General features: G+C 39.9%; 5 protein-coding genes, 1 long non-coding RNA gene and 1 pseudogene across 11 annotated transcripts; 3 read left to right on the top strand and 4 right to left on the bottom strand.

The window, feature by feature from the left end:
• Positions 1 to 23,807: 23,807 nt before the first annotated feature.
• Positions 23,808 to 26,522, bottom strand: NHLRC1 (NHL repeat containing E3 ubiquitin protein ligase 1). Its single transcript, XM_028512871.2, has one exon. The coding sequence runs from the start codon at positions 26,466 to 26,468 to the stop codon at positions 25,278 to 25,280; it is 1,191 nt and encodes a 396-aa protein (XP_028368672.1). The 5' UTR covers positions 26,469 to 26,522; the 3' UTR covers positions 23,808 to 25,277.
• An 8,127-nt stretch (positions 26,523 to 34,649) lies between these two features.
• TPMT (thiopurine S-methyltransferase) lies at positions 34,650 to 56,634 on the bottom strand. Of its 4 annotated transcripts, XM_036026458.1 has the most exons (10): positions 56,559 to 56,601; positions 55,913 to 55,998; positions 54,465 to 54,686; positions 53,227 to 53,319; positions 46,650 to 46,782; positions 40,542 to 40,594; positions 39,821 to 39,895; positions 36,962 to 37,047; positions 35,608 to 35,652; positions 34,650 to 34,902 (listed from the first exon to the last, which is right to left on the bottom strand). In XM_036026458.1, exons 3-10 carry the CDS (start codon positions 54,602 to 54,604, stop codon positions 34,790 to 34,792), a joined length of 738 nt encoding a protein of 245 aa, XP_035882351.1. In that variant the 5' UTR covers positions 54,605 to 54,686; positions 55,913 to 55,998; positions 56,559 to 56,601; the 3' UTR covers positions 34,650 to 34,789. The 4 variants fall into 4 exon arrangements, with proteins under 4 accessions (XP_035882351.1, XP_035882353.1, XP_035882352.1 ...); XM_036026460.1 differs by lacking the exon at positions 55,913 to 55,998 and having other exon boundaries at positions 54,465 to 54,647; positions 56,559 to 56,634; XM_036026459.1 differs by lacking the exon at positions 56,559 to 56,601 and having other exon boundaries at positions 54,465 to 54,647; positions 55,913 to 56,042.
• On the top strand, positions 43,946 to 44,485 carry LOC114496720 (60S ribosomal protein L36a-like). Its single transcript, XM_028512427.2, has one exon. The coding sequence runs from the start codon at positions 43,963 to 43,965 to the stop codon at positions 44,341 to 44,343; it is 381 nt and encodes a 126-aa protein (XP_028368228.2). The 5' UTR covers positions 43,946 to 43,962; the 3' UTR covers positions 44,344 to 44,485.
• Positions 56,635 to 56,991: 357 nt separating the features above from the next.
• Positions 56,992 to 112,138, top strand: KDM1B (lysine demethylase 1B). Of its 2 annotated transcripts, none has more exons than XM_028512079.2 (22): positions 56,992 to 57,161; positions 57,476 to 57,519; positions 60,841 to 60,940; positions 61,638 to 61,765; positions 62,939 to 63,028; positions 63,815 to 63,926; positions 68,246 to 68,362; positions 80,750 to 80,788; positions 84,378 to 84,582; positions 86,178 to 86,362; positions 88,703 to 88,879; positions 89,225 to 89,299; positions 91,562 to 91,699; positions 92,606 to 92,777; positions 95,461 to 95,588; positions 96,599 to 96,730; positions 97,311 to 97,385; positions 102,455 to 102,571; positions 103,258 to 103,383; positions 104,267 to 104,389; positions 106,209 to 106,361; positions 110,278 to 112,138. In XM_028512079.2, the coding sequence occupies exons 3-22, from the start codon at positions 60,854 to 60,856 to the stop codon at positions 110,359 to 110,361; spliced, it is 2,463 nt and encodes an 820-aa protein (XP_028367880.1). In that variant the 5' UTR covers positions 56,992 to 57,161; positions 57,476 to 57,519; positions 60,841 to 60,853; the 3' UTR covers positions 110,362 to 112,138. The 2 variants fall into 2 exon arrangements, with proteins under 2 accessions (XP_028367880.1, XP_035882349.1); XM_036026456.1 differs by having other exon boundaries at positions 57,057 to 57,161; positions 57,476 to 57,972.
• LOC114496148 lies at positions 106,570 to 107,327 on the bottom strand (annotated as a pseudogene).
• Positions 112,139 to 112,508: 370 nt separating the features above from the next.
• Positions 112,509 to 142,804, bottom strand: DEK (DEK proto-oncogene). 2 transcript variants are annotated; one of them, XM_028511777.2, is made up of 11 exons: positions 142,437 to 142,804; positions 141,936 to 142,080; positions 138,941 to 139,042; positions 138,594 to 138,703; positions 136,373 to 136,467; positions 135,393 to 135,513; positions 130,768 to 130,956; positions 118,866 to 119,001; positions 118,377 to 118,525; positions 114,741 to 114,809; positions 112,509 to 114,046 (listed from the first exon to the last, which is right to left on the bottom strand). In XM_028511777.2, the coding sequence occupies exons 2-11, from the start codon at positions 142,069 to 142,071 to the stop codon at positions 114,035 to 114,037; spliced, it is 1,119 nt and encodes a 372-aa protein (XP_028367578.1). In that variant the 5' UTR covers positions 142,072 to 142,080; positions 142,437 to 142,804; the 3' UTR covers positions 112,509 to 114,034. The 2 variants fall into 2 exon arrangements, with proteins under 2 accessions (XP_028367578.1, XP_035882350.1); XM_036026457.1 differs by lacking the exon at positions 142,437 to 142,804 and adding an exon at positions 142,189 to 142,295.
• LOC118500711 lies at positions 120,239 to 134,729 on the top strand. Its single transcript, XR_004903288.1, has 3 exons — positions 120,239 to 120,252; positions 132,455 to 132,459; positions 134,556 to 134,729. It is a non-coding gene; the product is annotated as an uncharacterized LOC118500711 (long non-coding RNA).
• Positions 142,805 to 144,179: the final 1,375 nt, after the last annotated feature.

The raw sequence follows: 144,179 nt of genomic DNA, 5'->3' as shown, positions 1-144,179 counted from the left end.
TCAGGCAAGGAAAAATCAGATCATGGAGTGATGTAAACAGACAGTAGAAGAAATAATAAAGTTATTTTATGCTTATACTCTATCCAGCCCAGCTCATTCAACAAAATGACTGCAAGTGTTTGTGGGAAAGGAAGGGAGGGTCCCGTTGTCAGGAACCTGCCTCTAGCTACAAAGGACATATGGATCGCTAAAGATAAGAGTTTTCTAATGAAGCCTTAGGCATCTTCCACTTGACCAGAAATGATGCCGACCCCAAGGTTCACGTCCAACGGAGAACACTGGGAATATGAGTTCCTGGCCCAACCGAACTGCTGTTAAGGGAATTTTGTCTGGGATAAGGGGGAAGCCTCCTGTTCCGGGAGGGCCAGGCGTCTCTCCACCGAGTCCAGACCTTACTGGTCTGAAGCCAACATCAGTGTTTTCAACAGTGCTTCCACAAAGCATGACATCCGCAGGATATGAACAGGCATTACCAAGGAAAAGAGGATTCTGTGGTCAGAAAGTCTGAAGCGCGCCAAGTCAAACAAAGCTAGACAGTTATTTTGCTGCAGGACTTGTCAGAGCCTTCAATGAGCTAAAGCACGCTGGTCATGTTTCTCTAAAGTGAGACCACATTGCACAGTATTTCTTGCAGCTTCTTTCACTGTAGAACACTTTTCTTAATTCCCTGGAATACACCTTAGGAAGCACTGATTTAGAGAGTTGTACCTAGAAATGGTACCAACCAGATGACGCACAGCTGCTGCAGAGTAGATTACAGTCCTGATGTGACAAGGCAATGGTTTTCTTGGCACCCTCCTCAGTTCTTGGACCAGCCCCCCTGAGGGATTTGTTTTTCCCACCCAGCCTCTGCTGTTGTCCCGAGACCCACCCTCTGGGTCCACGACTTACCTCTGGTTTTGTCCTTCACTGTTTCCTACCCAAGCTCGACAGCTTGTTCCCTGGTCCAGGCTCTGTGCCATTGTGTCCAGGACATCTACTTCAGCCTCCTGGGGCTGGCAAAGCTTTCAATTGAGAAGAAATTTTACCTCCCCAAATATCAGGTTTATGCGACACATAGTGCTAGAAATTTAAGCTTTAGGTGAGAATCTAAAATTTTATGGTAAATCGCTGCTTAAAGGTTTTAAGCAGCCCCCGCACCTTGTTCTTACTCCAGACTCCAGCCAGCTTGGTCTGGTTCTGATTATGTCCAATCCTCCTTGCTTTTTGCCCCCTCTGACCCTGTTCTCTAAGTTCTAGCCACATTAGTCTGTTTCAACTCTCTGTGAGCACTTCCTTTACCTCTTTCTTGTCCTCCCTTTTTTCTCTCTCAGCCTCACCCACACCTCTGCAGGGGTGTCCAGCCTGCGCACATGGGCCGCATGCAGCCCAGACGGCTGTGAATGTGGCCTGACACACAATCATAAATTTACTTAAAACAGTATGAGATTTTTGGAGGAATTATATGTCACAATGTACTTAATGAATAGCCCAAAACAACTCTTCTTCCTCCAGTGTGGCACAGAGATGCCAAAAATTTGGACACCCCTGCTCAGGGCATTGGTGTATTTCCGTCTTTTGGATACCTCCTGGCTGTTCTTCGTGTTTTGCTTTGCCCCACTCTAACCAAATTAGGTGCCCATTTTTGTGCTACCAAACACTCTGTACTTTCTCTTGTCTCATGAATACAGGAAGAAACTGTATTCTTTTTTTATTCCACTCATTAAAACTTGACTGTCAAACCACCCTTAAGTGAAATTTTCAGCAAATAGTGGACATTTGTCTTATTTGTTTGAATAATAAGAAGTCCACAGGTTACTGGCCAGAAGCCAATCCAGTCGAATAACCACACGACTTCAGTCTAATACAGCGTAATATCAAAACTCTAAAAGTATCTATTGTTAAAATTTCTCCCATTTTCCACTGAGGCCTCCTTAGCTCAAAAGCCTAGGTTAGGAAGTGAAGAGATGTGATTGTCTCCTCTGCTCTCCTCACTTACTTACTTTCTCCCTTACTAAGGAGATGATGTTTCTGAATGTGCTTCCATTGCCGTCTCCCGCTCCCCCTCCCCCTTCTGCTCCATCTACCCCCGCTCCTTCTGCCCCAAAAGGTCAGGCCCAGACCTGGGGGAAGAGGAGATTAGCAGAAGAGGCCATGGTTTTACATGGCTGCTCAAGGTGCTCCTGGCACTGGTGCCCTTTTAGAATAGTCCATGTCCAAGGCTACAGCTGTGGTACTTTTCTGGGTTCCTATGAGATTTCCCTACAAGTGACCTCTAACATATATTAGTTCTCTATTGCTACGTAACAAATGACTCCAAAACTTAGTAGCTTAAAACTATGAACATTTATTATCTCACACAGTTGCTGCTTAACTGATTGGCTCTGACTCAGGGTCTCTTAGGAGGCTGCACTCAAATGCTGGTAGGAACTGTAGGCACCTGAGGGCGAGACGGGGGCTAGGGGATCAGCTACTAAGAAGGTTCTCTCACACGCCTGGCAAGTTAGTTCTCATTTCTGGCAGAAGGCCTTAGTTTCTCACCACTTGGACCTCTCTGTAGAATTGCTTTCCCCAGAGTGAGTAATCCAAGAGAAAGAGTAATGAGGGAGCCACAGTCCCTCTTATTAAACCTGGTCTTAGAAGCCACACACCATCACTTAAATTGGTCACTGCTTTTGTCAGATCAAGCTGTCATAACAACATACTATAGACTAGATGGCTTAAACAACAGAAGTTTATTTCTCACAGTGTTAGATGCTGGGAAGTTCAAGATCAGGGAGCCAGCATGGCCAGTTTCTGGTGAGAGCTCTCTCCCTGGATTAGAGATGGCTGCCTTCTCCCTCCTGACAAAGACAGTGCCCTGTCCTGGCATAAAGAGAGTAAGCTCTCTGATATCTATTCTTATAAGGGCACTAATCCCATCATGAGGGTCCCATCCTTATGACTTCATCTAAACCTAATTACTTCCCACAGGCCCCATCTCCAAATACCATCTCACTATGAGGACTCCACATATGAATTTGGGGGAGATACAATCAGTCAATCCATAGCAGTCACACAAACCAACCCTAATATGATGTGGGAGGGGATACCTGGGAGTATAAACACCAGGAGGGGAGATCACTGGGGCCTACCTTGGAGGCTGGCTACCACACAGGCCAATCCTCTCTTCCATCTGGCCCCTTACGGCTCCCAGCTCAGTCCTTGGGCTTTCCTCTGCCCCCCCAAACCCCTCCACTCTCTACTGGAGGATCATTGCTCTTTCAGGTGACCTCTTGGGGAGATTCATTGCTGCAAGCTGGCTCCCTTTACGAAACTACAGGTCCCCATATAGTTCCTGGGAATTATGCATCTTTGCCCGGTAGTGGCTGGAAGTGTGACTCACCCCCTGTGCAGTGCCCCCTCCTCACGGTTCTGCCAGCATCAGCCAGGCTCTTGCTTTTAGCTTTCTCAGCTGTGTTTTAGAAACCGAACTCTGAGATCTTTAACTCCAAAGAAAGGTGTCAAGTACTTTAAGTGTTCCTCTTGTACTCCCATTCTCAGTTTAAGGTACTTTGTTCTCCATTTTGTTCTCCAAAATATCCCGTGTTCCTCTAGCCTCCTCTCCCATGACTCTTGTATTACCTGGGTATGGATAACACCAGTTTTTAAACCTCTCCACATGCTCTACAGAGGTGGTTGTAGCAGATGTTTTTGGTGTCCTGTCTCTTGGCCCTCGTGGTTGCCCACCCATGGTTTCCTACTGTTAGTGCCTGTGACTCTACCTGGGGAACACAGTCAGTCTCAGGAACATCAGAATGAGCAAAGTCAGAATGCCTGGAAGTCAACAGCCTCTGGAATAGCCATCAACCAAAGACGACTGGGAGTTTAGAGGTCATATCCAAACCTATGGGATGGCTTCCATAGGTTGGACAGCTCTGAGGCATATTCTACACTGTCTCCAGGAAGTTCCCAGTGGCATGATCTGTAGCTGAGGACGGTGGTAGCCTCTTATAAATGCACCCTAAATTGGCTTCCTACCTTTTTCAGATGCACTTTCCCACACCTCATATGGATGTTTCCTGAAATCACCTCTCAAATAAGCGATATTTTTAGGGTCTGCAACAGGAAGAACCCAGCTTGATGGGTATGTGACCTGTGAGGGGCCTTATTTCTGGTCATTCTCTGCTGTTGCAATCTTGAGATTATTAATAATTTTTTAACAAGGAATCTCACATTTTCATTTTTGACTGGGCCCTGCAAATTCTGTCATTAATCCTGAACTCAACCAGGACAGTGGCCTAGTACCTCCTGTTAGGGCTGGGGTACTTGATGCCCATTGCATTATTCCTGGCCTTTGATATTATAGTTCATTGTTCTATTATAAATACGGGATTGAGAATTCAGAAAACCACTGGGTTTTACCCTTTTGGAAGGAATTACATTTCATTTTGTTCTATGTGATTTTCATTGGTTATCACATAGCTTGGACTGTGATTATTCTTTAAAGTTCAAAAGAAAGCTTATTATATTTGTAATGTGTTATAATTAACACTCCACAAGGCCTGTGTTCAGCATTGCAATTTCACAGGCTTTTAGTTCCACGACTCCTTATCACTTTCCTCAGACTTTTCAACAAATTCTTAAATGTGAGAATAGTCAGTTGGCTCAGATTTCTCTGTTTCTCATAATATTTGTATTAATACAGGCTCTAAATCCACAGAAATCTGTTCTCATGAGGAAGCGATTAAAAGAAATATGCAAGAATGTTTCTGTGGAGCTGGGACTGCTCTAAAAGACAAACTATGTAGCTTAAAATTGAGACTCAGACAAAAAGAGGGAATCCTCCTCACTTGTTACTGATTGGCCAGCTGCCACATTTCATACCTCAATAGGGTTGTGTTTTGAATTAAAGGGAATTTCCTTAGTCAGACAGCCAATACACCTATTCAAGAAATCTTTCTACTCTCCAGATATAACATCAACATATAGCTTAACTCTTTTCTCTCACCCCATAATAATCAAGTAAGAGAGTTTCAGCTTTTTCAAATAAAAATACCCTCCCAACAGGATGGCTAAATATCAAGAAATTATTGAATGCAGGTGGAACGTGGAACTTTAACTCTCTAAACTTGAAATGGAAAAGTCAAGATTTCTGTGTGGGAAGAAAAGGTGGAATAGATGACCCTCACTTCCCTTTCAACTCTGACCTTCCAGTTTTCCAGGTAGTGAGTCAATTGTTGTAATAAATGAATTCCATTTTTATTCATACTTGACCTTGTTGTGTAATGATAATTTACTGTATTTTGCTGTGTATAATGTGCACTTTTTGCCCAAATTTTTGAGGGAAGAATAAGGGAGTACATTATATATTAAGAGTATCTGAAATGCCTTATATCTGTTCTTGTGTTTTGTAATTATTTGTTACATAAAATTTCTTGTACCATAATATGTTCAAGAATAAATGCTAAATGCAAAAAAACAAGTATCTAAATATAATTAATTAATTAAATTTTTAAAATTAAAACAAAAGATTTTTTTACTGAAAGTTTAGGCCAAAAACATGAGTGTGCATTATAAACAGGCGTGCATTATACCTGGCAAAATATAGTAATGGCAAAGCATAGGGGTAAGTATAATAATTACCATGTATTGAGTATTTAATATGTGCCAGTCATCTGCCACAAGCATCCTCTCATTAATTTAAAGTGGATACTAATGCTCCCATGCTATTTGAGGAAAGTGAGGCTTGGAAAGATTAAATAACTTACCACTGAGTAGGTGTCTAGATTTAACTATCCATGCTCTAGGTCATATTACTTGCTTGTAGAAGAAATAATTTTAAGTGCCCATTAGTAAATGAGTGGATAAAAAAACTGTGGTACATTTATACAATGGAATACTACTCAGCAGAAAAAAAGAAGGAACTCCTATTCTTCATGACAACATGGATGGAACTGGAAATCATTATGCTAAATGAAATTAGCCAGGCGGTGAAAGCCAAATACCATATGATCTCACCTACAAGTGGAACTTAGTCAATAAAACAAATAAGAAAGCAAAAACATAAACAGAGACATTGAAATAAAGAACAAATGGACAGTGACCAGAGGGGAGGGTAGAGGGGGATAACAGGGGAAAGAAGAAGGGTCATCAAGGAACAGGTATAAAGGGCACACAGACAAAGCCAAAGAGGGGTAGGATTGAGGGTGGGATTTGGGGGTGGGTGGGGCAGGGAAGAGTGGTGCAGGGGAAAATGGAGACAACTGTACTTGAACAACAATAAAAAAGGATAATAACATAAAAAAGAAATAATTTTAGTGTCTATTATTTAAAAGCCTTGTTACAATGATCCTCCCACAGCTTGATTTTTAGGAGTCCAGTTCTACTTTCCATTGTGTCTTAAGTTTCTAATAATTTTGGAGTTAATATTCTGGTTAAGGAAAGTACTAACAGCAACAGCCAAAAGACCTTTGGGAAAATAACATCTTTGGGAAAAATCTGCTGAAAAACAACATGCTGCTTTAGCCATATGGAAATGGTTGATGGAGGTCTCTGTGGTAGATGCAGCTGAACACTGTTATTTCTTTCCTCCTTGCCCTTGCTCATACTCTCTCCTCTACTGGCCCCATTCATCTGGTCACTCCTACTCACCCCTCTCAGCCTCTGTGCAGACATAATTTTCTCCAGGAAGTCTACCCTGCCCTTTCCCACTGCCCGGTACTGGGTTGGGCCACTGTGATTGCTCCACAGTGGCCCCCAAACTCACTGTGCATATTTATGACTTGTGATCTGCTTTCCCCACTGGACTGTAAGCTCCTTGGGTGCAGATATGATATTTTATTGATCTTTATCCTTTGCATTTGGTTGTAGCTTCTTTTTTTCTACTTTTTTTATTTTTTACTACATCTTTTTTATTGTTTTTTTTCCCGTTACCATTTATGTTTCCCTAAACCCTCTTCCACCTCCATCCACCCCCCTCCATTGTAGTTTCTTACTAAACTTTTGTGGAATGACTACATGACTGAATCACTACCTGATAGGACACAGGATCTCCCAAGAACCTTAGCCACCAGAGCTCATGTGATGGAAGAGGCATTGCCTGCACAAAGAGCTCAGAAAGTAGAACTCTTCCTGTGAATGAAAACAGCAGCTGGTCTAAGCCCAACTATGATCTGTAAGGGAACATTTGCTATCAGACCACACCCTTGGACTTGGCAAGTTCTTCCTTATTTGAGGGTGTGTTGCTCCCTTTTGTCAGATGTCACACCCTATAAAGAGGAGTTATTTGCTTCTATTTTCAACAAGGAAAGAAGTAGGTGCCATGCCAGTCTCTTAGCCTCTTATTGAATGAAAGACCCTTACTACAGGTGTAATAGTATCTTGAAATAATGGACTTAAATGAAGACTGGGTCTGAAGTTAGATGTGAGGCATCCCTTCAGCTTTCATCAATTCATCCTCCTCTAGGCTTTACTGAGAGATGCCAGCGTGGACAAAGCATTGATGTTCAGTTAGAGCTGGATTCAAGTTCCAGTTCTTGGAGTTCCTAAACAAGTCACTTAACCTGGCTCCGTTTCTCATTGAGCAACTTTAAAGTAGAGATTATAACATACCTAGTTTTGTGCTCTCATTATAAAGAGTAGACAAAAAAGAGGGGGCACATAGTGAACCTGACAAGCTCAGGGGAGGCCTGCACAGCATCCTTACAAACTCAGAGACTGAAAGTGCCCACACAGGATGGTCTGAACATAAAATTCCTAACTAGAAGTGGGTCATGACAGTCAGTCATATCCTAGGCCTGAGGCTTCTTTGATAAAAGTCAGTCTTCACCATAAGGAAGCCCATCTATTGTCTTTTTGCCTCCACAATAACATACCTTTGAAATGTCAGAGTACTCTTCTTTGTCAGACCCTCAGGGCACAACCTCCACCAGAGCAGGAGACCCCAGAACCCCTCATTGTCATCTTGTTCCCCTCATCCCATCTCCACGAGCCATACATGTTAATGGTTAGCTGTCTGGTACCACCGATGTAAAAGAAGGAATGTGTTTCTCTGTTTTGCCTTTTTATGCAATCCCAAAGATTTCCCTTCTTTGCTTTCTTTCACTCCTTAATCTACCACCTATGGATTTCATGTAACAGTTCTTAGGTCTCCTCCTTTGATTCCAGTGTATAAAATAAGCTGCAAAACTGCCATTCTCCAGAGTATATTTTTAAATCTGTTAAGATTTTGCTTCCTGGCAATTGTCATTAGTTTGGCTCAAATAAACTAAAAAATTTTCTACAGGTTTGGACATTTCTTACATTGACACAAGGAACTAAAAGGAGGTCATTGATAAATGTTTCTTCCTTTGCTTCTATACAGGTTTAGCTCAAGTTCATCCACTTGGTTGCTTGTCTTTGGCAACCTTCCTTTGAAGACTGCTTCTCAGTCCTAAGTGGTTTGAGAAGAACCTGAGGTCCTCCATAAAAGGCAGCCTCCTGGCCCCACCCGCAGTGAGTCTGGTGCTGTGGGTCTGGTTACCGCCCAGGAAGTTGCATTTTTCACAGTGGTTCCAGGTAATTCAGAGACACTTCTGCAACATGATTTGAAAACTGAAAATCATTTATCTTAGACTAACATTACTTTCCTTTCATCAGGGCAGGCCAAAGAAAAGCACCTGTAAGCTAAAATATTTAATTGCATACTCTGACCTGGAAGGTGTTTAGAAAACCAGACAGTAAACTGAGGAGGTGGTGGAGGTGGTGGTGTAAAACAGGGAAAGTAGGTGTTTTTCACAGGCCTACAGGGCAAACTCCTCAGGGAGTGGTGAGCGGAACAGAATAGCAGACAGCCTGTATTGGTGGGGATGCCGGAGGACAAACTGGTGGGGCTGGAGAGCTTCCAGCTTATACCAGGTCAGCACTTCAAAGTACAGTTTTATTATCTTATTTTAATGGCTTTTAATTCCCTCTGCATCAGACCCATTCAAGTTTTTAAGCATCAGTACTCATATATATCCCTAAGCCAAATACAAGAGACTTTGCTGACACCAGTGGTTTTGCATTGCCCAGTGTCTGCAGCTTTAGTAGAAGGGAAAAGTGAAAGGTAAGTAGCCATCTGCTTGAACCGACTCTGCAAAATCCCCACTGAGGCCTGAAGTAGACATAGCCTTCATCTGCCTCAACTTCCCAGGCACTCGGCAGGGCATTTTGCCCAACACCACTTGGCAGGTGCTCTCCCGAAGGCTGATAACTAAGTAGGTGTAGGCTAGTCTTGGGTTTTGTCTCCCAGTTCTTATTTCCCACACTTCCCTCTCTTTTTAAATGTTGCTGGAATTTGGAATTCATGGCCCTTAAAGAAACTCAATGTGCTGCTTTCAGGGTTCCCCTGCGCTGCACAGCATCCTCACTTTTGTCCCGCCACCGCCTAGTCACTGGTATGGAAGGCAAGTGGCTTTCTCAGTTCTGCATCGATTCAACAAAGTTTTTTTAATTGTGCATACTCAGTGGAAGAAAGAAGCCATTTCTTCCCACACAGAATATACACATAATATCAAATTTACTATCTTAGCCATTTTTAAGTGTACAGTTTAGAAGCATTAAGTTATTCATTGCTGTGAACTCCATCTCCAGAAGTCTTTTCGTCTTCCAAAACTGAAACTCTGTATCCATTAAATAACAACTCCTCATTATCTGCTCCCCCACCCCTAGATCTTAACAACCAACCCTCATTGTACCTTCTGTGTCTATGGATTTGACTCCTCTAGGTACTTGGCAGTCAAGTGGGATTGTATAGTATTTGTCTTTTTGTGGCTGGCTTATTTCACTTAACATAATGTCCTCAGGGTTCATCCGTGTTGCATCATGTGCCGGAATTCCCTTTCTCATTAAGGCTGATCATACTCCATTGAGTGCACACACCACTGTGTGTATCCATTCATCTGTTAGTGGGCACTGGGCTTGCTTCCACCTCTTGGTTGTTGTAAATAATGCTGCTATGAATAATGGTGGACAATTATCTCTTCAAGACCCAGCTTTTAGTTCTTTAAGGTATCTACCCAGAAATGGAATTGCTGGATCATGCGGTAATCCTACTTCTAATTTTTTAAGGAACCTCCATACTGTTTCCACAGTGGCTGCACCACTGTGCATTCCCACCAGCAGCGCACAAGAGTTCAAATTCCCCCCATTCTGACATTTCCATTATTCTCTGATTTTTTTTTATTATAGCCATCCTAATGGGTGTAAGGTGGTTTTGATTTTCTAAATATTTTTGGCATTTTTCTAATTATTAGCAATGTTGAACATCTTTTATATGCTTGTTGGCCATTTGTATGTCTTCTTTGGAGAAATTTGACATATTTTGGTTGTCTGTGGGTTGCCTATGCAACAGCCATTTTCTCTCATCCTCCTGGATGACCTCTAACATCATTTCTCCCTGATGTGGCTCAGGGTTAAGTCCTAATTAATTGAAGTCAGTGGTTCTTAGTCCTGGCTGCATGTTAGAGTTATTGAGGATAGCTTTAAAAAATACCCATGCCTGGACCCCCTCCCCAGACTAATTAAAAATCAGGATGTCTGGAGGAGGTCCTGGGCATTGGTATTTTTAGAAGTTTCCTACTCAGCCCCAGATAGTCAAATATGCTACCAAGAGTATCAACCGTGGCTCAAAACTAACCGTGCTGGTCCCATTCCTCTTGCCAGTGATGGGGTTAGGATTGGCTGTATGCCTTCGTTCCAGTCAACATGATATGATGGCTTCTAGGAAGGAATGACATTTTCCTGAAATGAGACATGGGATAGGGTGGGAGGTGGAAAAAAAAGTATTTCTTTTCTTCCATTAAGTATGACTCTTAAAATCACAATAGTCTTCTTGCTACTGTGAGAGGCACCAGCCTGAGGATGTCAAAACAGGGAGTTGTGACAAGACATGGGTCACTGACGATGTCACTGAGCTGCTGACTTGACCCTCCTTGGACCTAGTCTACTTCTGATAATAAATGTCCTCCTGATTTAAGCTATTAAAATTCTGTTTTCTGTTTTCTGTTACTTGCAGCTGAAAGTAGCCTAGCATTTCACTTACTATGTGCTGGGAATTTCAGGAAGACATAAGGGCTATCCTCATAGAGTATCAGTTATGATAGAAGAAAGGAACAGAGACATTGTCTTGAATAGACTTAAACCCTGAATTCTCATGTTGAAAGTCTGAAGCTCTGCTGTCCAAGCATTTTAAGGCTTTATTCAGAATGCAGGTGAGACAGGAGACCGGGAAAGCTGGGTGCACTGTGCAGTCAACAGCCAGAGCCCGCTGGAGGCGTTCTGACCTTAAATCTTGTGTTCCAGGGCAAGTCCTTACACTGGGTCACTTATACGTTATATAGTTTGGAGGTAACATGGAAAGGAAAAGAAGTTGTGTACTTATGAACATTCTGAGTCCAAATCACATAAGTCTTTAGAGATTAAATTTAACACCTGGGTGTGATACCTGAGCCCAAAGAACTAACTTCTTTAAATTAATGGTCAGCCAAATTGTATTATCAAGTTACACGATTCTCAGGTTTCTGACAGGAGTAACTTTCTTCAGCATCTTTTTTCCTGGATCCGGGTGTTATCGGACCAGGCCTCCTTTCTCCTACCATTTCCTTCAATGGCACCCATGAGAGTGGCTAACAGATATCACCACTGAGTGAGTCCCGAAGGTGAGGCCGAGTGAAGGAGTCCATGGGCTATTCTGCTGGCTGGTCAGTTTTTTTTTTGCCTGTGTGCCAAATCCCAAGATATACTGACATGTTTTAAAGTGGAAAATGAATAGCTGCTAGCTAACAGCACTGTGTGACAAGAATCAGCCATTGGAAGTTTGGTTCCACAAAAAATCGTGAAAGGATGTGTATATCCCTGTGAAAGCCACTGAAGTAGAAAACAGCGAAGACATACTTACCATCAACTTTTCTTGTAAATAGTGTAAAAATTTGAAATGAACACTGATGAGTATAAAGTGTGTCCAGATCTCCACCTGTCAATAATTCACAACTAGCCTTTGAACTTGCTTGTTTGGTGCTGTGGTCTCTATAGTGAAGGCAAAGGCCTGATTAGTATTCCTGGAAGTGCTCAGGTGAGCGATTTGCATAAAATGCATCTCAGTTTCTAAATGAATGTGGAAAATGTTGAGGGGAAAAGTGTGAGGAGAAAAGTCAGAAGGGATGTTCATTTAATTGGATCAGCATTAATGTTGCTTCAAGCATGGTTTCACCTGTGGGAGAGAAGCACAGTGACACTCCCAACTTGGCCATTAGATCTGAGAAAAAAAGGGGATTTTGAGTGTGAAAACTGTAAATGAAGATAAATCCCACTCATGTGAAAAATGTGTCAAAATTCCTGCTAGAAATTTGAGTACACAAGAAGGCAAATGTAGAACACACTGAAGAACACTTTACGAAAGATAAAAGACAGCACCATACTCAGTGACAGTAACTGCAAATCTTAAGAGAGGAGGCTGATTCTCCCAGTCGAAACACAAATGCCATCCCAGACAGGCTGTCAGCTCGTTCAGAGGGAAAAGGCTACATGCTGAGCTGGACACTGACTTGCTTGTGAAACTGGAAGTTAGGTGAGAGGCTTCTGAAGACTGGGTAAGTTGCAGAGGTGTTCTGCCGCTGGTCTTGTGCCTGGAAAGTTGAGTAGACTCAACAAGAGGGGCTGTGGCTTTCTCAGCACTTCTGGGCAAATTCTCAAAGGCATTTGTATGTGCTGCTCTTCCCCAAAGCCCACACTGGGGTGTGGGAATATTGAGATGCAATGAAGTCAAGGTTGACTTGCCCTTCTGAGTGAGGCCAAGCTGGCCATTCTTCCTGAAATCTGCCAGAGACACTGTCCCACCTTCTCTTTGCCTCTAAAATAAAGGCCACACATAGACACTGAGAATGAGTACCACAACCAGAAAAGCAACAAAATATAGAATCTTGGAGAAATAGAAGGAGGGGAGGGAGTATGAGAATTGAGAGTAAGAATTTAAAAATTCAGGTAAGAATTTAAAAATAAAGACTCAAAAGAAGGACACCAAAGAAAAGGGCAGAATTAAATCATGGAGAAAAGCAGCTCTTGAAAAAAATGTGGAAATTCAAGCCTCTAACACAGTGTTCTCCAGAATACTAGACCTGGGGGGAAATAAGGTTGGAAAACACCATATCCTATTTTAACTGTCATAGTTTGCAATTTATAATGTAAAATGTTCTGGCATTCCCCAGAATACTAGAAAACACTATATCCTATATGTGGCAATTTATAATGCAAAATAGTTTGTTAATGGCTCTGAGAAATACTGCAATAAAGAAACCTATTTAACTCATAAATTTATTTAAACACAGAACCTCTTTTCCCACATCACCTCATTCTAGTAGCCCTGCAGGGCTAGAGTTCTACACGTTCGCAATGTGCTGCTGTAGTATATGAAGTAAATACAGCAGCCACAGGAAATTGTTTACTTACAGGAGTCGGGAGAGCTGACATCAGCTGCTGACTCTCTTCAATTCTGCATATTTATGTAGAAAAAAAATGCTATGTGCAGCTTATATTGCTGAAAATCTAAAATCAGAGAGAATGCAAGTGGCAGCAAGATTAGAATTTTGGTTTTTCCCCTAAGAAGATTAATCACTTGTCCGAGTTACTTTACCTTCCCAGGCTTCAGCTTACTTAGAAAGTTAGGGTGTTAGACATCAAGATCTCTGTGGTCCTGCCAAAATTTAAAACCTTCTGTAACAAAGGAGTTCTGATAACCCAAGAACCTCCTTTCAGCTGGTACTAGGCAACTCTCCTCCCACTTGTTAAAAAAGTCGAGCAACTTATTAGCAGTTTGACGTCCCACTCAAAACTGAAGGGAACTGAATGGTTTCCTTTTATCGTGCATCTCTGGGCACAGACTGAAAACCAGCTTCGTGCTGCCTTGCCATAAGGTGTAAAGCAAAGTCCTTGTAATATGTGGTGTTTTCTAGAAGTTTCTGCCTTGGACTCTCTTACGGCTCCTTTAGGGGAAGTCACAGACAACTTTCCCCTAAAGTTTCCCTCAAACTTTCCAAGGATAACAGATAATTTATCAGTTCTGATAATTTGGACATCCAGGGTTGCATCCAGTTTTGGGAACAGAACGATTTGGAGACCCACACAATGTTAAATGCACAGTATCTTCTTCAGGCTCTCCACCAACTCTGCTTTCTTTCCTGCAGGATCCATTGTCAGGCAGGCTGTCTTCACATGGGAACAAAGGTGGTTTCCCGTAAGCCTAGACATCATGGTCCTCACCTTCTTGCTTAAAAATAGAGATATTGCCTTATCTCCAAATCATTCGGGCAGAACAGGGATTGCTAAGATTATTAAGTGCTTACCAGGTACTGATTCAATGCACTTATGTGTGTAAGCTTATTTAGGCCTCACAAGAACCATAGAAAATGGGTACTATTAAAGTTCCATTTTACAGACAAGGAAACTAAAGCTCAGAGAGATGAAATAGTTTGCCTGCCTTCCGTATGTGGGACCTCAGGCAAATGACTTGAGCTCTGTGTCTCAGCTTCCTCATCTGTAAAAATACCACTAACAACTATTTCCCAGGCTTCAGTGAGAATTAGATAAGAACATGTAGAAGTGAGTCACTGCATTCAAAGAAAAGCCAATAATTCTTGGAACCATTTCCACTTGCTACTCTCTCATCTCTTCGTTGGTTCACAACCTGGCTGCTGTCCACAAAGGGCACAGAGGGACTGAAGAAAGAGGAAGACCACTCCAGATGGGTAGGTGGCAGGTTTACTAAGCATGGGAACTTACATATGAGGCTTGCCTTGGGCATCCACAAAAGATATCATTTTCTGAAACCTGCCCACTAGAATCTTAAGAGTTTATACAGAGGTTTTAGCTGGGTTCCGTCACATGTTAGTCCAGATGGTATCAACAACACATGGCTCTCTCAAGGTTGCATTTTTGAAAACAGCTCCCACTGTGGGAATAGTGGGCAGAATGTACATTCCAAGGACAGGGGAGGGGATGAGCATCTTCCAATTGCCCAGGTCCAGCTCACAGGTCAATTTGTGGTCATGTCCCCTCCATGACCTCCTCCAACACCCCTGCCTCTTCCCTGGATTGGTGCAAAAACATCAACTTCATTTATGTCATGGTCTCTAAGAGCTTAGATAAGATAGAAAGTATTACAATGGGTCACAGCTATGGATTGAGGAAAGAAAGCCCAAAACAGCTGACCTAAGGCAGAGCTGGGACCTAGATGTTGCATCCTTGTTGGGACAATGAAGCTGAGGGTAAGAACAAGGTCAAGGCTGGTAATCTAGTCTAGATGGCAGAGAATAGCAAGGCCCATGCCCTGGGTGGCGAACCCCAGGCACCAGATAGGAAAACCTTTAACTGGAAGGCTCATATACTAGGCCTGCTGGGGCAGGAGCCAGATCCAGAGTGTGCCAGCAGGAGAGCTGCAGGTAGGAGCCCATTCTCCCCATGAGAGAGATGATAATGAGGTAACATAGCTGGAAGAGGGTATGAAACCCAAGCAAAGGTTGTGCCCTGACAGGTAGCCTTTCAGTGATGGTGAGTACATGAACAGAGAGTGCTGAATATTATTTGTAAATTATTTGGCAAGTTTTACAACAGAGAAAAAATCTTACAGACCAAATCTTAATTTAACACATATCCTGTCAAAAAGAACAAACAAACAAACAAAAACACTTCTTAACTCAACTGTAAAATATCTTGTCAAAGCAATACATTATTGAGGGTGGTTTTACCTTGGAACTAGAGAAGCTATTCTGGCTCCCCTGCCCAAGTGATGGGTGCCAGCATTCAAAACTATTCTGTGACTCTGTATGTATCTTATGTTGTTCTTAGAAATTACTTAATGTTTCTGACCTCTTTAAACATACACTTTCTAATCATTAAACAGAGCCACCAGGTGAAATCTTGCAGTGTCTTTATCCTGAATATTGTGCCTCTCCTTGGTCCTTTGGTGAGCGTGCAGGAGCTATGGCACCTGAGTTGCCGAAGCTGGGTAAAGGAAGGACTGAAGTCACTTGTCAGTGCCAAGGTGCCCAGCAAGGTCTTGACTCCTCAGTGCCTGCTGGCAGGACGTGAGCATCGAGAGAAGCCAGAGCACAGGAGACAGGAGGACACCTTCAATGACATACCTCTGAATTAGGAAAGTATTTCTTGTGTCCATTTTCTTCTTGCCACAAAATCTGTGTTTGCCACGCTGATGGAAAAGGGGCATACATGGGAGAAGATTATAACATATATCACCATAGAAAGTGTTTTATTGAAACATGGATAAACTTTACTCAAAAATGGCACATTTGACCTGGGCAAATATAAGTGAATGGAATACCGTGGTGTTCAGCCAAATGTGAAAATATCAGTAAAATGCCCTTTGATGATCTGGAACACAGCGGTCATCCTGACTGTCGATACAGCTACAGAAAAGTAGATCCTGATATTGGTGACACAAAGAATCCATTCAGGCCTAAAGAAATGTTCTTTTTTTTTTTCCTAGCTTGTTTTGGGTGAAGCAACCAGTATTTACAATATGCACATTCTGTGATTCTAGGGTGACATCATCTCTTCCAGTGTGCCTTTTCTGTTGTGGCCACGTGGGGTCACTTTGCCCTCTTTGTAGAGCCTTGAGCACCCCTGTGCAGAGTGCCCCCGTGCAGAGCTCTTACCATTCTGTACTGTATTCTTCTGATTACCTTGCCCATCTCCACACCAGACCATTGGTGCCCTGAGAGCATCCTTGTATTTCCATTGCCTAGCAAGTTGCTTAAAATATAGTGGGTACATAGATAATATTACTGTATAAACACTTGCCAAAAAATCAAAAGAATTTAAAAGTTTTTTTTATAAATTGATAAACTTCCTTTTCTAGTACTGTAGAGTAAGTTCCAACTGGCCAATCTTTATACAGAAAACAGCTATAAACTCTGGACACACACAAACACCTTCTGGGCCAGATTCCCTGTGAATTTTGTCAAACAGGTAAGAAGAAGTAACATCATATTATGCAAATTATTTCAGAAAATAAAGGAAGAAATATTTTCCAAATCACAACACAACCCTACTGCCAAAGCCTGACAAAGACATTACAGAAAAAGGTAAACTGGTATATTTTCTACATGATCACAATACATTTGGATATTCTCATGTGTTTCACTTGTACAGAGTATGCTTCTAGCAAATTTAGCAAATTCATACAAAGTGTCTTACTGATTTGCCAAAAAATTACTAATTTTAAGATTTATTTTTAGCGTTCACTGGGGGTGGGGGCTGAAAATTAACTCCAAAATGTAATGGAACCACCCTCCTGTACCATCAATTTCATAGTCAGGCCAGGTATTTCAATCAGTGGCTTGAAAATGGAAATAGCCTGGGAAGGAAGGTCATTACGTGGAGCTCTATTTTGGAATAACTTGCTCATCAGAATGCAGACTGGGTACAGGGCACAAAGGGCTGACGTGAAGAAGCTGGAGCAGAAGTTTCCTCTGATTTGAGCACCTGTCTCCCAGCAACTGACTGCACAGCGCCCCCCGCAGCTCACAGCCCTGCTGCTAGCCTCTGATTTCACATATTTATTGGAACTCGGCTCCCTTTGGACAGCAGCAGGGGCATGTTGCCCTTAAAATTGGTGAAAAAAATCTCCTGACAACGTACATTAAACTGAACAGACGTTATAACCTGATTAAAATGCTAACTTTGGTATGTTTGAAAAGACTAGAAGCTAAATTAGACTCAAACTAAATTTTACTTTATAAAACCTAAGCACAATATTCTATTTCTATAAATTACCATACTTTCATTATGAAACTTGAGACCTCTGTTTCACCTCAGAAAAGCCTGTATCTTCACTTTTTCAGTCTGCTCATCTCACACAAACTGTACGGCTTCACCTGCGGTTCTGTTCACGGCTGGGGCTTGTCACCCGGCCGTGCAAGCTGTAGGGGCTGGGAGCCTGGAGGGCAGATGGGATATCGGTGAATGTCTCTCTCAGCCACAGCACTTTTTTCTTTTAATCATTTTTTAATTGTTATTCTATTACAGCTGTCCCAATTTTTCCCCTTTGCCTTCCTCCGCCAGCTTCCACGGTCAGTCAGTTTCCTCACTGTGGTCCATGTCTGTGGATCATTCATACATGTTCTTTGTCTAGTCCTTTCCCTTCTTTCTACCGTTATTCCCCTCCCCCACCCCTCTGCTCACTTTCAGTTTGTTCCATGTTTCCATGCTTGTGGTTCTATTTTGTTTGTTACTTTATTTTGTTCATTAGATTCCTCTTATAGGTGGGATCATTTGTCTTTCATCGACTGGCTTATTTCACTTAGCATAGTGCTCTCCAGTTCCACTATCCGTGCTGTCAGGAAGGGTAGGAGTTTCTTCGTTTTTTCTGCTGTGTAGTATTCCACTGTGTAAACGTACCACAGTTTTTTGATCCACTCATTTACTGATGGGCACTTAGACTGTTACCAGCACTTGGCTATTGTAAATAGCACTGCTATGAACATTGGGGTGCACAGGTTCTTTTGAATTGGTGACTCGGGATTCTTAGGATATATTCCCAGCAGTGGAATCACTGGGTCAAAAGGCAGTTTTATCTTTAGTTTTTTGAAGAAATCCCACACTATTTTCCACAGTGGCTGCACCAGTCTGCATTCCCACCAAGTGTTCACTAAGGTTCCTTTTTCTTTGCATCCTCTTTAACACTTGTTTGTTGATTTGTTAATGATGGCCATTCTGACCTGTGTGAGTTGGTATCTCATTGTGGTTTTAATTTGCATCTCTCTGATGGCTAGTGATGCTGAGCATCTTTTCATTTGTCGCTGGGCCCTCTGCATGAACAAAGAAGGTCACTGCATAGTACCTAAAGGAATAGTTCAACAGGAGGATATAACCCTGGTAAACATATGCCAAGGATCTTTTGCTGCTCATGCTTTGGGATCTCCAAAATTGAACTTCAGCTGAATGCCACTAAAGTTTACTTTGCAGAAGAGCCACCCATCTATGTGATCTATTCACTGTTTTACAAAATTTGGATCAGTAAAGTGGATTTCCAGAAATACTAATTCCACAGTGATGAATCAACTCAATTCAAACTGGTAATGATAGTCTTCTGTAATTAAAAGTGATTAACTGTCTTCATGCTTATTTCTGTTTTCCAACTCTACTATGGACATAGGTTACTTCTACAATTCGGGGGTTTGGAGGAATGACATGACAAAGAAACAACCAAGGAAAGGGCACATAACAGGAGAGAGGGATGAAAGAGAGCACCGGGGTCTTGGTTTGGAGAGGCTGGCCTCTCACAGGCAGGCTTGTGCCACTCACCACTTGGCTCTTGAAGTCTCTCCCCGCCTCCCTTCACAGCACTCTGGACATCAGGTCCCAGAGCGACAGGGCGCAGTGCAGCAGGCAGCTAAAGAGTTACAGTCTCTGATTTCAGAAAATAACGAGTACATTCCTTTTTTTTTTTTTTAAAACAAAAGCATTCAGGGTAAGGGAAAAAGAACTTGAATCCCAACACTCAGAGCCCTCCTAAGACCTAGTCACAGCTCTTGCCACGGAAACAGGCCTCTCCCCACAGCACCTCAAAGAAGGCACTACGTGTGGAGCAGATGGCACTCAGAACTGATTAAGATCGGTCTACGTTATAAACAGAAGCTCTGAAACCTGAGGGTGGAGGCAACGTTTCTTCCCAAAGAACATTACTGGTGCAGAGAAGAAATGATGCGAAGGGTGGATGTGGTGAAGATGTCACCACGGGTGATGGCTGGCATTGTTTGTTCTCTGGAGCAGTGGGACCCAACCCTGGATGCACATCTTGTCACTTGGAGGAGGCCTTTTAGAAATATCTGCTGTCCCCCGACCCCAAAACACAACTGGATTTGGTTGTGTAACCTTGGGTGCCACTCCATTTCTGTGAGTCTCCGCTTCTTCACCTATAAAGTCACCCTAATAAAAGCTGCCCTATCTCAGAAACAGTGTGAGCATCAAATAAATAAATAGCTTTGTGAAGCAATGCTCAAGTATTGTGAAAATGTTAGTTATGTTTAAGTTCTTTAATCACAGTCCCTTGCAACCAGAGGCTCCTGGTTTTATAACATGGACAGGTGCTGCTAGAGTACATTTGGTGATCATGAAATAGAATGAAGTTATCTGGCCCCTATCAGGACAGAGCCTCACAACTTTAGACTCATTAGGGCTTAGTTATGATTAAAGAGACTGGCCTCATTGTTACAGTCCAGTCAGTCAGTTTGGAAATACTATGATGTTAATTGAGAAAGAAATGGTCAGACATCCCAGTAGATGCTGTAAGACAATAAAATAAAAGTTGACTGAGGAAAGCTGGGACAAAGATCTATTGGTAAAGGACATAAGAACTTTCCCAGCAGAAGATCTAGTGCCAGCACACATGTGTGCACCTGTACGTGTATGTGTGTATCCCCGGCCTTTGTCCTTCATATCCTACCCCAATAGAGGGGTCACTGTGGAATACGGGAAAGTTCAGTTTCTAGTCCTGGTTCTCCCCTTAACTACCTGGGTGACATACACATCCTTTCACAACTCTGCAGGCCTCAGCTGGCATTTGAGTGCATGGTAATTAAAAATTCTGAAGTTTCCTTCCAGCCCTAAAGTCTACAGCTTGAAGCACAGTTTCACACTATCATCCTTCATGGGCTGACAGAAGAGATGACTCATGAAAACTCAGGCAATGCTCCTGCCTTGAAGTCCCATGTGCTTGGAGAACTGGAAATGTGGTGACTAAGAACATGAGTTCTTCACCCAGTCCCAGCCCTGAGTCACCATAATGCTTTTGTGCTATCTCTGAGTCACTCAGCAAACCCATCACAAATTGTTTTCATTCTAGACCAGCTTCCCCAAACTACCCAGTGGTATACATATAGTAACTGAACAAGTATTTCCGAATGCCTATAATGTGTCAGGCTGCGTTCTGGACCCCAGGGATAAAGCTGTGAACAACACAAACACCTTTGCCTTCCTGGACTTGACATCCCAGTCGTCAGAGGATGACAAAAAGAAACATACTATGTAGGTTCCTGTTCAGGCCTTTTAAGCATAGTCCAGCTTATCATGAACTTTCTTAAAACTGTGGCACCCCAAAGTTGAGCAAAAACTCCATCCAAGTGCCCTAAATAGAATCTGGCTTTCCAGATCATAATGAAAGTGTATTTGTAATTTTTAGATTTATCTTGATCAGGGTGGGAGGACTGAATATATTTTGTTTAACAGGCTGGTGGCTTGACTTACTACTCAAATATTTGGACCTTCGGTATGTGGGCCTCTGCTTGGACTCTGGTCTCTGGCCCCACCGGGGTGAGAAGTAGGGGTGTTGATGGAGTGTGTTGAATTTCTCAGAATTACTTTCTTATTCATGGCAGCAAAATCCATAGGTTTAAGTTTGATTTTCTCCAAACAAATCAACAGCATAGTATAATTTTTGTTAGGCATTTTCTGTTGCGAAAACCAAACCTGCACAGATGAGCTTCTGCATTTTCTCCCCCCATCTGCACCAGATCCTGCACAGTGAGGCCTTCCCCCTGCCACACGGCTTCCTCTCTGCGCAGCTTTGGTTTGCTCACGGCTGCTCTGTGCTCCTCTAACTGAGCAGGCTTTCAACACTCACCCCTGGTTGCCATCTGTCAGATATGCTCCACATTCCTTGATTCAAAACTTCAGGGACAAGAATCTGCAGTCATGTACCGCATAACGACATTTTGGTCAAGGATGGACGGCATATACAAGAGTGGTCCCTTGAGATTATAGTGAAACTAAAGAATCCTATCACTTACTGATGTTGTGACTAACATAACATCATAGTGCGACACATTACTCACGTTTGTAGTCCTGCTGGTGTAAACAAATTTGCACTGCCAGTCACATGAAAGTACAGCACACACAATTACAGTAGTGGGCTATACCATCTAGGTTTGTGCACGTGCACTCTACAGTGTTCTCACAATGGCAGAATTGCCTTCCAACACATTTCTTAGAATGGGAAACCTGTTGGTAAGCGGCACATGGCTGGGATTTGATCTCCTTGCCCCTTTGTGGGAAACGTTTACCCCAGGTCAATTCATAGGCCAGTCCTGGTCTAATTAATACATTTCGTGTGACATTGATGAGAAGGCTGTTATTTAGTTAGGTGTACCCCTATCCAATCAGCTGCAGGTGGAGGGGATCATGTAATAGAAAACATAGTGGCTGAGGGCAGGTTCATCAGCAGGGCAGGCCTAGGGGGTGGGTGGGGGCAGAGTGCAGTTCTCCTCAGAAGTAGCTGAGGGCACAGAAGACTGCATGATTGTTTAGTGTGGTAGTTGTGGTGAGTGTTGGGAGCCTCCCTGACGTATTTTCTACATACTCTTCAAGAAAACAGTTCATCTCCTTATTACCCACGACACACCACCATAGTACATCCCTGTTACTAGAGTACTAACCAGTAACATACACATCTTCTTTCCGTGGCAGGTACAAGGATGGTTTAATCAGCTATCATCAGGGGCTCTTCATTTTGTGAGATGTATGGAATATACTGCTTGTTCCTTGAAGGTGCATAATTTACTTTGGGTGAGGGCTGCACCCCACTTAATGAGGGGCCAGGAAAGGTCTAGATAAGGCCCTAGCAAAATGGTAATGGTTGGATCCTCAGTGAGACTTCCTAGAAGGAACATTTATGAATCTGAACCAAAGTCTTTAGAAAATATCAAGACAAAAAATTGAGGAAGCCAAGTCCAGGTGGCAAATCCAGAAGCAGAACAAGGGCAAAAGCAGGAGACAATCTGAGCATCAGGAATTGGGCAAAACTGGAACAGATGGAAGGTGAGGGGAGGATTGCTGGGGGGTGGCAAGCATCTGTGCTTGCTTTTATGGACTCACCAGGTGGCTTGCGCTGGGCAGCGTTGGTCTAAAGGAACCTGATTGAGGGAGACCTTCAGGAAGAGCCCTTCTTCTCCCCCATTTACTGCTGGTCACATTCTTTTGTCTCCTGGTTTTGGAGAATCATTCCAACTCTCCCCCACCACCTTGAAACTTTCTACTTTCTGCTACAATTTCCTCTTCCTGCTAATCTCAGGAGAGGTCAAGAATATCCAGCTTTGCATCTTCCCCAGGGAAACCCTGCCTGTCCACTCCCCCCACCACATCCCCCAGTATGCCATTCCTGGGGAGAGCTGCTTTCTCTTTATATTGCATATCCTGCCCCACCAACTTCCAAGCTGATAACAATCAAGGAGAGGCAGCAGTTAATTTAGTCACTTGTTATCACCTCTTTGATTTGCTCTCACATCATCTCAGGGACTCACCTCATTCCTCTGGCCAGCTAATCCACAGGAAACAGGTAACACCTTGGTCACAAACCACACACACTGCATGTTCCATACCTTTCCTCTGAGTGCTGCCTGAAAAAGGCATGCACAAAGGCATTCTATGGCCAAAGATGATGCCGCCAATAATTACGAATGGGAGAAAGTCCCTTGAATTGCTCAACTGACCCTGAGCCCGTTAAAATGTCCTTATTCCTAAGGAAAACTTTTTAAAGGTCAGACCACAGTGGGCCTACTTGCAAATGACCATTTGAACCTCTATCTCTGCCTGAGACTTTTCTTGTTACACAATGCAGAATACCTGTAAAGTCACCCACCAAAGGGTGACCTCTATGGGTGGGGTGAGTGTGGGGTCAGGAGGTTGTCCCCCAAATCTCTATTTAGAATGCACTGACAAAGGTGATCCAGGGTTGTTGGAATCTTACTATGGATGCTGTATAATGACAACACTGAGGCAAAATGGGCTTTTGTGGACTGGCATGGGAACCAGGCTCTGGGTACACTTCCGGTCCTTCTGAACATATTTTACTTATAATTTTAGGACTGTCACTAGTGCCTATTAAAAGTCTTGGTATCATAGAATCCTATTGTTAATAAGGCATCAGCTATTACCTGAAACTAACATTCACCTTTCAAAACCAGGGTGTTTTCCCTGAGAAATACTTTTGCTGCTTCTCAGGTGCCAGTTATTTGGAACTATTCCAACAGCCCTAATCTCTGAGATGTCTACACTAGCTAAAAATACACAATTTATAAAGAACTGGCCACTTCACCTGAAATTTCCATTCATTGAACCAATTGCAACATTAAGCAGGTGTTATCATGGTCAAGTCTATTACTTCAACTCAAAGCGTATTTCAGTGTTTACCAGTGGCCTAAATGATGACTTAGGATCAAGGGAAGTATTTATTGAGTATACAGTGTTTGCAAACGCATGGAACAAATTTAAACTGCACGGAGGAAAACCCCAACACAAAAGTGCTCCAGGTTTACAATCAGTTTACACTGATTGTAAAAAGGCCAGCAAAATCATTTTTACCACAAACTGATTGTGGTGACTTATCTCTGTGTTAACATAAACATGTAAGAGGAATATCATCCAGCCCTCTAACACCTGTATAAATGTGTGTTCTACAGTAGTTTAGAACTTACAGCAACACAGGCCTTTCTCAACCAACCAAGCACTATTTCCTGAGTGCCTACACAGTGGGGGAGATACAGGTACTAAAGGACACGTTTGCCTTTGGAGTAAGCAGTTCAATTGTTTTTCTTAGCAAGTGACTCAAAATCCACAGTAACTCCATCCAGAGAGCCCTCAGAGGAGCTGCAAGCTGAGCTAAACTGATGTCCACCACAAACCCTTTTTCTCTTTTTTTAAAAATATATTTTTTGGTTATGCTATTACAGGTTGTCCCACTTCCCCCTCTTTACTCCCCTCTGCCCTGCACACTGCAAACCGTTTTCTCTTGAACCCTCAACAAGGTCTCCTATCTTTGTGCATCCAACTAAAATAAATGGCCACTTGTAAATAGTGTACACATGACAACAATATACATTCACATATTTCCCCCCACACATTATCTTATTTAAGAGAAAGAGGTTTTTTGGAGTCAAGATTGAGTCCTCGTGGTGATTGTCACAATAAGTGTTACTTTGGGTTAGTCACTTTAGCTCTCTGGATCTCAGTTTTCTCATATCTAAAATGAGATCAATAACAGAATTACCTTATTAGGTGGTTGTTAAGGACTAAAGGAGCTAATACTTACAAATTTCTTACCACAGGGAGCACCTATTCAATAAACAGATTTCATTATTTCTCTTTAATAATTACCTCAACCTTTGTAGGTTTGCCCAGGCAGTTATTGACCCCTGTTGGATAGATGAGATTAATTTACCCAGGGCTAAACAATTCCTTAGTGGCCGCTCCAGGGTTTCTGATTCCAAGCCCCAGGCCCCTCACCACGCCCATCATCCCCAGTCAACCGTAAAGACTTTTATAGAATGGGTTGCACTGTCCAGAACAAGAAGAGAATTCTCCTTGGTGAAGGTCAGTGCCACAGGATGAGAAAGACCATGGGTAATGATGGGCTTCAGTACTGGAAACTCCTCGGGTTTGCCTAAGCACAGGACCGCATGACTGGAGGTATCGGCGACAATCACATTCCCCTGGTGATCGAAGGTCACAGCAGAGGCAGTTATTTCATAAGGGAAGAAGAGGCTCAGCCCAAAGGTATCCACCTGGCCGATGAGCTGCATGCTTGCACTGAACACCTTCACCGTGGTGCTGCAGGTCCCAGGCCCCAGCGTCAGGGGGCGCTCTAGGACTGCAATGGCCCCAGTGAGCCCAGACACTGCCACTGCTCTGGGACTGCGCAGATGCGCTTGCAACCTTTCTGTTTTCCGGAGGACCCCTTCTGGAAAGTCCACATCCAAGAGGTGCAGGGATCCTGCTTCCGCATCAGTTACCACGACCCCATTCTGAGGGGTGGTCTCCACACCCCAAGGCAAGGAGAACTGGCCTCCAATGACAACTTTGATCTGGCCAAAAAAATCGAACACTTTGATTGAGCGGTCGCCGGCGTCGGTAACAACCACATGGCAGTCGTTAGTGACGGTGACATCGAGTGGGTACCTAATTTCCTGGGCAGCGTCCCCCTTCTCTCCAAACTGATGAGCACATCCTCCCCCGGAATCAAATATCTTGACCCGCCTTTTGCCGTCGTGCACCACTACTACCCGCCCTGTCTTGGGACACAGCGCTAGCCCAGTGGGGTTAACCAGGGTTCCCCAGCCGCCAAAGGCTTGGTGGCAGGTGAGGGTCCCAGAGCCGCAGGCGGGGACGCGGTGGGGCGCCGGGGCCTGGCGCAGTGTGGAGCCCAGCAGCTCCAGGAGGTGCAGCACCGGCAGGCAGTCGCTAGTGTCGGAGCCCCGGCAGGCTCGCCGGCAGAAGGGGCACTCGAGGGCAAGCGTCCGCGGGTGCGCCAAGGCAGCCACGCAGGCCAGGCAGACCACGTGGCCGCAGGGCAGGTTGCGCGGACGCCGCTGCTGGCGGTGGCCGAATCTTTCAAAGCACACCTTGCACTCAAGCAAACTGGTCTCGGCCTCGCGCATGAGCTCCGGCAGGGCAGGCCCGCTCCCCGAGGCCTCCGCACCCATCATGCAGCCACTGGCGTTCCAGCTGCGCCACCAGCTTGGCACTGGACACCGCCCAGCGCCGCCCAGGGTCACGGTCAAAGGGCGGAGCGCTGGTCTTGACGTCAACCGCAGCGGTGCGCACGTGGGAGACCTGCTGCCCTCTGGTGGGCATGTGAAGCACTGCTTCCTAAAAGCCTGACAGTGGGCATTTACAAGTTGTATGCACAGCGTGTGATCAGACGTGTAATCTTCACAACAGTCATGGATGGATTATGTCCACCTAACACATGAAGAAGTACACCTACTTAGAACAAGAGGGTTCCTCCCTGTAACCCAGTCTGTTAATGGCAAAGCAAGAACTAGAACAACCCAGTCTTCCAACTCTGGTGTCCTGCAGTTTCCAAATCTCCGTGCTGCGTGCTTGGTGCTAGGGCTGGCCAGACTCACAGTTCATGCTGCTTGTGATCAGACTAGGAAAACACAGACACACGAGGAAAGTTAAACTTCAAGGGGGCGAGGTAGGTGTGTGCCTCCTATCACACTTGCAGTTAAAGTAGATAATAAATACGTATAAAATAAATTCATGTAGGAACAATGATGTATTATAGGACAACACAAGAAACCCACTAGGTGAATGAATATGAGATGGGGGAACCATGACTGGGAATGTCTTCTAGAGGAATTAATATGAAATATGTAAACCATTCATCATAATTGCTATAGAATTTACGCTATGTCTGCTTTCTGTTAAGTGCTTTACATAGATTATCATATTTAAGCCTCATGACAATCCTGTAAGAATGTTATTTTCATCATCCCTTTTTACAATGGAGTTCATAGAAGTTAAGCATCTTGTCTAGAGTCACATGGCTAGGAAGTGGCCGTGCTTGGATTTGAAGCCAGGCAGTTTGATTACAGAGCCCACCTCTTAACCATCCCAGTGTTTTTCCAATCTGTGCTTCTCATACCTAAGGTTTAATTGGTCTGGGGTGTGGTCTGGGCAGCTGGGATTTTTAAAGCTCCAGGGATGATTATAATGTGCAGCCAAGTTTGACAACCACTAATAACTGCACTATGACAATCCTTCACATGACACCAGGGTAAATACTTCCAACCTCAGTCAAGACTGAAAACATAGAGCATCTACCCTATATTTTAAAAATCTCCAAATAGGTGACAGCATAACCTCTCTCAAGAATCTCTCATTTTCAGGAAATCCCCGCTACCTCTGCCCCCCAATACCTTACATGAACATTCTCTTCATAAAACCACATATCAGCTCACTTGTCTTCATTTAGAGACCATTACCATGATCATTTACCCCTTATTTGCCAGACTTCTGGGAAAACAGAGGATTTTTATTCTGCGTGAAAACCCCTGGAGAAGCTTTAATGGAAGATAAGAAAGAACTTTTTTTATGTGTTACATGACTCAAAGATTATGTGTTGGAACATAAAACCAATTTAATATTATAATTTCAGGCTATAATACACCTTCATTCCAAATAAACAACAAAATAAAATCTAATCAAATAGAAATTATTTTCTGAAGTAATCTTTAAGTCAAGAAATATATTCAGGAAACCAAAAGTGTAATATTGTTAGACCTAGTGTCTATTAGAAATATAATGAGAGCCTCATTATAATATTAGATTTTCTAGTACCCACATTTTAAAAAGTAAAAAGAAACTAGTGTGATTATTTTAATTTTATATTTTATTTAACCCCAAATATATGAAATCCATTTGGATATGAAATCTTTACAAAAATTATTAAGGAAATATTTTACTCTCTTTTTTTAGTACTGAGTAAAATTCAGTGTGTATTGTACACTCACAGCAACATCCCAATTCAGACCAGCCCCACATCAAATGCTCAGTAACCACATGCCACTGGTGGCTGTGGCAGAAACAGCCCAGATCTAGGCCAAGTCTGCACTGTGAATGTTGCCTTCTCAAGATGTTTTCCCGACGATTCCATTGATTTCTTGACTTGCTTCTAGCTTGTCTCTGCTCCAACATTGTTTCAAAATGTGTCCAAAGATCCCTCAACTCATTGCTGACTGTGGGGGAGCTCAGACCCTTCCATGACCTTAGGTAGCTAGCTGTCAGGAGAGAACAGGAGGGCTCCACCTTGTTTGCTCAGCTCCGGGATAATCCTGCCTTCTTCTTGATCCTCTGCTGCCTCTGCGGGACAGCCAGTAGTACTGCACCAAGAGGTGAGGTAAACCAGAAAAGGTTCAATAAACCTGGTGTTTTAAAAGAATGATCATTAATAATTGCCCTACTGCTTGGTAGACAACACAGTAGTTCTGGAAAGCCTTGTGGCACATACAGAGACAATCCATCCTCATAAATTACTGTCAAGGCTCTAATGGCAAATTTGAAGAATGAAAATATTTTGGGGCATGTGATTGGGAATTAAGGTTTTCTCAATAAAGCTCCAGAGCTAAAAACACACAGGTTAGAGTCTTTCACAATGTAGGGCCCCCCATTCTTGCTCAGCATCCTTAGCAATCATCTTCAGGGTATGCCACCTCTACAGGAGGTAAACACAGATTCTGTTCCAGCGTTCCTGTCCATCCAGCCTGGTCAGCCCCTTCTCCTAGTTTGTCCTTTTTGTACTTTACCAAGTGTGTGGAGTCCAGTTTCCCTTTTTATCCAATCTTTTAAAAAATCTTATTAAATTTATTGAGGTGACATTAGTTAATAGGGTCATATAGGTTTTAAGTATATATTCCTATGATACATGATCCATATATTACATTGTGTGCCCAACACCCAAGGTCAAATTGTCTTAAAAGTGCTCTTTATCTTCACCCCTTTTTTCTTTTTTGCCCCTGTCTCTGGAGAGAGAAACTAAGTTCCAGGAGAGCAGGAACCACATCTGGCTGTGCTTGGCATGTCCCCAGAACCTAGCACATGCCTGATACACAGGTAATTACCAATAACATTTCTCAAATGGAAGAATGAGTGAATTACATAGAAGGATGCTATTTACAAGTAGTAAACACAAATGTTATACCTTTTCTTTGCTGATTCTCTGGGATTTATAAGAAGCATTGCTAGTAAAGTAGCAATTAGCCAGGAACAGGGCTAAGCATTTTTCCTGTCTCTACTAATGGGCTTCTCAGTGGGACTATAGAGTATAATCCTCGTCACATATATACACACCTTGATTAATAAAAGAAATGCCCTGAGTCTCACTCTAATATTTTGAGTTTTTGATGGTGAATCTTTCCGTGGCACAGTCTCCATGGATTTCTTGTTTCCCTCCAACACCTCACTTGGAGGGTCCTGGAATAATGTACCCTCCTCTTCCTGCTTCTGCCTAGAATGAGACCTGAAGGTTCTGGGGCCATAGGACTTGAAGAATAGGACCTCTGGCCAGTGGCTGGACCTATGTTGAAAGTACCATCTAGCAGAAAAGGGAAAACGGAGACCCAGCTCAGGCGGTTATAGCAAAGAAGAAGGAGCTCAGGAGAACAGGCTGAGGAAACTGAGGAGGGAGGGGTTGCTTAGGTTTTGCAAATGTGGCAAGATATGCCACATACATGCAGTTTAGGAGGCATCCCAAAACAAGTCCAATGACACAGTTACCTCCCAGACTGTACCTGACAGTGATGGCAGAGAAAAGAGAGGTGCAAGGCACATAGAATGGAATCATCTCAGTTAGGGGGGACAGGTGCAACTTCTCGAAAGAGAAAGAGCAAAGACAGTAGGTTCTTGAGCATGGGCTCATGAGTCCAAAGAGCAAAAAACCTGCTTCCTCCGCTAAACTGAGTCCTTCCTGGGTCGGTCAGTTTTGAGTTTCTTTTCTATTTTTTTAAATTAATTTTTAGAGAACAAAAGAGAGAGAGGGAAAGAGGGAGGGAAGGAAGGAGAGAGAACATCGATTTGTTGTTCTACTCATTCATGCATTCATTGTTTCATTCTTGTATGTGCCCTGACTAGGGATGGAACTTGCAATTTTGGGGTACCAGGACGACGCTCTAACCAGCTAAGCTACCCAGCCAGGGCAGTTCTGTGTTTCAGGCTGGCTTCAGGACACCTCCTCAACAGGTGAATCTCTGCAGCCCATGTGGTTCCTTGGACTCTGCCCTGGGCTCTCATGACATCTCTAGCTTTGCCCTTCCCCCAGGGCATCCTGTTTTCTCAGCACTCCCTCCGACCACCCATCTGTCTGTGTAACTCACGTCCACATGCTTGGCTTCTCAGGGTGAGGGGGTTTGGTGGAGAGGGGGTAGTGGTTCAGGCCTGAATGTTTTCAGTGCCTACAGAAAAATGAGCTGGAGGGTATGGTTGGAAAGAGGAACCTGGAGATTTTAAGGTCTCTTGAATTTGAACAATTTTAGGACACTGTCCTTGGTCTTTTTCTCTTCTCTTTCCACCTGCTGTCACTGAACAATGTTGTCCTCACTTGTTGACAGGTTAAGTGGCCACTTAGGAGCTGACAGCTGCCTGTATGTCCCCTAAGGCAGCCTTACCACACTGTATGGTAGTGATCAATGTCCAGGCTCTGCCACTAGGGCCTCAGATTCCTAGAGAGGGACTGTCTTCACTCGTCGGTGAATCCTCATCCAGCACTTTCAAGAGTACCATTTACATTTGCTGAGTGACTCTAAATAACAGGAGAAAGATGAAATGATTATGGTACTGCCACATGACAGAACATGAAACAGCTTTAAAGAAGCTTGTTTCTAAAAAACGGTGACGTGAGACCCTGACTGGTGTGGCTCAGTTGGTTGGCCGTCGTCCTGCAAAGTGAAGGGTCGCCAGTTTGACTTCTGCTCAGGGCACAGGCCTGGGCTGTGGGTTCCCTTTTGGATGGGGTGCATGCAAGGGGCAACCCATCAATGTTTCTCTTTCTCTTTCCCCCTCCTTTCCTTCTCTCAAATAAATAAATAAATAAATAAATAAATACAATTTAAAAAATAGTGACATGAGAAAGGGTTGATGAAATACTAGGGAAGAGAGTAGAGAGACAATACTGTATACATAATATGATCTCAAATTTGCAAAAACATACCCGTGCATGAGCAGACAAAAAAGATAAGAACACATAACTGGTTTAGCAGAAATTTTTTCTGGTGATAGGACTTGGCTGCCTTTGTTTCTTTTTTAGACTTACCTGTACTTCCAAAATTTTCAGTGAGAATGTATTATTTTATTATTAAATATAAACATGAATACTTTGGGATATGTTTGATTCTTAAATACATCCCTTCATTATGCTCCTTCTCTCTGCTGTTGAGAGTTAACACCAATGTTGACACAAGGTTCTATTAATATCCAGTGGTCAGGGATAACAGATTTTCAGTTCACACGTTACTGCTACCCACAAAAAATAAACCTGGGACATGATTAATTACCATGGACAGCAGTGTAACGATGTTTAATGTATAAATATGGAATCCCACCCTACCCCGGCCACTTAGCCACTTCAGTGAATCTGTGATATGTTTTACAAGAAATAAAGCATATGGGTTAAGAAGTGATGGGTTACCTGGCTGACATAGCTCAGTGGACTGAGCTCGGGCTGCAAACCAAAGTGTCGCAGGTTCGATTCCCAGTCAGGGCACATGCCTGGGTTGCAGGCCATGGCCCCCAGCAACTGCACATTGATGTTTCTCTCTCTCTTTCTCCCTCCTTTCCCTCTCTAAAAATAAATAAATAAAATATTTTAAAAAAAAAGAAGTGATGGGTTAAAGACAATTTTGATATTTTAAAAAGTAGTCAGAACTCTTTTTAAAAAAAGATCTTTAAAGAGTATGTGTCACCCTGGCTGGTGTGGCTCAGTGGACTGAGCGCTGGCCAGTGAACAGAATGGTCACCTGTTCAATTCCCAGTCAGAGCACACGCCTGGGTTGTTGGCCAAGTCCTGAGCTGGGGGCTCATGAGAAGCAGCTGATTGATGTTTCTCTCACACATTAATGTTTCTCTGCCTTTCTTTCTCCCTTCTCCTTTCTAAAAAATAAACATCTTTTAAAAATTGTGTCATATATTCATATATATCTTAAGTACACATGCATATCACACCCTGTTATTAAACTAAAATGATAGGTATGCACTACAGTTATGAATGGGAAAATTATTTGGACTAATTGCTCTGTGGGTGAGATTTATTTTTGTTGCTTCATTCTTCTTCCCAGGAATCCCCTTTCACCTGTCAGTATATCTCACCAGGTGCAACTTTCATGGTGCTTTCTGTGGTCCCTATACCATTAACCCTTTAGAGAACAAAATCTCTAGCCTGCCAGCAGTAGGTGTTAAAGCTTTGGTTGTATTCCTTCACAGTTTTTCTCCCCACATTCACACAAACAGACTACTATGCACTTTTGTTTCATCCTGACACTGAAATCACTACGAGTGTACCAAATGCCAGTGCATGCATGCCTGCTGTTCAGGCTGGGTAAGGCATTTCATAACTCACTGTGTCAGGGCCCAGAGGCTCAGGTAATCTGTTATTTAAATTACCAAGCTGAATAAAAGGCATTTCTAGAAAATTCAGAAAGTAATACAAGTAAAATAATTTATATGCAGTATATCTTCCGTCTTGAGACGTTTTAAAAGATCAGTGTTCCCCCAGTGAGGCCATATAATATGTAAAAGACCAACTACTAAGCTATAGCAACTAACTCTCCAGCCAGCAAGAGAACAGAGTTCTCCCGCCAGGGCAGCTGGGCTTCAGGATGAAAACAGAAACCAAAAACACCCAGGGCTTTCTCCAGCCCTCCTCTCGGCCTCTCTTTCTGCAGACATCATTCTCTTCTTCTCAGATCTTTAGAGTACAGTGTGGCTGCCTCACTGCTCATGGGTTCACCTGTTAGTTTCAACCCCTCTAAGCAGCTTTTCTCATCCAATTCTAAAAATCTATGAAGAGAATCAGATTGGCCCAGCTCAGGTCAGCTGTCCCTTCTGGGTCCACTCAAATGATGACAAAGGTAGAGTCAGACAGTCACGGCTTCTGGAAGCCCACACCATGAACTGGGGACAGTTCTGAGAATCCAGAACCATGAGCTGGGGGACACACCAAATGAATAGCATCAGAGCATACAGAATAAGACCACTGCCAGAGAGCATCTGGGGCGGCAGGTCCTGAATGGGGACAGAAGAGGTGGAGAGCTCAACTCTGAACCCTAAGGAAGTTTTCAGTGTGTCCTGCTTATGACATATTTCTGAGGACAGTATCTATAGTTTTCATCAACAGCCACGGGGTCTAAAAGCTTCCCCCTTTAACCCTGCACACACACACAATTAAGTAGCTTATTTCTTAATAATAAGCACATGCCATCCTATCAACACAAACCAAACAATCTACTTCATTTGGGTGTTAGTGTGGTTCGGGAGGGACTTGCAACTTCAAAACCATGGTTTCCAGTGAAACACTGAGAAGCGCGGTGTCTGCACGCGCAGAGCCTGAGCAGCCCGGAGCCCCACCTTCCGTGCGCTGCGCTTTGCGAGGCTGCAATTGAAGCAAGATTAATTTTTTTTAAAAAACTGCCAAACTCAGAAAGAACGTTTTTTTAGGATTTATTTTTACAGATTCGGAACAATATTTTATTGCACATAGACTGGTTTGATTAATTTAAAAATTTTCTTCTTGATTTTGTTACATACAAAATTATATAAAGAGAAAAATGTGAAAAGGACTTGAGAAGAACATGAAGGTTTACAGGAAGAACTAATATCACACACAATTCCTTAGACTACTTTCTTTTACCTTGAACTGTGTTACAGCCTTACATTTCCTCAATGGTTTTCGATTTCATAAAAATGACAATTTTTCTATTAATTTAAGTTGTATACATTACTTTTCTATTTTTAAAAAGTTTTAAAAAAGATTTTCTTTATTTATTTTTAGAGAGAAGGGAAGGGAAGGAGAAAGAGAGGGAGACAAACACCAATGTGTGGGAGAATCACCCACTGGCTGCCTCTCACACGCCCCAACCAGGGACCAAGCCCACCACCAGGGCATGTGCCCTGACAGGGAGTCCAACTGGCCGCCCTTCCCTTAGTGGCACAACCACCGACCGACTGGGCCACACTGGTTGGGGCTCTCCTTTATTTTTTAATTACAGAAGTAATACATGCTGATTGTAAAAAATTATTGCAATTTGTAAGTAAAACACACAGGTATAATCTATCACTCCAATCATACTCTCCTTTCTAAAGGTAGAGACTTTAACACCTCAGTATGTTTTTTCCCCCTAGAAAGTTACATACATTTCTGTGATATGCTATGCAAACAATTTTTTTTCAAAGGTCATCCATTACATTTTCATGCCTTAGCCTAATTTTCATTTGCTCAAAAACTCAATGTTACTCGCTTTTACTTGTGTCTCATTTACTTTTCTGTAAGTAGATACAAATTCTCAATAAGGGAGTCAATCCCCCAACTTCTGTGTCGCTCCTCAAACATATCTGCCTGCTCAAGGCACCGACTGCTGCACACCGCGCCTGGAGCAGAAGATGGGGCGACAAGGCACAGCTTTATGAGGAACGCAATCAGGGGGGCTTCTTGAAACATATCAAATCCCTTTTAAATGGAGACTTTTCTCTTCTTTTAATGAAAATAGGAAAACACTGAGGCAAATGTTCTGAATTATCATTTGTAACAGTTTAGAGCCAAAATAAATATACCATCTCTGCAGAAGAATTCAAATGGCTTCAACATAAGCATGCCATTTAACTAAAAAGGCAAATTATAGAGATCTGTCCCTTTTTTAAAATCTTTACCCGAGGAAATTTTTTTCCTTCCTTTTTCAGAGACAGAGGAAGGGGGAAGAGGAGTGGGAGGTGAGAGGGAGTGCGAAGGGGAGAGAAAGAGAAAGAAAGAGAGAGAGAGAGAGATCACTGTGAGAGAGAAACATCTACTGGCTGCCTTCCTGTACACACCCCAGCTAGGGACTGCACCCACAAGCTGGGTATGTGCCCTGATGGGAATTGAACCTGCCACCTTTCAGTCCATGGCACAGCACTCCAACCAACTGAGCCACATTGGCTGGGGCAAGATCTGTCCCTTTTCTAAGATAAAATAGTCTTCAATAAAATGGTTTCTGACCTTTAAGTTTTATACCTCTAGATAGTAATAGTTTGATAACAGCTCAAAGCAGTTAACTGTTGACTTTGTTTTAAGTGTTACAGCATATATCCATAACTTACCAAACAATCTTTTAATTTCAGCATCTGAAACATAAAATGGTGGGCCTAGGTAAAAGAGAAACATGGTTAGATCTAATTCTAAAGAGAAACAAATTCTCAGGGCCCACTTCTCAGCTTACTTCCAGTGACCTGGGCGTACTCATTCTCCATATAACTTGATTAGCCAAATGGGCGGGGATGTGACCAGCTCTGCTGCTGCTTCCTTCCTACCACGTCAGACCAAAGACTGCCTCAGTGAGGCAAAGCGATGGCAGGTGCCCATCTCCAGCAGAGACGAGATGGCTGAGCAGCCATGGGGTCTGACAACACTGAAATCAGAATGGAGCTGATTAACAGATTCCCTTGGGGGTTCCTTCATCTTCTGGGGTACTGATTTTCTACTGCTCATGCACACACCCACATTCTATACATGCTCCCACTTTACCGAGGGCCATTAACTTTAAAGGAAACTGAACTTCTGACCCTTTCTAGAGCTCTCTCCTCTGGGCTCCACCCCCAGACAGGGCCTGCCGTGTTCCCACCCACAGGCCCGCTGTTCAGGAATGAAGCTGAAATCAGATTAGCAGAGCTGATGTCTGTCTCCATCAATTTCTGTTTCCATCTGATTGTCCCACTGGGAACACCAGGTCTTATCTTTTAGTGAATTTTTAAGATGATTTATTAAAACAAAAAAATACTAAGATATGTAAATGTTTATAAAACACAGTACTTTTTTAAAAACTCAATTAAAAATCAAAAAGGGACTTTTTACAAATTAAAAGTCTACATACTCGGTTTTCAAATCTTCCTGAAAATGAAAGTTCAGCCATGACAAAGGTTATGGTTTAATGTTCAAACACATCGAAATGGGTCCAGAAGAAAATATTACTTTTACAAAGTCAAAACATAGTTATAAAATCATAAAATCAATAAATTATAAAATTTCAGAAACTAAAAATCAGCAATAGTTGGACTTCACTGCACACCTCCGACCTCCCCAGGCCACTCTGCCCCGTCCTCCTGCGAGGGTGTGTGCGGGCCGTGGGCATCGCACAGCCACCACAACGCCACCGACGACACGGACACGCGCTGTCTACAGCAGAGCAGCCAGGTCTCTCCCTCCTAACCGAATCCCCCCTCTCTCTTCTGTTTTGAGCTGTGCACGAACAAAATGGGATTGGAATATGAGAAAAATATGCATTGAGTGGGGAGACAGAAAAATGTTTATCATTTCCATTAGCCAACACTAGACTTATCTTCATGTATGTGTATAAGCAGTATACTTCCTATGGGAAAGTTAGGAGAAAATTAATGCTATTCACGTCATATAATTAAATCAGAAAATGAGGCAACTAGGAAAACAAAAAGACTTTACCTGCATGTTTAGTTGGATCATAAGAAAAAACGCTCAAGAGGTACTGAAACCCTTTTCTCATTAGGGACAGCATTATATCTGCATAACTAAAAAAAATACACAACAAAGTATGTATTAGATTTCTCTACAAAGGCAATGTCTGCGAGGTGAAAGGCAGCATTTACTTTCATCTACACTACTGAGTGTATTTCTCCTAACAACCCTGTGAAGCCGATTCTTATTCTGAAAGTCAGCAGTGGGTTCAACAAATTATGTCACCTGCCTCGACTGGGAAATAATAAAGATGGGAGTCAAAATGAGCCACTCAGACCAGAAGACTTCACAGTAAGATGGGCAGAGGCTCCTTCCTCCTGTGTGCTCAGAGGCCTTCTGCTTTGAACACGTTCTTCCCAAAGGGCTGCCGCATGTACCCGTGCTCTGGGGCAGTGACACCTCTTCCCAGGCTGGTATCAAAATGACTCGGACACTGGCTTAAAGGAAAGATACTTGAACTCCATTCTCACAGACTGATTCAGCAGGTTTACTGTGGGGCATGGGATGCTGCCATGTAACAAATGTCGTGGGTGAGTAGGACCTCACCGGGGGGCATTTGTAAGGGGTTCAAAATACAATACTTCCCCTCTATTAAGCTGGAGAGAGACAAGACTAACAGGTAAAAATTCAAGGTAGTATGAAATTTAAGTTCTGCAAATTTGGCATAGACTGAGTATTGCTGGAAGAGTTCTTTGTAGTGGGTGGCTTGGGGAACAGGTGATGCCACTTCCCAGCCATGTCTGATTGAACGTTCAGAGTGGGGGCCTGGCCTGGATGGGGCCCATCAGTAGACTGACCAGGAGCCAGAGCTGGACCCAGTCCAGAACAATGAGTTAGACCAGCCAGATTACTCCACTGGGAAACTGAGTTAAGAGACCGCATGAGCCACTAGTTAGCTGTGGTCATTGCACTGAAATCTGGAGCTGTTGGCTCTGTGGTGGGCGGAGCAGAGGAGGCTGAGGGTGGTGAGCAAGTCAGATATGTGGGAGCAGAATGGAGCAGGCAGAGGAAGCTGAGTGGTCAGGCTGGGCGGACAGAGGACACCCACCCAGGGAGGTAGAGAGGACACGAGAGACTGACAGAGGTGGGCAAGCTGCCCAGCTCTGAGAAAGGAGCTTTGGCCCTTGGCACACCAGGGGCATGGTCTGCCCTTATAGTGAAATTTGTGACTTCTAGTTTGCTCCCCACTGCCTTGTGGATTTTAACCATGCAAACCAAAGGCCCTAGGAGGGACTAACCTCACAACAGGTGATCATCCTCAGGAAGTAGGAGACACCTACAATGTCAGACATTTAGCAGAACTGAGTTTAGTATGCAAACACGGTGTTTTATGGATACAAAGGGGTCTCAGGTAAATCTCTGAGTGGATAAAGAACACTGACATCACATAGGAGCTGCCAATCAGATCCTGGAAAGGTGATGTGCATGGTCGGGACTAAAACAGAGTTGGCAATATAAAAATGATAAAAACAAATACCATGTATGATGTGTCCCGTTATTTCCCCAATTCTGGCATAGGATATATTTAGAGCATCGTAGGAACTTAATATGTATTTGTTGAATAACTGAACAAAAGTAATAGGGGAACTAAAGTGTCATTAAACGAGCAAGTATAAGAGAGAAAAGCAAAAGGCTGGGGGGGGGTCCCTTTGGGAGTGACACCTTAGGCATGGGAGGAAGGTGAGGATCCCACAAAGGAGATAAAGAAGGAGTGGGGAGCGAAAGAGAAGGGACGGTGAGCACGAGTTCTCACTGAAGAAATATACATGTGAAGAAGACGTAGCATGGCCTAACTTTAAAAGATTAGATTTGGCAATAAATCTTACTTAGGAAACCATTTTTAAAAATAAAAATTTAATTTCTCTAATGTGAATCTAACATTTTTGGCCATGTGTTAAGAGTCTGTCTCCGTACAACTAAATAATTCAATATTTATGTGCCAAATCCAAGTAAGTATATGAACAATATTTGAATTGGAAAGTCCATGTCCGTATGGTCACGCCTTACTCAGTATGTTTCCTCTTATATTATAATTTTATTACCAAATAAGGCTAGATACAATAAGCATGGTCACCAAAAGCATCATTACAAAAGCTCTAATTTAATAGTGGCTAATTTTTATACAGTGATTTAGAGTTGACAAGGCCCTTCCTACACATATCATTTCTTTTAATTCCCATTACAACCGTGTAAGGTAGTATAATGTGGGGATCATGACTGTGGACTTTGAGGCCAAACTCCCTGGTCTGAATCTTTCTGTCATGTATTAGCTGTCTAACTTTGAACAAGTACCTTCTCGTCTTTGACCTTGGTTTCCTCATCTGCACAATGGGATAATGAGAGCATATATCTCACAGGGTTTTGTGGATGAAATGTGTTGATCCACATAAAGTATTTCAAACAGTGCCCGGCATGTGGCAAATAGCTAACAAGTGTCACCTGGTAATATTAGTGGACGTGGTGACGGAGGTATTAGAAAAAATATTATGATTTTCAGAGTAAATGAGACTTAGAGAAGGTGAGTACTTTAATCAAGCCAACACAGTTTGGAAGTGATGGTGTCACAAGCCTTGTACCCAGGGTCCTATGGCCAAATGCTATATTTTAGAAAATACGGTATTGGATTTAGGCCCTCTAATTTGAAATATAAAAAGTTACTTCAAACCAGTAAAATTCTAACTAATTTTCTAGAATCCAGAACAAGCACAATACATTAAATTAAGAGGGAAAGAAAGAGAGAGAGAGAAAGGAGGGGAGAAAGAGAGAGAGAGAGAGAGAAAGAGAGAAAGAAAGAGTGAGCCAATATAAAGAAACCAAATTACTAACCGTTTACGATCGCCTGGGTTAATAGCAACTAAAGATCCTCTATCCCAAATCCTGTCAAATTTGCCAATATTTGCTCTATCAGAAAGAAAAAGAAAAAATACATTTTACATAAGAAAAAAAAAATTTTTAAAGATTTTATTTATTTATTTTTAAAGAGAGAGCAAGGGAGGGAGAAAGAGAAGGTGAGAAACATTGGTTGGTTGCCTCTCATATGTGCCCCGACTGGGGACCAAGCCCACAACCCAGGCATGTGCCCTGATGGGGAATCAAACTGACAACCTTTTGCTTGTGGTTTGACAGCCAACCAACCAAGCTATAGCAGTCAGGGAAGAACAATCAAATTTTTAACAAGACACACAGTGTTCCCCATGATGCATGCTGGTACTTCACCAGGTGTAATAGACCCAGGTGTGAAGGTGACATTGGTCTTGCTCTTGCTTCCTTTTCCTTACCTGTCTAGGGTCATAATAATGCTTTCCATAGTTTGGGAGTTATCAAGGACAAAGATATTGGGAGGTAGAAGATGTTCAATTACTGCTGGCCTCATGAACTTTTTGTCAGACATGTAACCTGCAGTAAAAATAACTGCAGAACACACCCACATCAATGCTTTGTGGATGCTACTACAAGTTGATGGGAGGGAGGAAAGACACTTCCCCACCCCCAGCACTGCTAGCAAACACTCAAGTTTTGTAAGTGCACAGGTAGTATTCAGTCCTACCTGGGAAGATCAAAAAGGTTGCAGCAGTAGAGTGAGATGTTCCCTGAAGAACTCTGTAAGGAAAAATTTCAAGAAAAAAATTTCTACTTAATTAGGAGATACTTGAGTAGTCAAGGAAAAAAAGAGGGGCAAAGCAAGGGTGATGAAGAAAGAATGTATAATTAAATATAAAGAGTATAATTTTACTGCAAATAACTTTTTTACTGAAAAATATTTAAATGGCACTGCAGTTGTTTAAACCTGTTCTTTTTTATCAATTCAAAGAACAAAATAATAGAGGTTAATCTCATTACCTTACTATAATGTTTAACTTATTTAACTTATTAAGTCCTTATTTAGACTCTGCTAAAGATAAATACACAGGTCAATCAATACCAGGCAGGCTGACAGAGAAAGGTCCCATGTGTTAGAAGTTATTCATGAAAAGTGCAGTTGGGTTGACATCCCTTCTCTCTTCATTCATTCATCTAATGAGCATTTATTTTCTGAGCACATGGACAGGATTACCCTGGTTCTAGATAGTGGATGTGAATTTGACATGGTCTCTGACCACAGTGGGGACAGCCTGGTAGAGCAGAGAGGCGTGTGGGTACAAAGAAATATTACACTGCAGAATGGCCTGTGCTGTTTTGGTTGTATGCCTGAGAACTATGGGAACAGAGGACAGAACAGGGAACTGCCTGGGGAAAGGCTGAAGAAGAGGCGGCCTTTGAAAGGGTGTTGATGCATCTGCTAACATTACAGGGGTTGGGCTGGAGGAGCAGTCCAGGGGGAGTACCATGACATGGACTCCACCATGTCCGGGGATATGAGAAGTCTGAGAGGTGGGGTGGGGTAGGGTGGGGGTGGGGTGAAAGGCAAGTTAGCAGAGGCACATCAGGACGTGAAACTGTTAGATTTTATTCTAAAATGAGACACCAACAAAGGTTTACAAATAGAAGAGGGGAGGTCTTTGAAAACCCGTTTGGAAGTACTCTGGGAACAGCCCAGAGAGGGCTAGGCCTGGAGGCAGGGAGAACAGATAGTGAATTTTAACTTTGGTTACAGACTGGAATCATGGGGGAACTTTAAATAATACTGATGCCAGCCCCACCCACTAGAGACTCTGATTTAATTAGTCTGAGGTAAGACCTCAGACTGGGAACTTTACCAGATCCACAGGTGAGGAACTTCCGGGCAAGATGGCAGCATAGGTAAGTATGGTACTCACCTCCTCCTATACCACATCAAAATTACAACTAAACTACAGAATAACCATCATTCAGAATGCCTGAAATCTAGCTGAATAGAAGTCCTAAAACTAGAGACTTAACGATGAAGCCACACTGAAATTGGTGGGAGGGGCAGAGATGAGGAATGGGCTGTTTCCATACCCATGTGTGATGGATAAAAATTAGGAGGGATATTTTGGTTGCAGAGGTCTCACCTGAGAAGTGGGGGGGGGGGGGGGTCCCAGCTTCACACCAGGTCCCCCAGCCCAGGATTCCAGAGCCAGGAAGTGAAGTCCCCATAACATCTAGTTGCGAGAACCAGGGGGGATTCAGGCTGAGAGAGACCGAAGCTTTCTGGAGTCCCAGGCAGTTCCTCTTTAAAGGGCCCACACATGGACTTACTCTGACTCAATCCTTCTGAGCTCCAGTGCTGGAGCAGCACTTGAAAGGTAACAGAGATATGCACAAAGAAACTGAATTGTCTGGCATCAGGGTGAGAGCTGGGGATGGGCAGCTTTCTCCCAGACAGAAGTGCTGGCAGAGGCCATTATTCCTTTTCTGAGCCCTCCCCCACAGAGCTGGCAGGAAGGCACCATATCTGAGTCTCCATCAACCTGGCTCACACTGTTTGCCCTGCCCTGGTGGTTCCCTGAGACGCTTCCCCACTCAATTTTCAGGCCCACCTAAGCTATTTCCACTAGCTTTTCCATCTGAATGGACTTTTTTCACTAATGCTTCAAATTTTCCTAAAATGTCAAAAACAAGTAGCATCTGATCTCAGCATGTCCCTCTCTCACCATGTGGCCCCAGGCCTGACACTACCAGCAGCCAGCCTTGGTTCAGAGCTTGGCCTTGTCTGTGTACCTTCAAGTCCAGCACAAGTGGCAGCCATCAGCAGACTGCTCTGTAGCTCATGCCTGGTGACCCTAGACATAACACAGATGGCTGCTGAACTTGGCCTGCACCTCACTGGAAGCCCTAAAGTCAACGTACCCAGGGACAGCTTCAGAGCATGATGAAACACCGTCACAACCACCACCTCCACCTAACCACCTCCACAAACAGCACACTCAAGGGGCAGACACCAGAGCCCTGTGAAAGTAAGTCCTGCTCTGTGGGGTGGGCACCTACACAGCTGATCCTCCAAGTTGATCAGAGGTTGGTGGTCACAGCCAGGCAGTCCTTGCAGCTGATCAACCTGGAGGTAAATCTCTCCCATTGATATGCCAACAGCTATCAAGTCTCAACTACAACAGGAAGGTGTACACAGCTCCATTGGGGGGGGGCACCTCACGTGCCCAGCTTGGGTGCTCAAGAAGGCTGTGCCACTGGACTCTGCAGAACACCTCTTACATTAGGCCATGCTACCAAGCCTGGGAAACATAGCAACTCTACCTAATACATAGAAGAAAACCACAAGGAGGCAGCCAAAATTAGAAAACAAAGAAACATGTCCTAAATGAAACAGTACAAAACTCCAGAAAAAGAACTAAACAAAATGGAGACAAGCAATCTACTAGATGCAGAGTTAAAAACACTGGTTATAAAGATGCTCAAAGAAATTAGCACCTCAACAGCATAAAAAAGGACCAATCAGAAATGAAGGCTATACCAACTGAAATGAAGAATAATTTATAGGGAATCAACAGTAGAATAGATGAAGCACAGAATCAAATCAGTGATTTAGAATATAAGGAAGCAAAAAACACCCTATCTGAATAGCAAAAAGAAAAATGAATCCAAAAAATGAGCATAGTGTAAGGTGCCTTTGGAACAACTTAAAGCATTCCAACATTTGCATCATGGGGGTGCTGGAAAGAGGAGAGAGAGCAAGAAATTGAAAACCTATTTGAAAAAATAATGATGGAAAACTTTCCTAAGCTGGTGAAGGAATAGACACACTAGTACAGGAAGCACATAAAGTCCCATATATGATGAACCCAAAGAGGCCCACACCAAGGCACATCATAATTAAAATGCTGAGGATTAAGACAAAGAGAGAATATTAAAAGCAGCACGAGAAATGCAACTGGCTACCTACAAGGGAGCTTCCATAAGAATGTCAGCTGATTTCTCAACAGAAGCTTTGAAGGCCAGAAGAGATTGGCATGAAATATTCCAACTGATGAAAAGAAAGGACTTACAACTGAGATTAGTCTAGCCAGCAAAGCTATCATTTAGAATTCAAAGATAGATAAAGAGTTTCCCAGATGAGAAATAGCTCTTTAAGAAGAAGGAAAACTTTCCATGCTGTTAGTGCTCTCACAACCATGGTGAACATTCCTAAAACCTGCCGGACTTCCTGTAAAAAGTGTGGAAAGCATCAACCTCACAAAGTAACACAGTACAAGAAGGGAAAGGATTCTCTGTACGCACAGGGGAAGCAGCGTTATGACAGAAAGCAGAGTGGCTACAGTGGGCAGACTAAGCCGATTTTCTGGAAGAAGGCTAAAACTACAAAGAAGCTTGTGCTGAGGCTTGAATGTGTTGAACGCAACTGCAGATCTATGAGAATGCTGGCTAACAAGAGATGCAAACATTTTGAACTGGGAGGAGATAAGAAGAGAAAGGGCCAAGTGATCCAGTTCTAAGCTTGACAATAAAATCATGAGGATATGTTAAAAAAGAAAAAGAAAATATGTGAACAATAAAATGGCAATAAATACATATCTATCTCCAACTGAATCTAAAAAACAAAGTACATGAACAAGCAGAACAGAAACAGGCTCATAGATACAGAGAACATTTTGATGGTTGCCAAAGAAGAGGAGGGTTGGGGGGATGGATGAAAATGGTGAAAGGATTAAGAAGTAAAAATTGGTTAAAAAGTACTGAATAGTCATGGGAATATAAAGTATAACACAGGGAACACAGTCAATAATATTCTAACAATTATTTATGGTTTCAGATGGCAAGACTTAGGATGATCACTTAGTAAGTTATGTAATGTCTAATCACTGGGGTTTATACCTGAAACTAATATAACAATGTACATCAAATGTAATTGAAAAATAAAAATTATTTAAAAATGAAAAAAAAAGGGTCCACAGGTGATTTCAAATGTCCCACTAGAGCTGAGAACCATTGCTCCAAGGAGTCTGGAGGCTGGACTAGCTTCTTTGGGCTGAGTAATCTTTTGGGATTCTTAGGTGACTGTGAATAGGGTAGGAGAAAGCTGTAAAATAAAGTACTATTAAGCCTTGTAATGACTTGAGCAATTAATTTCAATACTTAGAAAAGACAGTACTTTGCAAAAAACTGAATATACAAACACACAATGGCCAGACCATGTAAGACAAGAGAACTTGGACCCACTGCCTCTGCAGCAATCAGCCAGGAAAGCCAAACCACAGCCTGTGTGGTCAGTGCATGCCAGCTCCCTAATTTCATTCCTCCTATTCAAGACCCACCAGAGAAAGTCAAATGTAAACCCCAAACCCATCACAAAGCATGCTCTCCTCTAGTTCACCCCATTCTGTTTTTCCCAGGCCAACAGCCTCCAATCAGGGCATAACTGAAGCCTTTGTGTTCTTCACTATAAAGCTTTCCAACTCTCAAACCCGTCTTTGAGCCCCTGCCAAATACAAGTGGCTGACCCCCTCTGAATAAACAGACTCTGCTTATTCACGTTTGGCTGGTCTTTACCATTCCTACACTATTACCCCAAGCTGGTGAGGTGGTTCCACTGGATCATTCTGGTCATAGGGTGACAACTCCCAAGTCTACTGTTTCCTGCCCAAGTGCTGCCCCATGCGTCGGGGACATAAAACCATTTGCCAGCCACACCTTTGCTATTCTGTAGGTCTCTTAAATTCATCTCTAGAACAAAACTGATTCTCTCTGCTTGTTTTCAACTTCTTTATTCTCTGCCATTCAACCTAAGCTAGAAAGGTAAACTCCTCATCACCTTGATCTCTCAGTTTAATCACTAAATTCTCCCAGTCTGGCATTCTAAGCATTACTTTAACCTACCTCTGCTCCTCTAAGCACCTATATCACTTCAAGATCTCTTTCCTAGACCACTGCTCACAGCCTCCCACTTGGTCTCTTTGCCAGGAGGTTCCTTCCCTTCGAATTTACAGCCTTGGAGGCCACAAGGGTCTTTGGCTCAAAAGAAAATCTGGCGGTGTCATGTCCCCACTTTGAAACCTTGCGGCACGGGCTGAAGTACCACCTTCCCAGGGCATCTGAAACCGTGAACCTGAACGCCTGCCTGGCCCAGCCCTACCAGTCACCACGCTTCAGGAAGCTCCCCCAGCTGGGTTAGGTAATTTTCCTCTCTGTTCCCTTAATACCCTGTGCCATTATACTTAGCTCCGTGTGTGACAAACAGCTTCCTCTGCATTCTCTTTTCTCTCATAAGCTAAAGGATTTAGGGCAGGAACTGTGTTACTTCTTCAATGTTTCATGCAGGGTGTGGCACAAGACAGGTTTTCAGAAATGCTGATTTATAAATTTTAAAAAATTACACACACCCAAACCAAAAACACGAGTCCAGGCAGGCTTTGACCTCAGGTTTTATATACAAGGTCTGGCACAAGTACCACCTGCTTCAGTGTGGTTGGAAGAGTAAAAATTGGGTGTAACAATTTATAGTTTTAATTTGAGCATTTCACCTAAAATGTCATACAGTGTGCCTGAGTGTGATATTGTTATGTTACAGAATTACATGCTTATGGTTCTGTAATAAAGATTTTGTGATAAACAATATGGTGTTATTTGTGCCAGACCCTGTATATTTCTATACCAGCTATCCATCTATCTTTTTAAGCCCTAGTTCTTTACACCATTTAATGTCTAGGTGAATTTTATATACACTTGTATAGTAGCCTCATCCATGCTAAGAAAAACTTTTGGTGGGGGCATGGAAGTAATTATTTACCAAAACAAAACAAACCTTGAATACTTTGGCTCCAGGAATTGCCACAATTGGCTCTTCTGTGTAAGAAAGGTTCTGCTCCGTAAAAAATTCCCGGATCCCAAGTTCACTGATTTCCACTCCAACTACGCTGTGACCTCGATCTGCAAACCTGCATAAACCATATATTTACACTTAAATTTTTATTTCAAATACAGCACTAAATAAAAGGATATGCCCCAATAAGCATATATCTTCCTTAACTTTAAAGGATTTATACGAATTCAGGTTCTTTGGTTTCATAGAATACGTAGATCCACAGAAAGTGAATCTCTATATTCTCAAACCTTACGTTATATGGAATTCTGAAAAGTTGATTTATATGACCTTAGGAAAAAACTTTAAATTTTGGAAAATTATGCCTTAAAATGTTCATTTATTACAAATGGATTTGATTAGGAGAGTTTTTAATTTAAAAGCATCCTATGGATTAGAAATGCTTTTCAAGTTCTCTAAATCAGCTCTGTCCATGACAGCCTTCAACAATGATAGAAGTGCCCACACCTATGCTGTCCAAACCAGCAGCCGCTAACCACACTGGCTGTGGAGTATTTGAGATGTGGCTAATGTGATTTAGTTTAAATTTGAATAGCCACATGCGGATAGTAGCTATGGTACTGGAGCATACAGCTCTAGAACACTGGCATCAATTTTTATAAAAATCTTATAATTTTCATTTACTTGTAGTACACACTATCCAGAAATTTATTTAATTACTATATGCAGATAACTAGTACTTTACCGTAAGCTTTATAATCACAGAATTCATACATTTTCTTGGACTCCAGAGAAAACTCTACTAGTGGCACAAAATACCTAGGCAAGTATTGATTTTATGTAAAATTAAATAAACACATACAGTCAGTTCTGCTATAATGCAACATATGCCTACCTAAAAATCACTGCACTATGCAAAAATCATGCAATAAATAAGGCTCCTAAGAAGATAAGGGTTGGGGCACAACATTAAAAACTTAGTTGTAATAGAGTATTATTCAGCTGTAAAAGAACAGAATGTTGCCATTAATGATGACCACGATGTACCTTGAGGGTATTATTCTAATTGAAATAACTCAGAAAAAAAAAGACAAATACCTTATGATCTCATTTATATGTGGAATCTACAAAAAACAACCAAACAAACTCAGAGATACAGAGAACATATTGATGGCTGCCAGAGGCTGGAATTGGGGGGTGGGCAAAATGGGTGAAGGGGGTCAAAAAGTACAAACTTGCAGTTATAACATAAGGCAGCCCTAGGGATGTGATATACAGCATGGGGGTTACAGGTAATAATCTGTAATGCACACAGGGTGGGGCAAAAATTTACAGTTTGTTTGGAAAATGTTATTATTAATAATAATACAAAAATAAACTGTTTCACACACTCACAACCATAAGCCTACTTTTCCCTACCCCATATTTAAAAATTACTGAGTTAAAAATTCTCATCATGAAAAAAAAATGTAACTATGCATTACAATGAATCTTAACAAGATTTATTGTGATCATTTTGCAGTACCTACAAACATCGAATCATTATATTGTATACCTGAAACTAACATAATATATGTCAGTTATACCTTAATTAATTAAGAGTTCCAGTGGGCTATTATTAAGATTACAAAAATAAAGATTTTTATCAACCATCTTTTCTGAACTTTATAAACTCACTACAGACTCTGGTCCATCTGTGCACATACAACATAACACATCCCAGCAAAAACAAAGCTCCACTGGAACATTTGCCAACTAACAGAAAGACAATTTTCCCTTTCCCCACACATTTTCAAAGTTTTGAGTTCCCAGTGTTCACTTCTCGGTGGAACCAGTCCCTTGTGGCTAGGGATAATGAAATTCTACCCCGTTTTTACTGAACAAGAAATTTTTTTCAAGTTTTAGTTTTATTTCAAAAAAGGTAACAGTGACTTTGTTTTCTCCAGGCACCCCTCCCCCCCAACCATTTGTTAAAGTACAGAGGTCTATATCTTAATATCCCATCCTGACCCCTCCCCTGCGCAGTATTGTACACTCCCTGCTGGAATGTCTCGGCTGGGGAGCGGCAGAGTCCAGGTGCCAGGCTAGCTCCCTCTGACTTCAGGAACTGTTACAACCTTTGGACCCTCAACTCTTTACCCCAATGGTGAGTTTTAAAATCTGGAGAGTGGATTTTCTTTGGGTGTTTTATTTTTATTTATTTATTTTATCTAAAAAATACTTTATTTTTAGAGAGTGGAAAGGAGGAAGAAAGAGACAGAGCAAAACACTGATGTGAGAGAGAAAAGAAACACCAATGTGAGACAGAAACATCAACTGGTTGCCTCTTGCACACGCCCTGACTGGGGATGGAACCCTAAAACCCAGGCATGTGCCCTAACCAGGAATCGAACCGATGGCCTTTTACTCTGTGGGATGATGCCCAACCAACTGAGCCATACCAGTCAGGCTTCTTTGGGTGTTTTGAAAAAATGTTCTGTAAGGATATACAGTAGAACTATAAGCTCACCAAAGTCCACTTAAATACTCTAAAAAGTTGACTGACTTCAGCTCCCAAGAGGCCAATATTTTGTTTGACAAAGATACTTTGCCAGAAAATGATTCCATGATAACAATTTTAAGACACATAGGAAACTGAAGAAGTAACAAATTAAATTAGCATAGATTAATTTCAGGAATTTATTTCCTCTTTTTTCCTCATCTGTAAGGTCAGGAGTATGGCTAAAGGCAGTTTCTGATGAGGTTATTAGCTTTCCAAGCGTTTCTAAATCCTTAGTGCAGACACCCTCCCTTTTGGGGCACCATCACCTCCCTCCCATCCCTATTTTTAAAAAGAAGAAAATGAAACAAAGTGATCAGAGATGTTTTGATTCCAGCAATTTACACTCAAGGCTTTGTGCTGAGTTGCCTGGTTCTAACCCAAGATGGTGGCTCAAATGCAAAGCACACAGCAAAGGAAGGATGCTCCCATCTCATTCTGAAAGCAAGTATTGATGACCAGTTGCCCCCCCCCTTCCCCCCAGAATTATACTTTAATTTAAAAATAACATTTTAAAAAAGCTGTTACACATTTGCTATAACTTATCTCTGTGAATCAGGATTTTCTCAATAATGTACAATTAAATGAAATTTAGAAATATATTGGGTAAAAATTATTTAAGCAAAAAGTTGTCAGTGGCACATTAAAAGGAAAAAGAGAGGAATCTAAAAGAACTGGTGTCAGAGGTCTTACACGTGTTAAATGGTTATATAATATGTAAGTACTACAACATGGCACCAGAAGTTTACCTGTAGAGCTGGGCGTTGGAAGGGCTGCAGCTTTCAAGTCAGTGTGAAATGCTGGACAGAGGATTCTTGGAAATCAAAGCTAAGTCCTAACTCTGGCTGTGGATGGGAGTGACAGCACACAGGGTGAACTGAGGCACCTGGGAGAGGGGCTGGAGGTGTGTGCCTGTGTTTGTTTTATCTATTCATGCTCAGCTTAGTCCCACTAGGCAAAATCATTTGTTTTCCCCTCGTGTTTCTTACAGACTAAGCAAACGTAAAATTCACATCATGCTCAAATTATTCCCTAAGATATCAATAAACTTAGAATGAAATTCACATTTTTAAAACAAGAGGTAGAGCTGAAGCGACTACACCTACTACCCACACAGCGCTACACACTTCCAGTGTGGTCAGAGCATGAACTGTTCATAGTTCTCGAATATGCATATGAATAACTTATCTTTCATATTCCCTAGGAAGTCTGTAAGTTACCATACATGGAATATTTTTTATATTCTTCATACATTTTATAAAGTTACAAAATATAAACAAAAGAGTCTAAACCAGCTGCATGAATTTTTATTTCCATTCAACACATGGAAAAGTGAAATGACCTACTATAAAGTGGTAGGAGCTGGATAATATTGGAATATATTGCCCTTAAAAAAGAACCTAAGCCCTGGCTGGCATAGCTCAGTGGATTGAGCGCAGGCTGGGAACCAAAGTGTCCCAGGTTCGATTTCCAGCCAGGGTACATTCCTGGGTTGCAGGCCAGAACCCCCAGCAACCGCACATTGATGTCTCTCTCTCTCTCTTTCTCTCTCTCTCGCTCTCCCCCCTCCCTCCCTTCCCTCTCTAAAAATAAATAAATAAAATCTTTAAAAAAAAAAAAGAACCTAAAGAAATGTCTTATACATTTCATTTTAATGCTGTTTGGCCTCAGCTCATAGTTTATTCATATCTGACATCTGTATAGATATCAATATACAAATTAGTTAAATAAGTGAAAAATTCTTGAATACAATAACTTATATGTAATTACATATAATTGCATATATATAATAGTTTAGTTCTGGTATTTTTTAATTATAAAATGACTTTCAACCCAAAATATTTAACAATCACATTTAATCGGTTGTCTCATTCTATTTCCTAATCTTGTTTCAAAATCTCTGCTACAGTTAGATTGTTATCACTTATGGCATAATATTGAGACAATCTATTTATAGTTAGTGTTTTTCTTACAGGTAGTTTCTAAAGTAATCCTTTCTTCTATTTCAGTCAGCTGGTTAGGATAAAGTCTAATAACATAGTTTAAATATTCTCAATTTCATGGCCACACTAAAACGTAAGCTATAGCAGCCATTTCACAAATAATCTCAGCTATAAGCACTTTCCATCAACACAAGAAAGTGGACTTCTGGTCAAGATGGAGGCATAGGAAGACAAGCTTCGGCAGAATGTGAGGTCCCACACTCATGTATGGTGGATGAAAATTGGGAGGGATACCTTGGGAGCCAGCGATCCTAGCCCCAGACCTGACTGCAGAGCCCAGGGTTCTAGCACTGGGAAGATAAATCCCTATAACTTCTGGCTGTAAAAATCAGTGGGGGCTGGGGCAGTGGAAGAAACTGACAGATTTTCAGAAAAGTCCAATTAAAGGGACTGCACAGACTTAAAACGTATGCAAAACTAGCCACTCTGGGATTCACCACCAAAGTAACAGCTGTAAGGGCACCAGTCTCATACGAAAAGTGGGTGAAGTGACTAGAAATGGGTTGCGTGCCAGACAAACCTCCAGAAGCCAGGCAGTGGCATTGTTCTCTCTCCAAGCCTTCCCCCAACCCAGAGCCACAAAGCAGTGAAGCGGGTTGCCCCACCATGGCAATTACCTAAGGTTCTGCCCCACACAATATACAGGAGTCTTTTCTAAGACAAGGAGTCAAAGCAGCTCTACCTAATACACAGAAACAAACACAAGGAAGCTGCCAAAATGAGGAGACAAAGAAATATGGCCCAAGTGAAAGAACAGAACAAAACCCCAGAAAAGAAACTAAACAAAATGGAGATAACCAACCTATCAGATACTGAGCTCACAACACTGGTTATCAGGATGCTCAAAGAACTCACTACTGACAGCAAAAACAGAAGGGAAGAAATAAAGGTTATACTAAGTGAACTAAAGAAAAATCCACAGGGAACTAACAGTGGAGAGGATGAAGCCAGGAATCAAATTAACAACTTGGAACACAGGAAGGAAAAAAGCATTCAATCAAAACAGCAGGAAGAAAAAAGAATTCCAAAGAATGAGGATAAGCTTAGGAACCTATGGGGCAACTTTAAAGGTACCAACATCCAAATCATAGGGGTACGAGAAAGAGAAGAGGAAGAGCAAGAAATTGAAAGTTTATTTGAAAAAATAATGAAGGAAAACTTCACCAATCTGGCAAAGGAAATAGACATATAAGTCCAGGAAGCACAGAAAGTGATGAACAGATGAATACAAAGAGGAAAACAACAAAACACATCATAATTAAAATGCCAAGGGTTAAAGACAAAGAGAGAATCTTAAAAGCAGCAAGAGAAAAGGAGACAGTTACCTACAAAGGAGTTCCTGTAAGCCTGTCAGCTGGTTTCCCAAAAGAAATCTTGCAGGCAAGCAAGAAGGGACAGGCAAAAAGTATTCAAAGTGATGAACAGCAAGGACCTACATACAAGATTACTCTATCCAGCAAAGCTGTCATTTAGAATGGAAGGGCAGATAAAGTACTTCCCAGACAAAGTAAAGCTAAGGAATTCATCATTACCAAGCTACTATTACATGAAATGTCAAAAGGAATTATATAAGAAAAATAAGAAGATCAAAACTATGAACATTAAAAGGTCAACAAATTCACAACTATCAACAAATTAAAAACAAACAAACAAAAAATTAAGCAAACAACCAGAACAGGAACAGAATCATACATAGGGAGATCATTTGAAGGGTTATCAGCTGGGAGGGAGAAGGGAGAGAATGGGGGTAAGGTGCGGGGATTAAGAAGCATAATTGGTAGGTACAAAATAGACAGGGGGATATTAATAGTACATGAAATGGAGAACCCAAAGAACTTACATGCATGATGCATGGACATGAACTAAGGGAGGGACTCCTGGAGAGAATAAGGGTACTGGGCAGCGGGGGGCAAAAGGGAAAAAATTGGGACAATTGTAATAGCATAGTCAATAAAATACATTAAAAAAGAAAGGCAAAAAAAGACAAGAAAATGTATCAATGCTTATCTGCTCATACCATTTCATCTCAACTGCTTTTCCACAAAGAGGGAAAAATACTCTCAGTCCACTCTCGCCTTTAAGGAAATTATCCAAATGCTTCTTTAATAGCCTGGAGACAAAAAAAAAAATGTTTTTGTTTTAATTAGCCAATGAACAGAGGAAAGGACAACAATTGCATAATGCTAAGTACTTTTCATGCATTATCTCACTTACTATTCCCAAAAACTTTATAAAGTAGATGACATTAATTATTATAATCTCCACTTGGCATAGGAAGAAACAGAAAAGTTAAGTAACTTGCTCAGTAACATAGCTAGTGAATGATTAATCTGATTCAAATCCAGGTCTTTCCTGATTGGCAATTAAAAATTTTTAAAAATTGTTCCTTGGTTGATATGTTTTAAAAATTCTTCATTAATTTCCCAAATATATAGGTGCATGTATGTGTGTGTATGAGACATGGGGGAGCCTTTGGATGTACTGAGTTTTTCCACACTCATTTTACAGTAAGCTCTCTAAATGTGTACTCAGGGCTCAGGAGGAGCTCTGAAAAGTTGTGGCTGTTCTTGTAATTAATTCCTTTGTAGGGATGTGGCTCTCCTCAGGCCATCCACATAACAGGAATAACCCATACAACAATTCTGGGATGATGGCCCAACTACTCAGAGTGCACGTGCAATAATGATAATAATGATGCACCCTGGGAAGGCAGGGTGGCTGCCTGAAACAGGGAACATCTGACATGATCGCCTTACTTAGCACTGGCCCATGATTTATTATTGCTGCTTCAAAGCCTACTCCTGCTACTAACATGTGGCTCAATATCTTGGCTCATTTGCTAATTTCTTTCATCCTCCCTTCTTTCACCATAGAGATAACACTTTAACATTTCAATGTTGAACAACATTTACTGTTTGAAAACAAATTCAAAACAATACCACTTTTCAGTGTAAAGATACATAAGCATTAATGTCGCTTGCGCACCTGCTCTGTGTACAAACGTGTGGCCAATACATAGATGCTACCGGGGATTTCTCAATTCATGAATCTAAGATGTTTTCAATTGTAAGTCATACAGTTATTTATACTCCATGGAAAGATGGAACATGCCACAGATGCAATATGATTTTATAAATGCTGAAATGAGAAAAAACTAAAAATGTGCATCTTAAAATGTGTCAAATATTATTATTTCCATCTCCAAAGTCAGTTTCTGATAGAGCATTTCTTTGTTATATACCAAATATTTCTTACTGGTGTCCTTGTTCTTGATGAAATGCAATTTTGCGGTCCACCCACTTTTCTTGCCATTCTTCCAGAGTTAGTACTTGGTTTTTCTGTACCTCAGCATCGGGGTACTCTTTAATATTAAGTGAAGTTTTTGTATCATCCATTGTTTCATAAATGCCTTTGCCTAACAGCAGATGTCTCCAATACCTAGGCAGAAAATACTTGCAAAGTTAACATTTGAAGGCACTGCAATTCCATTGAGGAATAAAACAAAAACCATTATCCTCAGCAGTATGGCTGTTAAAAACATATTTCAATATCCCAGAAAAGTCATACAAAAATTACTTTTCAGTGAGTTTGATGGTGGGGGCACCCTCATATTACACATTAGGAAAGATCTTTAAATAAATTGAATTATGTCTTAACATTAGAGTAAAAGGATTTAAGTTAAAATAAAGGAGGAAAAGCAAACAGGAATTTCACACTTTATAACTTCCATAAACTTAGAATTTTTTCTAGCATCTCAGTTACTCTTAATTTTAAAATTTTCTTTCAATGTTTACTTATATTTGTAATCACTGTTACAATGCACACAACTTGAAGACTTCAACAGTTACAAAAATAACAGTTCCCATTTGCATGAGAGAGGCAACCATCTTTAACTTTTTGAACTCAGTCTTCAAATCTAACTCTATCTCAGAATAACAACCTTATTTTTGTATCTTCTTTCATTTCTAGGTAACTTGTAGAGAAAAGAAGCATGTAGCCATCTTTCACCTTCCCAACACACATGCACACAAACACACTCACACTCTCTTCTCATTTTTCCTATCTTTTCAATAGAGACATAGCAGATTTTTGATTAAATATGTGGAGTACATTGTTGTGACTCGGTAAATACCATACACAAGCAACATAGCGTTCTACAATTAATGTTCCTTTGTTGTACAACTTTTTCATTCTGAAGTTAATCACTGTTTTGCTTTTTTATTTATAAATTTTCTATATGGTAGTTTGGATTATACTAGTATGTTATTAGTGCTTCTAATTTAATGATTTATCCATGAGAATTGCAAACAATGCATAAAAAGCAGGTATTTCAGGAAAATTGTCTTTATTGCAAACTTTGGCTTTGATGTGCTTAAGATTTAAGGATTTGTAAATATAAATTCACGTCTCAGCAAACATTTGTTAATAAATTACTTTTGCAAGGCCCTGATGATGTCAGGAGGTGACTCAGTTTTCTTAAGAGGTTAGGGGGAAGTATCTGATGATACTCGGTACAGAAAAGCAAAAGAGAGTTGCTTTTCCCCCATCTTTATATTTAACTGAAATTTTGGGAACGGTGGGTTTAAGACTTCATTAAGCACCTCTCTACTGAAAACAAAGGGGAAGCATAAGTTTATCACAGAGGCAGGGTAACCTGTATTGCACAATTCTATCCGTTTCATGCAAACTTAAAATTAACTTACCACGAATATAACTTAATCACTTCTGGGATGTTCTAACAATTTCTTAACTTGCTTATGACCTTTTCTGGAGAAATAAAAGTTTCATTCTAAAGCAAGATAAAAGCGTAAACTATAAGCACCCGAAAGGCAAGTTTCACTAGCACTGCTACCCATACATGGGTAGCATACATAGTTTGGTCGCTCAAGTCCTCCGCGGGTGGACCCCCACCTTTTCTTTAAAAAAAAATTCTGCTTTATATTTATTTTTTAATTTTGCTAAATTTAAGAATAACTTCCCTGAAGTACACAAATTTTAAGAGTACGGCTCAGTGAACTTTTACACAGACATTCACCTTTGTAACCACCATGGAGCAAGACAATACTTAAAGCACCCCAGTTCTCCCCTCCCCTGGCCCTACACCGCCCCTAGTGCACTAGTCTGTCAAGTACTTCTCTTAACAGTCACTAATACCTATCAATGTTTGGGTTTCACTTAATCGTGGACTCACAGAAAGGTCATTCACTGTCCTACCTGGTTATTCCCAGATGCCACTCTGCTCCCTGAACTCTATTTCAGGGCGCCAATTACTCGGCTGTCCACCCTTGTTAGGCTGCCCGATTCCGGAATCCCATCACAGGATTACACCTAGCAAATCATTCCACTTACCCGCGCGGTCTCTACGCCCGGGGAAACGTACCTCGCTAGTCGCCCGCTGCTTTGCGGCCCTGCTCTAACCAAGGACTGGTTAAGTAGTGGACCGCCTCCCGCCCCCTCCTCCCCTGCCTCCTCCCCTGCCTCCTCCCCTGCCTCCTCCCCTGCCTCCTCCTGCGCTCCGCCCCCGTGGCCCACCCACGCACCGACAGCCAGACCCCGCCCCTCCCCAGGTGCCCCGCCTTAGTCCTCGCCCCTCACCCGCCCCCTCCTTCGGCGCCCCGCCTCAGTTCCCGCCCCTGGTCCCACCCTCTACCGGAGCCCAGCACCGCCCCCTCCTTAGGAGCTCGGGCTCGCGCAGCGGCGGAAATGGCCAAGGCGGGGCGAGCGCTGCGGCGAAGGCAAAGGCGGGGACCCTACTCCTCCCCGCTCCCGCCGGCTCCTCCCACTCCGGGTCACGCCGTCACAGGGGCGGAAGCGGCGGCGGCGGTGGCGGCGGCGGCCGAGAGAGGACTGCGGTTCGCTGCGCGGATCCTGCAGTCCTGTGCGCGCGGCGCGCGGCTCGGGAGAGGTGCCCGCGGCCGGGGGCGGCGCGCACCGTCTCTTTCGCTCTCGGAGGTGAGGCGCACGCGGCTCTGGGGGTTACTGTAGGGGCTGCGGCGGATTTCGGGTGACAGCTCCGCACAAAGCAGCTTGGCAGGGGTGCAAACCCTCCTTCTTCCCCTGTGCAGCGCCCCTCGCCCGGTTGGGAGGTGAACGAATGCCCTAGGGACTGATACCTCTCTCTCCGATTTGGAAGCGAGCTGCTGGGTGGGATTCCTGTCTAAGGAAGAGAAATTCCCGGGCTGGGGTGTTGCGGCGACGGGGTTCCCCGATTCGTCTTGGTGCTGTGGGTCTCTTCTAACCCCCTACAATATTTCCTTTCTCTACAGTGCTGCTTTCTCCCCGCGACTGCTTGCACCTTTTCAGCGCTCAGGTGAGCACCGGAGGCTGTTGCTTCTCTGGCTTCGGAGCAGAGACGGGAAAGCTTTTTGGAAAGCGAGGCGGCTGCAGCTGGCTCAGGGAACGTTGGGGCTCCCTTCTGGGGACTGTTAGAGCCTTGTCACCTGGGGAATGTGTGCTGCGTGGGGGGAAACCCACAGTCCGGAGTAGGAACTCCCTCGCTTGTTCTGCAGAGAGTGTGGCGGTGAGGAGCTCGTACAGCCTTGCAGGTGTCGTAGTAATGCTTTGAAGCACGATAGGCATGGCCAGGTTGCTGGGGTAACTCCTCCGGGGAACCCGGAGCGGGCGGCCGGATTACGATAGCTGTTAGTCAACAACAGCCTGGCAGCTGGCAGGTGAAACAGGAAGGAAGTGGAAGGCCCAGCTGTAGAAAGTTGGGGTTCGGTGATACGGAACCTAGCCAGATCGGGGCCCAGCCTTGTCTTGGGTGAGTGTGCACGAGTCCGCAGACCAGTCGTTGTGGGAGAGCCATCCCTTCATATTCACGTACAACTCCGGGTTTTTGTGTTTTGTTTATTTGTTTTTAATCTATTTTAGTGGAAGAAAGGCGAGTGGGAAAGGAGGTTTTTTAAGGAGGTACATTAGAAAAATGACTATCAATAATTAATAGTCTTTCAGGTAGGGAAAGTAATCAACAAAGCATTCAGGCAGTTGAACTGGGTCCATATTTTGGAAAATTTTATTAGTATGGGTGCAGTAAGGTGCTAGTCCTTCCTTATTTTAAGTGGCCCAAAGGGAAATTCCAGAAGTTGTCTGAAGAAATTTCTAGTAGTTTGCCTTATAAATGTTGGTGTCACTATAAATTTTTATTCCAACTTGGAGTCATTTTATGTCATATTTCTGAACACTGTGGTTTTTTTTTAAACTTATTGAATAAGCTACTTTAGGAAAATCCTGGGAATTATTAAAATAGAATCTAGGCTTCAGGAAAATCCTGGGAATTGTTAAAATAGAATCCAGGCACTGATACATCCACTTATATATTTACCCACCCAAAACCAACATTTTTCTCTCTTGTCACATTAAAAGAAAACCAAAAGCTATAAATTTAAAGTTAGGGAGATATGCTTATACAATTATATTGAATGTGAAACAAGTTGATTATATTTAAATGAAGTGTGCTTATTAATTTGGTAAACCAGGTAGGAAAGCATTTTCAGTATGTTCATTGGTTTTAAAGACACTTTTGATCATTATTTCTGAAATTATATTTAAAAGCACAAAAACTATTGTTCTTTAACTTAAAAAATTTTCCCCCATTTGAAGCCCCAAGAACTCAGCAACAGTGAAAATACAGAAACTACAGCAAGTCTCAAAAGAGAATGAGGGTACATAACTGTTAATCATATTACTGAAAGTGAAAATGTATTACCCTAAAAATCCTCAATCATATTTTTCCCTGACAACACAGACTTAATAATGGCTTTTATAGCTAATATATTCATTTTCTCCTATCCACTTCTTGATTTACATCATTCTTTATTGCAGTTAAACACATATTTTCCAGTACAGTTGGACTCAAATGTTTGGTGAAATTTCTGGAAATTATGCTTTTTTTAATAGAATGCTTGCATTTTTAGGGTGAAATGCTGCATGAACCTAGGCTGATTATATTTATGTTCCTAAACCCCACTTTAGACTCAAATATTTTTGCTGCAATATTGATATATAGTATACATTTACAGATCTGTATTTATATAATGTCTTATTCATGGTTCACTTGTGAGTAATGTTGGGTATATGTTTTGTATAAAGAGATTCATTAGATTGGACAGTCTTTTGAAAATATAAATATGATCCAGAAAGCCTTCTTTGTGTTTAACAATTATTGATAGGCAGGAGTACTTTTAACATCAATAATGTTTCATCTATCTGTATTTGGAGTGCTGTAGAACTAAATGACAAATTATTTAATCCTTAAAGAGCTATAATACATTTCAAAATATATAGAGAGTTGATGTGTTCACAACTAACATAATGGTTTTAAGAAATTGAAGAGTGAGCTAAAGGAAAATCATCCATTACCTTGGTGTCTAGATTTCTCAAAGTCAGTGCAGCTAAAAACCTGAAAGTTTTCACACGTGTTAATAATCCATTAAAAGTGCTCTGAGGGGTGTTAGTAGAACTCACAGATAGGAAACAATAGGATAACAAACCTTTCAAAGCTTTCTTCAAGATTAAGATTATATACAGGCATCCCTCGCTTTATTGCACTTCACAGGTGTTGCAGTTTTTTTTACCAATTGAAGTCAAGACCCTCACCGGAAAAAGATTACAACTCGCTTCATTGCCGTATTCACTCCATTATGGTGGTCTAGTACCTAACCCACAGTATCTCTGGCATATGCCAGTATGTGGAATTTGTATCTTATGATAACACTTTTCTACTTCAAATTCCTTATCCATACGTATGTCCTATTTATTTGTGTGCTATTTTGTGTGAGTGTATGTAGTAAATACAATGGATCAAGGAAGGGGATGTGTGATAATTGTAGAACCCATATATTATTGAGTACTTTTGCTAAACTTTTTTTTATTCCTAATCTAAATTGAATAAAATACTAATTTGATGACTCAATCTTTCATGGTTACTATGCATTATTTTTCTCGTAGACTTTTGGTTCTTAATGTTTTTGTTTAATCATGCTGTTATTAGACTAGTTTGAGAACTTACAAAATTCTTTCAGTAAAAGATATAGTAACTAACCCAGATTCTTAGATTTGGTAGTGACTAGATGGTGTGCCTGAGGTTTATTTGTTGGGTTTTACTAAGAAAGAGTGAGTTTTCTTTTTAAGGTATGATAAAAGATCAAAATTCAGGAGCTGCTAAGAAGACACAGTAAGATGGAGAGAAACAGACAAAAATTGAGTGTTTTTACTCATTGAATTTTATAAATAATGTGATTTGTTTATTGGTCACTTGTGTGGTATTCTCTAAAGTTTATATTTTTAAATGTACATACTACTAATGCATAACATTTATTGCATACTTAAAATATACCAGGCCTGGTACTCCAAATAGGCTATTTTACTTAATGCTCACACTGATCCTATGATACAATGGTATACACTCTTGCCATGCTGCTTTTATATATGAGAAGACCAAGGTCTTGAGGATATTAAGTAACATATTAAGTAACTCGAAAGCAATGGTTTCACACTCTGCCAGACTAACTGCAGAGAATGTATTTTACCTAGTTCTGTATAATAACTTTGTTCCAGAATGTTGACAGTATTAGCAAGTGTTAATATTTAATGATTTAATTATTTATTGTTTATTTTTATTTTTTTGCAGATTATCTGAAGCAATGGCAATCCCACGGGGGAGAACAAAGAAAAAAGCATCTTTTGATCATTCTCCAGATAACCTTCCTTTGAGGAGTTCCGGTAGGCAGGTATTACTCCTTTGTTCATTTTGTGCACCTGTTTTGAGCACATGGAATTATTCTGATTGGGACTGAAAAATTAGAAGTAAAAAAATATATATCATTCTGGTCTTCAAGGAACTTGTAGTCTAGTAGAGAAACTGACCTTGGAACAATTACAGCCCAGGGTGATAAAAAGAATGTAGACAAAAGCATGCTGGCAGAGGGAATTGCAAAGATGAAGACATAGGGTGTGAATCAGCATGGGGTGTTCAGAGAATTGCAGCTGTGTGGTTGCCTCCAGGATGTGAGCTGGGGCCAGATCATGCTTGGCTTGCTGTCATTCGTAGGAATTTGACATCAGCTTGTAGCTGGCTGAATGCTGTTGATGGGTTACCTACTGCCATCTCTTTTGTAGGTCCCCCCCCCCCCAAAGAAACATCTGAAATGATGTAATTCTTTTTCTAGAATTTTTCTAGGTTTTTAAAAATATGCAATACTGAGAGGATAATATCTTGGATGCATTTTAGTTCTCTTTAAAGTGCTGATATTTGCACAGTAAAGTTTTAAGGAAATTGCTGTATTATCAGTCCCTAACCTACTGTCAGGGTGTTGTTGATTTTCATGTTTAGAACTTTTCCCAATGTTGAAGTCTTTTTAGTAGTAAACCTCCCACATTACTCTTGCTATTCTGGTGAAATCTTAACTTCAGCTGGTTCTTCCTCAGGCAAAGAAAAAAGCAACGGAGATGGCAGATGAGGATGAAGACGGTGGGTCAGAGAAGAAGTACAGGAAATGTGAAAAGGCAGGCTGTACAGCAACATGTCCTGTGTGCTTTGCAAGTACTTCTGAAAGGTCTGTTTAGATGACATATCTTGGCCTCACATTCCTGCCTGTGAGAGTGTTCTTTGTGGGAACATCATTGTCGAAGATACTTTTACTAAAGATAGCTGTAGATACTGTAAGTCATCTAATAATAGAGACATTGCCTGTACATTCTGTACACACCACACCCTCCTATATGCTCCCTCTGTTAGACGTGGCCGTATCAGCTGTGCATAGTGCCCAGTCAGCATCCTCAGATCCCACTTCTCTTGGGGGTTGAGTGGAGGAAAGCGTGGGGCACAGCAGAGGGGACCATGGAGCTCCCTGTGGGCCAGCAGATGGTTACTTTCCCGAGGCTTTTTTCCCTCATGTAACATACCTCCTCTTCCAGTAGACATAAACAGGTCTCATTGAGACTATGAGGTTAATAATAAGTGCACTTGCCATTTTTATTGGGATGACACAAGTGTGACCTTTTACTTCCAGAGAAAAATCTTCAATGAAGGCTTAAGATTCAGTAAAACCTGAACACAAATCCCATTTTTTAAAAATCATGAAGCGTAGTGGTGTTAGTGTTCATTGTGGCATTAGAGTTCATTCTTTTACTACATTATTGGCTGTTTGACAGCTTATATTTGCCAGATTGCCTGCTAAAGGGTCAGATTCCAGTTGGCCAGATTCATTTACTATTCAGTATTGGGCCAGATGTTGTTACTAGGACCACACTTCTCTCCTTCACCCATGTGCATCCTCCAGCAAGCACAGTGACACCCCTTGTTTCATGTCACTAGAGACCCTATAATGGCTTGAGGGAATCTTGATAAAACTGCTAGGCCTCATACCCTTTGATGTGCAACCAGCTAGGTTAGGTCCTCTGGTCTAAGTCCCTGGGTCCTTACCATGTGCTGTCACCTATCATCCATTCCACTTCCCCTACCTGTTATTAGCTTCTGGTTGTTAGGATTCTAAATGGAAAGAATGCAACATGAGCTCATAGGAAGTGCTCGACACATGTTTTTTTGGTGTTTTGTTTTTTTGTGTTTTTTTTTTAATAAAGGGGGTGGGGAGGGAAGGGAGGAATTTATTTTTGTGAAACAGAGGGAAGACTTTATTGTTTTTATTTTTGGTAAAATAAAGGAGTCAAACTAAAAAAAAGTGAGAACTGTTATTATTACCAAAGCTACATGTTTCTGCTATTTTCAGATGTGCCAAGAATGGCTACACCTCCCGTTGGTATCACCTCTCCTGTGGGGAGCATTTCTGTAACGAATGCTTTGACCATTACTACAGAAGGTCTGTTGTCTGATTGTTGGAGGTTTTCATACTGGAGGGGGCTGGGGTGGGGGCAGTGGATGGGGTCAAATGGTTAAACCTGAGCCCATAGACTTACTGAATTATGCCACTGTTGCAGCCATGCCTGTCAGCTACAACTGGGCCAGACCTTCATGCTGTAGTTTGTGTGTGTGCATGCTTGTATGTGTGCACTCAGGGTTCAAAAACATCTACTGTGAGACAGTTGTTCTCTTTAGTTGCAAGCTCTAATAACTCTAGGAGATGCTTTACTATTCTGTGACAGTACATAGGAGAATGAATGCCAAGATTTGGGGGAAGATGCTGACAACTGGAAGGAGCTTGAACCGATAGCAGCTGTCCCTTCCTAACAGTTTTAGATATTAAAACTGATACGAGCCCTGGCCAGGTGGCTCTGTCGGTTGGAGCTACACCAAAAGGTTGCGTATTTGATTCCTGGTCAGGACACATACCTGGGTTGTGGGTTTGATCACTGACTGGGGTGTGTACAGGAGGCAACGGATTGATGTTTCTCTCTCACATTGATATTTCTCTCTCCCCCTACCTATCTAAAATCAATAAAACTCATATCCTCGGGTGAGGATTGAAGAAAGAAGAACTGATAGGGATGCACCCTTCCTGACAGCCTCTTTTATGGATATCGTAGTAACTTCCTCCTCCTTATGATGTGGCTAGTTAAATCCTTTTATATAAAATTTTCTAACCTGCCACCTGTTTTCAAAACGCAGTTAACTTATAGCTTGATATATTTATTTTATTCTTTTTCAGCCATAAAGATGGATATGACAAATATACTACTTGGAAAAAAATATGGACTAGCAATGGAAAAACTGAACCTAGTCCCAAAGCTTTCATGGCAGACCAACAGCTCCCCTACTGGGTAAAAAGGATAATGCTTTATTTTCTGTAAGGCAAGAAGAATGGGTGAAAATACCAATTTTTAGGAAATTTTTCTTTTATTGCATTTATTGTTCTATGTCTATTAAAGCAAATCACATTTTTTATTTCTGTAGGAAATTCAGACATAGTTAAAGAAGAAACTAAAGACTCCCCGCACACCGGTGATAGCTGTTGCTAAGCTTCCATATCATTCTTCTGTTAATTTTTAAGTGTATCTATAAACACAATTTTTTGCTTCATATACATATCCTAATAAGATTTAACATTATACTTTGAATGTAATTTTTGTTAAACTTTTAGCTTTTTCATTCATTTAACTTTATATTATTTTTCCATTTAGCCGTTCTTTGAAAATAAATTGTAGTGTTGCATATATTAGATAAATATCCTTATATTTAATAAATGATTTGCTAAATTTGAGCTTCTCTTGCATACGTAAAATTTTTTATTGAAGTGAAACTTACCTGATATAAAATTATAATTTTAAAATATGCAATTCAGTGGCACTTAGTACATTGACAGTGTTGTGTTGAGCACCACCTCTATCTAATTCCAAAGCATTGTCATCACACAGAGTAAACCTTGCCCGTTAAGCAGCCACCTCTCCTTTTTCTCTCCCCCAGTCCCTGGCAACCATTAATCTGATTTCTGTCTTTATGAATTTATCTATTTCGGATGTTTTATGTAAAGGAATCATAAAGTATGTGACTTTTTTATTGGCCAGTTGTATTTTTTTTATTTTTCTAAATATATTTTATTGATTATGCTATTACAGCTATCCCATCTCCCCCCCTTTATTCCCCTCTGCCCTGCACACCCCTTCCACCCATATTCCCCACCTTCAGTGCATGTCCATGGGTCACACTTATAAGTTCTTTGGCTTCTCCATTTGCTATACTATTCTTAACCTCCCCTGTCTATTTTCTACCTACCATTTATGCTATGTGTTCTCTGTACCTTTCCGCCTCTCTCCCCCTCCCACTCTCCTGTTGATAACCCTCCATGTGATCTCCATTTCTGTGGTTCTGTTCCTGTTCTAGTTGTTTGCTTAGTTTGCTTTTGTTTTTGTTCTAGGTATGGTTGTTAATAACTGAGTTTGCTGTCATTTTACTATACATGTTTTTTTTTATCTTCTTTTTCTTAGTTAAGTCCCTTTAACATTTCATATAATAAGGGCTTGATGATGATGTACTCCTTTAACTTGACCTTATCTGAGAAGCACTTTATCTGCCCTTCCATTCTAAATGAATGCTTTGCTGGATAGAGCAATCTTGGATGTAGGTTCTTGCCTTTCATGACTTGGAATACCTCTTTCTTGCCCCTTCTTGCCTATAAGGTCTCTTTTGAGAAATCAGCTGACAGTCTTATGGGAACTCCTTTGTAGGTAATTGTCTTCTTTTCTCTTGTTGCTTCTAAGATTCTCTCCTTCTCTTTAATCTTGGCTAATATAATTATGATATGTCTTGGTGTGTTCCTCCTTGGGTCCAACTTCTTTGGGACTCTCTGAGCTTCCTGGACTTCCTGGAAGTCTATTTCCTTTGCCAGATTGGGGAAGTTCTCCTTTGTTATTTTTTTAAATAAGTTTTTAATTTCTTGCTGCTGTTCTCCTTCTGGCACCCCTATAATTTAGATGTTGGAACATTTAAAGATGTCCTGGAGGTTCCTAAGCCTCTCCTCATTTTTTAAAATTTTTGTTTCTTCATTCTTTTCTGGTTGAATGTTCCTTCCTTCCTTCTGGTCCATACGGTTGCTCTAAGTCCCAGTTTCCTTCCCATCACTGTTGGTTCCCTGTACACTTTCCTTTATTTCACTTAGCATCACCTTCATTTTTTCATCTAATTTGCAACCAAATTCAACCAATCCTGTGAGCATCCTGATCACCAGTGCTTTGAACTATGCATCTGATAGGTTGGCTATCTCTCAGTCCCTTAGTTGTATTTTTTCTGGAGCTTTGATCTGTTCTTTCATTTGGGTCTTTTTTTTTTTTTTTGCCTCAGCACACCTGCTACATATAAGGGACAGAGCCTTAGGTGTTCACCAGGGCGGGGCAACCCACGTCACTAGGTTGTGATGCTGTATGTGGGGGAGGGGTCAAGAGGGAATAATGGCGCTTGCTCTGCTCTCTGGTGGATTTCAGTCACCTCCCATGTTACCCATAAGCAAAGTGGGCCCTTCTGGTGCTGATTCCCAGGTGGGTGGGCTTGTGTAGGTGCTAGGACCCTGTGGGTCTCTCCAACAAACTCGCCTGTGAGGCTGGGAGTTTCTTCCGCTGCCACCTCAACCCCCACAGGTATTTTCAATCAGTGGTTTCAGGTTTTATTCCACCCCCCCCCCCCCCACGCTTGAGCCCCGGGGCGGTTGGGTGGTCTGTCTCGCTCCGCGGGTGTTCCTTCCGGTTTATCTGCACTTGAATGTGGGACCACCTGCTCCTCCAACCGCTGCCACCTTGCTGGTCTGCTAGCTGCCGCCTTGCTGGCCAGCTGCAACCTTGCCTGCCCCATTCCACAATCCATGCTTCGCTGGGTCCACCAGCCAGCCGCCTTGCTCATCCGGTCCTCCAGCCATCGCCTTGGCCTCGAGTCCTCTCCACTCCGGCTGCCCGTCTCCACCCCTCCTACTGGTCTGGATAGATGTTTCTTCTTTAATTCCTCAGTTGTCGGACTTCCATACAATTTGGTTTTCTGTCAGTTCTGGTTGTTTTTGTTTTTAAATCGTCGTCCTTCTTTTGGTTGTGTGAGGAGGCGCAGTGAGTCTACCTATGCCTCCATCTTGGCCAGAAGTCCCAATTGTGTGTGTGACTTTCCATGACTGTCTTAGCATAATGTTTCTGAGGTTCATCTGTGGCATAGCATATATTAGTTCTTCATTCCTTTTTATGGGTAAATAATGATCAAATATGTGGATTTGCCAAATTTAATGTATCCAGTCATCTGTTCATAGACAGTTGGGTTGCTTCCACTTTTTAGTTATTGCAAAATAGTGCTTCTGTAAACATTTGTGTACAGATATTTATTTGAGCACCTGTTTTCAATTCTTTTCAGTATGTATCTAGAAATAAAATTGTTGGGTCACAGTCTATGTTTAACTTTTTGAGGGACTACTGAACTGTTTTCCTTAGCAATAGTGGTGGCATCTTTCATTCCCACCAGCAATGTATAAGGGTTTAAATTTCTCTACATCCTCACCAATTTATTTTCCCCCTCCCTGTTTTTTATCTAGCTGTCCTAGTGGGCCTGAAATAGTATATCATTGTGGCTTTGATTTACATTTCCCTAATGACTGATGCATCTTTGTGCCCATTGGCCATTTATGTATCTTCTTTGGAGAAATATCTGTTCAAGTCTTTCCCCGTTTTTAAATTGGATTGTCTTTTGTTTTTGAGTTATAAAGTATTATAGATACATATAGTCTAGATACTAAACTCTTATTGGATAAATATTTTCTCCTATAGGTTGTCTTTTTACTTTATTGATAGTATCCTTTGATGCACAAAAGTTTTTAATTTTACAGTTCAGTTTATTTTTTTCTTTTGTTGCATCTATTTTTGGCATCATATCTAACAGTCTGTTTGAAATATGAGGTCACGAAAATTGACTCCTATTTTTTTCTAAAGTGTCTATCATTTTAGTTTTTATGTTATAGTATTTGATCCATTTGGGGTTAATTTTTGGATATATGTGAAAAAAGGACCAACTTGATTCTTTCTCATATGGGTATCAGCATGCTTTCTTAAAAAATAAACTTTTTTGGAATAATTGTAAATTTACAGAAGAGTTGCAAGAATAATACAGAAAGTTCCCACATATCCTTTACCCAGGTTATTCTAATGTTATCTAAAACACCATGATAATTTGTCAAACTAAGAGATTAATATTAATGCAGTGCTAATAACTACAGTACAGACTTCATTTGGATATCATCAGTTTTTTTTTAATAGTGTCTTTTTGCTGTTCCAGGATCCTCTCCAGGACCCACATTACATTTAGTATGCATAGTTTATTACTAATTGTAACTAAATTGAACTCTATTTCCTTAGGTTAGAGCTGGAAAACCTTTCTAACAACCAGTTAGATCTTGTTTGTACTTCCTGGTGCCTTAGCTATTATTAAATCAAATTATGCTAACGCGTAAAAGTGGATTATATGGGTGGTGGTCATGCAAGGGAAAGAAAAAGTACTTAGAAGTGCTAAAAGGATGGTCAAACCATGTGGCAAAGATGGTGGAGTGAGTAGTGGAAGACAGAAACGCAGGCTCAAGAATAGTCAACTGACTGACCTTGACATGTGACTTTCCATCTAGGTTCAATGTACGAAACCTGAGTGTAGAAAATGGAGGCAACTTACCAAGGAAATCCAGCTTACTCCACAGATAGCAAAGACCTACCGCTGTGGTATGAAACCAAATACAGCTGCTAAGGTATGATCTGTTGGCTCTTCTTTTGAATTAAAAGATAGCTTAATTTAGTTGTCAGTAAATAAAAATGGTGTGTATTTCTCATTTATTAAATGGTAGTATTTTTAATAGATAGAAAATTGCATCTTTTTTTTAATTGAAGTACAATATATGGACAGATGTTAAATGTATTTCATTGAGTTTTGGAAAAAGACTACATTGTGTAACCAATACCCAATAAAGATACACATTTCTTTTTTCTTAAATAATAATTTATAGATTATGCTGTTACAGTTGTCCTAATCTTTCCCCTGTAGTCCTTTCACACAGCACCCCCCACTACCTCAGAAAATCCCTATACCATTGTTCATGTCCATGGGTCGTGGATATATGTTCTTTGGCACTCCATTTACTGTACTGTGATTTATATCTCCATGGCTATTCTGTAACTACCTATTTGTACTTCTTAATCCCTCACCTCTTCACCCATTCCACCACAACCCCCTCTCACCTGGCAACTATCTCTAAATGCCCTCCATATCTGTGATTCTGTCTCTGTTCTTATTTGCTTAGCTTGCTTTTTAGATTCAATTGTTGAAAGATATGTATTGATTTCCATTTTATTGTTCATGCTTCTGATATTTTCTTAAATAATCCCTTTAACATTTTATATAATAATGATTTGGTAATGATGAACTCCTTTAGTTTTCTCTTGCCTGGGAAACTCTATGTGCCCTTTGATTCTAAATGATAGCTTTGCTGGGTAGAGAAATCTTGGCTGTAGGTCCCTGCTTTTCATGACTTTGAATATTCTTGCCCATCCCTTCAAGCCTGCAAAGTTTCTTTTGAGAAATCAGCTGACAGTCTGATAGGGACTCCCCTGTAGATAACTGACTGCTTTTCTCTTGCTGCTTTTAAGATTCTCTCTTTATCTTTTATCTTTGGCATTTTAATTATGATGTGTCTTGGAGTGGGCCTCTTTGCATCTCATTTGGGATTCTCTGCTTCCTGGACTTGCATGTCTGTTTCCTTTACCAAATTAGGAAAGTTATCTTTCATTATTTTTTCAAGTAGAGTTTCAATTTCTTGCTCTTTCTCTCCTCCTTCTGGCACTCCTATGATGCAAATATTGGAACACTTGAAGTTGTCCCAAAGCTGCTTACACTGTCCTTGTTTTTTGGATTCTTTTTTTTTTTCCCTCCTCCTTGTTCTAATTGGTCATTTTCTGCTTCATTATGTTCCAAATCATTGATTTAATTTCCAGCTTAATCCATTCTGCTGCTGTTTCCCTGTAGATTATCCTTTATTTTGATTAATGTATTTATTAATAGATTCATTTCTGACTGGATCTTTTTTATGCTGTTGAGTTCCTCACTAAGTTCCTTGAGCATCCTTATAACCAATGTTTTGAACTCTGCATCTGATAGATTGCTATCTCTATTTTATTTAGTTCTTTTTCTTAAGTTTTGATCTGTTCTTTCATTTGGGCCATGTTTCTTTGTCCCCTCATTTGGCAGCCTCACTGCATTTGTTTCTATGTATTAGGTAGAGCTTCTATGACTCCCTGTCTTGGTACCCTAGCCTAATGTGGTAGGTTTCCAGTAGGGTCCAGCTGCACAGTCTCCCTTATCACCCAAGCTGGGTACTCAAGGTGTGCCCTTCATGTGGGCCAAGTATACCCTCCTGTTATAATTGAGCCTTGATTGCTGTTAGTAGGTCAGTGGGAGGCATTTACCCAAGCCATTCAGCTCTAAGGACTGGCAGTACCACTGACCACTACCCTCCACCCTCTGTGGAGGATCAGCTCTGTGGAGGTTGGGTGGTGGTGCTCTGACATAGTCTGTCACTGTCCAGTGGGTACACAGACTCTGGGGTTTCCCGGATGGTTCAGGCCAAGGTCAGCCCCCACCTGTGTTCTGCCCGGGGCCACTCTGCCTGAACTATAAAGCAATCTGAGATGGCTGCTGTTTGTGCTGAACTTGGGATTCCCAGGCAAAGCCAAGCTATGAATCTAAGCTGGCTTCGGCTAGCACCTGGCCTGGGGCCACTTAGCTAGAGGTGGGGGGATGGGAGCTTACTGAGGCTTGCTATTGCTTATTTGATAGGATTTAGGATGTTGTGAAGCATGAGCCAAGACCAGCCATTCATATGGAAAAATCCCTTTTAACAGCTGAGTGAGCCAGTGAGTTGGGTCATAAGTTGGGATAGAGTCTCAGGGGAATTCTAGGGTGTGGTAAACAGTGTTAGCAAGTTTGATGGAGTCTCAGATATGATACCCATCTGAGAGCTCTGTGGCTCTGTGGGGGTGGGTTCAGAAAAGGGACAATGGCCTCTGCCTGCCTTTGTCTTGTAGAAAGCTGTTCCCCAGCTCCCACCTTGATGTCAGACACTTCATTTCCTCCCTGTATGACACTGGTGCCTTTCAAGCTGCTACCCTGGTGCTGGAGCTCAGACTAAGTGAGTCTGAGTAAGTCTGTGTGTGGGTCCTTTAAGGGAACTTATTGGGACTCCAGAAGTTTCTTCTACTGACTCAAATCTCTGCTGGTTTTTGCAGCTGGAAGTTATGAGAACTTACCTTCCTGGCACTGGGACCCTGGGCTGAGGGGCCTGGTGTGGGCCTGGGATTCCTTACTCCTAAGATAACCATCCCAAATTTTTATCCACCATACATGGCTGTGGGACCAGACTGTTGTGCATTTCCACCCCTCCTACCAGCCTGGATGGATGTCGTTTCTTTAATTCTGTAGTTGTCAGAGTTGCATTCAATTTGATTTCTGATGGTTCTGAGTAATGGTTGTTCTATATTTTAGTTGTAATTTTGATGTGGTTGTACGAGGAGGTGATCTGTGTTCTACCTATGCTGTCATCTTGACCCAAAGTCTAAATACACATTTCTACCTCCCTAAAAATTCAAGTTATTTCCTTTCCTACTATTTTCTGATTTCTGTGCCCTAAACAGAGTTTTGCTTACCCTTGAATTTCATAAAAATGGAATCAGCCAACGTATACTCTTGTGTTTAGTTTCTTTCACTGAGTATAATTGTTTTTGAGATTCATCCATGTTATTCCATGGATTAGTAGTGTTTGCTTTTTATTGCTGAGTAGCATAATATCACATGGATATACCATATTTGTTTAACCATTTTCCTTTTGAAGGGCTTTTGTGATGTTTTAAAGTTTTTACTGTCATGAATAAAACTGTAGCAAACATTCTGTACGAGTTTTTTTTTGTGGATCTGTGGTTTCATTTCTTAAGGGTATATACATAGGATTGGAATTGCTAAGTCATGTGGTAAATTTACATTTCATAAATTGCCAAATGGTTTCACAAAGTTGTAGCACATTGCAACATTTGGTCGTGGTACTCTTTTATTTTTATTTTTTTTAAATTTTAGCTATTCTAGTGGGCATGTACTGGTATGTCATTGTGGTTTTAACTTTCATTTCCCTGAACACTAGTGATGGTGAATGTCATTTCATATGCTCATTGGCCATTCCTTCCTTGTCTTTGGAATACTATCTGTACAAATCTTTTCTTAAAATTGAGTTTGTGTTGTAGGGGTTTCTATGTAATATGGATATGAGATATAATCTTGAATATTTTTCCCAGTTTTTATCTTACCCTTTCATTTTTTTAATATCTTTTGATGAGAAGTTTTTAAATTTGAAGCCTAGTTTATTAATTTTTTATGCTTAGAACTTTTTGTACCTTTTCTGAGAAATCTTTGATTGCTTCTCAGTTTATACAGCGAGTCTCAAATATTTTCTTTGAGGAGCTTTATACATTGAGGTCACTAATCTATCTCATGTTAATTTTTGGCTTGGATGTGAGGTATAGGCCAAGATTCCATTTTTTAAATATAAATATTTGTCCAGTACCATTTGTTGAAAAAACTTCTTTCCCCATTATGTTATCTTATCTCCATTATCAAAAATCAGTTGGCCATACGTGTTGGTCTACTTCTAGACTCTGTTCCTCTGATCTCTTTATGTATTCTTACCCTGATTCTCTGCTGGCTTGATTGTCGTATCTTTATAATAAGTCTTAAAATCAGGTGGTGCAAATGCCTCTGTGTTTTTGTTTTTCAAGGTTGTCTTGGCTATTCTAGATCTTTTACATTACCATATAAAATCACAGCCTGTCAAAATCTACAAAAAAAGCCACTGGAATTTTTTTTTTTTGTAATGCATTGAATCTATAGATAATTTTAAAAAGAATTGATATCCTTACATTTTTGTCTTTTAATCCATGGCTCAGAAAACTGCGTGTCAAATCTGGACCCCGACCTGTTTTTGAAAATAATGGTTATTGGTACACAGCCATGCTTATTTGTTGTGTATTACCTGTGGCTGCTTTCATGCTACAGTGGAGGAGTCATTCTGGCAGAGACCATACCATTCGAGAAACTTAAAATTTACTCTCTGACTCTTTACAGAAAATGTTTCCCAGTGCCTGTTCTGGTCCAGGAGCATGGTGTCTCTCTCCATCTTTTCAGGGTCTTTAATTTCTCTCAACAATGTTTTCTAATTTTCACTAAGGATGTCTTTTGTCAAATATATTTTTAGGTATTTGAGTTTTTTTCTGTGATTGTAAATAGAATTTATTTAACTTCATTTTCAGGTTGTTGCAATGATACAGAAATCCAGTTTTTTTGTGTATGTTGATTTTATACCCAGAGGCTTTGTTAAATCATTAAACTTACTAAATTTCATAGATCTTTTTGTAGATTTCTTTGGGCTTCCTATAGTATTATCAGCTGTGAATAAAGACTGTTCTCTTAAAAAAAAAAAAAAAACAACTCCGTCCTTTTGCTCTTTCTTTCTCGTGCCTGATTACATTGGTCAGGACCACCAGTACCATGTTGAGTAGAAGTTGGAGAGCAGACATCTTGCCTTGCTCCTGATGTAGGAGGAGTGTGTTTAGTATCTTTATCATCATGTATAATGCTGGCTGTAGTTTTTCACAGATGCTTTTACCAGATTGGAGAAGTGCCTTTCAATTTGCTAGCCTGCCTTTCAATTTGCTAGCCTGCTTTTCAATTTGCTAGCCTGCTGGGAACTTTTTATTATGGATGGATGTTGGATTTTGTCACATACTTTCCTTGTATCTTTTTTGATGATCATGTGGCTTTATTTCTTCTTTCATCTGTGGATGTGGAGATTCTGGAATGTTGAAATAACGTTGCATTCCTGGAAAAAAGATATCATTTGTCCTTAATGTATCATCCTTTTAATGAATTGTTGGATTCAGTTTGCTAATACTTTGTTAAGGATTTTTGCATCTGTGTTCATGATGGATACTATCTATCATTTTCTTTTCTTGTAATGTTCTTAATTGATTCCTCTGTCTGAGTTATGCTGGCTCCATAAAACAAATTCAGAAGCATATCCTTCTCTATTTTGTTAAAGAGTGTGAGTAATGTTGATATTATTTCTTCTTCATGTTGGTATAATTCACTGGTGAAGTCATATGGGTGTTTTTTTTGTGGAAAGTTTTAAAATTACAAATTCAGCTTCTTTAACAGATACATGGGAATTTAGTTGGTTTAGTCTACCAGTTTTAGAGAGTTGAGCTTTTTTTCTAAGAAATTTGCCAGTTTCGTCTACATTGTCAAATTTATTAACTTAAAGTTGTTTACACAGTTCCGTTATTCTTCTTCTAATGTTAGCTCAGTGGTGATATCTTTGTTTTCATTTTTGATGTTGGCAATTTGGGAGTGGAGGATAGAAAGCACAGGTCTAGGCCGGGGACCGTGGAATTAACGTGTTGTTCTGAAACCTCCCAGGTTAGCCCTTAATTGAAGCTTGAGCTCAATCTTGTGAGTTGAAAACCTCCCTGAGGGATAGAAGAGAAAACAATAGGAAGGGCTGACACGGAGGGGGTGGGTAATTCATTTTCCAGGTGGAGGGCACTGATGTGAATTGGGTTTGTGTAATGGAGGTGCATGAGCTTGTGTGGCAGAGGGGAAGCTAGCAGAAACAATGTCATGGCTGCACCGAACTTATCTAGCACCTGTGCCCTAGATTACTTTTCAAGTCAAAACTAGACTCAGTGGCATTTCATTATAATATTTAAAAGGAGAGTTCAGCCAAGGGCAGTCAGAAATAGCAGACTCCTTTAATAGATACTAGCCTTTGGGCCATTTTCATTCATCCTATTTCAGTGAAATTTCTTTTTTTTTGTTACTTTATTTTTTATTTTAAAATTATATTGTGCATGCTGTTACAGTTGTCCCGGTTTTTTGCTCTTTGCCCCCTTCTACCCAGCGCCCTCCCTCTCCCTCAGGCAATTCCCACACTGTTACCCATGTTCATGGGTCATGCACACGTGTTCTTTGGCTACCGTATTCACTGTGCTGTACTTTACATCCCCATGGCTTTCCTGTTACAACTGACTTGTGCTTTTTACTCCCTTCACCCTCTTCGCCCATTCCCTCACCCCTCCCCCATCTGGCAAGCTTCAAAGCATTCTCTGTATCTCTGAGTCTGTTTCTGTTTTGCTGTTGTGCTGTGTTTATTTACTTTGTTTTTTAGATTCAATTGTTGGTAGATAGGCATTTATTGCCATTTTATTGTTCATATTTTTTATCTTCTTCTTAAAGAAGACCCTAACATTTCATATAATACTGGTTTGGTGGTATGAACTCCTTAGCATTTTGCCTGGGAAGCTCTTTATCTGCCCTTCAATTCTAAATGATAATTTTGCTGGGTAGAGTGATCTTTATTGTAGGTCCTTGCTTTTCATGACTTTGAATATTTCTTGACACTCCCTTCTAGTCTGCAAAGTTCTGTTGAGAAATCAGCTGACAGACTTATTGGAGCTCCCTTGTAGGTAGGTAACTGCTTTTCTCTTGCTGCTTTTAAGATTCTCTTTGTCCTTGACCTTTGGCCTTTTAATTATGATGTGCCTTGATGTGGGCTCTTTAGGTTCATCTCGCTTGGGATTTTCTGTGATTCCTAGATTTGCATGTCTATTTCTTTCACCAAGCAGGGAAGTCTTCTGTCATCATTTTTTTCAAACAGGTTTCCAGTTTCTGGCTCGCTCTCTCCTGCCAGCACCCCATGATGTGAATGTTGGCATACTTGAAGTTGTCCCAAAAGCTCCTTACACTATCCTCAAATTTTTGGATTCTTTTTACTTCTTGCTATTCTGATTGAGTGTTTTTTCCTTCTTTATATTGCAAATTGCTGATTTGATTCTCAGCTTCATCCACTCTACTGTTGATTCCCTATAAATTGTTCTTTATATCAATTGGTGTATCCTCCATTTCTGACTGGATCTTTTTTATGGTAAGTTCCTTGAGCATCCTTATGACCAGTGTTTTGGACTCAGCATCTAGTAGATCACTTGTCTCCATTTTGTTTAGTACTTTTTCTGAAGTTTTGTTCTGTTCTTTCGTTTGGACATGTTTCTTTGTTGCCTCATTTTGGCTGCCTGCTTGTGCATTTTCTCTGCATTAGGTAGAGCTGCTATATCTTCCAGGCTTGGTAAAGTGGCCTAATGTAGTAGGTGTTGTAGGGTCCAGTGGTTACAACCTATCCTAACATCTAAGTTGGGTACTCGAGGTGTATGTACCATGTGGGTTGTGTAAACTTTTTCTGTAGTTGAGCCTTGATTGCTATTGGCATGTCAAGGGGAGGTATTTACTCAAGTAGATCAGCTGCAAGGACTGGCTGTGACCACTGACCACCAACCTACAGCCATCGTGGAATATCAGCTGTGCGAGGAGCCCACTCCATAGAGCAGGACTTACTTCAGCAGGGCTCTGGTGTCTGCTGAGTCCACTCCTTGAGTGTGTTGCTTGTGGAGGCGGTTAGGTGGTGGTACTCCAATGTAATCTGAAACTGTTCACTGATGTGCTGGCTCTGAAGCCTCCCAGGAGGTACAGGTCAAGGTCAGCCATCACCTGTGTTCTGTCCAGGGCCACCTGGTGTAAGCTACAAAGTGATTTGCAGATGGCTGCTACTTGTGCTGGGCTTGGAGACATCCAGGTGAGGCCAACCTGTGAACCAAGGTCAGCTGCTGCTAGTGCCAGTCCTGGGTCTACTTAGCAAGGGATATAGGGTTCACTGAGGCCAGATGCTGCTTGTTTGAGAGAACTTAGGAAAATCTGAAGCATGAGCCAAGATAAGCCATTTGTATTGAAAAGCCCCTGGAAACAGGTTTGGTGGGCCCCATAGGTGAGTGGGGTGGGGCCTCAGGGAATCACCAGTGTAGGGCAAACAGTGGGAGCCAGGTTGATGGAGTCTCAGTTTTGGCACCTGCCAGTGGCTCTGTAGGAGGATGGCTCAGAAATAGAACAATGGCTTCTGCTAGCACTTCTGCCTGGGAGAAAGCTGCTCCCCAGCTCTTACCCTGATGCCAGACACTTCAGTTCCTATCCATATTTCTTTTTTTTTTAGATTTTATTTATTTATTTTTAGAGAGGGAAGGGAGGGAGATAGAGAGAGAGAGAAACATCAATGTGCGGTTGCTGGGGGTCATGGCCTGCAACCCAGGCATGTACCCTGACTGGGAATCGAACCTGCGACACTTTGGTTCGCAGCCCGAGCTCAATCCACTGAGCTACGCCAGCCAGGGCCCTATCCATATTTCTGTAATGCCTGTCAAGCTACCATCCTTGCACTGGAGCTCAGAAATAGTAAGTCTGAGTAAGTCTGTGTGTAGACCCTTTAAGAGGAACTGCCTGGGACTCCAGAAGTTAATGTCTTCCACAGCCTCAATCCCCCTGGTTTTTACAACAGTGGAACTTGGGCTAGGGAGTCATATGTGAATCTGGGACCACTCCGTTCCCAAGATATCCCTCCCAGTTTTTATCTGCCACACATTGGTGTGTGGCCTAACCATGCTATGTCTCCATCCCTCCTACCAGTTTCGATGTGATTTCTTCTTTAATTTCAGAATTGTAGGACTTCCATTCAGCTCTATTTCTGGCAGTCCTGAATGATGGGTTTTCTATAGTTTCATTGTAATTTCGATGTGATGTGCAAAGAGGCGAGTACCGTGTTTACCTCACTGCCATCTTGACCAGAAGTCTGTGTAAAGTTTCTAAACAGTTGCTCTAAATAAATAAAAAATATTTGGGTGATTTGCTTACTGAGTATATTACTATATACTAGATATGATTTTACATGAAAAAGTTTATATTAAAATCATTTGATACTGTGCTTTGACTAGCTTTAGTTTAACTATCATTTGGAATTATACATAATCCCTCCTCTCTCTTACCTGCTAACAATGTAATGTACAGCTTTGAATTCATCTCTGCCAGTTGTTCAAATTATCCATGTCCCTTTTTTGTTTTTTTTTTTTGTTTTTCCTTCGGTAGTGATTGTCCACCAAAGAAAATTTCAATTTCAATTTTTTCAGTGTAAGTACTTTTTGAAATGTCTAAGGTTTTCTTTAGAATGATTAGTTTTAGACAAATGACATATATTCATTACCAGAAAATTCAAGCAATATAGAAAAGGACAAAGTTATTAACAAAAAAATATTCATGCGGTCATCAGCATGAAATAACCACCATTAAATGAGATTTATTCAAGAATATTTCTGCATGTATTTCACGGAGAAGACCTGACTGATAACTTCCTACTATGAATTAGTGCTGTACAGGCTGGTTTTGTACAAAGTGATTGAGTTAAATACAACAAAATTTAAAACCAGAAGAAGAAGCCAAAGTGAATAAGAAGTTGTTGAACAGTGGATAATTTAGTAATAGTAGTTTCTAAAATCTCCCTAAAAGGATATGAAAACAGGAGATGAGAATGGTGTGAGGTTGGAATCCCTTTTTTTAGTTGCATGTTTTAATTTTAGATATTAATTGACACCCTGCTCTGAAAGTGGAAAAAGTAAATTATGTCACACTTTATCCCACATCCCCTTTCCTCTCTCCCAATTTTTGTGTCTTGTTGTTTTATTTTTCAGTTTAGTGTACTTGTCGGAGTAAATGTCTCATTTATTTCCTATAACCACAGTCCCTCCCTTGCTTGTTCTTGCTTCTGTATTTACATGGGTTTACTGCCCCCCACAATTTCTCTTACCACAGTTTCTTCTATCCCAAGTTCTTTCATATTTTGGTTTGCCATGTGGTTGAGTGTATTTTAATATCAAGAACATTTTTACAGGTGGACTGAGAAGTATCAGATTCCTTAAGCTTTTGAAAACTTATTGCCTTTCTCTCCTTCCAGCCATGTTAAAGTTGAAGTCTTCACAGTCTTCTTAAATTCCTGCTTCTAAGTAGCGTGTCACACGACTTATACTTCTTCCCCCACCCCTCAAAATCCTTCTTTGATACCCCACTGCTCCCGTTTGTTACTGTCGATAATCTGAGGTTTTGAAATATTTATTTAAATGGTTTTATTGATTCAGAGTGCCTTTGGTTTCCAGCTTGGTATTCTGTTAAGGACAAAGTCTGGAAGGGTTTATTTGTGTAACAACATTAAAAAGAATGGTGGTGTACTAGCACACTGTTTTGGAGCTTGCTTTTGTCATTTAATGTATCTTAAAGGACCTTCCTTCTATCTTAAAAGTCCTTTAAAGATCTCTCTATTTAAAGACTGTGTAATAAACAGTCTACTGAATGGATGTGTTATAATGAATTTAGCGTGATTGAAAGCATTTAGGGGACTTTTAAATGTTTGCCATTAGGGACAGTTCTGCAATTAATAGCTTTATATTTTTGCCATTTTTCTTTCTTTTTGTTTAAAGATTTTATTTATTCATTTTTAGAGAGGGAAGGGAGGGAGAGAGAGAGACACACACACACACACACACACACACACACACACATCAATGTGCGGTTGCTGGGGGACGTGGCCTGCAACCCAGGCATGTGCCCTGACTGGGAATCAAACTTGCGATGCTTTGGTTCTCAGCCTGTACTCAATCCACTGAGCTACACCAGCCAGGGCTGCCATTTTTCAGTATATTTGTGGGATCAATTTCTAGCAATAAAATTTTTGTGTCAAAGAGAACATACCATTGCTTTAATATGAAATAAATCCTAGACACAAAAGAAGATTTATAATTTGTGTGTAAGGAATAAAGAGTTAAAGCAAAGATTTGTGTATCCAGCACTCAGTTTTAAAAACAAAGCATTACCAATGCGTCTGTCATTGCCTGAGCTTACCTTCCTTCCATACCCCTGCAAGGACAAACAGTATTCCAAATTTTGTGTTTATTATTCCTCTGCTTTTTGTTACAGAGTTAATATATATTTACAATACCCTAAACAGCATGTAAACTTTTGCGTGTTTTTAATACTGGTTACAAATTATATTATATTGCTTGTATTCTTCTGCAACTTGCTCTTCTCACTCAACGTTTTCAGATGTATCCAGGTTGATGTCTGGAGCTCGGAACCATTAATGCCCCCTGCTGTATAGTGTTACATTGTGTGAATGTACCACTCTGTATCTCTTTTCCTGTTCATGTTCCCAGCGGTTGTTTTGGATTTTGGACTGTTGCACACAGTGCTTCTGTGAGCACTCATGCATGCCTCTTTTAGTGCACACGTGCAAGAGTTTCTCCAGAGTATATTCCAAGGGCCAGATTTGCCAGGCTATATGGTATACCAATCTTCAGTTTATTTAGGTAACTTCTTAATTGAAATATATAAACAGAAGATGCACAAATCAGAATGCATTGCCCAGTGGATTTTTACAAAGTCCCCATTTAGCTAGCTTCCAGTAAAGAAATGCAACACTTACCAGCCCCTTAGAATCCCCCAGCAGCCCCTTTCACTTGCAGCCTCCATCCCTTGCTCTCTCACTTACTATTCTGACTTATAACACTAAAGATGTTTTGCTTGCTTTTGAATTTTATGTGAATGGAATCATACAGCATGTTTTCTTTTGGGTCTGACTGCTTTCCAGCATCATTATGCCTATAAGGTGCATGTGTGTTGTAGTGTGTGGTTGTAGTTAGTTTGTTTTCACTGCTGTATAGTGGCCACTGTTTGATCGTGATGCAGTTTATTTATCCATTCTTGATTTACTTCTGTGTTGTATTTAGCTTTTTCCTATTGCAAAGAATCCTCCTTTGAACATTTTCTACTTCTGTTGATGGACGTGTACAAGGGCCTTTCTCAAAAATATAACAAAGGTTAGAATTTGCTGGGCATACAGTGTATACATCTTCAATTAAACAAGATAGTGCCAAATTTTTATCATTAAAAGTTTCATATTTTGTCCATTTGCTCTCCAGAATTGTTTCTCCTTTACATTTCCACCTGGGATGTCCTTGTAAGAGTGCCTGTCCTCCCCACACCTTCACTCATACAGTGTCTTATCACACTTTTTCTCTCTGCCAGCCTGATAGGTGAAAAGAGGTATCTTCTTGAAGGTAAATTGGTACTGAAGACAGTATTTTATAAGTAAAGCTAATTAATACTTGGTTTTCCTTTGCAGCCTGAGACCCCAGATCAGTGTTCCCTCCCAGAAGATCTAGTGAGTATTTCTGTGTGTTCTAGATCGGAGTTCAGTGCACCTGCAGTGTTCAGTGTTACACATAAATGACATTAACAGTTTTGTGAGTTTCTCTCTCTTTGGTTGCTGATCAGAGGCTTTTTACTCTAACATGATAATGATATGATGAAGGTGCTAGCAGTAGTGGTATTATAGGTGATCCTCCCTACCTTTTAACAAGAAAAGTAAAGTTATATTGCTTCACATTAAAAGGAAATAAAAAGGAAGAAACTGCTACCTTGCTTTACTGTAGGGATCAGGCTTGTTAAATGTTTTTCACGGGTGACTTTATGACTGTGTCTCTGCTTGAATCCTTCCAAGAAGAAAGAACAGGGGGTGCATAATTTGATGGTGTTGGCCCAGATTCAGCTGTGAGAGTGTTCTCATGTGTTCTAACCTCAGTGTCACTACTTTGTCCTGTCCCTGCTGTGGAAGGAAAAGCAGCATCTCTAGCTGGCAAAGCCTCGGCAGTTTTCATTATCTTACAAAGCTTTGCTGCCGGAGCCGGCAAAGTCCAGGGGATGTAGAACCAGATCCAATGGATGTTTCAGAAAAAGACTTTTTAATACTCCCAAGTTTCTAAAATTCTGAGATTCTGAGTTATTTTGTATTTTAGTAATCCAAGACTGTTAACCTGCAGTTTTTCTAATTGTCTGAAACTCAGGGACTGGGGTTGATTTTTAGGCAAAGGGAGAATTGACATCTAGCAAATCTATGTTAAAACCACTGTTATATAAAAGAGGTGTGTGAGATACACATGCACACTTTTTTAATAACTAGTTGTACCCTAAAATATTTCTATGGTAAACTAGTAGCCCAGATAATATCTGCATTAGAGTAGACAGGATGAGATTATAGAAATTAAGGAAAAAAGAACTTGAATACAATCACAGTACCTTATGAATATGTCCACTAACATTTAGGCCATTTTGCAGGCAGAAGAATTTGAACTTAGGACAGAAGCCATATTCTTGGGGTATCTGAAGTTTTAAAAGTTTGGAGGAACCCCTGAATGTTCACCTGCCAGTTATTTATTTTTGCATTTTGTTAAGGAAGAGTCAGGAGCAGGTTTATAGCCATATCACCCACCCTCCCTTTTTCTGTCCCTATGGATTCTAGGGTCACTTTTAACACAGTTTCTGAATTTTGAGTGATTGTAAGTTTCCTAGGGCTGCCATAACAAATCACCATGGACCAGGTGGCTCAAAGCAACAGAAGTTTATTGTCTCATCATTCCAGAGCCTCTGTGTCCAAAATCAAGGAGTTAGCAGGGCCATCCTCCCCCTGAAGGCTCTAGGGGAGGATCCTTCCTTCTTCTTCCAGCTTCTGGTATTACCAGCAATTCTTTTTTTCCCCCAAATAATTTAAAAAATATTTTATTTATTTTTAGAGAGAGGGGAAAGGAGGGAGAGAAAGAGGGAGAGAAACATTGATGTGCAAGAGAAACATTAGTTGGTTGCCTCTCACCCACCCCCAACCAGGATCTTGGCTCACAACCCAGACAACGTGCCCTGACCAGGAATCAAACCAGCAATCTTCCGGTTTGCAGACAACACCCAACCCACTGAGCCACACCAGTCAGGGCTGTTGCAGTTCTTGGCATTCCTTGGCTTGTAGATGCATCACTCCAGTCTCTGCCTCTGTCATCACATGACCCTCTCCCTGTGTGTCACCCCTGTTTCTCTGTCTTTCCTCCTCTTACAAGGATAATAGTCTGTTGAATGTAGGGCTCACTCTACTCCAGTATGACAAGATTTCCAGTAAAGGTCTCATTCTGAGGTTCTGGGGGAATACTATTTAATCAAGTATAGTGGGTATTTGTTAAATTGATAGACTGACTACATCGAGTACAATTTCTTTCTTGGTATGTGTATTCAAGGTGAGAGTAGAATTTTTGATGGCAAAAGGGCAAAACTATATAGCCAGGTGTTCAGGAGTGGTGAGCATGTTGAGAGAACAGACTTGGAATAGCTAGATCAAATGCTGGTTTATTAGTCACTGTTTAAGTTTCTCATGTGTCAGTGCAGAGGCTGGTTGGAGCACCCTCAAGTGGACTTCTATAGGAAGAAAAGACTAGTGGGAGGTAATAGGATGGCAGGGGCTCTTTCTTGGGTCCTGATGCAGTTAACCAACACAGCTGCAGGACTCAGGAAGCAGAAGAGAATGGGAGAGCTTAGGTTCATGTTTTTAAAGGCACCTACATTCTGCCCTCTCTGTGGTGTATTTGGAGTGTCAGGGTCTGAGCACTCAGTGTGCTCTCTCCTTGGGGCTGAGCTCAGAGGGGGGTTAGGGTTAGTCCTGGTGTGTTGGGAAAGGGACTGAAGCTTCCTTTCTTTTTGGTACAGCTCAAGGTGGGCAAGGGTAGCCAAACCTAAAACAAGCCTTGAGAACAAATTGCACACTGAAAGGCCTTGGGGGCAAGGCACATAACAATGAATGTGGACAGCAGCTGGGAGTGATTTATAGGGAGCATTGAGACTTGTAGTAAACGGAAAAGTGCTTGTCTCAGAATTGGACTCTGAAATTTGAAGGGCAAACAAAACACATCTCCAAACTAGATCCAGGTGTGTCCAACCTTTTGGTGTCTCTGGGCCACAATGGAAGAAGAGTTGTTTTGGCCCACACGTTAAACATGTTGCAACATGTAATCACAAAAAAAATCTCAAAGTTTTAAGTGAAATTTTTTAAGTGAATGTTTTGTGTTGGACCACATTTGTAGCCATCCTGGGCCGCATGCGGGCCCCTGCTTGGTGGCAAGTGGCATTTACTGGGAGCATAGGGAACAAACACCAGAGGCACCCTGAGTTTAAGGTTCTTCTGCATCAGATTCTTAGAATTCTCAGAACACACATTCAAGATCACTTTTAGAAAAGGCTTTCTAACAATAGGGTTTGTGGAGTGTTGCTTTAGGAGCTGAACAAATTTTATTTTTATTGCAAGAGTTAGCGTTATGGGGATGCTTTGATTCAATGATTCCATATGTTAAATCTACTCTGGAATATGATCATATATTTTAAGACTGAAACGAACTTCTCTTGTTCAGTTCTTTTTGCCTCTATTTGGATGGTTGTAGTGCACTTTTCCCTCTGAACATTCTTTAGTAGCCTCTGCCAAAAAGCAGTAATGCTGGCCTACTGCGTAGGAGAATTATTTTTTTCTGCCCTGTTTTGCAATTTCAATTATCTTTGGATCCTAAGTAAAAAGAAAGGTTAGGGGATGGATGATAAATACTGAAAAGAAAGAAAAATGTCACGTCACACTTAAACCTAGGCTTGCAATGTAGCCAGTGGATGCTGCTTTACGACTGAACTGGAGTTGGTAGGCTTGCTGAGGAGGGGGTGGGAGAGAGGAGGAAGCTGTTGCTGTACATTTGAAATAACTCTGCCTTGGAAACATGCTCTCTAGGTATATGCCAGCAACTCTGGCATATAGGATTGTTGAGTGGGAGAAGGCAGAGAGAGTGGAAGGGTTAGGGCGAATACCAAGAAGAGAATCATCTGAGCTTGGCTAAATCTGCATGTACATTTCTTGTCTGCCATTGTCCCTCTCAGTCTTGCTCTGCCCATTTCAGAGAGTGTCGGAAGTTTCCAACCATTGGTGGTACTCCATGCTCATTCTACCTCCTTTGCTGAAAGACAGCGTGGCAGCACCCCTGCTCTCTGCCTACTACCCCGACTGCGTTGGCATGAGCCCCTCCTGCACCAGCACAAACCGCGCAGCCAGCGAAGCCAGCCCGGGGAAGCTGGAGCACCCCAAGGCAGTCCCCTCTGTGCTGGGTGAGAGCTGGTCCTGGCACTCCCCGCTTTCCCCTCCCCCTCAGTCCCTGGAGTCCCTGGAAACGTGCGGGTGAGGAGAATGGAAAAGACTTTTAATGTGGGCAACATATGGTATGACGCACCTCATGATATCACGGATTTGGTGATACTGTGGATGTCATACCATGTGTGTATATTGTGCAGTTAATGTTTCCTCAGCAATTGGAAAGCCTGTACATTTGTCCAGGAATTGTGTCTACGGAGTTTAATGAGTATTTGTTTGAAAGCTGGATAAGTTGACAATAATGCAACCACTTAACATACTAGAAGAACGTGTGACTATATGAGCAGCCTTTTTATTTTCTCTGAGTCTTTCTCTTTTAATTATGTCATTGAGAATCTCAGCAAAATTATCCACTCTTGAAAAAATTCAAAACTTTAGGGCATGGCAGGCATGCTGTTGATCATATCTTTAAAATTCCATATCAGAATTCTTTGTGTACAAGAAAGAAATCTAGATCTTCTGCCTGAACGATAACAAACTTCATTTTTAAATGTTATTTTTCAAATACTTTATTTTTGATAGTGCAAAAAGATTTTGACATTGTGGCCTTATCTAAGGGTTATAACTCATAACACGGGCCCTCTAAAAATTGAGCTGTGGTAGAAATCAAAGCAGAGGAGAAAAATCCCAGTGTTAGTTTAAGACACTCAAATTAATGGGTGTGTGCATTTACATAAGATAGTTTGGCAGTCTGAATCAAAATCCTTAAAGTTAGTACCTGTTGACCCTATGAATTTATCCTAACTAAACTATCAAAGTAATTATAAAAGGAAGTCCAAAGATTTATGTTCAAAGAAATTTGTGTGGCCTTGCTTATAATGGGGAGTAATTGGATGAAGTTTAAGTGCCCAGCATTAGTGGAATGATTAAATGATAAAATATATGTCCACTGAAGTCCTATTTAATGGCATAGAAAAGTGCTCCTGACGTCATAAATTTTAAAAACCAGGTTAGAAAATATTAGAAAATAACAATTTCCTGTCTTTGTAAAAACAAATATCTATTATATTGAAATTTCTATTCAAAGGAACAGCACTGATGGTCTGTGAGCCACACCCCCTCAAGCATTAGCAGGAGTTAGTGAATGCTGTTTAGTTTTGTGAACCTGTTCACTCTGTAATCAAATTCCAGTAATAGTTACTTTTAAAATATATTTCCATGTGAAGTCGGTGTTCAGTCAGTACAGAGTTTGAGTCCTGCGGGTTGTAAAATTTCTGGATATCTGTTACACAAAAATATGAATATACTTAAAATGCTACTGACTATATACTTAAACAAGGCTAAGATGGTAAATTTTATGGTATGTGTTTTTTACCATAATTACAACTTTTAAAAAATTGCCCATACCGTGGAAATTAAATTTGTGAAGAATGGGAAAACTGTTTGTTTAATTTGCACATGTGTGTATGTTATCTAACTGGATGGAGGAAGCAGCAATGTAATGGGATAGGCTGGAGCTTGTCTTGGCCGTCCTTGCTGGTTGATCTTACTCTTTAATTCGCCCAAATTTGGAAGTGACAGCTGGAGGATTGCCTGTTTGTGCTTCTGTCAGTTCCAGGCATGAACCGGTACTTCCAGCCTTTCTACCAGCCCAATGAGTGCGGCAAAGCCCTCTGCGTGCGGCCAGACGTGATGGAGCTGGATGAGCTCTATGAGTTCCCAGAGTATTCTCGAGACCCCACCATGTACCTGGCCTTGAGGAACCTCATCTTGGCCCTGTGGTACACTAACTGCAAAGTAAGTGGGGGCATGTTAGCTATCAGCTCACAGACAGACACTTCCCTTGAAAGACAGAAGCTGCTTTACCTGTGGATGGAACCTTTCAGCCAGGCTTTCTCCCCCTCAGCAGTGTTGACATTTTGGGGGCTTAGTCTTTGTGTGAGGGACTGTCCTGTGCATTGTAGTGTGTTTGGCCGCATCCTTGGCCTCTACCCACTGAATGTCAGAGCACCCCCAGTTGTGACAACCAAAAGTGATTCCAGCTATTGCCCAATGGGGGCAACGTGAGAACCACCACTTTGGACCATCAGAATTCTTGACGACTCAGTGCGTGACTGTAAGGTGCAAAGTTTGGTTCAAATAGTTCCAGTGGCTACCCCAGAAGAAAAAGTGAAACACTGAGGGCTGGATTAAACCCATCGAGGGCAGAATTCTTATCCCCCTTGTTATCCTCCAACAATCTTTGTTCTCTGTCGGGACTGAAGAAATGTTAGGGGCCTTATACACACAGTACCAACCTTGAAAGGGACAAAGATAAATGTGGACATGGGGGTGGAGTACAGGTTTTTTGTTTGTTTGTTTTTTAAACAGTCTTTCCTGATCCTAGTATTTTTCTGACTTATTAATTTCTTCTGCAATTACCAAGTGACTGCTCAATGCAGAACATTTTGCAAGGCCACCAAGAAAGATTTTCCAGTTCCATCCTGGTATTTCACTGGATTAGACTCCAGTATGAGGTGACCTGATTAAGTGATGGCTGTTAATGCCATTTGTATGAATTACACCCCAGGTAAGTAGGCTGGGCAAGGTGGAATTACTTGTTTCCTCTCCAGCAGGATGGAGGTAGGTGCTCAATAAACATTTGCTGAACTGAACAAAATTGTGATCAGAATTTCCTGTAAGTAATTATGAAGATACTTTTCAGAAACAACCTTCGATCTTTCTTTACATTTTTTAAATTTGCCTTTGAACTTTAACTTACATAGGGAAAGAGTCTTATGGAAAAAATCCTGACTTGTCAATCTGGATCCATTTTAATTTTTAGTAAGAGAGTAGGTATTATGTATATTTAGTACTTTAGTGGTAAAACACAAATGTTTTCTACAGAAGAATCAGAGACTTTGAAATGGTTTTGAAATGGTTTTTTAAATTTCATAAATACAAACACATTTTATTTTCTGAAACAATGAAGGTCAGTATTGTATGTGTTGTTTTTTGAATGCTTCGAGTGTATCGTCATCTTCCTGGGTTCGTTCAGGTTCTGGTGGGGCTGGGGTTTGGTGTCAAGTAAAGGAGAGGCCAAGGGTAGGGAAGGACCCCTCACCCTCATCTGCAGTGCCTGTTCTAACTTCACCCCAGGCCAAGGCTGCCATTACTCGGGAATCTTTGAGATGGACCATGACCTTGCCAAAGCTGGGCCAAGCAGAGAAAGGTGGTGTTGTCTTTCCCCACACTCCAAGTTCCTCGGTGGTCCTCCCTCCTCTTATCAGTGATCAGAATCCAATTTTTCCTGCTGCCAGTACACAGAATAGCCTGGGCTTCTACAATGACCTTTGTTGTGTGGTTTATTGAGCCAGGCTTATATTTGTGATGTCTGTCCCCATACTTCCTGTAGCAGTCATTCTCAGTGAGAGGAAGTGTGTATGGTAAGATACAAACTACTGTATCTGCCTTTTGTCCCTTCACCAGGGAAGATTCCCTTTGATCTTTGTTATAGCTTAGTGATTAATGGTGGATTTGAATGACCCTGAGAGTTTCTTTTTATTGTGATAAAAATGCAACATAAAATTGCCATTTTATTCTAAAATGGATCATTCAGTGGCATTAAGTACATATACAATGCTGTTTATCCATCACCGGTATCTGGTTCCAAAAATTTTTTATTGCCCCAAGAGGAAACCCCACAGTTCTTAAGCAGTGACTCCCTATTCCTCCCTTTCCTGAGCAGCCAGTGATCTACTCTCTGTCTCTATGGATTTGCCCGTTCTAGACATTTCATGTAAATGGAATCAGACAATACGTGGCCTTCTATAATGAACTTCTTCACTTAGCATAATGTTTTCAAGGTTCACGCATGTTGAAACATATGGGTCGGTACTTCATTGCTTCTTATGGCTAAATAAAATATGGATGGACCACATTTGTTTATCCATTCTGCCATTGATGAACATTTTTTTGGCTCTTCAAACAGTGCTTCTTTGAACATTTTGTTTGAACATCTGCTTTCAATTCCTTTGGGTATGTACCTAGTAGTGGAATTGCTGGGTCATATGGTAATTCTGTGTTTAACTTTTTGAGGAACCAAGAGGTGCTTTTTGTTTATTTGCCTTAACAGTTTGGTTTTATTTCCAAACACAGGAAGCTCTTACTCCTCATAAATGTATTCCTCACATCATTGTCCGGGGTCTCGTGCGCATTCGATGTGTTCAAGAAGTCGAGAGGATACTTTATTTTATGACGAGAAAAGGTCTCATCAACACAGGCGTTCTCAGCATCGGCACCGACCAGCACCTTCTTCCTAAAGATTACCACAGTGTGGGTGACTCGCTCTAGCAATAGTACTACCATCGGTCATGATGAAGGCTTGTCCATGGTTGTTAATACAATCAAAAGCCACATTATCACCAATAAGTTGTAACTCGAGACTTTTTAGCCTATGTGTTTTCTCTGGAGAGGGTACTATCAGGCATTGTTTCCCTGGACTGTAGAAAAGAGGAAGGGATTACGTAAGAAAAGTTCTACAGTATACTTTAGGAAAATTACTTTCTGCTATGGACATCAAAGAAATGTACATGAACCAACATTGCTTGGTTTTTAGTACCTTCCAGAACAACTAAACTAGCACATTGTTTTCATTGCTTTTTTTTTTCTCCCCTAAAGAAATCAGTCATCATTGTCGGGGCCGGTCCAGCAGGATTAGCAGCTGCTAGGCAACTGCATAACTTTGGAATTAAGGTAAGATTTTTGGCTCATGGAGGCAGAAACAGATGGTTAACTAACTGCTCCTCAGGTCCTGATTTTCTAAGTCTCAGAATTCAGTTCATGATTTTAGCAAAGAATGCTGAATACGTGATGGTGTCTTTATATCTTTACAATCCTAGAAAAGATACAAAAATTGAAGCTGGTTTAATAAAAGAAAGGTAGAGGAGTACAGAAATTCCCACAGCTTTGGAAAGTTTTACACTCAATGAGCAACTCAGAAGAGATTTGAAGTTGGTATCAAAGCAGAAATTCCTGACAGAGTGTTGTTGGCACAATAGAGGGAGCACTGAGGGAAATCCATTATTTCCGCAATAGTTTGAGACAACAGATAGCAACTTGGAAATTTACTTTCTTTTGTAAAAGTTTCTGAAATACCCAGCTACATTTTCTTATGCAAATTAAAGGAACCCTTTGAATCTGATTCTGAGAAACAAAAATCTTTGGTTTTGGGAGCAAGATTGGACTAGCTAATCCATGGTTGGGACAGAATCACATGACTTTTAAAGTACTGTATATATTTGAGGTTGCCTGCTTTTCCAAGCTGGGATATTTTTTCTTTTTATCTGGTATGTTGTCTTATTCCAGTTGTTCAAAATTAGCCAAAATAGAGACTATTACAAAAAACCATTTGTGCAGTTCAGTATCTAATTTGTGTTACACTCATTCAAATTAATCATCCCCCAGATTTCTGTGACTTCCTAAATCTGACATATTTCTCCTTTTTAAAAAGTTGTTTTGCAAGGACTTTGGTTTTCCCTTAATCCAAATGTGAAAATTAATTTGGTAAAATTGATTTAGTCTCTTTGCTCTTCTCTGTCTGGCTAAAAGAAAATAATAACTTCTTTTTTCACAATATCTTCTCTGATGGAGGAGCTTCGGGGAGAAGAAAAGTTTCCAATAGCTGTGCCTGGGACAGGCTTTCCTCTTGATTGAGTGGAGAACCTAAGTCTTGAATCACATTATGTTGCTGACAAAGCAGAGGAATCTGAGTTGGATTTACAAGAAGTGTGTTTGCATTTGTAAATTTTTCTTAGTGGCATTAAGCTTTGAGGTGTTTTAATTTATTGGTTATTTATTTCAGCTTTAGATACTAGGGCCAAGGCTTCTTGTTTGTTTTTCACTTGTGAAACCCACAGATTATGTTACAGGGGAGGTTGTTACTATCCAGAGTCTTTAATGTTGAGCCTTCCTCTCACACTGAAAGGAAACTAGAAACACGGATGGTTCTGTGTTAATCTGAAGTGTGGAGGGTGGGGAGGGTGGAACCACCAGTTATAACCTTTCTAATGGGAGAAAATGAGGAATACAGGTCTGAGAAAGGACAATATTCAGAGGACCTCTATTTCTCTCCCCTTTCCTTTGCCAGGAGATGAGGGAGACCCCACAGAGACCATCCATCCCTCTCATGATTAGAAAATGAGTCGCCTGAGAGATGGGTGACTCAGGGATCTTTCTAGAGCAATGTGAAGGAGTGCTTCCAGGGACCCAGAGATGAAGTGGCTGGCCTTGCATTGAATAGAACGCACATTTTCAGTTACTGCAGTCCCAGAAAGTATTATAAGTACTATAAGTACTTATAGATCATATAAGTACTTGATATGGGTCAAGTACTTGATATAGAAAGTCCCAAAGTACTATAGAGTAGCACTTTGAGTCACGGGGGCGACCACCTGAGAGCAGCTTCTCGTGCCACCGGAATGAAAAATGTGAAGGAGTTAAAATCCTGCGTGTGGGACCAATCTGCTTAGGTCATTGATGACCATGTGGTGACAGGATTTTTTTTTTTAAGTGATAGTCATATCTTGGGGAAGCTCAGGCATATGTGCAGTATTAAAGGAATTTTGCTACATACATAGGTATTTGAAAGAACAAATCCTCCTCTTTTACCTAGATTTTAATAGTGAGTGCTTTTTAATAATGGAATACTGTTTAGTAAAAGCCTTCCAAGTGCATTTCATGTGCTAGTTCATCAAATTTTATCATACAGCATTTGAGAGAACAGTTTGAGGATTTTACCAGCAGACTATTCACTATTCACTATTCACTATTTCTCCTTGTTAGAATCAGGGTTTAACAGCTGTTTCAGCTTCTTTTCAAAGTCATTTCTCTAGTAGTATAATAAAAAACAGCAGCCAGCTATGGAGCTTATTTAACTATATTGTTCTACATTTATAGTAGTCCATTTGATATGACTATTCTATCTTATTTAGCTTCCCCAATTGTCTGTCTTTTTAGGTGACTGTGCTGGAAGCCAAAGATAGAATTGGAGGCCGAGTGTGGGATGATAAATCCTTTACAGGCGTCACCGTGGGGAGAGGAGCCCAGATCGTCAATGGCTGCATTAACAACCCAGTAGCACTCATGTGTGAACAAGTGCGTTTCTGTCTTTAAGATGTGTACTGTAGACAAGGAGAAGAAAAAATTCTCAGTTTACTTCTGTGTAGTATTAATGTGCTCCTAAATAGTAATGAACAACTCCAGAATGATTTCTTGCCTCTTCTTCTCCGAAAAGTAAATAAAGACAATTACAGTTCTTCTTTTCAGAGAAGGTGGTACTAGAGGACTTAAAATATTTTTTTCTTTTTCCAAGATACTTAATTATATTTGTGTATTATTTGCAGACCATGGGATTAGCTCGTAGTTTTAGGGTTGCCAGATGAAATAAACAATAATACAGAATGCCCAGTTAAATTCAGATAAATAAGTAATTTTTTTAGTATAAGTATGTCCCAGATATTACACAGGATAGTTTACATGCAATGTTTGGTACATACTTATACTGAAAAAAGGTTTGTTGCTGTTTATCTGAGAGTCAGAGATAACTGGGCATCCTGTCTTTTATTGGGCACCCCTGTGTAGTTTCTTTGAAGACCTGGTAGGCCCAAGGCTTTTCCTGGCATCTTTATTGACGGGAAATCCAGTTTAACTCCTGGGAGTGTTTGCGTGTTGGCATGCTCGTTTACGTGAGAGTCAGAGCAAGGAGCGGCGGTGCACAGCACGGCACCTGCGGCATCAGCAAACCCTGGCTGCAAGGCTGAGGGTGCCTGGTGTGGAAGCTGCTGCGTCACACTAACATCCTCATGAAATAAGGCCTTACAGATTTCATGCTATTTTTTCACTGCCTTCCTTTGCTGCCATTTTCTACTAAGAATATTTGGCTTCATTTTTGAGAGGTACTAGACCATTTCCTCCTTGAGAGCTCTGTTTAATTTCAGCATAGAACCTGTACGTATTTTTTCCAGGGAAAATTTTCACCTTCTTATTCTTATTATTTTGAAGCTTGGCATCAGCATGCATAAATTTGGAGAAAGATGTGACTTAATTCAGGAAGGTGGAAGAATTACTGACCCCACTATTGACAAGCGCATGGATTTTCATTTTAATGCTCTCTTGGATGTTGTCTCTGAGTGGAGGAAGGATAAGACTCAGCTCCAAGATGTTCCTTTAGGAGGTATGGGGAGAACGATGTTCTGATTGTTCTATCCGAGTCTCATTATAACCTAAGCGTGGTCAGCAGTAGCATCATTCATCCATGAGGTTAGTGTATGCAATAATAGTCCTTCAGAGCATTCGCTTTGGACTAATGAGTTCTCCAGACCATTCTGCAGAGGGGGCAGAACTTCTGCAGCGACCTTTAGGTGCCTGTGTGTGCACACACACACACAAATCTTTACACAATAGTGGGTATTTCAAAAACTGTGTGAATGTTTAATTTTTCCATTTCCCAGGAGAGCTTCCTTTTAACTAAAATATGACAAGCCCTATGTGAATAAATAGGCACCACATAATTTCTTTTCTAGATAAGAGTTTCTATATGCCAGGATTTCTTTTCTTTTCCATTTTTGGAGCAGTAGGTTAAGATTTTTCCCAGTATATTTTATTTAAGAATGCAAGAATTGATATTATAATGTAATAACTTTACTTCAGATTCATTAGGCTTTGGTTCTAAATGGACATTGTTAGCCACAGCCCTTTAGAAAACCTGGCCGTGTGCCATGACTTGTTTCCATGACGGGGCCAGCGGAGATTTTACTACACTGCTTTTTAAGCTAATACTCATTTAACCTACAATTCTGTGATCTGAATGTATTTATTTACTTGCAGTTCTTGGAAGCATGTCAGAGTTTCTTAAAGTACAAACATTTAAACTCAGTTTTCAAGAAACTAATTCGCTTCAACTGTATGTTACTTTGTGAGGGATTTTAGTTCCTCATCCTGATATATATTCCATCTCTCTTTGGGATAAACAACTCAGAAGCAGGGATGGTCCGTCTCTTGTTTCATATCTGCCCTCTCCACCCTCTACCGTCTGAGACTGACCCAGACTGTAATCCCCTTAGTGCTGACAGACAAACCATAACAGAACATTTTTGGAAAGTCACCAGGGTCACCGGGGTCATTTAATTATATTCGGAAGTGTCCAGACCAAATAGTGAGTTGCTGAATTTTTTGGAATTGAAGATAGTTATGAGGCTGACTTCCAGGGTGTTCTCAGAATTTAGTTAGTGTTTTTTGCATGTGTGGGAATCGCTAGATAGCATTTTCTTTATACTTCTTCCAGTGTCACCAAATAAAAATGTAATAATGCTGCTTTGTCTTGGCCTTACTTAAAAATAAGGGAGGATCAGCAGCCCTTACTGTGTAAGTAGTTTCATTGTATTAATGTTTTTTGAAAAGCTTTAAATAATAATGCATACATGTCCATATGAGGTTGGTTATATCTATCCTGGCAGGATCTCAGCTGTCTGAGATCTCACTTTGTTACCACTTAGCTGAAAAAAAAAAACACAAAACACCAAAATGTAAATTAGTATTTACATTTTACATGAGAAAAGGAGCTAGAATTAATTTCACAAAGCATATGTACTAAAGCTTTTAAATAGTATTTGCATAGAAATCATATTTAGACTTTTCTCAGTCTGTTTATACTTAATTTTATATACTGTTCCAGCAGTTTTGATGCTTCATGAACCTCTACAAACCTAAAGGAAAATAGAAACGACAGGAGGCAGGAATGGGATTTCTACCAGAAGGCTCTGAAAGTGGTAAAAAAAAAAAAAGCCCAGTGGTCTAGGGCCAACAGCCTGGTGCTGTGACATCCCCATATTACAGTCTAGTGGAAGAATGGAAATTTTTAATGAGAATCTTCAGTTGTCTAAAAAACAAAAGTTAGCTGATATCCAGTTCTGTTGCTAGTGAAGCAAGTTCTCAGTACTTTGTAGAGCTCTGTGTCTGCAGTGTCTGCATTGGATGGTTGTCTTCCCCGAGAATTTTATAAAGAAGTGACCTGGACGAAGGTTCATATAATGTGTCAGCTGTGAGTTCCCCCACACCCTCAAATGGAGCCTAAGAGTAACTGGAATGGCATCACAGCGCATGATGGAGTAGGAGACGAGTGCGGGGGGTGGTAACAAGGTGTGATTGCTGAGGCGTGTGGAGTCCGGGCGCTGCTGTGCTGGGAGCGGAGCGCAGTGGAGTGGGCCATCCATGCAGGGGGCGGTCACAGGCCGGGTGGGGCTGGCATTTACCAGCAGAGCCTGGGAGTCAGCAGGTGGTGTTGCTGTGTTTGGAAAGGCTAAAAATGTGCTGGCATGGTCTGGCTGTGGGTGTGGGATTTATTACAAAGGCAACGGAGAACCAGTAATTAAAGGTACTGAGGCACAGGGCTGACGTGATGATGGTCCATAATTGAATATTCTTGTGGGGGATAGAATGAACCCAGTAGCCAGTGTATTACAGATCTCCCTGTTGAAGTGAAATGTTATAACAACTTGACTTTAAGGTGATGGCAGTGAGACCAGAAAGGAATGGGAATTCTCTCTCTGTGTGTCTGTCTTTACATGTGCAGGGGGTGCTTTTCTCTGTTTTGAGCAAAAGAAGAAAGAGCTTCTCAAGCACACAGAAATGAAACATGGTTGAAGATGCAGAACCTGCATAGCTTTGTTTTCAGTTAAGATAAGCTTTTACTTCCTGAGAGAAGCCAACATTATGAAAATATTGTTTCCCCTGAGTTGGCTTAGGAAAGTCCATAAGTTTGGGGGTTTGCGGGTTGAATGAGGTTGAAAGCAAAAGATAAGGTATTAGGGAATGCTGCTAAGGCTGTTCTTTTCTGCTTTGATCCATTCCCATTACAGAAAAGATAGAGGAGATCTACAAAGCTTTTATCAAGGAATCTGGTATCCACTTCAGTGAGCTGGAAGAACAGGTGCTTCAGTTCCACCTCAGCAACCTGGAATATGCCTGTGGCAGCAACCTCCATCAGGTGTGATGAGGTTTTGTGACATGTGCTTCGAAATGCTTGTGTTTCTGTGTATGTGCGTGTATTTTATATAATCTCAACACTGAACTTAGTCTGGTTTGGATAAACAGGAAACAATGGTTCTACTGCTGAAAAGTTTGAAAACCACGATTTAGAGCATATTAACCCCACGGTGGTTTTGAAAAAAATTATTTTTTTGTTAAACAAAACAAAACAAGAGAAACCTCTTTTCCAGTGATGCCTGTGAAGAAGCTCAATGTGTAAACCTAATCCAGGAGCACTGTTGAGCTGAACTGGGGAGGGGTCCAGAGCCTTGAGCCTTCTTGCGCTTCTGGGAGGGCCGGAGGCCTTTCTCTGGAACCCGGCAGGGCCTGAACACACTGCTCACCAAAGGAGAGTGTCCTTGCAGTCACGGTCTGTTTATCTTGCTAAGATACATTTAAATTTACCTAACCTATTTAACCAACTATGATTTTGATACTTATATATTCTATATTTTGAATAGAGGCTCCTGACTGAATTGTTCTCTTTTGGACCTCTCCATCTTCCTTGGATTCTTCACAGCAATTGGAATAGCATTGTTTTCCATAATCTTGCTGCATTTCAACCTCTCTAGACTTTCCATGCTGAAGACCTGCAGTTGGCATGATTTTATATGGAGTTGATCAGATGCAGTTTTACTTCATAGAATTCTCCTTCTCTAGAATTGTTGATACATAACATGCCTTTTATTTTTATTAAGGAGTGGTATTCACAGCCAAATCACACCTACCTTTTGTTCTAAAGTAAGCTTTCTTGTGCGTTGTTGAGCAGTTTCCTTGCTCAGCAGTGGAATCTACCTGGGTTGGTCTGTGTGTCTCCTCCTTCCATTATGTTTTTCCCTGTTCACAGAAGCCCTGCTCTCTGGCCTCAGGTGGTGTTTTCCCACTTTGGGGTCCTTTCTTGTCCCTTAGGTGCAGACTCAAGAGGTGGGAACACCTCGTCTGTTCCCAACCTCTCCCGTTGTTTCCTAGGTGTCTGCTCGCTCCTGGGACCACAATGAATTCTTTGCCCAATTTGCTGGTGACCACACTCTCCTCACTCCTGGCTATTCTGTCATCATTGAAAAGCTGGCTGAAGGACTAGACATTCGGCTCAAATCTCCAGTGAGTATGACAGCAGTAGCAGGCTATGGTGTGGCCTTGCTTTTAGAGGATGGGAAGTTTGGGGCATGTGGGTTACAAAAGAGACAGACAGTTGCTGTGACGGTCAGCCGATGCCTCCTAGTATTTTTATGACATGGTTGTAGCATCATCCATATCAGTTACGTAGCTGCTAATGTTTGGAAACAGTAGTGGCACAGATGCATTTTCATTAATAATAAAATGTTGAAGTTGCTCACAACATCCCTGACCCGAAGCAGTAATTTTCACTGCAAGATTTTCCCTTCATATTTTTGTCCCTGTGCTTTTGTATTGTACATTGTTGTAACCATAGGGGCAATTCTGTATGTTACACTTTACACTCTATTATTAGTGTTTTCCATATTTTGATATAGTATTTATAAATTTTAATGGCTGAATAATAGTTCCTTGAAATAGGGTGTAACTGTTGCTTTGAACTCTGAATGTCAGGAAATGATTTTCTATAGCATTTCCACAGGGGTGTAAACTGACATATGGAACTGCAGAGGGTCCCGGATCATGTGGTCCCATCATGTTTTTTATAGTTGTCTTTCTTGAGCAGGTACAGAGTATTGATTATTCTGGAGATGAAGTACAAGTTACCACAACAGATGGGACAGGGTACACAGCACAAAAGGTGAGTCCTAAAATTTCACTAGGTGCTTCAGGGGCCCAGAAATAAGGGAAAAGAGCCTTTTCCACCAGGAAGTTGGCCTTTGGTATTTTTTCTGGAACACCTTTTTTGATTTCTGAAGAGTTAGGTATGTCCACTTAGAATGTGTAAGTCCGATTTAACTAATATAACACTTTATAGATTCATAAAGGTGGAAATCTGAGTAGGTTTCTTAAAGTGAGTTCTATGCTACATTAGTCCTGAGAATTGAACAAGAAAATAAATTCTTTGGCTACATAAATTTGAAAAGTATTGTATACTACAGTCCACTTTTCGGGTTAAATAGGAGCATATTAAGGCTGTGAGAAGTCCTGCATAAAAAAAGAGCCATTTTACTTTAACTGAGTGTTCCAAACTGGTATTTTTGTTGTTGTTGTTGTTTGTTTTTTCACAGAACTGATTTTCATATCAAGAAAGCTCTATGTTTTCATTTTGAAACTGCAGAAGTACTTTTATATTATTTGAATTTTTTATAAACCACTTTAGTAACTGGACAGTGAAAGGTGTTGTGATATAATATGTAAAATCATACTGAGATTTCTGTAATGTAGAACAAAGGTGCTTATTTGGGAAGGAGGGGATTAGTAAACCCCATAGTTTATTTAAATTTAGTTATAATATCTAAAATGATTTCCAAAAAGTATAATTGACAAACTATCACTAGTTCCTAGACTAGCTATGTTTTATACTTTTCATTGATCTTAATATTTCACAGTCCTTGGTATTCAAACAGAAATAAAGGATTGCATGCCAAATGGAAAGACAGGGTATAGTGTATGAGTCCAGAGGATGGGTCCTCGTGTTAGTCTTGGGTTTAACTAGTTGGGTAGTTCGTAGTGGTCCTGTAGACTTGGGACTAATAGTGGTTCTCCGTTCTGGCTGCACATTAGAATCACCCAGAAGGTGCTTTAAAAGAAAGGCTGCAAAACTTCACCCCACAGGGATTTTTTCTGAACTGGTCTGGTCGTGTTTGTAATGTTCCCCAAGAGATTACAGCATGTAGCCAGAGTGGAGAACCACTGGGCAATAGTGTCCTTGTCCGTGAGCCCCGAGATGAGGATGAGGCTAATCTCTAAAGATCTCCCTACTAGAAAAAAATTTTTTTAGTCCCTCTTTTTAAAATTGCAAGTCAGGCCCTGGCTGGCGTAGCTCAGTGGATTGAGCTCGGGCTGCGAACCAAAGTGTCGCAGGTTCGATTCCCAGCCAGGGCACATGCCTGGGTTGCGGGCCACGGCCCCCAGCAACCACACATCAATGTTTGCCTCTCTCTCTCTCTCCCTCCCTTCCCTCTCTAAAAATAAATAAATAAAATCTTAAAAAAAATAAAATAAATAAAATAAAATAAAATTGCAAGTCAGTGAATGGCTCAGCCCCTGATACATTGTAACTTGGCCTTTTGGCATCCAAGATAACATGCTCATTAGACTCACTCTGCTGGGTCACCCTCTGCCAACCCTGAGTGGGCGCGTTTACTCCTTTCTTTGTATTCTGTCTCTCCAGAGATTTCAGGGCATAGCTCCAGCCTGCATTTCAAAGCCAGCTCTGAGTGGTAAAAGCAAATATTTTTATTTTTATGGTTGTCAGCACACACCACACAGTTTGAATTCGAAGTTTCCCTGGTTTATAGGTGAAAGATAAACATTTGAAAAAATGTAATTCAATTAACGTTGCTTCCACAGAGATCAGCCTTTAGTTCTTTGCCAGAGTATTTCTATCTTGTGGCTGTTGGTTTTAAAAACTTTTTTTGTTATTAAGAAAAATCTCTAGATCCTTATATTCTTCTGGTTTTTATTTATATATCCAAGAGAGTATTTTTTTTGTTACATGGTAGCTGTTATCTTTTTAAAGTATATTTTATTGATTATGCTATTACAATTGTCCCATTTTTTCTCCCCTTTATTCCCCTCCATCCTGCACCCCCCTCTATCTGCCATCTCCCCCCTTTGTTCATGTCCATGGGTCATACATATAAGTTCTTTGGCTTCTTCATTTCCTATGCTATTCTAAACCTCCCCATCTGTGTTGTACCTACCAATTATGCTTCTTATTCCCTGTATCTTTTCCCCAATTCCCCCCCCTCCCCCTCCCTGCTAATAATCCTCCATGCAATCTCCATTTCTGTGGTTCTGTTCCTGTTGTAGTTGTTTGCTTAGTTTTTCAGGTTTGTTGGTAGTTGTAAATTTAATTATCATTTTACTGTTCATAGTTTTGATCTTTTTCTTAGATAAGTCCCTTTAACATTTCATATAATAAGGGCTCGGGGATGATAAACTGATTAAACTGGACCTTATCTGGGAAGCAGTTTATCTGCCCTTCCACTATAAATGATTGCTTTTCTGGATAGAGTAATGAATGTAGGTTCTGGATGTAGGCCCTCGCCTTTCATGACTTGGAATACTTCTTTCCAACCTCTTCTTGCCTGAAAGGTTTCTTTTCATAAATCAGCTAAGGGTCTAATGGGAACTCCTTTGTAGGTAACTGTCTCATTTTGTCTTGCTTCTTTTAAGATTCTCTCCTTGTATTTAATGTTGGGTAACGTAATTATGATGTGCCTTGGTGTGTACTTCCTTGGGTCCAACTTATATGGGACTCTCTCTCTGAGCTTCCTGGACTTGTATGTCTATTTCCTTTGCCAGATTGGGGAAGTTTTCCTTCATTATTTTTTCAAATGAGTGTTCAGTTTCTTGCTTTTTGTCTTCTTCTGGCATTCCTATGTTTCAGGTGTTGGAACATTTAAAGTTGTCCCAGAGCTTCCTGTGACAACTAAGCCTCTCCTCATTTTGAATTCTTCTTTCTTCATTCTGTTCTGGTTGAATGTTTATTTCTTCCTTTTGCTCCAAATTGTTGATTTGAATCCATTTCCTTCCCTTCACTGTTGGTTATTTATATATTTTTCTTTATTCACTTTGTATAGCCTTCATTTTTATCTTTATTTTGCATCCATACTCAATTATTTCTGTGAGTATCTTGATTACCAGTGTTTTGAACTCCGCATCTGATAGGTTGGCTACCTTCTCATTGCTTAGTTCTTTTTCTGGAGCTTTGATCTGTTCTTTCATTTGGGCTTTTGTGTGTGTGTGTGTGTGTGTGTGTGTGTGTCTCCACAAGCCTGTCACGTAATAAGGGGCGGAGCCTTAGGTATTCCCCAGGGCGGGACAACCCATGTTGCTGTGTTGTGATGCTCTATGTGGGGGAGGGGTCAGAGAGGTAACAGTGCCACTTGCTGGGCTTCTGCCCTGCTTTTAGTCCCTTCCTCCACTACCTGGAATTGTATTGTGCCCTTTCAGGTGCTGCCCTAGTGCTGATTCCTGGTTGGGTGGGTTTGTGTATGTTCTAGGAACCTGTGGGTCTCTCCAGTGGACTCTCCTATGAGACTGGAAGTTTATCCTGCTGCCACACCCCCCACAGAATTTTACAGCCTCTGGTACAGCCAGAGATTTTGGGTCTTTACTGACCTGTGCTGAAACCCTGGATTGTGTGGTGTGTCTCACTCCCCATTTGTCCTCCCAGTTTATCTGCACATGAATGTGGGACTGCCTGGTCCACCAGCTGCTGCCTTGCCATGCCTTCTCTCCACCCTGGCTGCCCATCTCCACCCCTCCTACCAGTGTGGATGAATGTTTCTTTTTTAACTCCTTGGTTGTTGGACTTCCCACACAGTTTGATTTCCTGGTGGTTTTCTGTTTTTAAATTGGTTTTTGTCCTTTTGGTTTTGCGAGGAAGCAAAGAGTATCTACCTACCCCTTTATCTTGGCTGGAAGCCTTGCATCGTAGTTATTTTCAATAATGAGATTGAGGATAGAGTACGTTTTTATTTTTAAATTTTCTAATTTTCTTTGACAGTAAACAATGACAAAATCCCAGGAAGAACTCTGAACTTCCTGTGATCATGGAGTTTGGGGTTCAAGCCAAATACACTAAATCTTTGATGAAGGCCATAGTAGATTTGGTGCTTGGCATTCAGCTTCATTCCACTCCCGTCTTCCTGTTACAGTACTGTAGATGACAGAAAGTAAGTGTGTGCGCACACACACATGCACACCCCTTCCCAGACTCCTTTGCAGCTGAGGCTCTCAGTAAGAAATGGGTTAGTCACTCAGATGCACTTGCATGATTTGGAAGGTATAGTCTGGCTTTTACTTCACTTCTGCTGCATCTGCTGACAAGCATAATGGTCAAGGTGTTGGGTTCTTCAGAATGGACAGTACAGATCCATTAACTGCAAGGGAGTCAAGACTCAGGGCATGAGGAACCCATTTTGCTGGTGAAGGTTGTTCTATAAAGTGGCATGATTCTGGTAGCAGTAGTAGTGGCTCCTGATTGTGGCAATGGTAACATGGTTCTGGAGCCAGGAATTTCCTGATTGTGTCGAGAGATGGCAAGTTTCTTTGATGGCCTGGTTTTATGATGTGACTTTCAAGAGTCATTCTGGAAGGCTTTGTTAGCATCTATGAGTTCATCTGTTAACTGAATGAATTTGTAAGGCATTTGGACCCTGCAGTAAATTACTTCCTCCCTTAAAACAATTGTCTTAATTCCTAGTGCTTGTAATACGCTTTACCATTTATGAACCAGATTGATGTATATTGTAAGGGCTTTTGTTTTAAGCATTACCCCAATCCTTTGAGGTTATTAGGGCAGATATTACCTTGACCACACATTATAAAGTGTCAGGAATGAACAAGTCTGGTTCTCCTGACTCCACATTTCGGTACATTCTTCCTATAGCACTGCTTTTCAGGATTGGGACCTGTTGACTCTTCTTAATCTGGGATTATTGTAAATCATCAAGACCTTTCTGTAAGTTCCTCCCTGTAGAAGCCGCTTCTGCCCTGCCAGGCACCCCATGCAGTAAACAGTCTGCACAGCTGCACACGCCGCCCTTGTTCTTAGGAAGAGAACAAAACTGTCTCCTGACTGGCAGTAGGGAGCAGTGTTCTTCACTGAGATTTTCCTGGAGATGCACGCACTGAGTTGTTGTGGTATTAGGTTCAGTTGCTGCTTGTGTGCTAACTGTTAATTATTTTCCACAGGTATTAGTCACTGTACCACTGGCCTTGCTGCAGAAAGGTGCCATTCAGTTTAATCCACCACTGTCAGACAAGAAGATGAAGGCCATCAACAGCTTAGGTGCAGGGATCATTGAAAAGGTGACTAGATTACTTAAGCCCCAGAACTACGGAGATTGATGTCAGATGACAGGGGTTCCTTTGCTGAGAAGTTCCTGATACTGAGAAGTAGTCGGCAACTTTTGAATCCAAATAAAATGCGAAGATTTCCTTTTCATTTGAATAATTGTTCCTGCAGAATACAAAAGAATATTATGGAAACACAAGGAAGAGAGCTGGCTGAGGTTTATAAATTTTAAGTTTAGGAAGATAAGTCTTACTCAGAATTTGAACTTGGTATATTAATTCTTTTCTGCTTTCCATCTCTACCTCTACTAATTGGCCCCAATGAGGAGAATGTTTTACCTCCTCTGCCTTTAATATCCCTTTCAGCGGACTCTGCCAGTGCTGCAGTAGATACTGGCAAACCTATAAGGAGTCAGAGTTTATCTTACGGACATAAGCTTCAAATACCATATCTCAGAATGTGTTGCATTTTCAGATTAGCTTAGAGGTTGCTGGTGGGAGTACGGGACTGAGAGACATAAAAGGTCAGATGCTTATGGAGAGAAGAAAGGAGGTGGGAAAATGGAAAGGGGGTAGTGAGGGGTTTGTTTCTTTTTTTGGCTTTTTAAAAACAGTTTTAGTTAAGACCTGTAGGTTGCTACTTGGAGATTGCTGTACTTTTGATTCAAGAAATTCTTAACCATCTTTCACTTACTTTCCAGATTGCCTTGCAATTTCCTTATAGATTTTGGGACAATAAAGTTCAAGGAGCAGACTTTTTTGGGCATGTTCCTCCTAGTGCCAGCAAGCGAGGGCTTTTTGCTGTATTCTATGACATGGATCCCCAGGTAAAGTCATTGGTGAAATGTGGTTTGAACTTATTGCAGTTTAAAATTTGGTGTGGTAACTTTTTACATGTCAAGCTCAGAAACTAAGGGACATTGTGGACACTCTAGATATATGTTTATATTCTAGAAGGATACTTGGACTAGGACATCTTTCTATAGCATAGGAGCACCAGTATCTGCCATACTTTCTCGAAGTACTAATGTTGCTCCCTGAGAAATAAATTAGTCACTTGTGGGAACTTTCAGGCTGATAAGGGAGTTCCTCTTAGGATGAATCCACAACAGCACAGCAACCAGGGGTTCCTGAAGAGTCCTCTCCAAGGGTCCTCAGTGGTGCTATGCAGGGTGGGATGTGATTGGCCTGGGAAGGGCAGATCTGTGTTGGTAGATGTGATTGGTGGGGAATGAAGACTGGGGGCATGCCTGTGACTTAAAAGCTATGGTAATGCTGACATCATGTAAAAGAATCCCAGTTCTTTTTTTGTCTCCTTTCCAAGAAACATCTTAAAAAGTTTCACTTAGGAACCTAGAGCAAAATTTCTTTACCATTTGAGAAAGTTCTTTCCATTATTTCATCCATAGACTTCCCTTCTCAACCTTGTTCCATTTCTTCTGAAAGAAGTTCTTATAAGGGAAAAGCCAAGGAAACTCTGAATTTAATATTTACACTGCTTCCTGAGTTTTTTCAACATGGAACAATAAAAAAATGTACAGATGAATAATGAGTATGAGGAAAATGGACTGGTGTTTGAACGGATAGGGGACAATAGGAAATAATGAAATTTAATTTTTGAGATTGAGGTTATCTCTTTGGAACCATGCATTTAGAGACTTTTGTACCAAAGCAAAAAGTGTAAACTGCTTTTCTCTTCTGCGTGTCCAGAAAAAACACAGTGTGTTGATGTCGGTGATCGCTGGGGAGGCGGTGGCCTCCCTTAGGAACCTGGAGGACAAGCAGGTGCTGCAGCAGTGCATGACCACACTCCGGGAGCTGTTCAAGGAGCAGGTCAGACACCCTCTTTGAAAGGAGGACATGCCTGCCTTGGTGTGCTCTTCAGAGTGTGGTGGAGCCCACAGCAAGCCGTCATTACCAAGAGTGAAAAGAATCAAGGCAGTAGGCCACATTAATCTTTCTTTCAATATCTACTGTTCACCTAAGTTCCTGAATTAGTTTGCTAGGGCTGCCATAACAAAAATACCACAGCCTGGCTGGTTTAAACAATGGAAGTTTATTTTCTGACCATTCTGGAGGCTAAAAGTCCAAGATCAAGGTGTTTGTTGGCAGATTTAAGTTCTTTGAGGCCTCTCTCCTTAGGTTACAGATGGCTGCCTTCTGGCTGCGTCCTCACGTGGTCGCCCCTCTGTGTTGTCTGTGTCCTCATGTCCTTTCTTTCTTTTTTTTTGAAGGTTTTATTTATTTTTAGAGAGAGGGGAAGGGAGGGAAAGAGGAAGGGGAGGGTTGTCAATGTGTGGTTGCCTCTCGCACACCCCCTACCCAGGACCTGGCCCGCAACCCTGTGTTGCGCCCTGACTGAGAATCAAACTGGTGACCCTTTGGTTCGCAGGCCGGCACTCAGTCCACTGAGCCACACCAGCCAGGGTCTCATCTCCTTTTCTTATAAGATTACCAGTCATACTGGATTAAGGCCTACCCTCACAATCCCATTTTAACTTAATTACCTCATCAAAGGCTCTTTCTCAAACACAGTCATATTATAAAGTAGCGAGGATTAAGGCTTCAACATGTAGATTTTAGGGAGGACACTAATATAGCCCATACCAGTACCCCATCCCTCCTTTTACACTCTTATTTTCCTTCCCTTTTTCCTGAGATCATGCATACCCTCTTTTCTTTCCTAAGGATGTACAAAATTTCCCACAGACTCTGTATTTATCTAAAGTCTAGCAGGCTTTAGTAACAAATTTCCTTTTAAAGAGACATTTTCCAGAATTTTCTCATACTTCACATAGAAGCTAGTCTCTTTTCTGTATTTTCTCCAAGGAGCTTAAGGTACTTTTTATTTGCCAATTTACTAAATGTCACAGTCTCTGCAGAATTATAAATGGCATGGCTTATATCATTTTCAAATAAAGAAACAGAAGTTGAAAGAAGTGAAATAACTAAAAAGTTACAGAGAGAAAGAGAGACATCAGGGGGGCATTGCTTATTTTGTGTGATGTAATTATATCTATCATCCCTAGTTTTAGGTTTTTTGTCCTAAAATTTGTTTTCAAATTAGTTATTTAGAACTGAGGACATGGTTCTTTCTATAGAAATAATTTCCTTCTATAGAAATAATTTTCATGGTGTGCTTGTCAGAGACTAGGCTACAAAATGGTTTGAAATTTAGGGAGTGTGAAATATATCTTTAGATATCTATTTTCTGGAGAAGCCTGTTGAGAATTTCACCTTGAGGTCCGAGAACTCCAGCCTTCCCTTCCCTGCTCTGGCCCAGAGATCCTTTTCCCTCCATCTCTCTGGCACAGGCTGGGCTATGGGAAATAGAATGCCCTAACTCTTAGCTGGTAGTGAGGGCCCCATGTAGGTGGCAGGAAGGTGTGTCTGGCAGTAGGGTAAACTGTAAAGTGAGGAGGCACGTGTCAAGGGAGGTTGCAGAGCTGGGACAGGAGGCAGAGAAGGATGAGCAGATACAGGGTAGAGTCATAAGGGGGGCAGAGGAACGTGCTGAGAATGGCTATTTCAGAATACTACGAGAAAGAACTCAGTTTCTAGTGGGAGTGAGGACTGCACATTTATACTTGGGATTGCACGATATCTGAGTCCCCTCTTGATCCTGTTTTGTGGTTCCTCCAACTTGATATAGGAAGTCCCAGATCCCACAAAGTATTTTGTCACCCGGTGGAGCGCAGACCCCTGGATCCAGATGGCATACAGTTTTGTGAGGACAGGTGGGAGCGGCGAAGCCTATGATATCCTTGCTGAAGAAATACAAGGAACCATCTTCTTTGCTGGTGAGGTGTGTATCATGATCCTGAACCCAATTATTTTTGTTTTGATTACTGTCTTTTAATTACAGTGATGTGTCCAGAGTTTTAAAACAATGTCAGATACTTTCAAATCTTTTGACAACAAACAGCAGATGTTCTCTCAACATCTTCCTCACACTCCCAGAGCAACCATTTTTAACTTTTCTGATGTTCCTTCTGGAATTTCCTTTTTTTCAAACTGGAGAGCACGATATATTTGTCCTAAGTTAGGTCACATTCTCCTGGGGGGGAAGACATGGAGGAGAAGCACTCAGGTGGCTCTGAGGGCACAGCCAGGTGGTCCAGAGCAGTGTCACAGGTAAGGCTGGTCTTGGGACAGCTCCCACCTCTGTAGGGGAGGAGCTGGTGTCACTGCCTTCTCAGGGGCTGCCACAGCTGAGCGCTCTGCTGGCTTTCCTGACTCCAGGGCCTTCTGTGAGGACATGATGACCGCGGGTGGTGTGGCTTCCCGGCGGCCATCACGGGTGCAGTATTAATTGTTGGAGAGCTTGTGGCAGGGGCCCACAGGGAGTCTGGGAGGAGGCCGAGTTCAGTCGGCGAACCTGGTAACGCAACTGCAGCTTCGCCTGCAAGTCTTGCCCAGGGGCCCAGTTCCGTAGCCTCTGGATGAATCGAGTAGCAGATGCTATCTTCCATCTGCACTGAAGGACTACTTCATTTTTAAAACATTTATATTGTCTCCTGATTTAACAAGTCATACATTATCTACTGACTTCCTTTTAGGTTAAAGATGTAGCCCATTTAGTCTCTTCGTGACACAGTTCTTTCACAATGAGGCTGGTAGCAGTGTTTCTGTGATGTGGCTAGGTAAAGGTTGCTCACTGTTGAGCCCAGGCGTTCCTTCCACTCTCACACAGCTTTCTGGTGTCCTCGTCCTGCTCCCGTCTGCACTGGTTCATCTCTTGGGCCCTGCAGAGCTCTCCTCCTGGGAACATCTCCTCCTTACCTTTCCGGGATTGGGAGTTTTATTTTTTAGATTCCTCTTTTCTTAATACTTATTTTTTAAATTGTGATAAACTACACATAACAAAACTTACCACCTTAACTAATACAGTTAAGTGACATGAAATACATTCGCATTGTTGTACAGCCATCACCACTGTCCTTCTCCAGGACTTTTTTATCCTGCAAAACTGAAACTGGGTTCCCATTGAACAACCCTCCTCCGCCCCTAGCCACTGGCAGCCACCACGTTTCATCTCTATGGATTTTTCTAGGTACATCATTGTGTAAGTGGAATCATTCAGTATTTGTCCTTTTGTGACTGGTTTATTTCACTTAGTATAATGTCCTCAAGTTTCATCTGTATTGTAGCATGTGTCAGAAAGCCCTTCCTTTTTAAGACAAAATAATATTCCATTATATGTATACATCACATTTTGGGTTGCTTCCACCTTTTGGCTATTGTGAACAATGCTGCTGTGAACATGGGTGTGCAGTTATCTCTTCAAGAACCTTTTACTTCTTTTGGGTATTTACCTAGAAGAGGCATTGCCGGATCGTATACTCATCCTATTTTTAAATTTTCGAGGAACTACTACACTGTTTTCCATAGCAACTGTTTTTACATTTCCACCAACAGGGCACAAGATTCAAATTTCTGTACATTCTCAGCAACACTGTTTTTGATAACAGCCATCCTAATGGGTGCAAAGTAGCCTTCTTAGTTTGCTTCTGTTGAGGATTGTTCTGCTGTTTTGATTTCCAATCCATTCTATGCCATTTTTTTTTTATTTCTTACATCTAGAAACTCATGTCCTTCAGCCCTAGGTTTTACTTTTCATTTTTTTCTGATCACCTATTACATATATTGGAATTCTTACATTATCTAAGTTTATTTTCTTTGCTATTATTCACCTTTTTATTCTAGTTTTGTGGTGGGGAGATTTTCCAAACTTTACACTTGAAACGTTGGCTTTTACTTTTTGAGCACTTTATTCTCAGTTTATCTTTTTGGTAGCTTCCTCTTCTTGCTTTATAATTGTTTCTTGCATGACTCCTCAGAGTTCCTATTTTTATCTCCTTTAGCCTGTGCCTCTTACATGTCCAAATAACCAGTCCTTGACTGCTCAGATTTGAGTTATGCATCTTTATTTTTAATTTTTTTGAGTGAGTCATTTTTAAAGAGCCAGCTGAAAGCTCTGGTAAGCTCACCAACTGGTGGTCAAATCCGCAGATCAGTATCTATAGCTCTTTTCTGTGGGAACATGTAGTTTCTGTCATTTGCATGGTGAAAGATCAGTTCCTGGCATTCTGGAAGCCAGAGGCCTTTCTTATTTATGAAGGTGTTAGTTAACCCCCGTTTTGTTTGGCACCGCACCTGTACGCTCTCCCTCAGATCCCCTGGAGTGGTATAGTGGGTGGGAGTGGAAATCCTAGTGAGGAACCAAAATGTTCTTTATTTAGTCTTTAATTGCATTTTCACCCATACCCAGTCTCTGCCTTCATGGTTCCTGATGTCCCCAGTTGCTGGTATTTTTAAGGATTCTTTGAGGCTTGCTTTTGTTATCACCCCGTCCTGCCCTATTCCCCAAATTGAGCAGGGTAAAGTGAATTCTCAGCAGTCTTTCATAGTCTCTTTCCCATAGTCACATCCCAAGCCTATTTCATAAATTGTACATTATAGTTTGGGATTACCAGGGTCTCCTAGCTTTCTCTAAAGAGTTAATGTTTTTACTTTTTTCTCTTAATTTTTAAATGATCATAAAAGTCAATCATTGAAAAAGGAGCACCCTGGCTGGTGTGGCTCAGTGGTTTGAGTGCTGGCCTGTGAACTGAAAGGTTGCCTTTTTGAGACCCAGGTGAGGCACATGCCTGCGTTGCGGGTCAGATCGCTGGCTGGGGTCATGCAAGAGGCAACCGATCACAGATCGATATTTTTCTCTCTCTCTCACTCTTCCTAAAAGTAACTAAATAATCTTGTAGAAAGGAAATAATGAAAACCCAGCAATCTTTGATTACTCCTTGGCCTATGGAGAGCCAGCTTGGTAGGAACAGAGCATGATGGCAGCATGCTGGGCAACAGCTGTCAACTGCTTCCAAGAGATGGCTGTATTAGGCTGCTGTGCCCTAGGTCATGAACAGAGTGTAGAACCTCTTCTGCTTTGCTAGTTGTTACTTTCTTATAAAACCCACTTTTTTGCGGTTTCTATCAGTGTCCCTCTCTCCTACTATAATTGTATTCCTGCTGACCTGATTTTATTGAAGTTTTTGTCATATCTAGGATCCATGTCGCCTCCATTCCACCTCAGCCGTGACATAGAACCTAAAGCAGCTCACATGGAATTTTGTTTATCCTTTTCTATGACCTGCTCACTCCATTCCAGCTGCTCTTTCCCATAGTCACATCCCAAGCCTATTTTCGTCTTTCTGGGTGTGCCTACTGTTCCCACTACAACCTCTTGAAAGTGAGGTTGGCCCATTGATGGCCCTCAACCTTTTGGCTTTTCCCTTCCTGCTGAGCTAGTCTGCCCTTTGAGTACCTCAGCTCTATCCTTTTGTTCCACCCATCTAGCACAGTTGCAGATGAACTGTGATTCACTTTTTGTTTCATTTATTGCTGATTGAACAGCTTGATTACTTGTCCGAGAGGCCCTAGACTTAGTCATTGTGTGTAATTCCAGTACCTTGCACATTTAGGTATCTTATGAATGCCAAACAGTACTTTACAGGAGTGCTGAATAAACTGTAGAATGAATGTATTTGGCAAACCATGGAAGATAACCAGAAAAGGTCAAATGCTAAGATGGGTGAGTACTATTAGCATGAGCACATAGGAGTGGCACTAGTTTTCATTAGGAGGATCAGAAGTGTAAGCTTGTATCACCTTTCATACCACATGAATTCCTTATACATGATCTCATATTATGTAATTATTTTTTACAGGCAACAAACAGACATTTTCCACAAACTGTTACAGGGGCATATTTGAGCGGTGTTCGAGAAGCAAGCAAGATTGCAGCATTTTAAATAGAATTTGCCTGGACCCAGCTTTCATTGGTACTCCAAGTGAGAAAGTTTGAAACACAAAACCTCACTTTCATAAAATCAAACAATGAAACCCTCTTTGGATAACAAAATTGAAATGTTTCCAAGGTAGTTTGATAATGTAAACCCATGTTACCACTCTGAAAGCATTAGCCCTAAAAATCATTTTATAAGCACTTACATTTAATTGCATTTTCCACAAGTCTAGTGCTAAATCTTCTGCATTTCAGAGTAAGACAGAATATAACCTTAAGCTAAGACCTTGGATATGATTCTTCAATGGTTGGAAACTCTTTCAAATTGACTTTTTGTTTGGCTGGTCAGTTTTCACACATTAAGAAATCAAGCCAATTAAGCAGAAATCCCTTAAAAAACAAACAAACATACAGCCATGTATTTTTCTTCTGACAGTTTATCACTGTCTTTGCCAATGAGCCTTAAGATTTTTATATAGCTCCAATGTTGAGCTTTTACTTAAAATTTAGATAGAAATCTTTCCTTTTTGGATAGAGACAAACTCTTCAGGCAAAAATGAAGCTTCTAGACTATTTTATACTTTCTATTGGGTATTCAAAAGAAATTTAAATTCAGGTATCTTTTGTGACATTTTAGATCTGTGTACTCATTGGCAAAAGAGCAAAATTTTCAATTCTTAAACAGTACAGGTTTGTACCATTGAAAATGGGGTAGAGTGTGGTCTTCACACTTTAGACATAGACTATAAGGGCTATTTTTCCTTGAGCCAAGTCTGCGAGGATGGCACACTTTAAATAGCCTTAATTTTGGCAACTACTAGCAAAAATATCTTGTCACAATAAAAACCTCTTAAAATAACTGATTCAGCTATAGGAAGTTTTCACAATATTGTTTCAATATTCCATAGGCAGGTCCACTGGAAAACTGTGATCTCTTGGTAAATATTATATTTTATAAGCCATATTGTAAAAGCCTGAGAACATGGCAAATGTTTTCACTCATGACCAAAAAAATATTTAAAAGACACTGGTTTCAGGGTCTTCAGGATGCTTATCTTGCCAAGAAATTTCAGTTTATGGGTAAAAACATGGATAACTTAAGTGCTTTTGTTTTAAAGTCTTTGAATAATTTTTTGAGTTGTATTGGTCTGCTTTAAAAAAAAAAGGACTCAAAAGGGAGGGTTAAAGCCACTTTTCAAAATATTAGGTATTTTAAAAATCTAGTCAGCTTATAAATACAAAGTATCATATGCAAAGAATGTGTGGCGAACTTAAGACATACTTCCCTCTCCGTCAAAGTATGATACAAATGAAAAATATAGTATATTAGTTTCAGAGTTAACAGGGAAATGTTGGTATTTGAGTTATCTGATGAGACTTGTCGGTACTACTTGGGAAGTATTCTGCTTTAAAGTGTTATGTATTAAAACATGTAAAGAATAGTATGTGTTAAGTGATAGATGCAAAATATTGTACGTTTGAAATGGTTCCCAGTAAATTATTACTTTAGTCTCTGGGCACTTGTGTTACAAAGGAAAAACCTACTTAATAAAGTACGGTAGATGTGTGTTTAAAAAAGAATCCTCATTTCTCACCTCAAGTGTCTACACCTGACGTTTTGTTCTTTAAGGAACCATGGTACTTTTCTTTGGAGTTTCTTTGAATATGTTTTTCATTGTTCTGAAGATTTTGTAATTAAGCAGCTGTGAATATACAATGTTTTAACTGCAGATTGTGAACAGCTACTTGTGTAAAACTACTTAATAAAAATTAGATTTGTTTTTCAAATACAGTATGCATTGTAATATTACTAAATAGTTAACATCTTCATCGCAAACTCACACTCACCAACTCAATGCATTCACCTCCAAACCCTCTTTAGACATTTTAGGCATTACTATTTATCTCCTTTCAAGTACACGGTCATAAAGTAAATAACTGTTAATCTTGTGAATCACTTCTAGTTTTCCTAGGCAATTTCTTTGTAGTGTATTTATTCAAGAATAGTGAAAGTGGTCAGTTATCGCTGAAGAATGCTCTGTATAGGCTATGGGGCTAAATCCATTTAAAAACCCGTGTTCTGAAATCTTCATGTAGAGGAGAAATGCTATAAAAACAGCAGTTAAGACATGAAATGCAAGAGACAAAAAGCACTGTTTATTATTTTTATTGACAAAGTTTATAAGAATTAAATATTTAAAATCAAAGGCAAATCCTTAGGTCTCATTTAGTTTATTCCACTCATTTGTATGAAGTGTACCTTTTTTAATGTTTTAACAACTTCATCAAGAAACAAGTCAAAACTGTGAAAATACCTATTAACAGTCAACATATTTTCACTATTTCTGTTCTATGATGCAAAGATATTTATTTTAAACACTCAACTGGTTTATCAAAGACCTAATTCTCTCATAAGCAGCATCTTTTATTTTAAAATTCAAAGATTACTTAATAAACCAAGTAAGAATTTAAAAAACAAATTAGTTTCATTCAGGGGTGGTCCGCATGTTGATCACCTAGAATCCTGATTAGCCAAAAAACCCAACAGCTCTAATTCCACAAATACATTAAATTTCTTTAATGTTAAAAACAAGCCTATTATCATTTTTGAGAAATACTTTTCAGAGAAACCCACTACTGCCTACACATTATCTTCGGGCATTAACACTGAGTACTTTCTGTCATAATTATAAAGGTCCAGGTTTCCTGTGAATACCAGCATTTCATATGGGCAAAAGCAGTTAATAAAAATCAGTCATATATTATGAGCCTAATGTTCTTGTACTTAATCCCACTCTTTTCCAAATTTCTGAGGTTCTGAAATTTGGGCTGTCCTTAATATACGTCCATAGACACTGTTGCAGAGTCGACACTAAAACTACAAACTGATGACACTTTCCAGGCAAAGCAGACAATTATCTGTTCCTTCAGTGTTTTCTTCTCTGATTTCTGACTTTTCCTGCTCCGTGATACCATCTGGCTGAACACTGACATTTCACAATTTACAACTGTAAAGATACCTATGTGTGTTTAAAAATTGATCTGCACAAAAGAAATTTTAAAAAAATTTATATACAACAAATTTGTTTTTGAAAATATAAAAATAACATCTGTTGCTTTTGTCATGCTGACAAATTGACACGTATATACATGCAGGAGCAAGTTCCAATTTAGTCATCTGGACAACTGAAGTTGTATATTCTTTATATGATGAATACACTGCCGCTGAATTTTTACACTGACAGATGTGTTGTATTCAAAATATTTCATATACTAAATACTGCACTGGTCTCTGCATGTATAAATGTCAGTTATAATAGTTTCTGTTCTACTTGAATTAAAAGCATGTCCTAAACAAGCTAATGTTAACTGCACTGAAAACTACAACAGTTCAAGAATCTATGAATCTTATATGAAGAAACCCAAAATGTACAAAATACAACTATAAAAGCAAGGAACAATAACTGTCATGCAAAATTTTAAACTAAAAACTGCACAGAAATGCAATTTAAAATGGCAAACTCAAATTTACGTAAGACTCAAGACAAAAAAAATCAGAAAACTCTATCAACACAATGCTTGCAAGAATTATAAAAGGAAATACATTCTCTTTGCTGGTATAATGGTATAAATCAGATCTTTAAGTCCATGGAACAAGTCATCTGTCTCTGTCCTCTATCTCAAGAAATTAGCTGTAATGAAAGAGAAACATTATTTTCCCATACCCACACATATAGTATTAGATATACACAACTTTAAAACCTTATTTCATTTAACTTTATTTTACTATTGTGACCTTGGGAATCAGTTGAGATCAATATAAACTATAGCTGTGTTGATTCTTCTCCTGCTTTTGACTGGTGGACAGAAACATGTGCCCAAGTAGTTGTGTGAATGCCTCTGACATGCTCAGTAGACTGAGCCCACATCTCTTCTTTGCCTGAGGTCAGGTTGTCACTAATGTGCAGGCTTTATTTTTAAGCTCTAAAATGGGAATGAAAAGAAACATCTTTCCCCATCTACTTTGAGGAAATTTGTGGATCAGATGTGATATCAGTCATGTATTTTTAATCATTTTTAAAATTTACTGATTTTAGAGGACTGGAGGAGGATGGGCAGGAAGGGGGGGAGGGGGACAGGCAGAAAGAGACTGAGTGGTTGCCTCATTTTTCTGTGCATTCATTGTTTGATTCTTGTATGTACCCTGACCAGGGATGGAACCCACCACCTTGGTGAAGCAGGACAACACTCTAACCAAATGAGCTAGCTACCAGGCCAGGGCTAGTCATACATTCTGAAAAATATGCAGTATTTAATATATATTTTTGTCTCATATGTCCAAAATTATTGAAGTTAGAAACTTTTAGGAATGGTGGATGTATTTACCTCTTTCACAGTTGTTTTTATGAAACTTTTTCTTTCAGTTAAATCATAAGCAGGGTAATTTTCATATACCTGTAGTGAAAAGGAAAAACAATGTTAGAAATACATTAAAAAATTCAACAATGCTCTATTTTGGATAAGAAAAAGAAATGTATGTTATATACAAAAGCTGCATGTATATTCTAACAGTACTCAGAGAATTCCATTGCAAATGAGTAGTTGTAATAATACTGTATATAGAGCAGAAAATAAACTAGCATGCAAACATTCTCAGTGTTTTAAACTGGGAATATCAGTTGAATGAACAACATGGGTGAGGAAAACATCTAGACAGATCTTAACTAAGTGGACTGAGTTCTTTCTATTGGCAGGTTATCTGTCAGGTACTTTTTAGAGACACTCTTACTTTCTTCTATCAGCCAACTACTTATAATTCAACTTGAACTCTGGTGTACCTCATACTTCACTCACTGCTCAATCCCCTCCCCAAAGCTAAATCACTGAGAGGACTCAGGAGTCCTCTACTCCTAAAATCTTATTCCAGATTTCCCTCTTTTATCAACTTGATACCTGCTGCTTTACTTCTCAGTAACTTCTAGTCCTGACTCCATATGCACCCTGTCAACTTCACTCCTGTGGTATATATAGTTCAAGGTCAGCACTTTTCTCTAAAGGACCAGAGTAGCACATGGTTTTGGCTTTTCCAAGTGACGCATTTTCTGTCACATCAATTATGCCACTGTAGCGTGAAAGCTGCCATAGACAATACTTAAATGAACGGGTATGGCTGTGTTACAACACAAGAAACCGTAAGATGATGGATTTGGCCCACAAGCTGCAGTTTGCCAATCCCTACAAATATAGTCAATTATTTACATTACTAATTGTTTGCCCCTTGTTCATTCTCTACAAAACTCCAAACCTCAACTCATCTAACTACCAACTTTGCTATGGTTGATTGCTGTGGAAAAATTTAACAACTTTGGAAAAACTGATCCCTTTTTAAGTCTGTAATATTCAACGTCAAAGCCTCCCTTACAATTGCTATCTATGGCATTTTCATCCCTTCTCAAGTGTTACACATTCCGTCTCTCAGCCAAGAAGCTATTATTATGCATTTGTTCAGCTTTCTGATGTAACTTTCCCTCCAGTTTATCTGAACCTGGATTCATCAACTCATTTCCTTTCCCTCTGCAGAGAGCCATCCCTTAACTCTCCTGGATCTTCAGCTTCTTTCCCAGCACTGTCCCTTGGCTTAACACATGCTTGTACTTTCTCTTTCTTAAAAAATATTTTACCAAGTTACATCCACCCCCAACTATCTAAATACTACTTCCCCTCTAAAGAATGATGCTTCAAATAGAAGCTTTAATTCATTTACTTTCCTCACTATTCATTTACCATCCATTAAAATTGCTCTTAAGTGAACAATAATCTCCTAATTGCCAAGCCCCCAAAAACCCTTCAAGTCCTTTTCACCTGACCTCTCCATATTATGAATAATCCCTTTGTAAAATCACAGCAATGTATTCACAAGACCATTCAAAGGGACAGAAGTAGTTTCCCTTTACTCTGCCCTCATCACTCTTCCCTCTGAGGAAACCAGTTATGTCTGCTGTGTACTATTCTAGACCTTCCTTAAAAAATGATCTTATACACAAATGTATAAATAGCAATATAGTTTTTCTATATTTATATATCAAGGTATTTCATTTTAAAATTCTGACAATAGCTGGAAGGTTTTTGCATGTTCTCTTGATCTGCTACATAGTATTCCAAAAATATGGATGTGGTTACCAGTTTAACCACTTCTCTATTGAAGGCCATTTAAGTGCTTTTGATTTTTCAATATTTGACATGCCAAAGATTACCATAATCATCTTGTGCAGATGTGACTATGTCTTTAGGATAGAGACTTAGAGATGGAATTGCTAGGGTATTTGCCTAGAAATGGAATTGGTAGATTAAAGGTTATTAGCAATTTAAATTTTAAGCTACTACCTAATTATTCTTCAAAGCTGTTAATCTTAAAATCATGAGAGAATGTTTCCCTACATCCTTGCCAACTATGAAAACTATTAATTCCTCATCATTTGTCATGCTAATAAGCAACAAGATTCCCTTTTAATTTCTATCTTCCTCATTAATTGGGGAAGATTAATCATGTTTTCATTTGTTTAAAGGCCATGTTTACTTTTTTTAGGTTTCTCTCCTAACTTGAAGAATTAATGTTCAGAATTTCTCCCATTTCAATGTTCCAAGCACCTCATCTCAAAATTTCTAAAACAAAACTCATCTTTTCCTCAAAAAGTACACCTTTTGTTCTGTTCCCTATTATAATTAATACACCAAAGCCCTTATACCCACATTAAAACCACCTGTGATTTCTGACTTGGGTATGGCAATCTTGTAACTTTATCTCCGAAAGGGAATGAGCTGCTTGTCTCTCATCTCATTCTTTACCAGTCTGTCCTTGCTGTGTCTAGGATGACTCTAGAAAATAAAAACCTGATTGGGTCACACCCCTGCCAAATAGCTCTCAATAACTTACCCAACCTCCCCATTCCCTGTTTCAGGAAGAAAACCAAACTGTAACATAGTAAAGCTTTAGTATTTTCTCTAACTTCTGTGAAGACTTACTTCCAACTCTAGTCTTCAGCCAAATTAAACTAATTACTATTCCCTGAAGTCATCATATGTCATATTTTGTGGATGTGTCAATTCTTCCTCAATTAAATGGAACAGCTAATGCTCTAAGATATCTTTCAAGGTGATTTTCTAGATTTCCCCAAGTCCTTCCATCCCAGTCCGAAGTAGGTCCTTTTTGTTCATGCAGTAGTAGTACCTCCCCCACTCTTCTAACACAGCCCTCATACACTGCACTCTAACTAGTAAAACAGTTGTCTTTCAATTCCACTGGACTGTAAGCCCCCTAAAGTGAAGTAATGTCTTCTCTAGCTCTACTTCTAACATCTGTCCCAGGCCCTAATACATAGTACAGGCTCACTAAGTGCTGAATGGATGAGAGAGAGAAAGAGAGGGGCGGTGGGGAGGTAGGTAGGTAAATGCCTTTAAACAGTATAGAGAGTTCACCTTTGATACACTGCAAATTTTAATTTCATTTTACCATAAGAAACTAGATTCTAAAATCTCCCAGTATGGAGGTAGGACATAGAACTATACTCAAGACTAGATCATTTCATTTCCTGAGAAGTATTAGAACTTCACAGGAATCTGAGCTAAGAACCTAATCTATAACACTTCATTTATTACAGTGACACTGACAGTGAGGTGGTCCCTGAGATTTTGCTTTGTAAAACTAACATAATCTAAGGATGCATCAATAAAACAGTTTCTAGATCAGGAAAAGGAAGTTTCCTATGCAGTTTGGAAATAGCACTTTATTTGCAGTATACATTCTCCTGCCTATTTATGAAATAACTCCAAAGAACAGAGGCTTTCATTTACTTTTATTTAATATGGCTATTACAGATCCTGTAACAGGGTGCGTGGCATGTGGTAGTTCAGTAAATATGTGTTCAATGAATGAACCCATTAAAGAATCTGGCTTCAAACTAAAGGATGGATGAGAGGATTTTTCAAATAAAAGAAAAGTGATCTAAGTATCTGTCCAATTACCTTTTTGCAAATCTGCTTCATTGTAACTTCCTCCAAGTTAGCACTGGCCAATAATTTCTTTACTGTTTCCTTTAACTCTTCATCCGTAGGAGGTTTCTTCAACTTTTTAATTAAAGGCTCATCATCTGAACTATCTTCAGATTCACTTTCTAAAAGTAAAATATTTAATTACATGTGAAAAACATTTCTTTCTTACATAGTAAATTAGCATGCAAGTTAGACTGGGAAAAATTCTATAAGCATTCATCAGATTCTCAAAGTGTAATGTATTAGATTTTAAAAAGTACAAATCACTGCTATAAATTACTGTACCTACAAAACATACATTGAAATTTGTCAATTTTGAAAAATTATAAACCATAAAAAATGGACATACTACTTTCCCCCCAATGTTCTTCTCAGTTTCCCTATATACTAAGCAATTAAAGACTATGTTACAGCATATATTATATCTTTAAAGCTGCTGAAAATGTGTAATTTCTAACATACCTTTTTTGGAACTGTTTTGATTTTTCTTGGTGGTGCTGCTATCTGCCTTTTTCACATTAGCATTCTTTACAGACTTTTTACTTTTAGAAGTGGCTTTCTGTTTAGGTTTTTCTCTTTTAGATGCCTTTTTTGGTGGCTGTTATAAAGGAAAACAAAGTACATACATGATGAGATTAACTGCTATTTGTTTAGTCCTCTGTACCCCTTCACAATATTAGAGAAAATAAATGTATTCAATATCACCAGTAAAGTATTGCTAATTATCAATTTTTGAGATGACTAATATACCCAACAAATTTAACTTTATGCCAACACAAGACTAGTCATGTGAAGTCAGGATTAAAAACACTAAAAATAATACATTCCCACATTTATTCCACACTATTAAATAGAAAACTTTATATGTATTATCTCACTTAATCTTGAAAAACTCTAAAAAAGGTACTATTAACATGCTCTGTTATTTACTGTCTGTCTCTCCCAACTCATATGTAAGTTCCAAAGGACAGGGATTTTTTGTTTTTTTGACTTATGTTCATTGATGTATTCTTCACTCCTAAAATAGTGCAAAGTGTACAGTAGTTGCTCAATTACTATTATGAATATATGAGGAAACTAAAGCTCAGAGAGGTTATTTTTGTCCGCAGCCACATAACTAACGAAATAAAGTGAGGTTCAAATAGATCTGACTCCAGAACCTGTGTTCTTAAATATTAACTCATAGTTGATAACACAAAAGTGAATACACATATGGATAAGTTAAAATGACAAAACTGTTTTGTAGTTACTTTGTCTCAACCAGGGTCTATGAAATTAGAAAACATTAATTCTTCATTTAACTAACATTTCCAAAGGTAAAAGTATCCTATATAAGCAAATATCCCAAGATAACTGAAAATCTCATCCTTATACACCAAAATACTGTAAATCACATTTAACAGAATGTTTCTCCAAATGTTTCATATCAAATTTCTGATTATCATAATTCAACCTTTTTTTTTAAGGACAGAGACATTATATTGAATTTAGCCCTAAGAAAAGTTAAAGTGTATATTATATCAATCTGTTCCAAAAATCAAATGGGCTCAGGAGATTTCTGAGTACAGTTCATTGGATTTCAGTGTTTGTCTTTTCTCTTGCTCCACTGACATCACTGTACATATTTCCTTACGTATGCCTAGTATCTCCCTGAATTACCTCAATAATATAATGTCTGCTAGAAACTTACTAACCTATCTAGCTTAATTGCTACTAAAAAGTTCATTTATGAGGTGCCAAGAGGCTGACATGCTTCTAAAAGTAAAAGTATGAGCTTTATTCTGGATTTTCCATTTAAAGAGCATTTTTACTTATTTCCTAATTCTCAGAGGTGTTCCAGATACTGATGGTTGCTGGAAAAGTGTCAATGGTTTCATCAGTTTTCTGTGACTAACTTAAACTAAGTTTCAGGTTTATTAAGCATCTACCTAATTCATGAAGAACCATACTAGGGTCTGAAAGGGAATACTAAAAATTCTACATTCTGTCGATGAACTTAATATACAGAATAAAATCATCACTATTAAATATCACTCATTAGTCAAAGGTTAATAAAATCTGGACCTATTAGACATTCAAATATTTTACAAGAAACTAAGTTCTTACAGAAAGGGTTGGAGAGATTGAGCAAAGAGTAACAATGTTATAAATGTTATTACTTTATCCCCATTCAAATTAGATCATTAGAATCAAATAAGTAAAATACTTCCAAAGCCTTTTAAGGCCAGAGTATAAGTCTGACATAAAATTTTAAAAGGCACATGCCCTGGCTGGTGTGGCTGAATGGATAAATGCCAGCCTGTGAACCAAATGGTCATGAGTTCAATCCCAGTCAGGGCACATCCCTGGGTTGTGGGCCAGGTCCCCAGTAGGGGGCATGTGACAGGCAACCCACACATTGATGTTTCTCTCCCTCTCTGCTCTCTAAAAATAAGAAGTAAAATCTTAAAAAAAGAATAAAAAATTTATTTTTAGAGAAGTCGAAGGGAGGGAGAAAGAGGGAGAGAAACATCTATGTGTGGTTGCCTCTGGCTCGCCTCCCTACTGGGTACCTGACCTGCAACACAGGCATGTGTCCTGACTGGGAATCGAACCAGTGACCCTTTGGTTCACAGGCCAGCACTCAATTCACTGAGCCACATCAGCCAGGGCTGTTCTACAATTTTTTAAATAGACCATTAGTCTATTACCTATTAACAAAAAGACTGCAAAAATGCTATTACAAGCACTATAGAGATATAGAATAATAGTAAGCGTGGGCTCTGGAGGCAAACTTCCAGATTTCAAATTCTAACCTCAGCACATCTCCGAGCCCTAGTTTCCTCATTTACAAAACAGGGGAAATAAAGGTATTTATGGTTTTATGGGTGGTAAATGCATTAATGTGCAAAAGTACTTTTAATAGTGCCTGGCACATAGAAAATACTGAATAACTATTAGCTATTATTACTATTTTGAGTGCTTTCTTTTGTAAAGAAATTCTTTTACTATGCAAATGTGGTTTCCTCCAATAACTGAAAGTTTGTTTTATTTTTGAAAGCTAAGGCAGATATATAGAATAAAAAGCAGCTAGACTCAATGACAATTGTGTTAACTAACCAGTATACATCATTTATTTCATTATGATCTGATAGATAAGGCTGGGCCCAACATCCGAATCCCTGTAATAAATTGTTATTTCATGAATTTCACTTATCTTCAGTAATAAGTTACAAATTACTGTGTAACAAATTAAAGGTAAGAATTCAGTAAAGTATCTTTTTAGACAAATAAACGTTGGTATGAGAATGAGAAATTACAAAGTATAATAACTAAACTGTGTAGATACTTATACCTGAAGGTTTCATCTCTAGCAGAGAGATAATCAGACAACTGATTAACTCACATCATGTGCTTTGGTCTTGCAAGTAATAAATGATCCCACCAGCTACCCTAAAAATAAGTTATTAGGTATAGAAGGAATAGGTAACTATGGAGAATTTTTGGCAGATAAGGCAAACATGCATAATCTGGAATTTTGGAGGTAATGGAAAGAGGCCCTGGAGAGCTGATAAGGAAAGTAAAACCATGCCCACCTAAGTTTCACATGAACTTTCAAAAAACGTCATTACTTTCATTTCTCCTCCCCTGCTTAAACAAATCTCACTCAGTTCTAAATCCAATTTAACAATCAGTCACCTCCTCTAAATCTTTCATAATACCACCAATTTGATTAATCCATAGTCCCACAGTACTTGGCCTGTAATTCATTTATACCTACTTTACAGAAGGTATTGTGAAGCAGTGAATAAGAACACAGGTTTTAGAGCCAAACTTCCTGGTTTAAGTCCTAACTCCAGCACTGACTAATTCTGCAATCTCAGGCAAATCATCCTTCCCTGTGCCTGTTTCCTCATCTGTAAAATACGAAGGTTATACCAGACTAGGCTAAATTTAATATCCTTTTCCCACACGTGTATCTCTGATACTGGGGTACATTTTACAATTTACTTGAAAATGATGCCTTACAGGCACTGTAGATTTGAAGAACTATGGCTATAGCTGAAGAATTGGTGTGAGGATCAAATGCATAAATTCATATAAGGCAACAGAGAAAACACACATTTAATATATGCATTGTTATTAATTTGTAGCTATTTACATAGTTTTCCCACTACATTACAAGTTTCTTAAGGCCGTATCTGACAAATGCCTCGAGAAAAGACAGCTGACTATCTTATTTAGTCCTATATGCATCCCCAGCAACTGCAAGAATGTTTGGCATAAAGCAGCCACTTAAATATTTCTTGTCATGTTCACTTTTGTATCATTTGTAGGATCTGGTTTATTCTGAACCCAGGATGTGGTTAAAAATATAATTAAAAGGAAAAGAAATACATTTGTATAGCACTGCTTTCATATCCACTATCTTACAAACTAGAAAAACAAAACAAAAAACAAACCTCAAAGACAAACTGTTTCTCATTGTAAGTAAACCAATGCCTTATAGCTAGTAAAATCCAAGATCTCTGATTAAATCCAGTGTGCCTCCTACTATATCAGCTGCTTATAGACATGACTAATCTACCTATATATTTCTTTAAGCCGGAGTTGAAACTAATGAACTAAATTACAGGAATAAGCCAGTGATACTGTAACTTATATATCATACTATTAAACTTTTTTCCCATTACATACAAATGTTACTAATGATGACAAAGAACAAAAAAAAATGTTGGCGGAAAATACAGAATAGCAACAAAGGCCAACCAAACTCTGTATAGGGCTGTCTTTGAGTTTAACCCTACCTCTGTATGGGCCCTTATATCCTTTCTTTAAAAAACATTGTTTTTAAATCTAACATTGGTACAATCCAATTTTGTTTAAATGGTGTTCTCCAAATACCTTTCTTCTGCTCTGCCAACCTCTTCTGCTTATCCTTCAAGGTTCAGATCAAATTGTCACCTTCTGTGAAGTTTTCCTATCTGAATCTTTGTTCCCCACATTCTCCTAGTAAGAGGTAAATACTCCTATCTTCTGATCTTCCACATTACCTTGTCCACAGCTCTTTTTTAGCTAAGTTATATTCTACTCTAATTTTTCTCCTAATCTTTGACCTCTCCCCTCCTACCAAGTCAAATGAACTGTGTAAGGGTAGAGGTCCTGTCTTGTTTCTTGATCTCCAGTGCAGAGCTTAAAATTGGCACTTCCTATCCAATTACTTTGAAAATTAAGATGGGAAAAGACCCCTGGAGACTAGATAATCTTTAACAATCTCTTCCAACCCCCAAAGTTCTGTTTCATTAGAATCACTCCGCTTGCTAAAGTAAACATGTTTTTCTACAATATTAAAAGCAGTTAGCCAAACTTGATTTTTAATATCACTGCCTTCTGGCACAACTTAGCTATATAGAATGTACATTTAAGAAAAAAAAAAAAGATTAGATCAAATCATGATGAGTGGGGCCTTGGTACCTATATTTTGAAAAGCCTGAGAGCTGACTATCCTTGCTATGAACCATGTAAGGTGAGAGGTAGATTTATGGTCTAAATCTGTCACCATATCTGTTCTATAAATTTTCAGATAGTAAATGTTTTACATTTTCCTGGCTATATATGGTCATTGTTGCACATGCTTAATCTTTTGCTTTTTTCCAAATATTTTAAAAGTAGAAAAACCATTCTCAGCTTGCAGGCTGTAAAAACTAGGCCCCAGGCTTAATGTGGTATACAGGCCACCATTTACCAACTCCTGGTCTAGTTTATGAATAATCAGAGAGATATATAAGGAAAGGGCAGGAACCAGCTAAAGCAATCGATATGATAATTTATCATGTTGTAAAGTTTACATCAATAGCTTTTAGTTTTAAGTTTTTATAAGCATAGATATATACTCATTAACTTTCCTAGAGCTATTACTTAAAATCAAATTTGGGTCTAAGTCAGTAGTCCCACATAGAGAATTCTGAAGACAAAAGTACATGAATTAGAAGATCTGGAAAGAGTAATACAGAGAAAACATTTTAAAAAACCACTGATATTTATTGTATCCTCACAGTACAAAAATGAGGATATACACTCTTCTTTCATGGAGTCAAAGCTAAATGAAATGCAAAACCTGAAAGTATATGAATCTCAAGTTTCTTCTCCTTGTATGTACCAATAAATGCTTACTGAACATGTGATGCTTTTTCACACGTAGACTGTCAGTTCCTGGAAGGCAGAGGTCACGTCTCTCTCTTTTTCCCCCACAGAGCAAAGTGCTCAGGCAGAATAAGACAATTGTTTTGAATGAATGAGAATAATGAATCTATCCCCAAAGGTTTTACTGTTCACATAATAATGTCCAACCTCATGGGTTTTCTTAGTCTGGCTTCAAAGTACATCACTCTATAACTTCATCTCTCATTCTTTTACCTCTGGACACAACCTAACCACAAGAGTATGTCATTGCTACCCTGTACTTTCCTGCTCCCCATCTGTGTTCACATGTCCAATTTTCCTTTCTATCCCCAAGGTCAACTTCAACAGGCATGTCTTCCATTTCTCCCCAAGCTTTACTTCATCAATAGAGAAATTCTCTTTTTTAAAATTCTATAATATTAAGTATCAAACAGTATTTTAGGTAGAAAGTATCTTCTGTAACTCCAACAGCATTTAGCATATTCCCAAAACTTGAGTCTTTTAACAAAATGTATGAGGAAAAAATTAGGTAAGTTCAAAAAAAAAGAAAAGGCTAGTTTCCAAATTGTCAAGATTTATTTTTAAGATTCTGGCTTGCTATTTTTAAATATGCTGTGAGCAGTTTAATCAAGACCAGCCAGTACTGTAGGTAGTTTTGATGTGCTAAAGACAGGTAAGAACTGACAGCTGCCATTAATTTTAGATAGCACAATGTACTATAATTTAAAATTTTAAAAGATTAATTAATATAATTTTTTAAAAATTTGAAGAGGATTTTCCATGTCTCTGATAACCATGAAGGTATAAAAATCAGAGGGATGAATGACACAAGCACTTTTTGAAGGCAGGCAAAAAAAAAAAAAAGTCTTGGGAGAGAAGGCTTACCTATCTTTTTTATAGGCAGCAGGGCTCTTTGAAGGAGGGTCTCCAAAAAAGACGCCTGTCACAGAGCCAGAATCCTGTCCTCACAGCAGAAAGGTTGTACTGGGTGAACAGATGAACAAAATAAAAATTAGCTTAAAATACACTATTCTTATAACAACTTGGCTGAGAACCCAAGAGTGCCAAGAGTATAGAATGTGCAAGTCTCGTTATATTTCACAAGAGTATGAAAATAAGTTGAAATATATTTTTATGGTGATTATTCATCTTTGCCTTCCAACAAAAGGTTTAATAGTTTATAGTTTTGTAATCCCTTTGATCAAATCATTAGATGGGAGATATCTTTGTTTAGAACATAATTAAGGACTAACAAAACTTTTTTCACATTCACCCTCAAACCACTACCAAATTTTTCAAATAGTCCACATATATGTTTACCAGAAATTATGATGTAAGTTTTTTATTTGGCAAACATTGTAGAATCGCTCACTCAACATTCCTCTTTTTATCTGCCTTCCTCCTATAGAAGCAGGGAAGCTAACACCTGGATCTCACAGCTTTCCTTTCAACTAAGGCACAAATGGTGAACACAAGGCCCACGGGCCTAATCCGACCTTCTACCTTGTTTCCGCATAGTAGCAGTGCCAACCTTTTGCTTAACTGTTAAGAAGTAGTTACATACATAGTCCTAAAATTTTATTCGGTCCTTTGAAGGCAGCAACAAGGCTGATGTGGTCCGCAGTGAAAATGAGTTTGACAGCCCTGAACTAAGGTGACCATGAATCAAAGTCCTGGCCAATTTGATAAACATGAAGACCTCTGGTAAAAGGCATCCCATCCTGTGCATGGGGAGGGGCAGTGGGAAACATTACTAGAAGAAAGCCCTTTATTCTTTCCTACCTGGAATGGGGAAATAATGCCTAAAGGTAAAATAACCATTTTCTGATCATAAGGTTAAATGGCATATATAAAGATGGCTCAGGACAGAAAATGGTACTCAATTCTTGATACCTTTTTTCTTGAGATGCTATACTGCCTGTCTGTGGAATTCGTGCCATGAAAAAAGAAGGAACTTCTGTTTTGGACATTATTAGTGAGGTTTTTAAGTATACAACTAAAGATTTTCCTCATTTATATTACAATATTCAGATACATTCTCAATACTCACAAAAATTCCAGTTTTATGTTTTCTAACGATAAGAGGTTATAAAAACAATAGAAAACAAAAACTACAGAACAGATAAAATGAAAAAAAAAGTTAAGTATGCTTTAAGGGTCTAAAATAATTATTAGACTCATTTCCTCCAACCTAGGAAGCACTGCTTCTCCCTTCTTTTCCTGTACTCTCCAGTAATTTCTCTATGCTTGAGTCTAATTTCTGTGAATGGCTTATCTGAGTATGATTTAATCTCATTAGTTCATTTTAGCACAATTCCCCTAAAGATGCTAATCCAATATGGGAACCAGTTCATTTTCAGAGTAAGTTTACAGAAAATAACTAAACCTGTCATTTTTCTAACTTCATCTACCAGTTTCCTCCTGGTTTCAAATTGCTCTCTTGCAAATGTCCAAGAGCCAAGATGATAAACAAGTGTAAAACAGCTCTTTTATGAAACAATTATTACCCAAGTAATTCTCAGAAAAAGCACCTTCTTGTTTGAGTTAATTCCAAAGAAAAAGATAATTAAAAACTGTTGTGAACCATTCACTACATACCATAGAAACAGATATAGGTATAGAGAACTTTGAACAAAATGTCTTAGCAATTATTGGCTGACATGCTAATGTGACATTTGCTCATAAAAGACTTTATAAAAACAAAGGGGAAAACTTCATCTTCATTCACTTAAAAAGTTTCTATTTACTCCAGGAAATAAACAAAATAAGTAATATTAATAGTTAATAGTTTAAGAATAAATAATATTAGTAATTCTCTACAAAAAAAAAATCTGCAAAAAATTCCATCTACAGGCAATCCACCATTTTTCCAATCAGCCTACAACTCTTCTTTCTGGTCTCTTAGAAAAGAGGTCCTTTCATGGTCATGACCCAAATACCTCCATTTATGAAGTCCCTAACAAGGTTTCACTTAACCAAGTCCTCAAAAAATGGAAGCAAAAAGAGAAACAGTTATCATAGAAATACTGCTCCTCCTGCTGGCACTTACCTTCCTCCCAAAGAGCTTTTCACAGAAATAGAATCAGTAGTCAAGTTTTTGAGGAGGGCAGCCCTAAATCTGAAAGCCTTTAGAGAAATAAAAAATTCCTATACTTATTGGAAGGAGATTTATTTGGGGGGTGTGGAGTCATTTCTCAGACCAGATTTTGCTGGCATTGTATTTTATGAAGTCAGCCTGTATCAGCCCAAGCAGAAAAATTGAAGCAGAAAATAGAGTACATAATACAGCTTTTATACTGTGTAACTTTATATACTTAATGTCCATAAAAGCATCTTTCTGTTTTCTTTTTTCCTCTATGTATTTTCATCACTTGATCTGGCTTTCTAGCAAAAGCTCCTCATTTATGGCACTGTAGAAAGAAAGACTGTGATATACAGTAGAACAGTTTCACCTGTGATCAATTAACCAGTAACCAATATGGTTATAAATCAGAAATTATCTATATTCACAGACTACTACTACTTCTAACAATGAAACAATAATCTGGAAAGCTAATAAGAAAATGAATCACATTTCTAAATCCAATCTTCCTGCACTTCAATAATGACAGGAAAATTAGATTCAGAAATCCTATGTATGGTAAAAGGTCAGCTGAATACTAAAAATAGCAGTTAATACTTAGTACTTGTACCAAGCACTGCCCTAAGTGCTTTACATAAAGTCACTTAGTACAACCATTTGAGGCTGCTATTATTACCCCCATTTTACAGCAGGAAATCTGATGTTACAGAGTTTAACTTACTTGCCCAAAGTCATACAAAGGTATACTTGGATTTGAACTCAGATAGTTTCCAAAGCCCATGCTGATAAGCATACTGCCTCTATGAAAAAAATCAGATGTTTATATTCTATGACAACTTTCCGTGCTTTAAAACCTGCCTTTAAAAAGGTTTTAAAGAAAGTATGGTGAATACAGTAGATAACCAAAATTTTGTTGAATGAGAAATAATACTATTACTACACAATTACCACTACTGCATATTCATATAGGAACAAACATGTTTTCCTCCCATATAGTCTTAAAATCTATTCTATAAAAACCTTAGTGCTCAGCTCTGGCTGGTATGGCTCAGTGGGCTGAGCACTGGCCTGAGAGTCAAAAGGCCGCCACTTCAATTCCCAGTCAGGGCACAAGCCTAGATTGCTGGCCAGGCCCTGGTTGGGAGTGTGTGAGGGGTAGCCAATGGGTGCTTCTCTTCCTCTCTTTCTCCCTCCCTTTCCATCTCTCTAGAAATAAATAAAATCCTTTTTTATTATTTTAATCATTGTTCAAGTACTGTTTTCTATCCTTTACTCCCATCCCAGCCCACTCATTCATCCCCGCCCCCCCCCCCCCCCCCCCCCCCCCCCCAGTTTTTGTCCATGTGTCCTTTGTGTTTGTTTCTGTAAACCCTTCCCATTCTCCCCTGAAATTCCCTCTCCTCTCCCCTCTGGTCACTGTCAGCCTGTCCTCTATTGCAGTGTCTTTGACTATATTTTGCTTATTTGTTTTGTTGTTTAGGTTCCTGTTAAAGGTGAGATCATATGGTATTTGTCTTTCACCGCCTGGCTTATTTCACTTAGGATAATGCTTTCCAGCTCCATCCATGCTGTTGCAAAGGGTAGGAGCTCCTTTCTTTCTGCCGCATAGAATTCCATTGTGTAAATGTACCATAGTTTTTTGATCCATTCATTTACTGATGGGCACCTAGGTTGCTTCCAGCACTTAGCTATTATAAATTGTGCTGCTAACACTGGGGTGCATAGGTTCTTTCGGATTGGTGTTTCAGGGTTCTTAGGATATAATCCCAGCAGTGGAACTGCTGGGTCAAAAAGCAGATCCATTTTTCGTTTTCTGAAATAAATAAAATCTTAAAACAAACAAACAAACAAAAACCACCAAAAACAAAACAAAAACCATAGTGCTCAGATTATTCATCTTCCTTTTACACCAAAAATGTATTAAAATATTTATGAAATACCTGCTAGATTTGTAATATTCTTTCAAATATGAAGCATTTCAAACTTAGCTTTACTAAAGTCTTTATAAAAATTTGACATTAAAACATGCATGGATTTTAAATACCTGAAGACAAATATACACAAAATACATACTTGTACATATAAAACCAGAGTTCACCACATCTTTATTCCCTCTACTCTAGAGGTTATCAACTGGAGGTGATTTTGTCCCCCAGAAGACATTTGGCAATGTTTGGAGACATCTTTGGTTTTCACAACTGGAGGTTGGGGAAGCGTGCTACTGGCACCTAGTGGGCAAACATTATACAAGGCACAAAATAGCCATCCACAATGAAGAGTCTTGACATTTTGGCCCGAAATGTCAACTCACATTAATCAAGTCCTAAATAAGACCCAAGTACATTACCCAACTTATACAACAAGTTCTGATCAATGAAGGGCAATAAAACAAAGTTAATATAGAGTCTACCAAACCACTATTAACAATAGGAAATTATTTCCTTGTACCCATTCACCACGTACTTGACTGAAGACACACAAGGAAACGGTATAAAGTTAACCTTTTAAATGGTTCAGCAGTTATTCCCTTCCTGAAGTTTCACTTTGAAAACTAAATATTCAACATTTAACAAAGATTTGCAAGTAAAGGAAACTGGCAGGCATTCCTAAGTGATACAAAACTTGTCCACCAATTATACTTCAAATGCTCTTATTCTTATTAATTAATTCCCAACAAATTGACCAGGGAAAATGGTGGTCCTTAAACCCCTTGCTTTTTGTATAAAACAGAATAAAATGGTTCAAGACCATCATATTATATTAATATACTATGAACAATTCTTTTAAAATCTGCTCCTTTGTGTTCCTGTTCAGGATATGAACCCCTCTCCCAGTACCTTCCCTTCCCATTTGACCTACTCTAGTCAATGTCGACCTCAAATCCAGTCCACACAAACCTCACTCTTCCAACTTTTACACACTGGCACAGCAATAAAACTAAAAGCTTCTCAGGGGAAAGAAAGGGTTTATATGTAACTATTTACATGTCTTCAGAATTAAAAACAACCAATACGGTACTGATAGTTCCTATAATCTGTTTTCTGGCTAAACCTGTGATATAGCAATACTTAACTTTCCCCAGGAAAAGAAATGAGAGGGGGAAAAAAACAAAAGTTTTACCTCCTCTTCACTTTCTTTATCTTCATCCTCTGAAGACTCTTCCTTGTTCTTCTTTTCATCTTCATCACTGCTAGACTCATCTGACAGAATTTCAGGACATTTGGTTCGCTTCGCTTTCCTTGACATTCCAGAACTGTTCCGTTCCTTTTTGCTGCCTTTGCTAGAAGTTTTTTTAGATTTCGGCAATGGCTGCATAAAATAAAATAAGTCCCAATGAGGTATTATATTTCCAAGTCAGTATTTTCAGTTTATGAGACCTACTTCAACTCAATTCTTCTTGTTCTTATCTCAAGATATTTCCAAGCTTAGCAGCTTTAGAGGACAATTCATTTTTAACTTAATATGTCATTAATCTTTTTGTCTCAACTACCCTTTCACTTGTATTCTGAACACCTAGGCAAGAGACACCTGGCGAATGTTTAAATACACATTCTGTGTTTTGACATGGGACTAGAAGCCAAAGTACACACTGTATTAAGCTCAGACACTTGTTTACACTTTATCAAGATATTCTGAATTAGATTATAACTTATTTCATTTCTGTGAATATTAGCCACTGCCAGAGAAGGTTCTTGTTTTAGGGGATCCTTTAATCAAAGGGCTGGGAAGAACCATCCATAAAGTAAATAAAATCTCACCATACATATTCTGAATTTATGAACTATATAGTTTATATTCATATTACCTCTGAGCTCTGCTTTCAATAATGCCAGCATTATATTCTCACTCATGATTGGAAACAAGCAGTAAGTACCAAGTATGTTAATTATGAAACTAAGAACCACAAAACAAGTACATCGTCCTTACTTTGATGATTGATTAAAACACATTTAAAAAGCGGAGTACATCATGTGAGGAAAATGATTATGTAAAACAAATTTAATTTTTAAATGCTTTCTTGGGGAGAATTTGCTAACTTCTAAAACTGAAAACCATAAAATAACCCTACATAAAGGATCTAAAAAGATATACACTAAGAAGTTAAAATTACTTATTTCTGAATTATGAGTATTTTTATTTTTGCCTGTATTATTTTCCGCAGTCAACAGGACCATTAAGAAAAGTTCCAAAAACGGGGGAAAAATTCTATAATATAACCTTAAGATGCACAATTGTACAAATATCAGTGATTACTTTAGGCAATACTTTTTATGAAACTATCAGAACCACTGGTCCCTTCTCTACCAAGAATTTCCAGTTGTAGAGGTCACTGTCTGTCACCTGCACAACAATTAAGAAAAAGTGGCTGCTTGTGTAATGTAGTATTCTCAGGCAATCTACTTCTACAGAATAGCCCCTAATCTGCCCAAACAACCTACCTACCCTTTTCAGAACAGATTGGGAAACAGCCAATCTAAGTCACTCCAGAAAATTTTAAATTAATGGACCAAAGATATTTGTCAGAGAGATTCTCTAAAGCAACTTTCTTGAATGAATACAGATATCCTTGTTGCATGAACTATTACCATTACCAGAAAACAAATACATTTAGATACAGTCTTTGATATCCCTGTTTGGAGAACAGGTACTCTCACTGTCTGAACTTGCACGACTCACTTGCACATATGAAATCCAGGGTTCAAATGTTTTTAGAAAAATATGACAACTCTCACTTTCCTCAGCTCAGGAACCAAATGCAGGTAGTGAAAACATAATTGGTACATGAAATTAGTAATATGAGGACTAGAATAGGTACTAAATAAATCTACACAGGAAAATAAAAGCTTTTAAATCATTCAAGTAACCAATCAAGAAAATGCAACTTCTAAAAATAAATAAGCTTTTAATTAAAAAACAGTAACATATAAGTGCTTTAGACCTTTCCTACATTGGCTTTAAAATTAATCTATTTATCTGAATCCAGTGTCAACAGTATCATCCCATTTTGTAAAAATTTTTGTAAAATCTGATTAACAAATAATCAAAGTGGAAACACAATAGAAAAGTAAAACAATGTTAATTCAACAATATTAAGATTACACAGGAGAAAAAATTAGTACTAATAAGTTTAGTGTTTTCCTTAAGTGATGAAGTATATGGTAGCATAGAAAACAGTTTAAGATACCATTCAATTTAGTAGTAATTAGAATCAAATATGAAAAGTTAAGATTCTATAAGGAAGGATAAAACAGTCTTTCTCAAAGTATGGTTCATGGACCCTGGGGTTTCCTAAGAACTTTTCAGAAACCTACCAAGTCAAAACTATTTTCATAATACCAAGACATTTATTTGCTCTTTCATGGTGTTGACATTTGCACTGATTAAGTAAAAGCAAAGGTAGGTAAAACTGCTGGCACCTTAGTATATTTACTAATCAAAGCAGAGCAGCACAATGTGCTAGTAGTCATTATATTCCTCACAACCACACACCAGCAGGAAAAAAAGAGGTGTTTCACTTTTTTGATGAAGCAGTAAATATTAACTATATTAAATACAAACTTTGGAGTATGTGTCCTTAGAATACCTAACAAAATGGGAGGTACAACATGAAGTACTTCCTGTACAAACTGAAGTTCACTGGTTTTCTCAAGGAAATACACTTGTGCTATTGAGATGTGACCTAAGCTAACTACTTTTTTCATGGAATACTGTTAAAAATAATCATTGAAAAACTATGCCTGTTTGGACTTAGATATTTGACATATTCTCAAAAATGAAGGACATGATCCTGTCAGATCAAGGAAAATAACTGCCTATTTATTACCAATGATAAATTTCAAAATTCAAGGGAAAATTAGAATTTTGGAAAATTAATGTCTATTACCATGAACCTGACAGCGTTGCAATACCTAAAGATTTTTCAGGTGAGATGGTGGTTATATTAATGAATGTACCAACATTTGGAAGATACGCATAATTCAGGGAACTAATAGTTCCCAAATGGTGAATGCATATTACAAAATCATGCACACAGGTAAAAGGTCCAAGTTCATTAACATGGTATCACATGCCACATTACAACTAATCTTTAAGAAACTACCAGTGAGAAGTTTTGGTATTACATTAAAGGAGAATATCCACAATTTTTAAAAAAGGTTTTTAAAATACTCCTTTTTCTAACTATTGTATTTTGCCATGTATAATGCATACCCATATTTTGTGTACATTAAACCCAGGATTATTATGCCCATTATTGTGCCCATGGCATGTAATCACTGTGCCCATGGATAATATGCATCCTTACATTTATTTCAAAAAATCTGGGCAAAAAGTGCACATTATACAAGGCAAAATATGGTACATAACTTGGAGAGGCTGGGTTTTCTTCATATACTTCAAGCAAAGCAATACATCACAACAAATTAAAATGCAGAAGCAAATGAGAATATAGCTATCTTAAGTCAGACATGAACAGATTTCATATAAAATATTACTTTTGTTTCCATGCAATGGGCATTCTGCTGAGAAGTTTTTTAGTTTGAACTTAGAATACAGAATATATCAGATTAGCCCATGTAAACAAAACCTCTTGGGGTCCTCATTCATTTTTAAGAGGGTAGTAGAGTTTTCAAACCAACACATTTGAAGATCAGTGAGGAAAAGAATATAAAACTATCCTTCATAACTTTGGAAACTTAGTAACTGCTTCTGGGGCAAGTATTAAAGTTGTTAAATAAAATTCTAAAGCAGCAGAGGTTTAGCCATAATAAAAGTACAGAAAAATAGAAAGATAATATCTTGATAATACCCCATTTTTAAGTAAACCAATTTGAAACCTCCTTGAAAAATCACTGTAACCCTTAGGTTTGTAGTTATATGATGCAAATATCACTTACTGATACTAACAGGACCAAGAACAGACAAAAACAAAGCTCAGAGTTATTTTCTGGTTTCTAACCTTTAGGACCTCTTCCCTCATTGATAGTGTTCCCCTGAATCCCTAGGCCCTCTTAATGACTTCACAAGTTCTTTGCTTTCAAAATGAGGAAGAATATGAAAATACTTGCTGACAGACTTAAAACTGAAAATGCAAGGTCATGTAAGTACCACTTCAACAGACATTTTAAGTCAATGATGTTATTTGTTACTATCAAACAATTAGGGCAAACCTAATCTAGATTTTAAGAAGAGTAGGGTGAACGATAAGGAAATTTTACATCCCTGTCCAAGTCCTGACTCTGCAGAGGATTCTCAAAACCAAATCCAAGAAACGTATTACAAGTCAGCTTTATGTCACTTTTACATAACTGTATTCTACCATCTAGAAAACATCCAATCTAATAAACCCCCATTTTGTCTTTCAAGACCTGATCACAGATTGCATACCAGTCCAACACTTTATCCTCAACTCAATCAGTTTCTGTTCTTCCTGTGCCTTCTAGATACATAACTCTGGATACTTGGTTTGTACTTCTGGCCCACCTGAAATTTAGTTAATAACTATTTGTGTTAATTTTATATCCTTTATATCTGATAAGGGAAAACATATCCATATGCCTTCTATGTTATTTCTATCATGACACTGTTGCAGATAGGTCAATGGAATGTATATATATTCTTTAAATGTAGACGATTTTACTGAATGTTGACAGCAATGCTAACTAAATTGTTTCATAGAAAAGAGAAACTAAGGAGACACTATAAATAACTGATTTGTTACTAAAATAATACAAAATGGTCCTCACTTTGCCAGAAGGCTTTGGATGCATTAAGAAATTCAAGATCCTCTTCACCAGCTCACTATTTACACCTGATCTCTCCAAATCAAGAACCTCACAGATGCTTTTTAGCATGGCATTTCTAAATCTGAAAAAGAAAACAAAAAGGTGATTATGCTGTCAAGTTTATAAACATTCCCCACAATATAAATGCAATAGCTAACCAAACTGTCTAGGCTACAAACATTAAAAGAGTACCCAATGCTCCTCTGAATCTTAGAAGTACTCCTAATAATCTTGATTAGTGTACAAATACAACTAGATAAGATTATTTAAAAATTGAAAACGCTATTCAACAATTCTAACAAGGTATTAAAAGAATACCTAAGTTAATTACTAGAAAATAATATAAAGTTTTCAATTCTCTAACATTCATGAACTTGATCATTCTTCTGCTGATTATGACTAAATATTGCATTCCCCAACTTCAGCATTCCTATTATGTTTCAATGAAGAAATACATAATTATCTTTATTATCTAGAGGTCTTAAACTATAGAGAATTTAATAAACAAAAGCTCTAGTATATCATCTTGGTTGCAATATGGGACAGATACTGTTTCTATCAAATTATCTTCAAAAGCTTATAGGTACTTAAACAGTACCTATAAGTGGAGGAACAGAATGGCTGACAGGACAGAAGTGAGAGAGTTTTCATTATATTCCCTTTAGACCTTCTGCAATTTGGACTGTGAATGATTTCCCTATGTATATTGTTCTTCTTTTAAGAAACAGAAATGTCTTGAGTTTTCAATAATCTTGACAGCCACTATCTACTGGAAAGTAATGAATATACCAAGTTAATAATTATGAAGACAAATCAGGTGTTGGGCATTTAAAGCAAAAAATCAGCAGTCTACTAAAAATGTATGGGTGGTCACAGTAAATGTTTAAAATTAAAATTTAAAGCACACTGATCAAAATATGGTATTTATAAAAATAGCTTACTTTTTCAACATTTCTTCCTTCTTTTTATATTCACTACTTCCTTTTTCAAATGGAAAGCCACTGAACTGACCCACATTCTTCTTTAATGAAGACACCTGAAAATGTTTCTCTTATTATTAATTCTACTTATTAGTAATGTACACACGAAAAAATTCAAAGCCAACATCTTTATTTTTCCGTCTCCAAGTTACAATATTGGTTTATGGAACACTTCTTACAATTAAAAACTGTATTTATTACTAAAATATTAACATTATAACAGGCTTACAAACTTTATTTTTTGAAAATGACAATTTGAATGAATTTTCATCTAGCAATTTTTACCGGTAATCATAAAACCACAAGTTAATGTTATGTGACAGTACCACGGGATGTGGCAAGTTACTACCTAAAAAGACATCCTTTCCCTCGGTAATAAAAAGTTACAAGTAATAGGAAATTCAATGATTTTACTCTTTGAAAAGAACAACACACCTTCAAATGAGATAACATGCATAAAAATAAATTATACCATGCCTCAGATATTCTAAGCTAACATCATCAAATTTTACTTTTGCCCATGTACAATCCCAAAGCAAAGCTTCGATTATGTGGAATACTTAAGTTGTGTATGCAGTACAGTAGCCCTTCATCCATGGATACTGTGGTCTGAAAAATACTGTAATTCTGGAAATAAAAACTCATAAGTTTTGTATGCTATTCTTCTTTTTTTATTTTTATCCTCAGCCATGGGCATGCTTATTGATTTTAGAGAGAAGGAAGGACAGGGAGAGAAACATTAAAGTGAGAGAGAAACATCAACTGGTTGCCTCTCATTTGCACCCCAACAGGGGACTGAACCCATAACCTAGGCATGTGTGCTAACAGGGAACAGAACCCACTGGCTTAAAATTTTACAGTCAATTCTAAGTAGCTTGATGAAATCTCAAGGCATTCCACTGGGACATGAATCATCCCTTTATGGTTCCCCCTTATCTGAGGGGGATATGTTCCAAGACCCCAGTTGAATGTCTAAAACAAGTTAGTCCAAAACCCTATATATACTACATTTTTTCCTATATATACACATACCTATCATAAAGTTTAGTATGTAAATTAGACCTAGTAAGAGATCAATAATAATATCCAATAAAGAAAATAGAACAATTATAATATACTGTACTAAAAGTATGTGAATGGTTTTGGGACCATTATTAAGTAAAATAGGTGTTACATGAACAAAAGCATTGCGATAGTGAGAGTCAATCTCATAACCAAGACCTCATGCCAAATGACTAACAGGTAAGCAGAGTATACAGCATGGATATGCTGGACAGAGTCATACCTCAGGTTTCTTGCCCGTTAGTCACTTAGTAGCCAGCTTGGATGAACTGCAGTAGTACCTCAGTGCTTTTGTTCAAGTAACCCTCATTTTGCTTACAATGGCCACAAAGCACAAGAGAAGTGATGCTGGCAATTCAGATATGCCAAGAGAAGCCATAAAATGCTTCCTTTAAGTGAAAAGATGAGTACCATACAGTACAATAAGATATTTTGAGAAAGACTACATTCACATAACTTTTATTATAGTACATTGTTATAATTGTTCTATTTCAATATTGCTTATGGTTAATCTTGTACTGTGCCTAACTTATAAATTGTTTTTTTCCTATACATACCACCTATAATGAAGTTTATAGTATGCATAGGGTTCAATACTATCCTCAGTTTCAGGCATCCACTGGGGGTCTTAAAATGTAACCCATACAGATAAAGGGAGACTACTGTAAAATAATTCAGTAAATAAAACACTGATTTATTTTAACAAATCTATTGGCAAGGAAGTACCACCTAATTTATCAGATATTTGCTCAAAACAATATATAATTATACTGTATCATTTATTCTGAATGACTAAAAAAGTCCAAAAAATAACTTCTTATCCAATTAAAAAATCACTAAAATCATCACAATCTGACATTTCAGTTTGGCATAAAAACAACTTCAGTAGAAAGATCCCTGGATATTGCAATCCTAATTGTTAATATCCAGCTATATATCTCTTAATAAGACATTTTAAAAGTATGTGTCTCAGTTTGCTCATTTGTATGGTATGGAAATTGAACTATCTGATCACTAAAGTCCTTTCCAGGTCTAAAATTATGCTTCTATTGTGAAGTATTTTAATACATATTAACATAGTAAATATGCTACTAGGTTGAAGGTATAAAAAAGGTCTTACTGTGCCTGGCCTGTTGTAAAGCAGTTTATGTAGATTTCTAAGTTCATCTGTTTTCTTCTTACTCAGGAAGAAATGTATCCTTTCAATTTCACAAAGTTTCTGCCCCTTTCCTAGCAAAAAATACCATAATAATTGAAGTTAAATACCATTACATGTTTATACATTTACAAAGTTAATTTAATGGAAATTATTTTTAGAGCATAATTTACATAACTTTTGCTCTAATAGGGCAAATTAAAATAACAATAATACATTGTTAAACTACTTAGTTAAAAACTAAGCACTACTAAACATCACTTTGTATATTTTAGGCATTTTCACCATAAAATGAAAGAACATAAACTTACCTTGTGCAATTGTAAATGGCTCTCTTTGTAAAGAAGAGACTTGCATTGTCAACCTCTCAACTTTTTTCTTTTCCCTCTTGCCTTCCACGATGAGACTCTTTTCTAGAAATTAATTTAATACTTCTTAAATGACAAAAAGCTTAAAGAATACATTTTTACTGGATAAACATATAGAAAATAATCACAGAAATCTAATACCTTACTCTTTGCCTCAACAGATTTTTTAGAAGAAAATTAACAATATGAAAATACCTGGTTGATCAACAGCAACATCAATTTTTTTTTAGAGTAACAGTATACTTACCTGGCAACCTCACAGGGATCCATTTTAAAAAATCAGAAAGCAAACAAACTTTTATCCAACTACAATTATTGCTACAAAAGTCCAGTTTGTGAAAAATCACCAAAGCCCTCACTTAGCTTATTCTTTGATTAGATGTAATTCTATTAATTAGAATTCAATTCACTGTACCTCAAAAACAGTTAAGAATTAAGATTATAAGAACTTCAAAAGACATATAGAAAAAAGCAGTAATTTAGTAGGCTGACAAAAAAAAAAAAAAGAAAACAAAGACCTTAAGTAAGGCAAAGCAGCCTGGAGTTACTATGGAGAGGATAAAATTCTACACGTTTACATTTACTGCAATCAACTGGGAGAGCATTTGTGTTTCTTTGTAGTATAATAAACAATATTCACATTTATGATTATGTCATTAAAATATTAAATTGTTTAGTCCAGACCGCTTTTTTAAAAAAGCTAGAAAATATACTTAGAACACTAAGCCTGATTTTCTAAAACCACTTACCCAGTGCCTGAGATAAATAACAGCACACTGTACTATATCATTGGAGATCCTGCCAATCATTTAACTGCATGCTTATTTTGTGCAAAGCTCCACAAGATACTAAGGGGGTCTGAGCAGATGATTAAGACATTGACTATCTCTTTTAGATTTTACCTGGGGGGTAATGAGACACAAATATTGTACTCCAAAGTAGATAAAATGCCTTTCCTAAAAACATAAATGAGAGTTCTGAAAGTTGAGGAAAGAGTAATTATCTTTGGATTAGGGAAAAAGGATCAAAACATTGGAGCTGGCTTTGAAGGACAAGTAAGATTTGGACATGTAAGGGTCTGTACAGAAAGAATTAGGAGAAAGGGATTATAGCAGGTATATTTTGGCAATGGTGTACAGAAGAGAAAGCACTCAAAAGCGACACGTTTGCTTCCTTTCCCTGAGTGATTTAAACCATTTACTTGAGTTAGATTACCACCTATCGGCTAATAATCTTCTTGGTCTATCTGTAGTTCAGAGCTTCCCCCAATCTGAGTTTCAACACGGCTGCCAATTGGACAGCTCCATTCATGTCCTATAGGTACCTAACCCAATGCATTCAAAACAGAAGTTATAATCATTTCCAAACTCACTCACCTTCATGAACTGTATCTTTTAGAAAACAGTAATACTGTTGACCCAGATACCACAGGCAGAAATCTAGGAGTCATCTTTTACTAGACACCCCCCCAACTCCTGCCAAGAAAACCAAGATAACTCAGTTCCATCCCCGATTTGGCATAGAATTCACTGCCTTGTTGTTTTTACACCTCAGTAGTAGACTTAAATTTTCAGGGCCAAATAGGATAAAATGTTCAGAATTTTAGAATGAGGGGAAAAAATAAACTGGAACAACTACGAACTGCTTGGGAACATTTTCTTAAACAATTTTTATGTTGAAATTCACCATCTCTGTGATACCCAAACCCTTTCAAAATGACTGAAAAAATTAACAAAGAAAGACTGGAGGAACAAGTGTTTCTTGAAAGTCTTGGACTAGCAGATATTGCAGCAAATCTTGTTATTGTATAATTAACAATTAAAAAATAACTTTTCTAAACATTTTTGTGCTTAAATGTGGTCATGCTCCTTTCTTAAAGCACCTACTATTTGAAACAAAAGGCATACCATTCAGTGTAATCTCAACCCAGATAGTATTTATAAAATGCTGACCATGGACTGATTTTGGCTTAAAAGAAATTAACAGTTAAATCTGCTTTGGGGAACAAAACTTCAAATGTCTTTGAAGTCTTGTCTCAGCCAAGTTTGGCTGAGCTGTAAGCAAACCTAGACTGGGCTAGCATCATCAAAGAATGTACTTCTGATAAAGATTTTTAAGTGGTCAGAAATATCTTAGGAAGCTGGCACATTTCAAAATGGCACTGCCTCCTCTGCTTCGGATGGTACTGATACAGTACCATCCCTTAATTCTGCAAGCTGCTTCTGTTTCATGTCTCCAGTCAACTGGTTAAAAATGCTCGCCCTCAACACCGAAACCGAAAAGGCACTGAGCTCATTATTTCATAGTTCATCGCTTTCGTATTTAACTACAGACTTTCTCAAGTACCAATGGCTTTCACCGGTGTTTCCCCCATGAAAGTAACTCCTCTATGCCTTTTAAAAGAACCTCTGCTTAAGTTTAGTAAACAAAGTATTTCCAGGACTAACAACTCAGTGTGTCGTTTTAGTGAAGACCTTACAACTACCCCCAAAAGTAAAAGATGTGTGCTCAAATCATCATAAGATTAAAAAAAAAAACATTATCTACAAAGGTTTGGCGTTTTAAAAACAGATCTGAAACTTACAAACTTCCTGTCAACTAATGAAATGTTATGAAAGTACATTGAAGATGAGAAGTCAACTGCACTCCAAAGTAACGTAATAACAATTCTGAGTATTATTTTTTAAACATTGGAATTCCCAAAGTTAGTAAACAAAGTATTTCCAGGACTAACAATAACGCAGTGTGTCGTTTTAGTGAAGACCTTACAATTACTTCAAATTTACCCAAAGTTAATTCTCTGCTACTGCTCAACAAAAACATAAACTTTGCATTCTTGCTGACAATCAATCCCACTTAGTGCCTCTAAGCGCAAAAAAAGCAAGGAAACTGTTTTCCTGTAAAATCCATCACTTAGAAAGGGAACAGGACTTCCCACCCTTTTCTTCGTCCTCGTCCTCGTCCTCCTCCTCGTCCTCACTTTCCTCTCTCGGGCCGGAAATTTCGGGTTCTTTCTCGGATGCAGGATGGTCAGTTGTTTCCTCTCCCTCCGCAGCAGGGCCCGAAGAGGACATACTGTCCACCTGCGGACGGTAGAAAGCCAGGCGTCTCGTTCTCCTCACCCCCGGCGATGCCCGCCACCACCCCGACACTCCTCTGCCCTAGGAAGCAGGGACCGCGGGAAACCCGACCTCAAAGTTGCCGTCCTCGGTAGCGAGAACAGCGAAGCTCCCTCCCCCCGGGCAGCTTCCCTCCCGCTCAGCCCGAAGCCCCGGAATCCCGAAGCGGGAATTCGCTCGGGGCTGAGCCGCCCCTCCCACCACCCCGGCCGCGCTGTATCCCCTCCCCCGCTCCAGGCCGCGGTCCAAAAGGCCGCGGCAAAGCTGGCGGGCCCTGTCGCGAGCGCCCCACGGCCTCCCTGCCCCAAAGTGGCCCTCACCACTAGTTCTGGCCGCAGCAAAACTGGCGCGCCGGGCACAAAAAAAGCTCCGGAATGCTGCGGCGGGCGCCGAAGAGAAGGCGCGCGGGACGCTGTCTGGCGTGACGTTCGCTCTCGGCTCCCCAGAATCAACAAGATTTTCAAAATGGCGGTTCGGGCATGAAAGCGGGAATGCGGTAGCCAATCAGGACCGCGAGCTGGGAGTTGGCGCGCGCGGGTCGGGGAGGAGGGCCTGGCAAGGCACCTCGCGGGAAACTGGGGTGGCTGGGTGGGGCGGGGCTGCGAGGGGTCGTCCTACAGCAGACGGAGGGGCCGAGCGCTCCTTTCCGCACCGGGCAGCGTCTGGCGTGCTGGCTGGGTCTGCGGAGAAGCTGGACCAAAGGAAGCTAGGGGGCCTGCGGGGGGCAGGGGGGCGGGCGGATTGTGTCCACTGCTGCTACCCGGAAAAGAGGAAGCGCAGTCACGGGGCCTGGGACAGGGCTGGTCAGTGATGGTAGAGAAGTTTACAAATCACGGAGTCGCAGTCTACAGTATTTCACAGAAATGATCGATCCCATTTAGGTTCTTGTGATGACTCCCGATTCCACTGTATTTCTGAGGACCTATGGCCTGTGAGGTGCACCGCGAGGAACAGGAGCCTGTCACGTCGGAAGTTCAAGTCATCAGAGACAAATAGATTTTCAGACCTGTAAATGTAGGAGGAAAGTGTGTGTGTGTGTGTGTGTGTGTGTGTGTGTGTGTGTTATAATAGAGGAAATAAGGTATTGCCCAGTCCAGAGTTCTCCCAGAGTTCTAAACCAGCTCCCCAGATACATTTCAAACTCGACGTTTCAAAAACCGAAGCAGTATCTGTTCCTCCCCCCAATATTGTCCCTTTCTGCAGGTGATTCCCTTCATTTTCCAAACTCCTAAACCACTACCTGCCCAATTTAAGTATGATCCATCGAAATAAAACAATTAATTTGCCTGAACGGACTTGGTTGGAGGGCAAAAGTTGGACATTTTCTATGAATCCTCTCTCTTCTGTGCAATTGCTGACAACATAAGCAAATCTTGTCACTTCTACCCTCAAATTTTATACCATTTTCCACTTCACCGATGCCATTCAAATCCTGTCCTTTTGCATGGATTTTCACACAGCCAGACACTGGTGTGGTGGCTTCCACGCTGTCACCTGCAGCTCCCACTAGTCACACAGCAGCCAAGGTGGTGGTGTTTTAATCAGATTGGGTAATTTGTGCTTAAAACTGCAATGGCTTCCCTCATACTTGGAATGAAATTCAAAATACAATGGTTTATAAGGTCCTTCGTTAATTCAGTTGCTGACAGTCTTGTTCTCATCTCTCCAACACAGTTAGCCATTTCAGCCACACAAGCCTTCGGGTTCCCGCATAAAGCCAAGCTCTTTCCTGCCTTTCTACTTTTCACTTACTTTTTGCTGCTGGGACTTTTCACTCAGAATCTTCAGGTGATTTCCACCTTCACATCATTTAGCTCTTTGCTCAAGTGCTTCTCCTCCCTCAGTACTCTCACTGTTCATTTTCTATTAGTTTTCATTCATTTGTTTATTCATTCAAAGCATGTATTGAGCACCTACTCTCTGCTCATCGCTAGGAAGCTACAAGGCAGGACTAAGTAAGTCCCTGCCATTTTCTAACTTACGTTCTAGTGGAGACAATGAACCAATAAACAAGTGGATATATTGTAAAGTAAAGCAGGGTAAAGAAGATAGTACCAGTAGGG

This window comes from Phyllostomus discolor, chromosome 5, assembly GCF_004126475.2.
Source record: "Phyllostomus discolor isolate MPI-MPIP mPhyDis1 chromosome 5, mPhyDis1.pri.v3, whole genome shotgun sequence".
Classification (NCBI taxonomy): Eukaryota; Metazoa; Chordata; class Mammalia; order Chiroptera; family Phyllostomidae; genus Phyllostomus; species Phyllostomus discolor.
Note: the sequence above shows the minus strand (reverse complement) of the source record. Positions and strands in the feature narration are given on the sequence as shown.

Coding starts and splice junctions, on each gene's coding strand:
- NHLRC1 (XM_028512871.2), bottom strand. CDS start 26,468: ATGATGGGTGCGGAGGCCTCGGGGAGCGGGCCTGCCCTGCCGGAGCTC.
- LOC114496720 (XM_028512427.2), top strand. CDS start 43,963: ATGAGAAATAGCTCTTTAAGAAGAAGGAAAACTTTCCATGCTGTTAGT.
- TPMT (XM_036026460.1), bottom strand. CDS start 54,604: ATGGATGATACAAAAACTTCACTTAATATTAAAGAGTACCCCGATGCT. Junction 46,783..53,226: donor AAAGCAGTTGAGATGAAATG/GTATGAGCAGAT, acceptor TGGTTTATGCAG/GTTTGCAGATCGAGGTCACA. Junction 34,903..35,607: donor TGAAATTAAAAGATTGTTTG/GTAAGTTATGGA, acceptor CTTCTGCTCCAG/GCGCGGTGTGCAGCAGTCGG.
- KDM1B (XM_028512079.2), top strand. CDS start 60,854: ATGGCAATCCCACGGGGGAGAACAAAGAAAAAAGCATCTTTTGATCAT. Junction 61,766..62,938: donor TTTGCAAGTACTTCTGAAAG/GTCTGTTTAGAT, acceptor TGCTATTTTCAG/ATGTGCCAAGAATGGCTACA. Junction 106,362..110,277: donor CCATCTTCTTTGCTGGTGAG/GTGTGTATCATG, acceptor TATTTTTTACAG/GCAACAAACAGACATTTTCC.
- DEK (XM_028511777.2), bottom strand. CDS start 142,071: ATGTCCTCTTCGGGCCCTGCTGCGGAGGGAGAGGAAACAACTGACCAT. Junction 119,002..130,767: donor ATAAAGAAAGTGAAGAGGAG/GTAAAACTTTTG, acceptor CCTTTATAACAG/CCACCAAAAAAGGCATCTAA. Junction 114,810..118,376: donor TGAAGCAGATTTGCAAAAAG/GTAATTGGACAG, acceptor TTTTCACTACAG/GTATATGAAAATTACCCTGC.